Source organism: Brachycentrus maculatus, unplaced genomic scaffold, assembly GCF_059751285.1.
Source record: "Brachycentrus maculatus isolate JH-2025_06_01 unplaced genomic scaffold, ASM5975128v1 h1tg000139l, whole genome shotgun sequence".
Classification (NCBI taxonomy): Eukaryota; Metazoa; Arthropoda; class Insecta; order Trichoptera; family Brachycentridae; genus Brachycentrus; species Brachycentrus maculatus.
Window position 1 is genome coordinate 1,763,474 of NW_028280892.1, and position 118,974 is coordinate 1,882,447.

The 118,974-nt window shown below is 31.6% G+C and overlaps 5 protein-coding genes across 7 annotated transcripts; 2 read left to right on the plus strand and 3 right to left on the minus strand.

The window, feature by feature from the left end:
- Positions 1-927: 927 nt before the first annotated feature.
- On the plus strand, positions 928-7,870 carry LOC148309125 (calcyclin-binding protein). The gene is made up of 5 exons (XM_088260615.1): positions 928-1,077; positions 1,156-1,369; positions 2,490-2,696; positions 4,961-5,126; positions 5,990-7,870. The coding sequence occupies exons 1-5, from the start codon at positions 1,054-1,056 to the stop codon at positions 6,075-6,077; spliced, it is 699 nt and encodes a 232-aa protein (XP_088116741.1). The 5' UTR covers positions 928-1,053; the 3' UTR covers positions 6,078-7,870.
- A 3,737-nt stretch (positions 7,871-11,607) lies between these two features.
- Positions 11,608-20,983, minus strand: LOC148309126 (torsin-like protein). Of its 2 annotated transcripts, none has more exons than XM_088260613.1 (6): positions 20,563-20,983; positions 17,700-17,971; positions 15,767-15,918; positions 15,044-15,183; positions 13,336-13,483; positions 11,608-12,359 (listed from the first exon to the last, which is right to left on the minus strand). In XM_088260613.1, exons 1-6 carry the CDS (start codon positions 20,732-20,734, stop codon positions 12,230-12,232), a joined length of 1,014 nt encoding a protein of 337 aa, XP_088116739.1. In that variant the 5' UTR covers positions 20,735-20,983; the 3' UTR covers positions 11,608-12,229. The 2 variants fall into 2 exon arrangements, with proteins under 2 accessions (XP_088116739.1, XP_088116740.1); XM_088260614.1 differs by lacking the exon at positions 20,563-20,983 and adding an exon at positions 19,175-19,283 and having other exon boundaries at positions 12,015-12,359.
- Positions 20,984-22,313: 1,330 nt separating this feature from the next.
- LOC148309127 (uncharacterized) lies at positions 22,314-25,648 on the plus strand. Of its 2 annotated transcripts, none has more exons than XM_088260616.1 (4): positions 22,314-23,080; positions 23,453-23,712; positions 24,128-24,280; positions 25,364-25,648. In XM_088260616.1, exons 1-4 carry the CDS (start codon positions 22,445-22,447, stop codon positions 25,557-25,559), a joined length of 1,245 nt encoding a protein of 414 aa, XP_088116742.1. In that variant the 5' UTR covers positions 22,314-22,444; the 3' UTR covers positions 25,560-25,648. The 2 variants fall into 2 exon arrangements, with proteins under 2 accessions (XP_088116742.1, XP_088116743.1); XM_088260617.1 differs by having other exon boundaries at positions 22,319-23,080; positions 24,135-24,280.
- A 1,559-nt stretch (positions 25,649-27,207) lies between these two features.
- On the minus strand, positions 27,208-35,743 carry RpL5 (ribosomal protein L5). The gene is made up of 6 exons (XM_088260618.1): positions 35,667-35,743; positions 34,913-35,176; positions 34,031-34,191; positions 30,829-30,987; positions 29,239-29,356; positions 27,208-27,442 (listed from the first exon to the last, which is right to left on the minus strand). The coding sequence occupies exons 1-6, from the start codon at positions 35,667-35,669 to the stop codon at positions 27,242-27,244; spliced, it is 906 nt and encodes a 301-aa protein (XP_088116744.1). The 5' UTR covers positions 35,670-35,743; the 3' UTR covers positions 27,208-27,241.
- Positions 35,744-39,496: 3,753 nt separating this feature from the next.
- LOC148309129 (uncharacterized) lies at positions 39,497-51,204 on the minus strand. The gene is made up of 4 exons (XM_088260612.1): positions 50,940-51,204; positions 49,752-49,857; positions 43,044-43,212; positions 39,497-39,589 (listed from the first exon to the last, which is right to left on the minus strand). Exons 1-4 carry the CDS (start codon positions 51,073-51,075, stop codon positions 39,497-39,499), a joined length of 504 nt encoding a protein of 167 aa, XP_088116738.1. The 5' UTR covers positions 51,076-51,204.
- Positions 51,205-118,974: the final 67,770 nt, after the last annotated feature.

The following is a 118,974-nucleotide window of genomic DNA, read 5'->3' on the forward strand; positions in this document are numbered from 1 at the left end:
AGATTGTTCAAAAAACGACCAGAAAATGACGAGACACACTAATACACTAACAAAAACACCAAAACGGGAACGAAAAATACGAGATACCAACAAGTTGTTCAAATATTTCAAATAAATATGGACAGACTATGGTTATAGACAATTATCGATAGAAAAATAGAAATCCGTCTATGAAGAACTTCATAATATTGAGTATTATGCCAAAGTTAAAGTTAAATTTTGCGTATGAAAGTGTAGTTTTTTTTACTTAACACAACGCTCCCTTGAACTTCTGCAGCACCCCCCAAATGCAAAAAATTTAAAAACGCCTAGCCAGACTTCCAAAACGCCCACAAAGGGGCGCTGGCACCCCCGTTAAGAAACATAACTTCAGAAAGTGGTGGGCACTCCTTCCGCCCTTTTAAAATATTGTATTTTCTAGAATTTTAAATATAATATAGTAATTTGAAAATTCTATCGTTTTTGTTTTAGTTGAAAAGCCTTATATTTATACATAGTTTGAGATAATAATTTCAAAACCACCATTACCATTACCATTTACCATTGTAAGGCTGAGTTGAGTAACCATTTTTAATCGCCTGAACTCTTTTTATAAATGTCGCGTTTTAGCCGTGACCTTTCTATTTTTGTTTACACTGAAATAAATAAATTTAGATAGTGAAATATCTTCTTTGTAATATTAATATTATAATTTTGAAAATATGTTTTACAACAAATTTCAATATAAATACCATTTAACCTGAAAAATGAATGATAAATATTTCGGCGGGTGGATTTGACATTCAGCCGCGGCGAAGTCACGCCCAGCCGGGAGCTTAGTACTTCTAGCCGTTTACGTCACTTCCGGCCGCTGGCGAATATCACTTCTAGCCATAAAAAATCGAGGTAGTTGGCGGTCTTTATATAAAATAGTTAGTCTGTGCAAACAATTTGCGAAGAATTTTCGCGACTGACAGGAGCGGCACGTTTTTGTGATATCCATAAAAACGCAAAGCGTATTTAATCGGCTAGTGAATTTATATTATTTTAAGGCAGTCTATAAAATCAGTTACAATGTGGTCCGCCAAAATAGAAGAGGTAACAATTTTATTAATTGTTTTTTATGAGGATTATCGGTACGTTTGGGGTTTATTAATATTGCGTTTTCGATTGTAGATCAAACAAGATATCGCTGAATTAGAACTTCTGCAAAAGCAAGCGACCAGAAGGCGCAACATCGATATGATTTCGTTGGAAATAAGGAAACTGGGTACTGAAGTGATCAAACTCCAAGATGAGAAGGCGAACGAGCCATCGGCGGTTCAAACCAATGGGCAGACCAGCAAACAGTCTGAACCGAAGCTTTATGAAGTCAAACTAAACGGATATGGTATGTGATATGAGTTTTATTTACTGATTGATACTAACATATTGGTTATGGGATGCACATATCGCTCATTCAAGAACGTCATAAATCATTAAATTAATCAAACTAGATTTTTCAGGAGAACGTTTTTAAAGTTTAACAATATAATACAATGTATTAAAAATAAATATCAAGCCACTTATTGAACTTTTTATTGTGCATCAGATCTTTTTAGGTAAAACCTGAAGGTTTTTTCTCCATTTGAAAAATAATAAGCATATTTAAAAAAATAATTGAACAATACCTTTTGTTCAAAATGGAAAAACAACATTTTCTGCCCTATAGCGGGTAAATATTATGCCTCTTTAGTAAAAAATATGCCGCTTTTGCTGGGATATAGTACATTTTCTGGGCATTCCGAAAACATGCACAACTGAAAATTGACGATTTTTTATTTATGACGTTTTTAAAAGGAGTGAGCGATATGCGTTTCAGAAACCTTGTGTTGCGGCAGAGTGCTCATTTTTGTGCATTTCAGTACCATCGACTTCATAAAAAAAAACACGTCTTTGACTTCTAATTTCTTTCGTCATATTTGCTGTGTAGCAGATAAGTGTAATTATAGTACAAACATGATTATCTATTCTTCAGTGGTTCAAAACGGGATTAAAAGTCTTCAATTAAGTACTAAGTGTCGGGTTGTGGTCCCGTGGTTAGTGTCGCGGATTCTTGAGTTAGAGTTTTTGGTTCGAACCCACTCTATTTGATACCTATTTCTAATAATGAGCCGCTTAGGCTCACAGAAATAGTATGAAATTGAAATAATTGTGTAAATAATAAAAATATAAATATTTATTTAAAAAAAAAAATTTGGATTCAGTTAATGAAGAAATATTTTACAAGATATTTGTACTGTGATAACTTTGATAATATCGGTAAATTGTAACATTTTAGTATCTCTTGATTTTCTTATATATAGCTCTAAATATTATAATCAAAAAAATATTCCAATTGCATTTGATATTGGCTTGCGACAACTTAAAGGAGAGCTCATTTTCTGGCAAGCGCGGAATTGGAGAGCGCTTTAACGCGCCCGTGGCAGCGAACCAGTTAACACTCACTTATTGCTTTTCTCGTTTTGCAGGCTGGGACCAATCTGACAAATATGTGAAAGTGTTTGTTACGCTGAAGGACGCCCACACCGTACCCAAGGAGAATGTATTCTGCAACTTGACGGAGAAGTCCATGGAGCTGCACATCAAGGGGCTGGACAACAAGAACTATAGTCTGGTGATCAACAAACTCCTGGAGACTATCGATGTGGAAGCCTGCCATTGGAAGCAAAAGACGGGCAAGTATATTTACTATTTTTGACATAAGAACAAAAACAGGCCACAAGCCCTACACCAAGCAAAAGAAGAAGAAGAATGTAAGATATATCAACGTAGATAAAGAAGCATATGGAAGTCTGAGTATATATAGGCCTTGCAACCTGTCATAAACTGGTTAGTGGTTACTTTACACATGTGTAACATTTACCATTCTTTCATAAATTGTGTCGGCATTCACTTTGTGGTAATATCTATTTATTTCAAAATTTCGCTCACTCCTTTCAACAACGTCATATATAAAAAAACTTGATTTTTCAGGAGATCGTTTTTTAAGTTTAAAAATATAATAAAAGCCACTTATTGAACTTTTTACTGAGCAACAGATCTTTTTAGGTAAAACCTGAATGTTTTTTCTCCATTTGAAAAATATTTAGTATGTTTTAAAAAAAAAAAAACAATACCTTTTCTTCATAATGCAAAAACAACACTTTCTGCCCTGTAGCGGGTAAATATTAAGTTTAAAATATGCCACTTTTGCTGGGATGTAGCACATTTTCTGGGCATTCCGAAAATATGCACAACTGAAAATTGACCATTTTTGATATATGACATTGTTGAAAGGAGTGAGCGATTTAAGCTCTACTTGGTAAATACTACAATCTCTTAAAATCTCATGTGGCACATGTTTCAATGTGGAATGTAAATAATGTGGAATGTGTCAAACATGTGTCACATTAGATTTTAAGAAATAGCAATATTTACTGAGTAAAACTTAAATTGAAAATTCACCATTCTCCCCATGATTGACATCCACACTACTCAAATTTTGGATGTCATACATATATGATCAATCTCATTTCATTCCATGATTGAGTTCACAATAGCCATCTATGATTGGGTTTAGGTACTTACTATTATTAATTTTTCTTATCCTGATGTCGGCAACATTTCTACTGGCATGATTATCATTTGAAAACTATTAGTGTTTTTTTTTCATTACAATAACATAATTTCTCCACCTCCGTAGTGTAATGGTTAGTTTGTTTGGAGGTTCTGAGTTCGAATCCCAAGGGGGTGAAAATAAGCATTTTTTCACCCTATTATTTGATAAAATGTATCAGGTTGTGGTCCCGTGGTTGGTGTCGAGGACTCTTGAGTCGGAGTTTCTCGGACTAAAGCTGAGTTTACTCTCTCAACACATGCATGCACATCCATACATAAACATTGAATAATTTAAAATGAAAATGTGTATCAAGACTTTAAGGCAGCCATACTCAACCTGCGGCCCGCTAAGCTTTTTTGTGCGGCCCCCAACACATTTATTATCAGGAACATGATTTACAAAATCAGGCATTCTATAAATATAGAATCGTATATCTTGAGATTTATTTCAACTTTGACGTACAGACATGGAAACCCGAAGAGGATGGTCGTTGTCGTGTCAACATCAGATCTGGTATAAGAGTGTTGCTACTGCACACGCTAGATTTATTCCCAAAAACCAAACATTTGACAGACAAATATGCGCGCTATTATTATTCTGTTTTGGTCATATTTTTATAAATCTCAAATGGTTTTCCAAAAAAACGGGGGTGGTGGGTTTCATGATATTTTTTGTCATACCAGTATAGTGTTGCAGCCCGCGTAGCTTTACAAATATATGTATGCGGCCCGAAGAAAAAAAAGGTTGAGTATCATTGCTTTAAGGGTACACTTAGGGCGTTTGTGCACTACACGGAATTACACAGAATTTTACCGTCCGGCACGTCAGTTAGCATATAAAACGGATGATTGGCTTGGATTGTGCTTTTGTCCATCTTTCTTCAGTTCGGTGCTCTTGATCGGTGCGTGAACACGTTGGGTGTAAATTCGATCACGCTAAACTCGGCTGTCCAAACTCAAAACACAGTAAGGGACATTTTTTTGTAGTATGTTTTTTTTGCATTTTTAGACTAAGTAGATTCTACTTAGTCCAAAAATGCAAAAAAAAACATGCTACAAAAAAAATGTCCCTTACTGTGTTTTAAGTTTGGACAGCCGAACTGTCTTAGTCGTTTTCATTTTTCAAAACCGGACTGCCGGACGGTAAAATTCCGTGTAGAGCACAAGCGGCTTTAAGATTACGCAATGATACTTTTAAGTAATGGCTTGAAATGTCAATGATTGGCTTGAAAAATACCAAATTGCTTCATCGGCATTCTCATATTTTTCATTTTGGATTTTCGCAATCCCCATATTACCCAAGTCGGATATTAATTTTATTTTTTTATCTTTTGATTTGTAGATATGGTGGTTGTGTTCCTGGCTAAGTCCCGTCCCAACATCACGTGGTCTCACATGACAGAGTTGGAGAAAAGGTTCGAGGAGAACAAGAGTAACAAGTTCAAGACCGACACTACGGATAAGACCAAGGACCCCCAGGACTCACTCATGGGGCTCATGAAGAATATGTGAGTATAAGTTTTTTTTTATCTATTTGGCTTTTAATTTGTACAACTCCATTTTAATTTATGTATTAATTGTTAAATCATAAATAGTTTTTTAGAGTCTACTTAGTTGTATTTTACCGCTTCCGCCTCCGTAGTGTAATGGTCAGCACGCTCGGCTACCGTTCTGGAGGTCCCGGGTTCGATTCCCAGGTGGGGTCAAATAAATATAAGTGATTTTTTCACTCTAGTATTTATTCAATATTACCCTGAAGCGGAGGGCTGATCACCTTTCTTTGGTGTTAACGATCAAGATAACACTGTGTTTATATAATGCAGTGCCCTATGCACCATAGGGGTGCGGATAAGGGTTTGATGATAATGATGAAGTTGTATTTTATTTTCATTAATTGATTCAGCAGTCACTTTGTGGTAAAATCTATACATTTTTAATTAATGTTTTATTTAGTAAATACCACTATTTCTTCAAATCTACTGTGACACGTGTTTCGATGCATTCCGCATAATTTTCAAACACCGTATGTTACTTTATGTATTAATTTTAAATCAAACACAGATTTTTTGAGTCAACTAAATTGTATTTTATTAATAAAAACATATAAAATCGTTAGTTTGATAATGTTATAACTAGGCGAAACAATTGTCACAATATTAATTTTTGCCATAACAAGGCGAAACAATTGTAATAATCGTAATAAAATACAACTTAGTAGACTCAAAAAATCTGTGTTTGATTTAAAATTAATACATGAATTAAAATGGAGTTCTACAAATTAAATGCCAAATCAATAAATACCGTATGTTACGGTGGTAGTACCTACTCGGGGAAATTAAAGGTTACTAACCTTTCTTATTTTTGCTTTTAGGTATGAAACCGGAGATGATGATATGAAGAGAATGATTGCCAAAGCTTGGACGCAGGGCCAAGAGAAGCGCGGGACCATGGATCTCTGAACTCAACATCCCTCTTAAATTTAACATACTTCTATTAAAAAATTTCATTCAATTTTTTTTTTAAAGAATTGTCCATATTTTTTTTTCTTTTGATTCTAAAAAGACTTGATGTAATAGATAATATTAACCTGTGAATCTAGAAGTCTCCCGTGTGTCCAATAATTTACTTACCTTTTTTTTGTTGACAAAACTTAAATGGGCATCTTTAAATTGATTGTTGTTACGACTCAATTTCCGCCTCCATAGTGAAGCGGTTAGCGCTATTGACTACTATGCTGGAGTATCAGATTCGGGTTCCAGGAGGGTCAAAATAAACATCGTAGATTTTTCACTCTAATATTTATCTAATTCAGGTATTTTTCACTTAAAATCCAACATTTTACAAAACAAATTTGACATTACATTGTATTTTATAAAAAAGTTTCAATTTTTTGATAATATATTCATATTAGTACCGTAGAACTGGGCTATTTGAACTTTGATGTGTAACTTGAGCCCAGTACAAAAAAAATTTTTGATCATGGTATCGATTAAAGTATCGTGACAATAAGTGTCACCTGTCAGGAAAACAATGAATCATGTCGATGCGTTCATTATTGTAGACCAAATACAGATTAAATTTTTTTTTTGTAATGGGGTTCAAGTAACACATCAAAGTTCAAGTAGCCCCGTTCTACGGTACTGCATATACCGTCAGTGTGAATACCTGCCCACATCTTTTACTCTTAAGACGAGCAAGTGCGTGAGCCGTCAAGTTGGCAAGCCTGCGCGGCTAGCTGTCATAGAGCGTTTGTCTACTACACGGAATTTTTACCTTTCGGCACGTCAGTTAGCGTTTTAAAATGACGATTGGCTTGTGCTTTTGTCCATCTTTCTTCGGATCGGTGCGTGAACACGTTGCGCGTAAATTCGATCACGCTAAATTGTCATAGTCGCTTTCATTTTTCAAAACCTGACTGCCGGACGGTAAACTTCCGGGTAGTGGACAAGCATCCATAGTCTGTGATGTTCACTGAAGTTTTCAGACAAAATTTTCAATACTACTTGGAATCATGGGTACTACTTTCAATATATTTTTAAAAACTCTTAACTTTTTTATGAAATACAATATAACGTCCAATTTTATTTATAAGATGTAATTTGGTTTTTAAAATGTACAATTTAAAGTCAAAAACCTGTATTATCCTGGATTGGTACTTGAAGCGCAGGACTAACCACTTTGTCTTGATGTTGTTAACGATCAAGAAAACACCGTGTCAATACGATTTGGTGCCCTATGCGCAATTAGCACCGGATGAAGGTTAAAAGAAGATAAACTCATTTAAATAAATATTTTGTCAATGGTGAAATCAAAAAACAATTAAGCAGCATTTTGAAAGTTTCACTGACTTCTGTTACTGCGCATAGGACATTTATTGATGCAGTGTTATCCTGGCCACAGATAGCAAAACAGATGTAGCTGTTTATGTATACTGTCAATTGTAATCTTGTATCCTTTGTGACACATTTTATAGTTTTTTTTTTTTAACATCCTATACAAAAAATCATTTTTGTAGTTACATTCGTATAAGCCCTATGTTTATACTAAACAAAAGTAAAATCTTAAAACAGGGCAATGTTACTTCAGCATTTGTCAATTTTATAGTTTTTTCAATAGATGTACCACGCAGATATTTAATATAAGGTATTTTTTGAAAATAAAAAGGTATATTATGTGATAAATAAGTATATTAAGTGTAAACATTTAACCAAAATATAAATGTGTTTCTTTTTTCAATAAATATTTGAATTCATTTTATTTTATTTCACAATGAAACCAAAACCCCCAAAAAACAGTAGAACCTCGATATAACAGACCTCTATTTAAAGAACTTAACTAAAGGAATATGTCGGACAAAAAATCTGGTCAAATGTAAATATGTAATTAAAAACGTCCTGTTAACACATTGTGTACGGTGTGCACATATTTGTGCGTTTCAGAAACCTTGTGTGGTGGCGGGGTGCACATTTTTGTGCATTTTGGCTACCTTCAATTTAGTATACAAAAAACATGTCATAAACTTCTAATCTCTTGGCCTTTTTGCTTTTGTTGTGTAGTGGATAGATGTCGTTGTAATATAAAAAATAATACTGCTATTTACTGGTTCAAAACATAGCTAATGGTCGTAATCTGTTTTGAAGGAAATGTTACAAATTAACTTTAAACAATGGATACAGACGGTGCGTTTTTTTCTTTGTCCTAAAATGAAATAAAATACAAAGAACATTGTCCTTTACTTAAGTCGGCAGTTGGTACTTACAAAGCAATAAACGCGTGTGGGGAAAGCCCATAAATCATTTTTTATTCGCAGATTTTGAGTTTTCGGCGGTTGTTAAACTGTGTTGTTATTTTCTAATATTTTATTAGTGTTTTATTCGCAGATTTTGAGTTTTCGGCGGTTGTTAAACTGTGTTGTTATTTTCTAATATTTTATTAGTGTTTTTAACATTTTTTTTACTTTTGTAATTTGTGGACTAACATGATTTTATTTTGAGACGTTAGAGACCATTTAACCGTTTTTGTATTGTTTTCGAGTTCAACCTCAAGTTCAAAATATGAAGTTCACTGACATATTTTATATTTCCGGACAGCTGTCTAATGTCGCCCGCCTCAAGATACAGTTTTATCAAAACATTGCCGTAACTAATGTGTTAATATTACACTTATTTATAAAAAAAGCCTTGCTAATTAAGGTCGTATACTATATCACAAGTAACCACGAATCCAATTCCGACCTGTACAATGTTTTTTTGGCATCTTTCGCGACCTACCAAAAAAAAACCAGAACATCTTATAAGCATCTGCTCTCTACCAACAGTATACATATATGCCATAAGTTTCCCGCAAGCAATGTGTTAATATAAGATTACAATTTTAACATGTCGCTCACTCCTTTCAAGAACGTCATAAATAAAAAAACTTGATTTTTCAGGAGAACGTTTTTAAAGTTTAAAAATATAACACAATGTATTAAAAATAAATATCAAGCCACTTATTGAACTTTTTACTGTGCAACAGATCTTTTTAGGTAAAACCTGAAGGTTTTTTCTCCATTTGACAAATATTAAGTATATTTAAAAAAATAATTAAACAGTATTGTTTAATTATTTTAGAAGAAAGGGTATCTTTTCTTCAAAATGCAAAAACAACATTTTCTGCCCTATGAATATTAAGTTAAAAATATGCCTCTTTTACTGGGATATACATAGTACATTTTCATTCCGAAAACATGTACAACTGAAAATTGTGGATTTTTTATTTATGACGTTCTTGAAAGGAGTGAGCAATGTCTTTAACTTAATTTATCATGTTTCATAAAATGATCACCTATGGAATAGATTTGGAAGTACAGCTGATTGCGGCGCCATCAGTTGATAAATTTGTGAAGTGTATAAATTTATATATAAAAAGTATTTATCTTATTTAAGTAGTACATATAATAGTTCATATAAAAGAATGATAGGTGTTTAATATCAAGTTAAGACACCTATTATGATTGGCATTGATTGAATAATGTGTCGGGTTGTGGTCCCGTGGTTGGTTTCGCGGACTCTTAAGTCACAGTTTCTCGGTTCGAACCCACTACCACAATTTGATACCTATTTCTAATAAAGAGCCGCTTAGGCTCACAGAAATACTACAAAATTTAAATAATTGTGTAAATAATAAAAACATAAATATTTATTTAAAAAAATATATTCATATTTGGATTCAGTTAATGAAGAAATATTTTACTAGATATTTGTACTGTGAAATCTTGCAATAAAATTTTATGAACCATTTGAATTAGGTTCAAGCCTTTTTAAACAGAATTTTCTTCTTGTAAAACTGTATTATATGTATGTAATAAGAATATGTTATTTCCTTGGTATATGAGTAATAACACTCTTAAAAGCGTCAATACCTTTTGCGCCACCCTGTATATCTTCCCAGAAAAAATGACCCTCCCTTCATAATCATGGCTTATTCACTTGGAAGAACTTACATTTTTTATGGGCAGAAATTTTTAAGGATAAAATTAAAACTAAAATATTCGACAAGCCCTCAAGGACTTGGCTACTCAGATCCAACCAAATATCAAAGCATGAGTATACATCTCACTAATTCCACATCGCTGTTCTGTCTTTTAGCTTTTTAATAGAAAAATTATGAATTTTATGTTAGTTATATACATATCGCTCACTCCTTTCAACGTCATTTATAAGAAAACTTGATTTTTCAGGAGATCGTTTTTAAAGTTTAAAAATATAATAAAATGTATTAAAAATTAACATCAAGCCACATTTTGAACGTTTTACTGTGTAACAGATCTTTATAGGTAAAACCTGAATGTTTTTTCTCCATTTGAAAAATATTTAGTATATTTAAAAAAATAATTAAACAATACCTTTTCTTCAAAATGCAAAAACAATACTTTCTACCCTGTAGTGAGTAAATATTAAGTTAAAAATATGCCGCTTTTGCTGGGATATAGTACATTTTCTGGGCATTTTGAAAACATGCACAGCTGAAAATTGACGATTTTTTATATATGACGTTAGAAGGAGTGAGCGATGTTGATCAGATTTTTTGCTCATCATTGAGTGTAATTTTTTTACATATGACCTAAAACACTTCTTCCAACGTGATCCGGAGAAGCTAAAAGTTTGAATACCCCTGATCTACAATAATACCTTAATAAACCTTTAAAGCTTTAAATATAAATACATAATAATAAAACATCAAAATATTTTTATACAGTAAGTACCCATCTCATGTAAAAAGTATCATGGTAAATAAAAAATATAAAACCAAATGCAAATCTGGCACCTAGCACCTTTGTATTAAAAAGTAATCTAAATATCTATCAATTAAATTAACATGTCACATGCGCCGAACATGGCTCCCGTGTCCATACAAAGGCTATTGTCATGCACAGGATCTGTGTTTTGAGCTTCGCAAGAATGTTTGAATAGACAGAATTGCAACAATTTTCGTATAGACAGGGGAGCCATGTTTGGCGCTTTGCGATAATGTTTGTATAAACACGGGAGCCATGCTCAGCACTTTGCAACAATGTCTGTATAGACACGGGATCTATGTTCGGCGCATTGCAACAATGTTTCTATGGACACAGGAGCCGTATTTAGCACTTTTCTACAATGTTCGTATAGATACAGGAGCCGTGTTCGGCGCTTTGCGACAATGTTTGTATAGACACGGGAGCCATGTTCGGCGCTTTGCAACAATGCTTCTATAAAACACTATCCTTATCATCCACAGTTTACTTTGTGTAATACCACTTTTATAACACTCATTCGTGACTACCGGTTTGGGAAAATCATTTTTATATTTTATATTGAAATACTCATTTTTAAAGCCAAGTTGTAGTAAATACATATCACCAGGAGGGGAAGGCTAATCATGTAGCTATACGCATAGCCCAGTACACTCAGACCTCGCTTTGTGTCGCTTCACTTTGCGTTGATTCAAAGTTTTACTTTAATAACGTTTTTTTAGTATTTAAGGAATATCCATCTTATCCTGACGAGCAGGAACCCAATTATCTACAAACTTTTCGAACCCTTATCCGCACCCCAATGGTGCATAGGGCACTGCATCATATAAATGCAGTGTTATCTTGAACGTTAACACACGAAGGAAAGGTGTTCAGCTCTCCACTTCAGTCCAGGGTGATATTGAATAAATATTAAAGTGAAAAATCACTTATATTCATTAGACCCCCCCTCTGGGAATCGAACCCGGGACCTCCAGAATGGTGGCCGAGCGTGCTGACACTAGGAGGCGGAAAAAACAAACAAACTTTTAGTCAATATTTTATAATTAAGTAATATGTATTATTTAATTAACTTGACATTAGCTAAAGCAATATATTTTATATGCAACGCCATTATATATTTTTTTTAAAGGGACTAAATGAAAAATATGGTCACCTATCTTTGATCTTTATATGATTTCCAATGGAAAATAGCAATTCACTTTGCGCCGCAATATTTTGGAACGTATCTACGACGGAAAGTGAGGTCTTAGTGTATTTCTGGAACTACACATGTTTTGGTTTATTATACAAAATAGTTCATGTTTTATTTGTAAAGTTTACACATGTCAGATGCTACGATCCAGCAAACTCTTGTCTTGAGATGTGCGCTACGTATGAGACTTGGTTACGTATCCTCTTGCAGCCCGCGTTTGCGAAAATTGGATAATTTTCAGGCCCGTATGAAATATGGGACGTCACCTCACTGAAAAATAAATAATAAAACATAATTGAAGGTGCGTTCGGGCAGTTTGGGCATGTGGAGCGAGCGAAAAAGGAGAAAATCATATTTTCAGGCGTTTTCCAGTATGTAAAATAATCCGGGTTCGGATCTTGCATACAAATAAAAGAGTCTCTGGAAAATGAAAGCTTTCTATAATTAAATCATGTAAAATGAATTGTGATTATAACATTTCATTATGAAATTAGTAACCGAAATATACTTATTTCCTAACCCTTATACGCACCCAATGATGCATAGGGCACTGGATCATATGGACGCAGTGTTATCTTGATTGTTAATTGTACGAAGGCACGGTGATCAGCCCTGCCCTTCAGGTACTAGTCCAAGTTGATATTAAATAAATATGATAGTTAAAATCACCAATACTTATTTTGAACCCCCTGGGAATTGAACTCAGGACCTCCATAATGGTAGCCGAGCGCGTGCTGACCATTACACTACAGAGGCGGACTTATTATGTTATTTTTATGAATAAAGTTGTTGTCATACAGTTTTAACTCTTACCACTCTGTAGGCCAGACATTCTGGCCCGTATAATTCTAGTAGGCAGCTCCGTGGGCCACAATGTCTGGCCCGGAGCAGATATAACTTTAATCACTGATTTCTCTGTATATTGATCACCCAAGTATATTCTATCAAAAAATATTTCAGATAAATACAGTTTAATTTAATTAACTTAATTAACATGATTATACGAATTGCCAGACAGAGTGTCCCAAAATTAGGGAACCTAAATATTTGTTTTATTGGTAGAAAATGTCGCATCTTTTTAAAATCAGAGTAGCTGATCAGTTATGAGAAAAAATGGTTAGGGTGGAAAGGGTTAATGTAAAAAAAATCGCTTCAAAGACAAACCGGCCAATCACTAGCTTTGACGGGCGATTCGCCTGCTTTGTGTTGCCATGGGTTAGTGCTTTTAAAACAAATGTCCACTTACTTGACCATTTCTGGGGTTGGGTCGTCAATGCCAATGTTCTTGAACTCTGCCCGAACACATTTCTCTACATGAACTTGCTCCAGAGGAATGAAAGGTATATAATGATCTATGAGGTGGGAATATATCAAATCGGACCCTTGAAATCCCCCTGGAAAAAAAATTGCTAACCATAGAGATATATTTTTATTTTTTATTAACATATTAAGCTATATTAAGCTAATATTATAACCGTATGTGTTTTCACAAAACATGCCCCATACGCGGCTGACGTAAGCGTATGTGTTTTTACTTTGCTCCAAGTTTCGAACCTCAGTTCAACTTGGAGGGATTTTTTCATGGTGTGGAATTATGGATAAAATAATACGTCAATCATTAGCCTTATGACATCTGTTGAAATATCTGAGTAATAATTTGTAATATCACAAGGATAAATACAAGAACAGATCCCTGATTTTTCTTGAGGTCGATAATTAGTCCGCGCCATAATCACGCCCTATATCTGTCTCACTCTCGACGCTACGCATCCTCAGTGGGTAAGAGTGACACACAATGCGTGCTTTGATTTATTTATGTTACAATCTTATTTGTTTATATTACAATATATTTCAAGAATAATGTGACACAAGTATATTATAGAGTACAAAAAAGGCACAATGAATCCCATTGAACGTTTTTGTTTAGGAAAATAAATCGTTTCTAAACTAAATACATGATAAAAGTAATCATTTAAAAAACGGCAAAATACCGCCGCGCACAGGTGTCTCAGGAACAAATTTAACGCAATAAAGTGTGTCTAAATACTTAGAAACCCTTTTTAAAAATGAAAGTGTTTCTGCTTTATAAAAAAAACCTTCTCTTCCCTTCTATGGTAGTTACGGGTAGTATTGTTTGCATGCTGTGGTAGTGATTGTCCTAAAAGAGACGGGTACGTCTCGAAACCGGTAGATATAAAAATCTCGGTGAGTGGTTAAATACTAATATTACTAACATTTTTGTATAAATAATATACATAATAAATATATTATTAATGGTAATCGGGATTTGTGAACAAGTATTTGGACACACTCAAAATGTTGTAAATAAATTAACTGGTCAAATTATAAGCTAAAATAATAAAAATGAAAATGATATTTTCTGGCGTTTCTCATGTATGTAATTATAATTCAGGATTCGGACCTCACATACTGATATAAATGTGGAGACTGACCGGAGCATTTTGTAGTAACATATTCTTCTTCATCTTTGATTAGATGTCAAAAATTAATATGAAAAATTAACTCCTATAATTGGAGATAATCAAGATTTGTGAACAAGTATTTGGAAGTAAATATGACTAACGACAAAGTAAATGCTTTAAATACTAATAATATTGAGGATATAATAAATTATTTCACTGACTCATTGATTCTAATTACTAATCATCTTCTTACACTAGAGCCGTGTAAGAGTATGGGCGCTTGTCCACTACCCGGAATTACACGGAATTTTACCGTCCGGCGTTAGTTAGCGTTTTAAAACGATGATTGGTTTGTGCTTTTGTCCATATGTCTCCGGATCGGAGATCTTGATTGGTGCGTGAACACGTTGCCCGTAAATTCGATCACGCTAAACTGTTGTAGTCGTTTTCATTTTTCAAAACCGGACTGCCGGATGGTAAAATCCCGTGTAGTGGACAAACGTCCTTTTTGTGTATCTAAAAAAATCGTACCTTCAGTGTCAAAAGATCCTTTTCTCAAAATCGGTTCAAAATCTGCCATTCTGAGGAGACTGCGGTCCTTATTTAGTTGAATGTAATGATTCGCAATTTCATTTCCATTTATATTTGAAAGAAACAGAAAAATCACATTCCTGAAATTAAAAATACATTTTTAATTTATTTACTATACAGCAGATTTTCCTCTATTTTTTTATTTGTTAAATACAATTAAAATAATTTATAAGTGATTTTTTCACTCCAATGTTTATTCACCGCCTCCGCCTTTATTGTCCGCCTCCGTAGTAACGAATCCGGGACCTCCAGAATGGTAGCCGAAGGTCATTTTACACTGCGGTGACCATGCGGTGAGGTGACCATTACACTGCGGAGGCGGACGAAATATTAATAAAATCATACACCTAAGTAACTTCATTGCTAACTTAGAATCAATGAAATGTATAAACTCATGCCTGTAGCGAGATAGCGAGTGTTTTTGCCTAGAATTTTCACTCATGAATTACATGAAATTATAGTAACTTTAAACATAAAGTGTAAATCCACTCACAAGTAGGCATAGGCTATGAAACTTATAAATTTGAAGCCTGAGTAGGGACATGATAACCGGTGTTGCATAAGCCGTAGCTAGATTTCAGAGTCACTTGGACGTTAGGTAATTAAAAAAAAAAACGGACGAAATATTCAATTGAAGGGAAAAAAAATAAACACAATATTAACCTATAATCTGTATCGTCCACTTTCACATGATGGTCCATATAAGGTTTCAAAATGTCCAGCGTACCCGGAGCTATGTCGTTCACTTCATCGAATATGATCAACACCTTATTGCAACTGGTGACTAATTTCTGTATGTCCTTACTCAGGGTCCGCTAAAACAAAGAAAAAAAATCCTAAAATCGCCAATGAACTCATTTAAAAATACCGAATAATATCATTTATTTCGGTAGTGTAAAGGCACATATCTGACAAATTTGTTCCACAAAATACAATAGTGTATTCCATAATCTGGCAAAAGGAAATAGCTGTACGGCTGTCCAAACTCAAAACACAGTAAGGGATATTCTTTTTGTAGTAAGTTTTTTTTGCATTTTTGGACTAAGTAGAATCTACTTAGTCCAAAAATGCAAAAAAAAACATACTACAAAAAAAAATGTCCCTTTCTGTGTTTTGAGTTTGGACAGCTGTGTAGTTGCAATACTTATTTAGTTTTCTTAAGATATGTACATATAAAAATACATAAAACAAGTGAGTTATTTAATTTCAAATTTGTTTTTGCTCTCCTGTAAAATTTGGTCTGAGACAGATATACCCCTTTGCCTTTACACTACCGATTTAACAATGGAGTCCTGGTTCCGATCCTAATGTATGGAAGCGAGGCATGGTGTTGGCAAGAGGAGGATGAAAGCAGACTGAATGCGGTCAAAATGCGATCCCTCAGATAAATATGCGGCAAAACGATGTTTGATAGATGTTCGTATGGTGAAATAAAGAAGGAATGCAAGGCTGAGATAAGCATAATTGATAAAATTAAGAAAGGTGTGTTGAGATGGTTTGGATATGTGGAACATGTGAGTGAGGAAAGAACGGTAAAACAAATTAATGAGACAAATGTAGTTGGAAAAATTGCTATTAAAATCAATGGCATTCTGCGATGAAGCCACGATTCAAACACTTCAATCTGATTCATCGTATTCACCTTTAGGGTCCAGGTCTCAGAGCCATATAGCAGTACGGACCACACATATATATAATTGTTTATATTAAAATAAAAGTGGAATTCGATCCAACAATTTTATTTATTTTAGATACATTACCAAAACATTACACATCCCTGTCTTACACCCTTAGAGATGCCAAACAAATTCACCTTTTAAAATCTCACTGCAGCACTCCAGGGGTGATTGATAAATCTCTAATGGCGGGGACTGGCCGGAGTCATTTCATTGTAAAGTAACACGTTATGATGCGAGCATTCGTGTAGTCAGTACAGCGAGCCGAGCTCGTTCTACATACTTCAACCAATTTTGGATGCTCGCCGCAAATGTTACGTAACGACAAAATGCTCCGGTCAGTCCCCACCTTAAAACGGTTTTTTTTTTTTTTTTTATTTGTATACAATTATTTTAAATCACAATTTATACATAATTAGAACTTTGTGAAAGCCACTTTGTGTGTCTTATCAGTGGAGTTCTTTTTTAATACATTTTTATTGTTTTTAACGATTTTAACCTAATATATACACAAAAAAGAAAAAAAAATTAAGAATATAAACATTTTACAATTTTTATAAAAATAACTCTTGAACATTTACCCATTCCTTTATTTTGCCTTTGTTCCATATTTTATTTTGACCTCTAACATCCGTCGGCAACAAATTAAAAATGTTCGGAACAATATATTGCAGTGTTCGACTCCCATATTTATTGTTAATTCTTGGGACTATCAAACCTTCTTTGTGTGTAAATCGTGTATCATGTTTGTGTACTAAAGGATTTCGATATTTTTGTCTAGTTTGTTGTTCAATGATGATACTCATCCACAATATTCCACGTACCGGCAGTAATTATAAATTTTTATGTATCAAGATTGGATTGTCCCTTTGATTTTATTTATGACTGGGCACAATTTTTTTATTAAAGTATGTTCATACCTGATAATCCGGCACATGATTGATGTCGGGAAAGTCCTTACGTCCAATATAAAGCTTGACAAATTTGCTCTCCATGCCTTTTTTATAAAGAGCTTCCGCTATGAATGTGGCTAGGTAGTTCTTTCCAGTGCCCGGCCAGCCGTAGAAAGATATACTTAGTGCTTTTTTTCCGTGATCGCGTTGCAAGGACTGCTTATGTCCTTTAAGCATGTGTAGGACCTCTTTCGCAAGCGGCTGTCCGAAAATATTACTTTCTATATTTCGTTCAAGGGCTGAAAAATAAAAAGCCTTTATACTTGCCAGTTTTTATTTTTTTATTTTTTATTTCTTTAATTAGCTTATATTACATTTCATACAAACTATTTTTTACACTTAATTTACATCATATCGTAGTCATACAGGAGAAAGTCACCAAGTGCATTTTCTACAAAAATGTGATCATTGACTATTTGATATCTTACTAGCTTGATATTGCCCTGAAAAAATCCCAAAGGATTTTAAACTTGGAAGTATAACATATTGAGTTGTTAAAAATGACTAACACTGCATTCATGTTTATTTTCTTGCCAAGCAAAAGTGATTTGAATGGCCCTCCTGAACATTTTACGTTTTGTTAGTTGGTCACTTTCTCCTGTACGACTACGATATATATATACATCTTCTTACAGTAAACAAAACATTTATTTGACTCTTTTCATTCTTATATATTCAGGCATCTCATCATACATTTTCAAAACCTTTTTTTGCGACTTTTGCGACCTTTTTTTACCAAATTTTGCACTCTGTTTTTTTTTTTAAATGGCATTCTTATTTTATCCTTATTTCTAGTACAGTGGAACCTCTCATAACGAGTTTAATTCGTTCCAGCATCTTACTCGTTAAGCGAATCATTTTTTTCCATAGAAATCAACGTAAAATACGATAATGCGTTCCAGACCGAAAGAAAACTCAATTTGTTTTATTATTTTTTTTAACGTTTATTCAAATAAAATTAATTATAAATTTTTAATTAATGTTTTACTTAGTAAATACCACTATTTGAAATAGTGGTATTGAAATAGTGTTATTTACTAAGTAAAACATAAATTAAAATGGATAGATTTTACCACAAAGTGACTGCCGAATCAGTTAATGAAAATACTTATAAACTGTTAGGGGGTGTAAAAACTTGAAATATAATTTAGATTTGAAAAAAAAAACCTAAATAAAAATATAATTTAATTTGAAAAAGTTTATAAAAATTATAATTTAATTTGAAAAAGTTTAAAATATAATTTTATTTTTGTAATTTAATTTGGAAAGTAATTTAAATTTAAAAAAAATGTAAATAAAAATATGAATTTATGACAAATGATTAATCCCTTTTAACTAGAAAACGGTTTTCGTTGTGAAATTTTGAAGAAAAAGTATGTTTTAATTGCTTTTATAAATATACAAAATATTTTTCAAAAAGAGAAAAGACCATCAGGTTTTACCTAAAAAGATCTGTTGCACAGTAAATAGTTCAATAAGTGACTTGATATTTATTTTGAATACATTATATTATATTTTCAAAAAGTTCTCCTGAAGAATCAAGTTTTTTGATTTATGACGTTCTTGAAATGAGTGAGCAATATGACAACACTCTCCGGCCAAAGTTTTTTCCAAGCAGAAGTGAGGGTCCTCTTGTTAATTCCTTCCCAAGCCGCGAAAGTCTTGCTTGACAAGTAAATGTCGTGAAAAGGGGGCTTGTCCTTCCTCTGTTACTCGTTATGCGTAACTTCACTCGTTAACCTGTTAACCGGGCGGTCCATTGTCCAATTACGCAACTTGTAACGGGCGCAAATACTGATTCACTCCGTGTCTTAAATTCATGTCGAGACATGTATGGATCACTAATACCTTTGATGTTCGAAAAATATACGTCCATATAATTGATCAATGAATCCATCACCTTGTTAGTTCACCAAGTCACAATCAGAAGAAAAAATCACTGCCATTCTTCCAATGTACAATACAATATATAAACATATTCATATTTATATTGATATGCCCGAAACCATTAAGAATTCCAGAAGTGATCATGTCTTTAAGAACAGTGTCTGTCGATGGTTGCTTCTCGTTTAAAGGGACAATGTAGAAAGTGATTTAATTAATGTCCAGATATAATTATTTTATTGTAAAACTTTTATACTCTGAATTGTTATTGTATTTGTATGTAATGTATATAATAATAATAAAAAACCCTTATCCGCACCCCAATGGTGCATAGGGCACTGCATCATATAAACGCAGTGTTATCTTAATCGTTAACACATGAAGGAAAGGTGATCAGCCCTCTGCTTCAGGTACCAGTCCAGGGTTATATGGAATAAATATTACAGTGAAAAAATCACTAACATTTATTTGAACCCCCCTGGGAATCGAACCCGGGACCTCCAGTATGGTAGCCGAGCGTGCTGACCATTACACTACGGAGGCGGACATATAAACCCATTAAATATTTTGTCAGGTCCCCAAATACTCTTATCAACAGTGTAGTATTTATTTTGTTATTTTGTTATTTTGCATCTTTTGAAATATTGTATTAGAAATAACAGTAAGTTTCGAGTACATCTAGGAGTGTTTTTATTTTTAGTGTTTTTACTATTTAAAAAAATACTTCAATCTCATACTATTTCTGTGAGCCTAGGCGGCTCAAAATTGAAAATAGGTATCAAATTGTGGTAGAGTGGGTTCGAACCCGGAAACTCTTGACTCAAGAGTCCGCAACAATAACCACGGGACCACAAACCGACACAAATTTTATTTTTTATCCTTAGAGCATGTTATTCCACAAAATGAATGCCAAAACAATAAAGAAATAATGGTAATATTCACTCACCTTCCAGATCATACAAAATGTAATCATCAGTACAACATTCCATTACTTTACAATAAGAATAGTAACCTACTGAAGCCACAAGCGCCCCTACTCCTAATAAAATAAATTCTGAGAAGACGGATACAAACTGTGTTGAAAATATGACGAGCCAACATAATTTGGCTATGTGCATTTTTAAAGTAAAAAGAAAAGGGTATTTATACAAACATAAACATTAAAAAAAACTTAATAATGATCAAACTCTTGACAACTTCAGTCAGAGTAAGGATATTAAAATTTTTAAATAATAATCGCCGGGGGAAGTAGGCCGATAAAACTTAAAACATAAAAAAACATAACCCACACCGCACAGACTAACTAATTTATATACCGCACCGGCCCACACTTATTCTTGAAATTCAAACGTCTAAAATATTGGACCACAGATTATGTATTGAAACAAATGTCAACCAGAGACTAAGCACATAGCCACGTAATGATAAGAGTCCTATGTCATTTTGTACTACCATATTGTACTACCATACAATCCTACCTTTGTCAGTTTTCTCAATTTGTTTTCCGGTTTACTTATTTTCAAATAGTTTATTTAAGTTTTTTTAGCTTTTCAAAAGATAAATATTTGTAATTTTATTATTTACACAAATATCTCAATTTCATACTACTGTTTATCTGTGAGCCTAAGCGGCTCATTATTAGAAATAGGTATTAAATTGTGGTAGAGTGGGTTCGAACCGAGAAACTCCGGATTAAGAGTACATGACACTAACCACGGGACCACAACCCGACACGGGTGATTGGATTCGAGAAATAGATAGTAAATTACTTTATGTGAATCCATCAAATTTAAACTGAATTAAAATAATTATACATATTTAATATACTTCATTATTTTTATTTTTGAATGGTTAATTGTCATTTTCTTTGTAAATTTTTCAATTAATGAAACTTGTACATTTTTTAAATATTTTTTTAATTACTCAACTTCTGTGACATGGATTAAAAAAAAATGACCCACTTGTGAAAAAGGTTTGAAATCCCTGGTCTAGATTTCTAAATACCAACAGAATTGTATTTGTCAGTAGAAGTCTACATAAAGTTTAATTATTCTTTGAAATCTATTAATCCTGCGTCATCATTCCACCACTTAAGAACAAAAAAAATAATTGAATGTACAGAGACAGGACTTCGCCGTTTTCGAAGATGAACCGGATCGAACCGGATGGTCTAAAATTTATTTGTTTGGAATTCATTTTCATGTGCATACTAGTCAACCTATTTCTTTATAAATTCGGATAATATCCAAGAGCTATAAGAAATTAGATCAAAGCAAAAATGGATTTTCATGAAAAAATAAAGAAAATTTCAAACGACAATAATTCTTGGATTGTTAAAAAATTCCTAGTTTTACTTTTAAAAATGAAATATTTACCTTCAAAATCATATGCATGATATTATTGTGTTTTATTTTATTTTTATATAACCACTCAATTTATTTTATTTTCTTACTTATACATATTTGAAGGCTCGTTTTCTTTTGTTTTAAATATTCATTTTAATTAAAAAAAAATTGACAATGGCTAGTTTTTTTTCTGTTTTATATTAGAAGTGGTTGGCGATCGGTATTCGTAATCGATTTTTTAAATTTATTTTGGACATGTAGGTGGGTACTACTAGTTCATATAATCTTTGTACTAGTTTGTATATGCCAATACCCATTTGTCTGAGCACGATTTTCATAATCTCTGGTTTGTAAATTGACATTTGACAGTGACACTGACAGTACGCGGCATTGTTTTCGGCTAACTGAATAATATTTTTTATTTTAATATCGATTTATTTCGAATATACTTAGAAATCGGTGCATTTAGCCTTGAAATTTACGATGCAATTTTCAAAATCGGTGAATGACCAATGTCGGATATGTTTGAAGGAAAATATGGAACTATTTTCTGTTTTCGAGTGTCGAGACTCGATCAACATTTGCGAAGACTTTATGTACTGCACAAATATCCTTATAAAGAGAGGCGATAACTTTCCCGAGGGAATATGTAAAGAATGTTTCAGTGAATTAAAAATTTCTACGCAATTTAAGAGAAAAAGCGAGCACTCCGACACGATACTTCGAAACAGTTTACAAAACCAAGACAATGAAATTAAGATAGAATTAGATTCTACCGAAAATGTGAATTCGGATTGTGACGAAGACTATAAACCTCTCAAATTGCTGATTCGAAAGAAGAAAATCAAAGTGAAAAAGAAAAAACGGCTGGCAAAGCAAAAGGATAAAGTGTCGGATGGAAAAAAGACTTTAAAAAAAGAGGTTTTGGATAAAGAGTGTTTGTCAGAATTCAAGTGCGAGACTTGCAATCTGCTATGCCAGAGTAAGTGGGTGTTGAAGGTACACATGCGAACGCATTCCGGAGAGCGGCCATTCCAATGTGACGTTTGTCAAAAGAGATTTGTTTCCAACTCCAATATGAGAATGCACAAAAGGTTGACGCATGACGAAGAAAAACAGGTAATCCTTAACGCCCGATATATCGCTCACTCCTTTCAACAACGTCATATACCAAAAAACTTGATTTTTCATGGGGAACTTTTTTAAAGTTTTAAAATATAATGCAATGTATTAAAAATAAATATCAAGCCACTTATTGAACTTTTTACTGTGCACCAGATCTTTTTAGGTAAAACCTGAATGTTTTTTCCCCATTCGAAAAATATTTAGTATATTTAAAAAAAATAATTAAAAAATAATATGAAAACAACTCCTGTAATTGGAGATAATCTAGATTTTGTGAACAAGTATTTGGACACACTCAAATGTTGTACATAGTTGTTATTTTATTCTATAATGAGAGAGTGGTAACAGGAAGCCTTCGTGCTGCAGGTGTGCTCCAAGTGCGGGAAGTCCTTCGGCTGCCTGGCGTACCTCAAGCGCCACCAGGTGGTGCATCTGGAGGTGAAGCCCTTCGGCTGCGGGCTCTGCCCCCGGCGCTTCGGCACGGCCTCCTACCTGCGGGAGCACGTGGCCCGCCACCGCGGGGACAAGCGCTTTTTCTGCGAGGTGTGCGGGTCCAAGTTCATATCGGACGTCAACCTCAAGCAGCACATGGTCACCCACGGAGTGCTCAAGTGGGACTTCAAAAGGTGAACTGGTTTGGCATCTCTAAGGGCGTTAAACAGGGATGTGTAATGTCACCACGGTTGTTTGACTTATTTCTTCTTCTTCTTCTAACCCTTATCCGCACCCAATGGTGCATAAGGCACTGCATCTTATAGACCAGGGATGGCGAACCTTTTTGAGACTGAGTGCCAGAATTTTTTTTTTCAATAAAATAATATGTCGCGTGCCACATGCAATGAAAATGAAAATGCATCAAATGTTTGTGTAACTCCATATTTTTAATATAAACAAACCATTAATAGGTACATCGAAAACCAATGTGAAACTATATATGCATGAATGTCGTCATATCTTTCATTTGAGATATTCCTGGATTGATTTATTTTTTAGTATGAGACCATTTTTGGTATACATTTAATTGATTATAATTTTTTTAAGGCATCAGTGCACATTCTGCGAGTATCGGACGACTGGGAGGGTTGCTTTGGCCAGACACATCAGGAAACACACTGGGGAGAAACCATATCACTGTCCGCACGACGGATGTTCTTCCACGTTTGCCGGCAAGGGGTCTCTCAATCTACACATCAGGTACGCTTTACTTTAACTGCTAATGCATGACATTTTCATCGATACAATGACTATCTTTGTTTTGCCAAGCCTGTGGTGAAATTACTCATATTTGTATAGGCCAGTATTTCTCAAAGTGGGCGATAACACCCCCCTTGTGGGTGTTCTAGAAGACTTTTACAGGGCAAAAGAAGCCCAAAGAGACAGATAGAAGTGCTAAGAAGATAAATATTTTTATTCCTTCACTCTTTCTATGATGGGACATTCTGGCAATTTTATTTTCCCCTTTTATGAGCAATTTTGATAGGGCCATGCAACTCTTCGATATGTTAAGTACGGTTCTGGTGCAAATATCCATAGAAAGGCTATTCGATTCACGCGAACAATCTTTTTCAAAGGAGATGCAAACTTTCAAAGGAGATGCAAGGACATTATTCGCAATAAGTAGTGTTATTATGAATATGTTACTTTGAAAAGATTTTATCAATGAATAAATTCCTTAAGTGTGAAGTCAAGTTTTATTAGATGTATCCGTAATTTAAAAAAAAAGTCTAATATTATTATAAAAGTTTACTAGATTTGCTAACAAATTTAGCTCTCCAGAATTTTTTTAATCGTAATGAGCATATCGTAGTCGTACAGGAGAAAGTGACTAACTAACGAAACATAAAATGTTCAGGACGGCCATTTAAGTCACTTTTGCTTGGCAAGAAAATAAACGTCAACGCAGTTAGTCATTTTAACAAGCCAATATATTATACTTCCAAGTTGAAAATCCTTTGGGATTTTTTTCAGGGCAATATTAAGCTAGTAAGATATCAAATATTCAATATTGGTCACTTTCTCCTGTACGACTACGATATCTGGCTATATAACCTCTCAGGATTTTATCAATATATTAATTTTGGATAATTTATATGGCATCATTTTTGTAAAATACTACATACTTCAGTTCTCACATAGATGAATACATTTTTATTTCTTCTTTATGTGCCATATCAGGTCCCCCTAGGTCAACTATCACTTGAGATTAATTGTCCTTGGCTTAGGTAGCTCTAAAATTTTATCAAGATTGGAATACATATTGTCTTTTTGCAATTGCAGAATCCACACTGGAGAGAAGCCGTATTCGTGCAGTCAGTGTCCGTCGAGATTCTCCCGCGGGGATAAATTCAAAAACCACATGCTGAAGAAGCACAATATAAACGATGTTGGTCCCAACAAGAGGTCCAGGCTGATTATTCAAGAGCTTGCTGAAAACGAGGAAGCAACCGGCAATATGCCTGTAATGGTGCACTGAACTAACCTCCAGTCTGATTTATAAGAATTGCGTTAACCACTTTTTACCCAGGTTTCTTTCACAAAAATTAAACTGAAATTATTGGGATATTTTCTTCTTCCAACCCTTATTCGCACCCCAATGGTGCATAGGGCACTGCATCATATAAATGCAGTGTTATCTTGATCGTTAACACATGAAGGAAAGGTGATCAGCCCTCCACCTCAGGTACCAGTCCAGGGTAACATTGAATAAATATTTAAGTGAAAAAATCCCTTTTATTTATTTGACCCGCCCCCCTGGGAATCGAACCCGGAACCTCCAGAACGGTAGCTCAGCGTGCTGACCATTACACTACGGAGGCGGACTTGGGTTATTTTATTAAATTTTACAGTTCAAAACAAATCAGAAGCAATAATGTACAAAACTTCTTACCCTTATACACACCCGATGGTGCATGGAGCACTGCATCATATAGTGTTATCTTGATCGTCAACGCATGAAGGAAAGGCGATCAGCCTTTCGCTTCAGGTTTCAGTCCAGGGTAATAATAAATAAATATTAGGAGTGAAAAAATCACATAAATTTATTTGACACCCCATGGGAAACGAATCTGGGACCTTCAGAATGGTAGCCGAGCATGCTGACCATTGCACTATGAAAGTGGATAACTTAACTAGTCATTGTAAATAATATGTATACATAATGTATTTATATACATATATTTTTAAATAAATAAGCCCAGATAAATTTTAGACATTAATACATTCACTGCATTGTATATAGCAATTTTTCAAAATGCTCTATAACCATATTAAAAATATGAAATTTATTTTTGTGAATTACATACTTGTATATACTGTTCTTTTTGTGTGTAGCATTCACGTGCGGCTCATGAGATTATACTCACCTTGAGACAAGCTAGTATAAATGAGTCATCGAGGGGACTAAAGCTGTTACACTCACAAATTAAACATTCATACATGAACATTTAATTTTTTTTTGTTACACACTGACAAAACATTCTGTCAAGATTGTAAGAGTATATTTTGAATAAAATAATGATACTTATAAGTCGTTTGACTTATTGCAATCACCCACCGCGCATAACACGAATTCCACACTGGGGGGAAATGTTAGATGTATGCGTCTGGCTGTACACTGCACTAACATTATTATTATTAAACCCTTATCCGCACCCCAATGGTGCATAGGGCACTGCATCATATAAACGCAGTGTTATCTTGATCATTCACACATGAAGTAAAGGTGATCAGCCCTACGCACCAGGTACCAGTCCAGGGTAATATTGAAAAAATATAATGAGTGAAAAAATTACTTTGATTTATTTGACCCTCCCTGGGAATCGAACCCGGGACCTCCAGAATGGTAGCCGAGTGTGCTGACTATTACACTACGGAGGCAGACAAACATTTAGCTAAAAAACATTAAAATATTTAGCTGACAAAAAATTGTCATTAAATTACACAGTGAAGACAACAATGCAAAATGTTCCCATTTTTCTAACATTCTTTAATAAAAAAATATACCGTCAATGTAATTATATGCTTTATTTAAAAAAATAAAATAAAATGTGATATTCTCCAAAATGGTTTTGGGATAACGTTCTTTCCGCGTCGTCGGGTTGGTTCAAATAAAACAAGATGGATGCAGTAAACACGGTATATATTTGAGTGTTTGGTTTAAGACTCCTCCACAGCGGCCTTGAGGGACTTGAGGAAGGAGGACTTCTTCTGCCGCACCCTGTTCTTGCGCTCGGCCAGCGTCAGCTTGGCCTTGTTCCACCTCTTCTGCTGGCCTTCCTTCTTCTCCTTCTTCTCCTTGCCCTCCCTCTTGGGGTTCTCTCGGATGGCGGCGTGCGCCTTCTTGTACATCTCTTCAATCTAGAAATTAACGTAAAAATTTAATTTATTGTAACTGCAGACAGTTGGTAGAATTCCATTTTGAATTGTTGGGTAATATATCCAAAATTAAACACGGTTATTCGATTGAATTCTACTTTTATTTACATATATCGCTCACTCCTTTCAAGAACGTCATAAATCAAAAAACTTGATTTTTCAGGAGAACGTTTTTAAAGTTTAAAAATATAACACAATATATTAAAAATAAATATCAAGCCACATATTGAACTTTTTACTATGCAACAGATCTTTTTAGGTAAAACCTGGAGGTTTTTCCTCCATTTGAAAAATATTTAGTATTTTAAAAAAAAATAATTAAACAATACCTTTTCTTCAAAATGCAAAAACAACATTTTCTGCCCTATAGCGGGTAAATATTAAGTTAAAAATATGCATCTTTTTCTGGGATATAGTACATTTTCTGGGCATTCCGAAAACATGCACAACTGAAAATTTACTATTTGTGATTTATGTCGTTCTTGAAAGGAGTGAGCGATATATGATACTATGTGACGTGTTTCGTCTTATTACATTAGACATTATCAAACACTAATTAAATACTTTTAAAGACATTAAGACATCAAACAAACATTGAGTTTAAGACGAAACACGTCACATATTATCATACATCGCTCACTCCTTTCATATATAAAAAATTGTCAATTCTCAGTTGTGTGTGTTTTCGGAATGCCCAGAAAATGTACTATATCCCAGCAAAAGCGGCATATTTTTAACTTAATATTTACCCGCTACAGGACAGAAAGACTTGTTTTTGCATTTTGAAGAAAAGGTATTGTTTAATTATTTTTTTAAATGCACTAAATATCTTTCAAATGGAGAAAAAACCTTCAGGTTTTACCTAAAAAGATCTGTTGCACAGTTAAAAGTTCAATAAGTGGCTTGATATTTATTTTTTAATACATTGTATTTTATTTTCAAACTTTGAAAACGTTCTCCTGAAAAATCAAGTTTTTTGATTTATGACGTTCTTGAAAGGAGTGAGCGATATATGTCGCTAAAGTAGCATCCTCAAGATCTTTTCAATTGGAAGCATTTATATAAATAATAACCAAAAATTGAGTGTTCGTCAATCACGGGTAGAATAATTTACCCATGATTGACAAACCACAATCCTCTAATTTCCGAAGTTGTATTTATGCTTCAATTGATACCTTCTTTCACATGCTAGTTCATGGCACCATCTATGATTGAATCGAGTATGATTTTGTTCAATTAGCAGAGACCTTTATTAAATGTATGTACGATTCTTCCCAAATTATTTTACATACTAAGAGTTGTCCGAAAACATGATTCTCATACCCAACTCAAATTTGGACAGTCAAAATATTGTAAATAAACTATAATAAAATTTCTGAAAAAAATTCAACTTAAATTTGAGCTGATTTGACTCCAGAAGCAATAATAAAATAAGAATACCAAATATCGTAGTCGTACAGGAGAAAGTGACTAACTAACAAAACGTAAAATGTTCAATCACTTTTGCTTGGCAAGAAAATAAACATCAATGAAGTTAGTCATTTTTAACAAATCAATATGTTATGCTTCCAAGTTTAAAATCCTTTGGGATTATTTTCAGGGCAATATTAAGCTAGTAAGATAACAAATAGTCAATGATCACGTTTCTGTAAAAAATGAACTTGGTCACTTTCTCCTGTATGACTACAACATGAAGTTTTATTTATAATCGTATTTTGCCCAAAGTAACAGATGAAAGTTAGGTGAAAAGTAATGTTTACAAATTGTAATGAACTTACGGAATCGGAGATAACTCCTAGTTTGATGTATTTGCTGAACTGCCTCTTGAAAGCTTCCTCATCGTTGCCTTCCAAGGCCTTCATGTATTCAGCAACGTGGAGGCCGAAGATGTGTTGTCTGAAAATAAATAAATCAAAATTGAGTACAAGTCTTGGTGTTGATATTTGAGGATATTTCATATAACCTCCCAAAAACAAATACAGTGAAACCTCTATCTATTATGCCTTCATTATATCTTGCAGTTCCGGAATGGAATTCATATAAAACACGCAAAAATAGATTGCATTGATTGTTTCTCTATGCATCATTTTATCGCATTAATTGTTTAAATTGCATAGCAAATTTTGTATATAAATAGTAACTTTCATTTCCATAAAGTGAAAAAAGTGTGTACTCTTAAAGAAAGATTATTAATTGAAAAATAAAATATCCAGCTGAAAATCGCATAAACGGTTAAGTTATCGCGGTTTTAAGATTGCATTTGATTTACTCAAAGAAAAATAATATCTGTGAACCGAAGATATTTTGAAAATTTGTAACACTGAAAAATTATTAAATTCTTATGACGATAATTATCAAAAACAAATTGAGATGAAAGATCATACACAATACAAAGTATGTTTTTTTTATTTAAAAAAAAATATTAGCACACCATCTGCGGGCGGATTCCCACTCATAATAGAGATAAACATCTCTGAAAAGAAGTGATAACATTTAACCATACTGTATACATACATCATTATGAGATCAAAAGATGCCGCAAAGTCTTGCGTAGTAATAACTTACACGCAATTTACGATGAGTCGGGTGAAAAGGTAAAATTACCCTTCCCGCCCAACACCACCAGTCGAGTGAAACAGTAAAATTACCCTTACCGCAGATAGTGTATTTCTCTCTATATTTCCACAATCATTGTTTTCCCGAATCCATACTTTATTTTAATAGGCTGCTTCAAAAACGATATTTAGAGGTTTCATTGTACAAGAAACAAATATTGACAAGTTTTGCTCAACAGAACATCAGGAACAATGGAAAACACGCGATGAGCTTTTGTCTCCGGGTATATATTTTTAGCATTAGCAGCCAATTGTGAAGCAGACCGGTTTGAATAATTCCCAAAGGGGGAATAGATTCTCACAACCAAATGTTTGCAACGAGGTTTCTATAGCTCCGATATAGGCTGCCCGAGCGTGCAACTGAGTGCAAGTCGGGGGATGAAAGGAGCATCACACATGGCTGTTTACGGGGGGTATATTTGTATATATGCACCAATGCCCTGCACTTGCTACTAGCGGATACGTTCATGCGTCCGAGAATCAATGTTTCAGCTTCAACTTCAATAATTTTATGTAGTTATAAGTGTGTGAATAGTGTCCGCCTCCGTAGTGTAATGGTCAGCACGCTCGGTTACCGTACTGGAGGTCCCGGGTTCGATTCCCAGGGGGGGGGTCAAATAAATATAAGTGATTTTTTCACTCTGATATTTATCCTACACTACCCTGCACTGGTACCTGAAGCGGAGGGCTGATCACATTTCCTTCATGTGTTAATGATCTAGATAACATTGCGTTTATATTATGCAGGGTTACCTGTGGACATCAGCGTTGAAGTTCTTGGCCTCGGAGTCGTATCCGGGGAAGCGCTTGGTGGAGTGGGGGATGTTGAGGCCGCCGTCGGCAGCTCCCTTAAGAGCCCCGAATATGCGGGCCCCTGTCGTGGTACGGGCCAGACCAACGTCCAAGTGGCACCTGCAAGTCAATACCAACTTAGAAAAAAAAGACTCTATGGAAAAATGGATTGAATAGAAAAAAGATAAAATGTTCTATACCCGTACTGCGCATTATAGTATAATTACAAGTACAAATATAGTTATCGTTAGGCAACTTGTACCTATTAAGAAGTACAAGTTGCCTAGTGATAATAATATAGTAAATAGATACTTGGGTCACTTCCATGGTGAGTTAGTTACCGCGTTTGGCTACCATGCCAGAGGCCCCAGGTTCAATTCCCTTCTTCTTCAAACCCTTATCCGCATCCCAGTGGTGCATAGGGCACTGCATATAAACGCAGTGTTATCTTGATCATTAACACATGAAGGAAAGGTGATCAGCCTTCTGCTTCAGGTGCCGGTCCAGGGTGATATTGAATAAATATTAGAGTGAAAAAATCACTTATATTTATTTGACCCCCCCAGGGAATCGAACCCGGGACCTCCAGAATGGTAGCCGAGCGTGCTGACCATTACACTATGGAGGCGGAAATTCAATTCCCAGGGGGGTAAAATTAAATATAAAATTTTTCGTCACTTTAATATTTATTTATTACTATTCTGAACTGATACCTGAAGCGTAAGACTGATCGATCACCTTGGCTTTATATAATTAATGGTGGGGACTGACCAGTCATTTCGTCGTAACGTAACACGTTACGATGCGAGCATTAGTATAGTCAGTACAGCGTTCCGAGTGCTCCATCGGAAGTTGGATGCTTGCCGCAAACGTTACGACTTAATGCTCCGGTCAGTCCCCACCTTTACAATCGATTTGATGGTGCCCTATGCACCATTTGGTGCAGATGAAGGTAAGAAGAAAAGAAGAGGATGTGCTGTATTTTGTACATATGAATCCAAATAGTTTTATAAGTCATATTAAAAAAAAGTAATTGAAAGTTTGTTATCAATTATTTTGCTTTGATTAGAAGGGTCTGCTCAAATGTGTAAAAGCAACCAGCTGCATATTAAAAAATTTTGTTTCGAGGTAAATTTAATAAATTATTACCACAATGCAACTTTGGATTAGTAAATATAATTCAGTAAACGAAACAGATAGGGCAAAACGTTGTTTCCTCTAAGCCGTGTTAAGCTTAATGGCCACAACGCAACTTTGGGTCAGTTGCCTTAACATGTGCTGTATGCATATCGCTCACTCCTTTCAAGAATGTCATAAATCAAAAATCTTCAATTTTCAGTTATGCATGTTTTCGGAATGTCCAGAAAAAGTACTATAGCAAAAAAGCATATTTTTAACTTAATATTTACCCGCTACAGGGCAGAAAATGTTGTATTTGCATTTTGAAGAAAAGGTATTGTTCAATTATTTTTTAAATATACTAAATATTTTTCAAATGGAGAAAAAACCTTCAGATTTTACCTAAAAAGATCTGTTGCACAGTACAATTTCAAGTGGCTTGATATTTATTTTTAATACATTGTGTTATATTTTTAAACTTTAAAAACGTTCTACTGAAAAATCAAGTTTTTTTTTATTTATGACGTTCTTGAAAGGAGTGAGCGATATGTCTAACCTTAATTCTAACAGAGCGCAACTTTGAGAGAGTGGAATGCATTGTTTGTGAAAAACTTGACATCTTTGTATGATGACAGAGACGAAAATAAAGTTTAAATCACGGTTAATGTCGTCCATGTTCGACACAGAATGATCATTATAAATCAGACGGCAATTTGCATGGACTTAGAAAGAGATGTGAGGTAATCAGTGGGGTGCGCAGGAGTTTTTAAACAGGGCAGGCAGTAGTGTTGAGTAAGGTTAAGGCATAGTAGGCACTGGTCGTGTTTCCATATGGAACGCGATTAATTCAGGGTAAGCGCTGCTTTTCTGCCTATATAGAATGCACGCCTCTGAGGTGATAGATATTATGATTATTTAAAGAGCTAGAAATAATATTACTGAGTACAATTATACCTTGTTTGATTACATTATTTGATAAAGTAGATATCATCATAACGGACAGATACAATGATAAGGATGCCTACCAAAAAATAAATTAAAAATTAACCGAATTATCATTCTATCATCAGAAATGATGACGCACCTACTTTAACAATAAATGCCAATATTTTTATTTTTCTTGGGTGGTGCTACAAATGCATATACACAAAAAAATTACTTTTATTAAGCAAAACATCATTGCTTTTAAAAATTAAAAAAAAAACTACCGGACAGTGCGAATCAATGATCGGTTCTAAAATGCCAGACATTACAGGTAAAAAATCACGATTTTTCCTGATTGCGAATTCATGATGCATTCAATAAAACAAGAATTCTCAAATATTTGAAACAATACCAACACTCGCCAACTTGCGCATCATTTACATCAAGGCCCAATATACGATAAATTGCAACTGAATTCTTTGAACCCATGGATGAATTGAATTTGAATGGATTTTTTTTTGCTTAAAATACCGTTTTTGCATTGAAAAAAATAAGTTCTTCAAAATAAATATTTGATTTAAAAAAGAAAAGAGTTATTGAAAAGTAGTGGAAGGAGTTAAAAAAAAATTATAAAAATAGTTTTTCAACATATATATAAAAGAAGTAAAGTTCTGATATATAAACTTTTAAAAAATATGCGCGCGATACACGTCCAAACTTTAGCGCAGCTGTCTTGCTTTCTGGCTTTTAGCCATTGTACAAGATGAAAACATGATCTTCAATATTATGCAGCCTATAATTTGACCATTCATGCCATTTTATTCACAGCATCTTGTTCACAAGAAACAGTCTACAAGTTATTGGGTTCCGTGTACAAACAGTGTACAAGTTAACCCTATTTCTTTTTTATTTATATGTTTAGTCATAAATTAAACCCTGAAGAGGGCAACAGGTTGTTGCCGAAACTAGTTAGTCTTTTTATTTCTCAAAATAACACATCAATTTGATCCACAAAGTTAATGCTTTCAATATTCAAAACATCAACAATTAGCATTAGGGAACTCTGACGCAGCACATCATGAGCAAACAACAGATAAAGACCAGAGGAAGGCGTGTTCACCTGAATGCTCCGGGTCCGTCGTCGACACCCTCCACATTGTACTCGGCCCCGTCAACCTCCTGGTTGCCCGGGTACAGGGTGTCCAGGCCCAGCTTGTTGAGCAGGCGGCGGGCCAGCAGCAGGCCGGTGGAGTAGGCGGCCGCGTAGTTCGTCAGACCTACCTGCGAACAAACAGTCATTATAATACAGGTGTCGTCTTGCAATACTTAGTCACGATACAAAACAATACACACGGCCATAATGTGACACAAGAAACTTAAGATGTGGCAACCAGTACCTTTTTGTAAAGATGGGAGTGGCATATATTATTTGTATATTAAAAACAATGATAACTTTGTGGTATGGTAATATAACACTCTCAAAGAGTAATTAAAAATAATAGAAAAGTGGTATTATACAAAATGAACGATAAGGAGAGTGTTTTATTGCATTTATTATTTACCATCCTTATTATATACAAGGTTTATAGATCATTAAGTGGATTTTTGTTTCTTCTTAAGGGATAATAATCTAGTGTGGGCCAATCAGGAACATTTCAGCATTTGCTCATTGCTGGTAGGAAACCACATAAAACTCCTCAGGAGAAGCCCGATGAATATTATTAAAACTTACTGTTATACAGTAAGTTTTAATACACATGAAGGATGTTTTCAACGTTTTTTGTTTAATAAAAATAAAAAATATAGGGAAATTATGCTCCCAGCAGAAATTCAACTGTTAAGGAATCAAATAAGGATTTTTCCTTTTGAACGAAGAATAATATTTTTCTTTGATTTACAGCCATAGATAAGGAAAGCAGCAAAGACAAAAAACAATTACAAAAAAAAAACATTAGGTCAGGTAATGGAGTAAAAGAGATAAAAATAATGTTTAAGTAATTACCGTGATTCCATACTTGGGCAATTCATGAGCGTACGCTGCGCAGATGATGCGATCGCCATCAATCCTGGAGAAAGCAACTTGGCAGGTGATGTCTTTGTTGGACAGCCTCACAATCATGCGGTATTTAGGGGTATTATATTTATTCTTGTCCTGTACGGTCAAGCGTTTGCGGGCATAGTAGTCAGTCTTTCCCTCACGACGCCTCTTGAACTTGACTTGGTACCTCTTGAAGTACTGTTTGTTCTTCACAACTTTGACGAAACCCTGAAACGGCAGAAAGTTAGGTTAAGGTACAAATTTCAACTGCAAATCAAATCCCGCGTCACTTGATACGATCAGATTAAATTAAAATCATTAATGCACCCCGATTGGAAGACCACGAACGGCCGGCACCATAGAACATGGCAGCGGTGAACGTAAATCAACTATCGAAACTGCCTCATTTGACGCGCATGTGTCAGTTGTTCATCACGAAAAAACATAACAAATCCATCTCCATTAGCTCGATAAATAATAATAAACAAATAAAAATTCATCACTCCATATGTAGATCCGTAGTTATGCCTAGGACGCTAACGAAAAAAGTAACTCGAATACAAAATATGACATCTTATTGGCATGGTCACTTCACTCGCGTCGTTATAATCTCGAATTATCGAAGCAATCCGTCGATAAACTCGCACAAAAACGATTTAATAGCAAACTTATGAAATTGGGTTATATTTTGAAATAGATTAAAACAAGGATTACAAACCATTTTAGCAATAAAAATACAGCTTTATCAGCCGTTAAAGAGCACGTCAGACGTCCGCCCGGCGGATGTCTAAAAAGACCGTAATGGCGGCAAGTGTTGCGAGAAACGAAAAAACAAGTTAGGCGATACAAAATTATTACCTGTTCTATTTTTTTCATATAAAGTTCCTACCCATTGAATTATGGTTTTGATATTTTTATTTTGCCTGTGTATTTTCATTATTATACATATTAAAATACAAACGTAGATTATTGAATGTTTAATTTGAAATTATTATGAATTGTATTTTATTGTATCTATATTGATCTCGAATAAAATGCCGGAGCTACAAATAATACAGTAAAATTCTCTTTTAAACAATTTATCCTCTAATCATTTAAAAACGCTGTTAGGAGTCAAGTGAAATTTATTACAATTACTGACTGAGCGAGAAGGTTTATATATTAAATAGGTATACATATTTAAAACTTTTTACTGTTGTAAAGGGCTTTTTACCAAACGTCATAACTAGAATAAAACAAGTTAAAACAGTTAAAAATAGTATTTTATTTTTTAAATAAATGAATTATAATAAAAACATATTTTTTTTAATTTATTTTACGAATCATACTTTTACATACAACATGTATTAACCTACCAATTCCTATTTATAGTAAAAATAAATATTACATAATTTAGCAATGGTTTGATATCAGTTCTAAAATATCTTGATTCGCTGCTTTATATAATATCAATATTTTCCCTAAAATAGGCCTGAAAAGTAATATTTACCTTTTTTGAAGCAAACGTAATAAAATGTCATTTTCTAAGGGTCTGGAAGAGATTAATTTATTTTACATTAAATTATTAATATTAGTTTCAGGTATCCCATATTACTTAATAATAACAATAAATCCCTTACCGCACCCCAATGGTGCATAGGGCACTGCTTCATATAAACGCAGTGTTATCTAGATCGATTACACACGAAGGAAAGGTGATCAGCCCTCCACTTCAGGTACCAGTCCAGTGTAATATTGAATAAATATTAGAGTGAAAAAATCACTTACTTACAAGTACATTATTTTAAATTGTTAATTAGTGCCACAAATGTAAAGGAAAAAAAGTACCTACCTAATGCACAGTGACAACATTTACAAAATATGGTGACATAAAGGTTAAAAAAAGAATGATACAAAATAAGACAAGTTAAAATTATATTTGAGTTGACCATATTTTATACTGTTTGATAAATATGATTACAGTATATTATGGATTGTACATATATTCTCCGTGTTTTATACGAATGTACGTACCTTTTTTTCATTTCAACTATTAAGTATATTAATATCTATGTTCCTTTTACCTCTAGTTTTTTTTATATTTATTTATTTTTTAAACTTATTTATACTGCCAAATTAATAATAATAAAAAAAACAACTAGAAGTAAAATAACTGTAAACAGACTGTACCAAATCATAGATACTGTCGACATCAATAAATAACTAATATTCTAAAAACATTATCTTTACTTATCTTATGTATTGCAAAAAATCATGAAATCGTATTAATTAAATACCTCTTATTTTTTAATTGTCAACTTCAGGGGGATAAATGATAATCATAAACATATTATTGGACTCTTTTCCTACTTATTTAGTTAACCGCCATATTGAATTAGGCTTATTTCCATCTTATGACACCTCCAGCCAAATTTGACAATAGAGCGGGAAATTATTTGATTTTCCCGCGTAAAATCATTCTTTGAATGAAATTTAGTTTTTGCGTAAAAATTGTTGACTTATTATGTAATAAACATTTTGTCATAAATAACCAGTAAAATACAATATACAATATGTTTATACAATTATTTTAGCTGTTTAATCAAATCCTAAGTTACTTATTATTTATCTATGTATTTGTGTTTCCATTAATACATATTTACATATTTGATAACTAATACTCATTATTTTCCTAAAAAAACAATTAATTTACACTTTTTATCCACTTCTTTCTGAACTGAAATGCGTTGTGGTGTAAAGTTGAAATTAAATTTTTAAAAAATGGGACATACAGGTGTCGCAAAATTAATATAAATTTTGCCAATGGTTACGTCAATCATATTTGAAATTTGTGAACTAGACAGCAAAAAGTTCTAAATACATATTCAAATATTTTACTCAGGAAAAATAAATATAAAAAATAGATTTAGAAATAAATATAAAATAAAGATATAAAAAATAAATAAATATAAAATAAAGATAAAGATTAAGTAAAAAAGTTATTCAGGAACAAAATTAGATGATTATTTTTTCGCCACCTGTATATTGTATTTAACCAAAGTATACATTTTAAATATTATATACAAGATACTGATGATTTTAATCGCTATCTATGTAAACTTGATATCTATATATAGTTCCGAATTGTGGTAAATATACACAAACTCTTTGTGGAATAATATAAAATATTCATACAATAATGCACATTGCCAATTATTCTAACTGTCTTGATACAGCAGTGCACAAACACCCAGACCAATTGAAAATAAATCTTTCTTGAATTTATTTTGCAGTTGGCGTGAATCGAACACGCAACGTCAGTTTCGCAGTCATTAATAAAATGACCTTTACTTGTTAAAAACTATTTACCCCTTATATAAATATATATATTGTGACACGTGTTTGGATGCATAATTTTCATGTACACCGAATGCGAAACCTCGGCAATAATTTCGCGGACCATCTCGATATCTGGAATATGTCACTTCCTAACTGTAAAGCAATAATAATTAAAATATTTCAGGCTAATGCATAATTCCTTTTTTTATATGTTCATTCTTGTTTAGATAAGTACTTTTCGAACCAATAATATAGGTACCTACTTAAAAAGAGAAAACATATTACTTTATTATTAAGTATACCTGTAATATATTATGTACAAATTGGCTATCGCCGTTAATAAAGGGAAAAAATACCGTATGTAACGAAAATGATGCGGAATTGATCGAAACGAGTGTCACACTTGATTTTAAGAAATAGTGGTATTTACCAAGAAAACTTAAATTAAAAAATGGAAAGATATTACTTTAAATTGGCCCGCATAAAAATTGATTCGCAAAGGTGATTTTTGGTCTGTAAGGGTGCCTAGAGCTTCTGTATCATGAATGCGGCTGGGAGCTTTCAACATGCCTACCGAACATTATCATGGGGTTAGTTCAAGTCTGTTCACTTTGGCTGGCCATCAATTTCAACGCTGATCGTTTAAAATATAATAATAATAATAAAACCCTTATCCGCTCCCCAATGGTGCATAGGGCACTGCGTCATATAAACGCAGTGTTATCTTGATCGTTTACACATGAAGGAAAGGTGATCAGCCCTCCGCTTCAGGTACCAGTCCAGGGTAATATTGAATAAATATGACAGTGAAAAAATCACTTATATTTATTTTACCCCCCTTGGGAATCGAACCCGGGACCTCCAGAACGGTAGCCGAGCGTGCTGACCATTACACTACGGAGGCGGACTAAAATATCGTTTAAAATAGATAGATATTAATTACCACAGAGTGACTGCCAAATAAACAAATGAAATCACAAAAATTGCTTTGTTTTGTGGTCTGCCAGGATGCCTAGAGCTTCTGTGTCATATCCGGGAGTGTGGCTAGAAACTTTCAACATGCCTACCGGACATTATCAGGGGTTATTAGTTCAAGTCTGTTCACTTTGGCTAGCTGTCAATTTCGATGCTAATAGTTTGCGCATGGGTAAGAGTGTTCCACAGGGGAGAGTGTGTGCCCTCGATGGTCCCTTGATCCCCGAGCCCTTGCGCTGAGGAGGCCTGCTGGCGCTATCTTCCCCCTTCCAGGAAGTAGCGAGCTGGCTGGCTCAGGAGGCGGCCGATCTGGAACCTGTCGTCTCTGTCTGGAGTTACCAGATCCACCTGAAATTAAAATATTTGCATATATATCTTCTTCTTCTCCGGTCGTTTCTCTCATTGCTGAGGATAGTGACCCCCCTCCTGGTTTTCTCTGGAAGCTCGGAAAACACTCCGGCATTGGTCCCTGCATTGTGCAGCCTTTAGAGCTCCTTTATATATATATATATATATATATATATATATATATATATATATATATATATATATATATATATATATATATATATATATATATTTATATATATTTATATATATATATATATATATATATATAAAAATATATATATATATATATATATATATATATATATATATATATATATATATATATATATATATATATATATATATATATATATATATATATATATATATATATATATATATATATATATATATATATATATATATATATATATATATATATATATATATATATATATATATATATTCACGAAATTAGTTTTGCATAGGAAGCGAAAATATTATAGGTTCGGAGCTTTCAAATATTCATATAAAAGGGTCTCTGCTAAATAAAAGCCTTCCTCATTTCACCGTAGATGGCTTTAGTGAACTCATATGTATAGTATCATGAGATTAATGATATACATATGTAGGAGATCTAAAAATTTGAGTAGTGTTGTTGTCAATCATGGGTAAAATGCTGAATTTATTTAAAGATTTGGCGTTTAATTTGTAGAACTCTATTTTAATTTATGTATTAAATGTTAAATGAAACACTGTTTTTCTTTTTAGTTAGTTGGTCTACTAATTTGTATTTTATTGTATTTTTTTTACATAAAAATGAATTTTTTGAAAGTTGTTTCGCCTAGTTACAGCATTTTCAAACGAATGTCACAAAATTATTTTTATGTGTTTTTTTAAACTATAAATTACAACTTAGTAGACTCAAAAAATCAGTCTTTGATTTAACATTTAATACATAAATTAGAATGGTGAATGTTGCACTATGTAAAGTGGTCACTTATCCAGTCTATGGCAGGTTATAAGCCCTATGAAAACCCCAACTTCCATATTCTTCTTCACCTATGTTGAGATGTCAAAAATTTTATCATATCTCTTCGTTAACTTTGTGTTCAGGAACTTAGTCACACTTAGAAAGGTGATTAAGTAATTTAAAGTAAAAATATGGTTTTTCTAATATAATTATGAAGGGGAATGTCCTGAATTTTCATGGTCTTCCCCTTAAACATGGTGTAAGTGTAACAATGTACACACAAACACGTATTTACATACTATAATATGTATTTTATACAATTCGCCTAAGTTTACAGGAAATTCGAAGGATTACATGGTTCAAGAATTCTAGAAGGTTCTATATCACAGATTCTCAATTTGAGTGTCGCCACAGAAAACAAAATAGAGCGTGCAGTACCGTACACGTGAAACTTCTCAAAAATAAAGAATAACAGATATTTAATGTGAGACAGAGAGAGAGAGAGAGAGAGAGAGAGAGTTTTTTTGTGCAAAAATATTCCAGATTTGTGAACAAGTATTAAGACACACTCAAAATGTTGTGAATGAAAATAGCTGGCCAAAGATACATAAAAAATCAAATCATATTTTTCTGCGTTTCCCAGGATGTAAAAATACAGGTACTGGTTTTTTACTTCAGGTTGGACGTTTTACAAACCAAATCGGACGTCATATTGTATTTTATTAAAAAGTTATAGTTTAAAAAAATATATTTAAAGTAATGAACTTATGATTCAAAGAAGTATTTATTTAAAATCTTGTCTGACTTCAGTACACATCGCGCGCACAGACTGTGACAGCGCGCCGCGCCGGCTTGCCAACTTGACGACTGACGCACTTGCTAGTTTTAACACGCTAAGGACGGGAAAGGTATTTCTATCCGTTCGGTCGATTAATGCTTAAGGACGGGAAGGGTATTTTTACCTTCTGCGCCGGCCTCATTTCAAAGTCAGAAAAGAAGGAATTATTTAATGTTTTTATATGAATATTATGTACCAATATCTTTGTTAAGGTCTTAACTACAAAAAAATATGTGTACACTTTTATCGAATAATGTTGCCAGTGGTCCTCAGGCCTAAAAAACACCCGTCCGAAATATGTTAAGAATAAAAGATGTGGGCAGGTATTCATACTGACGCGACGGTACTAGTACGTATAAAAAAAAAAAAATAAAAACAACATAACATCAAATTTGTTTTGAAAAAAAAAACAATTTGATTTATTAGGTATCCAATTTAGTTTGTGTGGTGTCCAATTCGCTTTGTAAAACGACTATTTTGAAGTGAAAACCTGTTATAAAGCTGGGTCACGTCTTAGAAAAGGTTTAGAATCACTGATTGAAAGTTTAGTTTGGTTGCTCTTCTCCCTTTCGAGGGATTCTCCTCTCACAGAGATGTCTTAAAACCGCTGACATTAAAATTAGATTATGTTATCTCCTACTCATTGTCAGATATGTACCTACATGTAACATGACAATGGAACTAAGTTTGCGTACCTATTCGAATTGTCATTACTAACTGCTGAATGCGGCTAATACCAAATTTCGATTTAACAGAGTAACACACTACATATTTATCACATTAAAAACTAAGTTTTACATTTTAAATGTGTCCAAATACTTGTTCGCAAATCTGGAATATCTCCAATTATAGGAGTTATTTTTCATATTATTTTTTGACATCTCATCAAAGATGAAGAAGAATATGGAAGTCTTGGCATTTACAGGGCTGACGACCGTCATAGTGTTTAAGTGATCACTTTACACACGTGTTACATTCACCAATTCTACCCATTATGGACAACCACACTACTCAAATTCTTGTAAGTTCTATATATATGAACCAATTTAGAAACCTTGTTCTTGAATCACAAGAAATTCACTAGAAACATCTATTGGTGAGAAGAAAAGAAGCTTTTTATTGAGCAGAAACTCTTATATTAGTATGTGAGGTCCGGATTCTGAATTATAATCAGACACATGAGAAACGCCAGAAAATATTATTTTCATTTTTATAATTTAAGCTTATTATTTGACCAGATAATTTATTGACATCATTTTGAGTGTGTCTAAATACTTGTTCACAAAATCTGGATTATCTCCAATTACAGGAGGAGTTTTTATCATACTATTTTTTAACATGTCATTTGAGATTTTGTGAACAGGTATTGAGACACTCTCAAATGTTGTTAAAAACTATCTTAGTATCTAACTGCTATGCCACTTCCCCGCAGGCGTAGGAAGAGGGAATAGAACGCCATACCAATATGTCTTTGCAAACAAATCTTTGCCACATTCATGTAACTCCTCATAAACTTTATACCCGCAGATTTTTCCGACTCCTAACCTGACAACTTTTAATTATTTAAAATACTTGATTATGACAATTTTTCTTTGGTCTTCCTTCGGTCTTATTTCCAACTACATTCTGGAATTTATTAAAAAATGGATATAAAATATCACCTGAGTAGAGTCCAAATCCGATCTTTCCTCCAGCACAGTGGCCAAGTCAAGCGAAGGTCGATCTCTTGCCTTGGCCAGACTAGCAGTCCTATTGGCTCTACCAGCTCCAAGACGAACTAACGAGAGTCCAGCGCTGGTCATGCCGCAGTTGCGTCTCCTGGCGCGCTCCCTGAAAAATAATTCTCATTCTAATTATAATTATAATTCTCATTCCAATTTTTATTATAATTCTCATTCTAATTTTAATTGTAATTCTCACTCTAATTATAATTTAAATTCTCATTCTGATTTTAATTGTTATTCTCATTCTTATTATAATTATAATTCTCATTCCAATTAAAATTATAGTTCTCACTTTAATAATTATTATATTTATAATTCTTATTATAATTATAATTCTTATTGTTATTCTTAATCTCATGCTCACTCTAATTCTAATACTCATTCTTACTTGTTCTTCACTTTAATTCTCATTTTTGTTTTCATTTTTCATCAATAATTAAAATTCTTATTCTAATTATAATTATAATTCTTATTGTCATTCTTAATCTCATGCTCACTCTAATTCTAATACTCACTCTCACTTGTTCTTCACTTTAATTCTCATTTTCGTTTTCATTTTTCATCAATTTCATATTTTAATTTGTCTAATTCTCATTACAATTCTCATTATAATTCTCGTTTTCATTGTGAAAGAACGTGAAAGTGAAAGAGTTCAGGATGTAAGACATAACCTCTATACGAAAATGTAAATGGAAGAAGAAAACTAGTCAGGAAAAATAAAATAGCAGTAATGGTAACTACACACTCCTACACGTAAAAGCTTATCACTTGCGTGTTGTAGTGAATTTTTCTTTGAATTGCAAAATAAATCCAATCCCCCTTTTTTCGGCGTATTCTGTCATCCTGGTTTAAGACAAATTACTTGTCATTTTCTTTTCAATACACCTACTGCAGCCTCCAAGTCAGAAATCTATTTTCAGCTTCATGGGATGTAGTAGTAGGAACATACACACATACAGGATGGCGCAAAATGAATCACCCTATCGGAAGATGTTATAATTTATGCAAATGGCGTCGTAAATCAATCATATTTGAAATTTGTGAACTAAACAGCTGGAATATACAAAAAAAATAATATGGCGCAAAATTAATCATCTTCAAAATTAATAACTTTTTTAGTATTGTTTTTCGACATCTTAATTATAACCCTTATCCGCACCCAATGGTGCATAGGGCACTGCATCGAATAGACGCAGTGTTATCTTGATCATTACTTACATGAATGCAAGGTGATCACTCTTGCGCTTCAGGAACCAGTCCAGGGTAATATTAAATGAATATTACAGTGTAAAATCACTAATATTCATTTTCAACCCCCCTGGGAATCGAACCCGGGACCTCCAGTACGGTAGCTAAACACGCTGACCATATCACCACGGAGGCGGACAAAATCGACATCTTAAAATAGATGAAAAAGAATATAAAAGTCTGGGCATGTACGTGGCTTACAGCCATCATAGGCTGGTTTAAGTGATCACTTTACGCACGTGTGACATTCACCAATTCTACCTATGATTGACAACCACACTACTGAAATTCTATGAAAAATGATTCGTATAGTCGGAGATAAACCAGATCTGTGAACAAGTATTCCGACACATTTAAAATGTTGTAATTTTTTACTAAATAATAAAATATGATTTTAAGTAGTGGAAATATTTATTTCGACTTTTACAATTTTTTATGTTGAGTGAAAAATATGTTATCCGTCAAGTGTCTGCCGCCAGTGTTGATATACATTTGTGCCCGTTTTATCAATTTGTTAGTATACTGCAGCCTGCAACTATCTAGTTCACAAATCGCTCACTCCTTTCAAGAATATCATAAATAAAAAATCGTCAATTTTCAGTTGTGCTTGTTTTCGGAATGCCCAGAAAATGTACTATATCCCAGCAAAAGAGGCATATTTTTAACTTAATATTTACCAGCTACAGGGCAGAAAGTGTTGTTTTTGCATTATGAAGAAAAGGTATTGTTTTATTATTTTTTTCGTCTCCTAACCCTTATCCGCACCCAATGGTGCATAGGGCACTGCATCGTAGCGACGCAATGTTATCTTGATCGTTAATTGCATGAAGGCAAGGTGATATTAAATAAATATGAGATTGAAAATCGGCCATATTTATTTTGACCCCCCTGGGAATCGAACCCGGGACGTCCAGCATGGTAGCCAAACGCGCTGACCACTGCGCTACGGAGGTAAATATTTTATATTGTTATTTTTACAAATAAACTTAATATTTTTCAAATGGAGAAAAAAACCTTCAGGTTTTACCTTTAAAGATCTGTTGCACAGTAAAAAGTTCAATGAGTGGCTTGGTATTTATTTCTAATATCTTGCATTATATTTTTAAATTTTAAAAACGTTCTCCTGAAAAATCAAGTTTGTTGATTTATGACGTTCTTGAAAGGAGTGAGCGAAATGTCAAATATGATTGACGTACGACGCCATTTGCAAAAATTATAACATCTTCCCATAGAGTATTTTATTTTGCGCCACCCTGTAAAACACAGATACCAACCAGTATATCCGTCGACATTTAATCTCGTCGACTTATTCAGCAAATCCTTTTCATTCGTAGTAATCTCATTTGTGAGCTAATCTCAGTTAAATTTGTTGTGAAAGCGAGGATTTCAAATAGTGCAATTAGTTTATTTCTGCATAACTGAACCACTGAAAAGTCGTAATAAGCTTATAGAACTTTGTCTTTGAAAACAATCTCTGCCTATTCTACATTAATGCATCTCCTCATACATAATCATTTATTTATTTAAACGTTATGTCCAGAAAAGAAAAAAAGTACATTGGCGGGCTTATTGCTGATAAGAAATATCTTCCAACCAACCAAAAACAGACGAGTGATATTGATCAAAACGTTTGATACCATATACAGCTCTTTGCAATCAGAGGGTAGATAGTACTTAATAATAATAATATAATAATAAACCCTTATCCGCACCCTAATGGTGCATAGGGCACTGCGTCATATAAACGCAGAGTTATCTTGATCGTTTACACATGAAGGAAAGGTGATCGGCCCTCCGCTTCAGGTACCAGTCCAGGGCAATATTGAATAAATATTACAGTGAAAAAAACACTTATATTTATTTGACCCCTCTGGGAATCGAACCCGGGACCTCCAGAACGGTAGCCGAGCGTGCTGACCATTACACTACGGAGGCGGACATAGTACTTGAACGTTTAAAACAAAGGCGGAGATAGTACTTGAACATTTAAAAACATAAATTACAAAATATGATAATAAGGAGGGCAGAGGAAAAAGGGAGTTTAGGGAAGGATGTAGAGGGACAAACTAAGGGAGGAGGTTTGAAGGACAGCTAGGATTCTAATGATAAAAAGTAATGTCTCAAACGTTTCTTAAAAGTTATAAGAGAAGGTGCATTTATTACAAGGAGAGGTAATTCATTCCATAGTCTGGCCACTTGGACAGAGTCTCGATTATTCCTACTCATAACGTGACCACGCCTAAGTATTTTAAATACTTGATCATGTCTATTTATCCTTGGTCTTCCTCTGCTCCTATTTCCAATAGCATTCGGCTCATATATTAGTTTTTCTGTTCTTTCTTTACTCATTTTTTTGTGTGTGTATTAGGTTAAAAACAATAAAAATGTATTAAAAAATAGCTCCACCGACAAGACACACAAGGTGTCTTGGTGAGTCTCTGCAAAAAATGTTCTTAATATGTAAAAATTGTGATTTAAATAAATGTACCTTTACAAATAAAATAAAATAAAATCTTTCTACATGCCCAAACCATCTGAACCCACCTTTCTTGATTTTATCTATAATGCTTATCTCAACCTTGCATGTTTTTTTTTATATCCACCATTAGAACATCCATCGTTTATTAAATTTTTAATGAATAAACATGATTTAAAATGAACAATTTCAATACTTTTTTCGTGGCACACTTTTAAAAACGCGATGTGACGCTAAGTCTAAAAATATATCCATAATTGTTTAATGATGGTTATAATATCTTGATCGAACCGAAGTAGATTAACAGTGTAAAATTTGGTCATGCTTTATGTTTGAAGCTCTCGTTTCCAAACATTCCAAGTTTTTTATTTATTGTTTCGGCATTAACTTTGTGGTAAGACATGTTACAATGATTAAGGAAACACTTGTTTTTAGTTAGTTTAATCCAAAAAACCTAAATTCTAATAATAATTTATTAAATAATATATTGTTTCAAAATTCTTCACCTTTGCTTTCCATTTTTCCTTTGTTTTCAAACACCGCCCCTTGACTAACCCCCTCTCCCTAACTTTCCCCTCTCCTTATTTACAGAACAATTTTATATTTTAGTTATTATTCAGACCTGACGATGGAAGTTTAGCTTCGGAAACTAGTAGTCTTTAATAAAACTCAAGTGATATAGAAACAAGTGTTTCCTTAATCATTCTAAGTTTTTGTTTGTAATAAATTTATAATATAAGTATGTGCTCAATTATAAGGGGCCCAGGGTGCCGATAAGTGTTAGCCCAGAGGGCTAGACTATTTGATTTAACATACTCATATCATCTGCTGTTTACATACACAACCACTCGACATCTGAAATGGAAAACACTGTCCAACATGACGCATTTTATCTCAATACGAGACATATTCGAAAAAGAGAATATGCTAAAAATTGTAAATTAAATACAAAACAGCTGGTAACAGTTGTGTGTTTTCACAAAATTTGTTTAAAATTTGTTTAAAATTTCCTTAAAATTTGGCACATGTCAGGTTTTGTGAAATGTTGGATTTTTTTTGTTGAAAAAAATATTACAGTATATGCCTTTAATTCCCACGAGTTTTATACTAAACTCATTTTGGGACCATTACATAGTTTCACACTTTTGTTTATCTACTGACCTTATACGTGTAAAAAAAATATATTTATTCAGCCCTATTCATAATGTGTGAATTGAAACAAAAGTAAAAGGGATAAATATTATACGAAGATATAATGAAACCAGCAAAACAATACTACAAAGTTTAATAAAAACATTTTTCATTTTCATCTTTTTGATTTTTTGTATTCTATTATAATCAAATAATTGTAGTTTATGTTGGCACTTAATATTTAATTTTATTTCTGATTTTATCTATTGTATTCTTGCCAGTGCGCTTTACTATGACCTAAAATATAATGTATAACCACACACAGGACATGCCTTTGTGAGATCTTTTTTGTATTAATATGTTTTTTTGTACTTTTTTTTTAAAACGGTAAAATTCAAAAGGGTAACATCAAAAACTAAATTACAGAAAGTAAAGTATGTAAACAAATACATTTAAAAAAAGTCACTAACCACAAAATTCATTCAAACCCTTATCCACACCCTATGGTGCATAGGGCACTGCATCATATAAACGCAGTGTTATCTTGATCATTTATTTACACATGAAGGAAAGGTGATCAGCCCTCCGCTTCAGGTACCAGTCCAGGGTTATATTGAATTAATATTACAGTGAAAAAATCACTAATATTTATTCGACCCCCCCTGGGAATCGAACCCGGAACCTCCAGTATGGTAGCCGAGCGTGCTAACCATTACACTACGGAGGCGGACTTTTTTTTAACTATAAAAACCAAATAGAAACCTAATGTATAAACAAGGAAATTACCTGTCACACGTAAATGTATAAATTATGAGACTCCAAAACAAACTGTTTGACGTTTTAATAAACAATGTCAAACGATAATAATTATAATTATTTTAGATAATTCATATAGTGCCGTTATCGTAAAATACTACCTCAAGGCGCTTATACAAATAAGGATTCTGATATGAAAATGATATTGATAGAAAAAAAAAATAATAAAGAAAAACGTCGTCAATCGGCTGAGTCTGAAGGGGGGAAAGTGGAGTCACCGTATAAAAAAAGTTGTATATATATTGGAAGTGACAACATACATATAATGTTTTTTTTTTCAATTGAAATTCTATGATGTGATAATCTATGATTGAAATTCGTATTTTTTTAATTCATTAGAAATATTTTTTTAAAATATTTAAAGAAATAATCAAATTAGTATTTATGGATTATAGTCATGTACAAATTCCGGGGTTTTGCCTGATGTCCCAATAAAAGGAAACGGATAGTAAAAATGAGTTATAATTTTATATTATTTTCAGGCTTTTGGAGCGACGCAGTCTTCGACGCGCCTTCTTCTCGGTTTTCTTGGGCTGGAGCATGGCCATGATATTGTCAATGTACCATATAACGCCTGTAAGTTAGTTATTCAACAAAAAAATGTCATTTATTTACTGATTTGGCGTTTAATTTGTAGAATTCCATTTTAATTTATGTATTAATTTTATGTATTAATTTATGTGTTAAAACTGTGACTTAGAATTGTATAGCTACTAAGGACCGTAGTCCATTTGATCTTCACATTCGTTTGATAATGCCCTAACAAGGCGAAACAATTGTCACAATATAATTTTTTATATGTTTTTGTTAATAAAATACAATTAAGTAGACTCAAAAAATCTGTGTTTGATTTAAAATTAATACATAAAAAAAATGTCAGTCAAACCTGTATTTTCTATGCATCTTGTTAGTTGTATTCAGGTGTGTTTAGGTGTGTTTTTTGTTCACAAAAGATGTAATCAGTTATAAATTACCTCGCAAGTTTTGCCCGTCTTCTGAGACAGCAGATCACAAGTAGCGCCAGAAGAGGAAATCCCAAGATGCAGGACACGATAGGGACTATCACGGATTCAGGAGAGACTAGAAGTATAAATCAAAATTATATTAGATTTTTTTTATCTTGCACATAATATAAATAACAATTTGTTATACTGTGTCCTCACTAGGTTTCCTCGTGAAGAGGGCACATTTTACAATATTATTTTTTCTGTTAAATTATAGATATAATTGGATGCAGCGTAAGCTGGAGTCTTAGGTTCGATTGGTTTTGTTTTAGTTTTTATTTTGGGTATAGTTTTAATTATTGTTTTCGTTTTTACTTTTATTTTCTTTTTAGTGTATTTATTTATTTATTATTATTTTTGTCCGCCTCCGTAGTGTTATGGTCAGCACGCTCGGCTACTGTTTTGGAGGTCCCGGGTCCGATTCCCAGGGGGGGGGTCAAATAAATACAAGTGATTTTTTCACTCTAATATTTATTCAATATTACCCTGGACTGGTACCTGAAGCGGAGGGCTGATCACCTTTCCTTCGTGTGTTAACGATCAAGATAACACTGTTTATATAATGCAGTGCCCTTTGCACCTTGGGGTGCGGATAAGGGTTTGAATTGAATTATTTATTTATTTATATATTTTTTTATTTTTGGTAAAATTTTGTCTAGTAACTAGGGTTGTGTTCAATTTTACTATCAATAAATAGATAAATGATTTAAAAAAAATTACATATAATTTCATTTACAGATTTTAAAACAATAATTTATTTTGGTCGCTATTACATTGTGATCCAATGTTGCAATATGTACAACTCCCATCTTAGCTGAAGATTGATTTCCAATAAAATGTTTACTTGTATTGAAAATCTTAATTTTACCTAAATGGGTTCGATTTCCCTAGTAAAATAAAAACAACACAAACAAACACGGATCAAAGAAAAACGAAAAATAATAAAATAAAAATAAAATCAAATAAAAAAATGAACAAAACGAAAACAGAAACAAACAAAAAAAAAACAAAAAAACAATCAAACCCACAACGCCAAATTTACTTCCTAAACAAGGTGTTGATAAATTAGGTGCAGCTTAGGAAAATCTGAAAAACAATGTTTTCTGCCATCGTAATTTTTCAATTTGAGATTGAACCATAGTCAATATTTCCACGTACCTGTCGGGTATATTATTATGGCCGGTCTCTGTTTGCTGTTCGTGTTGACGATTATTTTGCTCGGAGGTACAGTCACGCCCAAAATATGAACCCCTTTAGTTCCCAAAGGAGGTGATATAACAGCCGGCGTTGACATTGTATTTTTTATGAGTCTTTTTTAAAGCAACTGATAAACTACACCCTTTTCAAAGCGTCACTTTCACTTCACTGTTAGAATGTTTGAAATAGTTCATACACATTTTTTTACTACCTTATAATTTTTACAAACTTATCTGAAAACAAAGAAAAACATATTAATTATTTTAAAAAAAAAACCTAGCCAATAAATAAAGTTTCTTTTTGTATGTTTCTCGCATTTACTTTGCGGCACATTATATAAACTTTATAAAATTAAACTACTTTATTTTTAACCACTTTTTATTGGCTCGTTTCTCCAACCGGTTTCGACAAGAACCTTGTAATCATCAGGGCTAAAAAAGTACCATGTTAAACCCTTATGATGACAAGGTTCTTGTAGAATCCGGTTGGAAAAAAAAAAACAAATAAAAAGTAATTAAAAACAAAGAAGTTCTTTTTTATAATATTAATAAATAAAGAAGCTGGCAGAATGAATTTAAATAAAAAATAAAACAATTTATTTTTCTTATTATTCTGAGTGTATAACTGTATGATAAGAAACAATTTTCGGGTGTTTTAATTTTACATCAAGAATGCGGATAATTTTAATAAAGATGAACGCTGCCAGAAAAAAAGGAATAACAAGAATTTTTTTTTAATTTTCTTCGTTAACAGGCTGAATTTGTTCAGGTGGAATTTCAGCGTCGCTTTCAGCCAGACTACCTGAAACAATTGAAAAACATTAATACATTTTTGAAATTCTGCTTTATGGGCTGGAATGCGTTATGAGCTAATCCTAATTTTAATTTATTTTGCGAGAAAAATGGGGGAGCTTTATGTATAATAGGTAGGGAAGCATATTCGGAATGCTGTAGGCAATATGGAATACATTTTTACAGTAGACAGACAAAGACGATCAAATCAAAAATCCAATTAAAAAATTAATTATTTATGAAAAAAATGCGTCATTAATTTTTACTTATTTACAATATTTTGAATTTGGCTATGTCTTTGTTCTCACATCAATTTTAATTTCAATTTATTTATTTATAATTAACATACACATTACAAACTTAAATTTAAAGCGTGTACATTAACAAAAATAGAAAATAAGTAAGAATACCATTGTTAAAGGTGTTGAATCTCGCTTTGGAAAACTCGTTCAGACACATGGAACAGATCAATATCCAATGAGATATTGTTCAACATAGCAGTAGCACGTCATAAATAAAAAAAATCGTCAATTTTTAGTTGTGCATGTTTTTGGAATGCCCGGAAAATCTACTATATCCCAGCAAAACAGGCATATTTTTAACTTAATATTTACCCGCTACAGGGCAGAAAGTGTTGTTTTTGCATTTTGAGGAAAAGGCATTGTTTAATTATTTTTTGAAATATAATAAATATTTTTCAAATGCAGAAAAACCTTCAGGTTTTACCTAAAAAGATCTGTTGCACAGAAAAAAGTTCAATGAGTGGCCTGATATTTATTTTTGATACATTGTGTTATATTATTAAACTTTAAAAACGTTCTGAAAAATCACAAATTTGACATCTCAAAGATGAAGAAGAATATGGAAATCTGGGCATTTACGGGGCTGACGACCGTCATAGGCTGGTTTAAGCGATCACTTTACATACGTGTAAAATTCACCAATTCTTCCCGTTGTTGACAACCAATTGGTGTAACATTCACCAATTCTACCCATTATTGACAACCAATTGGTGAATGTTACACGTGTGTAAAGTGTCACTTAAACCAGTTTATGACGGTCGTCATCCCCGTAAATGCCCAGACTTCCATATTCTTCTTCATCTTTGATGAGATGTCAAAAAGTGATATTTCTTCATGTCTGTTACTCTTTCAATGGTTTGTCTTTTTAAGCAATTAGTATAAAATGGTTATAACATATTGCAAGACAGGAACATATTGCTTGACTAGACCCCACAAGATGGACCCCGAGAATTTCACGATGGAGATCTTGGGAGAACAAAAGAGGTGTCGGAAGACCCCAAAAGATATGGTCCGACGACATAGTCGCTGTGGAGGGTGGAAACTGGCTGCAAGCAGCAACCATCCGGAGGAAATGGAAAGAAGGGGAAGAAGCTTATACCCAGCAGTGGAGGTCAGAGGGCTCATGAAGAAGAAGAAGAAGAAGATAAAACGGTTAAGGTCATTATTTATTCAAGTAAATTAATAAACTTGTACTGTGTGGCTGCGCGCACTGCCAACTAAATTAAATGTGGCATTTTGAAAGCGGTGGAGATTATTTACATTTCGGTGGACTCGTGTACGTAGTCATTTCAATTTCAAGAAATGTCCGGTGAGTACTGCCGTTGGAGTAGGGTAAAATATCACTATGGTAGAGTCATTGACCACTGGTAGTATCAGTCAATCGCATATATGTGTATTTATATATATATATATATATATATATATATATATATATATATATATATATATATATATATATATATATATATATATATATATATATATATATATATATATATATATATATATATATATATATATATATATATATATGTATATATTTATATATATATATATATATATATATATATATATATATATATATATATATATATATATATATATATATATATATATATATATATATATATATATATATATATATATATATATATATATATATATATATATATATATATATATATATATATATATATATATATATATATATATATATATATATATATATATATATATATATATATATATATATATATATATATATATATATATATATATATATATATATATATATTTATTTTATTTTGTCTTTGTTTAAGTTGTACTACTATTATTTAGTAATGGGTGGGGAGCGGTCACTACCTTTTTATTACAGTTACATTACTGTTACTCCTAGCTCTATTACCAATACATAGATGTCTCTTATGAAGTTCTAGTGATTCAAGAACAAAGTTTCGAAGTTGGTTCACATATATATAGAACTTCCAAGAATTTGAGTAGTGTGGTTGTCAATAGTGGGTAGAATCGGTAAATGTTACACGTGTGTAACATTGGTCGTCAGCCCCGTAAATGCCCAGACTTCCATATTCTTCTTTATCTATGTTGAGATGTCAAAAAAATGGTTTATTTTCATCTCTATTGGTAACTGGTATATTAAAGAGGTAAGTTTTTAACAGCTGATTTTCAGCTAATGAAGAAATAATGCCACCTCTTCATTTTACTGCAGGGGTAGGCAGAGAGGATGAAACGCACACTCGTCTGTCCTGACATACACCTCTAGCTTCCTTCACATCCACACATCTAGATATATTGATCAAACTGGAAACACAGTGTGCGAGAGTCACTAAAAACATCTATGGTAGGATGAAGAAAGCTTTTATTAAGCAGAAACCCTTTCATTTGTTAGAAGAAACAAATATCCACTTAATTTTATATAAAACTTATACATATAAGCAAGGTGAATAAAAGATGCAACTTAAATGAAACCGGTTGGTCAAGGTGTACTTATAATAAAAAAGTGGTCGGAACAAAGTTGTTTAATTTTATAAAGTTTAAAAAATGCAACTCCTGTTTAAAAAAATTTTAAAAAAAATATGCCAGTCAAAAGTTGAAATAGGGGAGAGGTTTCAATCAACGAATTTTAAAAATTATGGTTACTTTTACTTTTAACTTTAACGGGCAATTACTATACGGAGTACCCCATATTTTTTATACCACAACACCGTAAATTTCCCATCGGGTTTACAGCTATACCGCGCAAACACCATACACGGCTAGTAAACATTAGAGACGTAACTACAAATGTAATACAAGTTGCTCGACGAATTGAATCTAACTTACGCTTATACCTGTTAGTAAAAGCCCAGCATTTTGTTAAGTCGCAACTCAATTTTCTCTAAATCCAGATAACATTTTACGTAATTGATTAAAATAAGTTTTTCTTCCAAATAATTATATGGTTTTGAAAAAAAAGAGTTTTGAATGTTAGAAAAGGGTTGTTCAAGGGTAATGAGTAAAAAAAATATATAAAAAAATATTTATACTATAAACAAGTATTCTATTCTATTCTAAAAAACAAACAAAAAATTAAATTTACATTTTTTTTAATCGGGAGTGGAAAGAAGTGTTACCTCTCCGACGGTCAGCCGTTGATTGAATTTTGCATTACGTTGTATCCCCTTAAGCTACGAAAACATAATAAAATCTTATCTTCCTTATTCATTGAGTCTTAAAAATCCTTTAATAGCCTTTTTCGAAGGTCTTCTTTCTCTCTTAACATTCCCGACACTCTCTCATTTCCGACATTCTCCAGAGGTTTCACTTAAAAATAAATTAAGAATAATGTTTTTAGTGAAATGAAATGAAAATTCAAGAATTTTATGCTTTACATTTATAACAAGACATATTTTTCTGCTATTCAGAATATTAAAATAATTAATCAGGGAAAAAGCTTATTTTTGTGTAAGCTTAAAAACGAATTATTTTAAGCTTTTTGCAGAATTACAGTTGTTAAAGAATAATGTAATCTTCTTTTATAAATAGCTCTATTCATATATTGATTTTCCGGAATTGTTGGAACGTATATGCTTCAGAGTTCCCTGTCTAATGACCAGGGCATCTGACACTTTAGCGCTTCCCACGAGTAGAACAAAATCTTAACAATGTTCACAACATTTTGAGTGTGTCCAAATACCTGTTCACAGAATCTGGATTATTTCCAATTACAGGAGTTATTTTCATTTTTTTTTGACATTATTGACAAGAATTTGAGAAGTGTGGTTGTCAATAATGGCTAGAATAGGTGAATGATACACGTGTGTAAAGTGATCACTTAAACCAGCCTATGACGGTCGTCAGCCCCGTAAATGCCAGACTTACATATTCTTCTTCATCTTTGATGTCAAAAAGTATTATAAAATATTTTTTAAATAAAAATATGTCAAAGATTTTCATATATTTTTTTAAATAGATATTTTGCCTAGAAAGGGTTGACGCGGTTTATAATAAAACTTGAGTCAACCCTTGTTTTCGGGGTGAAATTCGACAGCAGTATAAATTAATACGACAGATACCCCGTCTCCGCCTAGCAGGGCAGTGTGCAAAAATCGTTTGGGGGGTAGTTAATTCAAGCTGACTAATAGCAAGGCCCAACCCTTAAACTGGCCTTCAACTGACTTCCACCGCTGCGACAGCGGAATATGAACAGCGCGAATTTATATCCGGGTCCTAATTAAGAAAAATTTCGGTGGTGAATAATTTTCATCTCATTAAAATTGCTTCACGAGGGCTCATGACCAGAATGATAAATGACCACTTTACAAATTATATCTTTCGACATCTTAACACAGATGAAAGAGAATATGGAAGTCTCGAATTTTGGACCTAACATACAAATTAAAGGGTTTCTGCTCAATAAAAAAGCTTCTTTCATCTCACCAATAGATGTCTCTAGTGAAAATTTTAGTGATTCCAGTAAAATGTTTCAAAATTGGATCATATAGTATATACAGAGCTTCCAAGAATTTGAGTGTGGTTGTCAATCTCTATTAATAATATATATATATATATATATATATATATATATATATATATATATATATATATATATATATATATATATATATATATATATATATATATATATATATATATATATATATATATATATATATAACATACACAAATTCTACCCATGATTGATAGCCACACAACTCAAATTCTTGGAAGTTCTTTATACTATTTCTACTACTAATACCATCGCGCCGTTTCCCCGCAGGAGTAGGCAGAGAGGATGGATCGCCACACTTTTCTGTCCTGACATTCACTCCTCGCCTCCTTCACATCCATACATCTAGTCATACATGCCCTCCGATTACACAGACTTTTGACACCGCCAGATTTAAGTTCTATATATATGTATATATATATATATATGATCCAATTTCGAAACATTGTACTTAAGTCATTTATTTTCACTGGTGACATCTATTGGTAAGATGAAGAAGCCCCATAAATGCCCATGTTCTTCTTCATCTATGCTGAGATTTCAAAAAATGATATGATAAATATCTCCTATAATTAGAGATAATCCAGATTTGTGAACAAGTATTTGGACACACTCAAAATGCTGTTAAATAAAAATTATGTTGTATCAACACACAAAAATAAATAGTAAAACTGTGACCCGTACAGCAGGAGCTTTCGTCGAAGCTAAATGTACTTTTACATAATTTTAAAAGTTCTCTGCAGCAATACCTCCCTCTGCCCATGTTTCGAGAAACTAAAGCTCGGTAAAGGGTCGCGAAGGGGCATGAAAAGTTATACACCTGCCGATTTTCGCAAATTTTTACCGGGAAAGTCGAAAATTCCCGAGCACATGGAAGACATTACACCTGGCTTTATATTTTTATATGCATAAATGAAATTCCAAGGGTTGGGGACCTATTCGCAATCATATTCGTCATTGTTGAAATACATTTCAATCCTTCGTCATATATAAAAAAAACTTGATTTTTTTAGGAGATGGTTTTTAAAATGATTAAAGAAAACACTTGTTTTATACCACTTGAGTTTTATTAAAGACTACATGTTTCGGAAGTTAAACTTCCATCATTCAGGTCTGTATAATAACTAAAATATAAAATATAAAATAATTCTATAAATACGGAGAGGGAAAAGATAGGGGGAGGGTTTTACTCAAGGGGCGGAGTTTGAAAACAAAGGAAAAATGGAAAGCAAAGGTGAAGAATTTAACAATATATTATTTTATAAATTATTATTAGAATTTAAGTTTTTTTGGATTTCTAAATTTTCTAAATAATTCATTATTTGGCCTTCATGTGGAATAAGGTGTAATAATTTTAATTTACGAGAGTGGAATGAGTGATTTGTATCTATTATGTGATTTGAGAATTCCGAAAAATAATTACTAACTGACCGCTACGATGTTCTTTAATTCCAATCTTTAAATTTCTCGTGGTTTGGCCTATGGCTTATAATGGCTTAATGTCTAATACATTCGCATGTCTAGTGCATTACATTGCACATATCGGAGGCTCGATTTAAAATTAAATTTTGATGACTTGGTGCGCATTTTAGGGAATATAAATATTTAAATAAAAATTAAACACTTGAATAATCCACTTAATTGAGTTTTATTTTTATTCACGACTAACTTAAAACCAGTTTTAATTTGTACCAGAAGATGAAAACAACTGTCGTTTTCGAAACTAGTCATAAATAAAAATAAAACTCAATTAAGTGGATTATTCAAGTGTTTAATTTTTATTAAAATAATCATGTCATTCCACAAAGTTAATGCCGAATCAATAAATAATGGAATATAAATAATTTTTGTTTCTTCGAAAAGTAAAAAATGATTATTCATATAAATATAATAAAAATAATCTTTAATTTATATTTGTGGTATTATTTATTAAACCTTTTCGAAATAAAAAAAATGCCTTGAGAATTGCACCCTTAAAGTGTTACAATATTGAAGTTCCAACTCCTCCGATTCTAAAGTCGAAATCATATTCCAGGGGTGTAAAAACTTTCCCTATTCAACATTACTATAAAATCGTGTGCGTATAAAGGAAAATTTAATAATTTTCACACAGAAATATCCGAAAATTTCCTATCGGGGACATTAGTTTTTAAAAAAAATACAGGGTAGTAAAATAAAATTTTTATAGTTGAATTATTTCACGTTAAAAAAAATAGGTTAATAAAATTATCTTGGGTTCACTTAAAACTATAAACAATAAAAGAAAACTTAATTTAACCTAAAAGTTTTCTCAAACTTTAAACGTACCTACGTATGGTATGGTTTTTCAAAAAGAGTTTGTAGGAGTTTACATATTGTTTAAGTTTTCTTATATTCGTGATCTCATATTTAAGCTTTTTCGGTGCCTATCTCCGCTTATCTTTACTTCTAAACTTATGTCTAAAATAAACATAAATACATGTAGTAAAATTTGTGTACGTTTTTATATAAGTGCATTTATATATAATTGAGAAGACGCATTCGTATAATTTATATTTTTAACTATTATAGTTGTAGTCGAGTACACGTTATTGGGACTTAGTATGGTGAAATGGAAAATAATGAAAAAAAAAGAAACATACATTTCAAATATGTTTAATTTCACAATGCCTGTGAATCAATGAATACATTAAATCCATTAAAACCACAAAAGAGTAAGATATATAATAAAATATATATAAAACCCTTATCAGCACCCAATGGTGCATAGGGCACTGCGTCATATAAACGCAGTGTTATCTTGATCGTTTACACATGAAGGAAAGGTGATCAGCCCTCCGCTTCAGGTACCAGTCCAGGGTAGTATTAAATAAATATTACAGTGAAAAAATCACTTATATTTATTTTACCCCCCTCGGGAATCGAGCCCGAGACCTCCAGAACGGTAGACGAGCGTGCTGACCATTACACTAGGGAGGCGGACTAAAATATATAAATGTAAAAAATTAGATTATTGAAATAATGATGAAAACCTATCAGCGACAGCTTAACTGGCTGTGCACAATGGAGTCCACGTTCCAACCTAATTCATTAAAATAAAAGTGTGGAGTTGTCATATGAAGAATGAAAGCAGAAAAATGTGCGGTTGTGTGAAATATGTTATGTGAATAGTGATATAAGGAAAGAATGCAGGGCTGAGATAAGCATTATCGATAAAATTAAGAAAGGTGTGTTGAGATGGTTTGAGCATGTTAATCAAATGAGTTTGTTGAGGTAAATGTAGTTGGTAATAAAAGGAGAGGAAGACCGAGGAAAACTTAGCTAAGTATTTGAAATACTTGGCGTAGTCAGGTGAGAAGATTTTATAATTTGAAATTTGAAATAATATATATATATATAACGATATTTTTTCAAATTTGGTTTTAAAGTCAGTATAAATATAAAAATTAGAGCGGGGAGAAGTTGTCGTATATCTATATAAGGAAACGAATATCTTTAACTACTAATTTTTACAATATTGTGTGAAGTATTAGAAGTATTGTTTCAAATGTAATATTAAAGTATGTGTAAATATGTATGTAAGTCTCATCAAAGATGAAGAAGAATAGCACAAAAACTCAGTCTCTTTTTTGGAGAGGCACAGCAAATCTAAAACTATATGTTTGCCATATGTATAAATGTTAAGAAATTGTATTATGTTGTACTTAAAAATGTAACTATATTAAATGCTGACCCAGACTGTAAATTCTCAGACTTCTATATTCTTCTTTGTCTTTGATTAGGTGTCAAAAAATAATACGAAAATAACCCCTGCAATTAGAGATAATCCGGATTTTGTAAACAAGTATTTGGACACAATCAAAATGTTGTAAATGTATTAAAGAAACTATGATCATGTATTTCAAACACTTGGGCGTGATCAGGTCAGAATTCAGAATAATCGGCAGTTACATATGAGGAGATGCATGAATATGAAAGAGGCGAAAATTATTCACAAAGACAGCGGTGGTGAAAGCTAGCGGTTCACAACGGCGTGCTGGTACCAACACTAATGTATGAAAGCGAAACATGGAACTGGCATAGGAAGGATGAAAGCAGAGTGAACGCTGTTGAAATGCGTTCCCTCAGACGAATGTGTGGAAAAATAATTGTATGACAGAATTAAAAACGAAGATATAAGAAAGGAATGTAAGGCTGAACGAGGAATAATTGAAAAGATTAGGAAGAGTTCTTTACGGTGGTATGGACATGTGGAGCGAATAGATAACGAGAGAATGACTAAGAAAATATATGTGGTGAATGTGAGAGGGAAAACAGAACGAGGACGACCGAAAAAGACTTGGCACGATCAGATCAATCAGAACCTAAAATCTGGGGGTGTCAAAAGTCTGCGTAATCGGAGGGCATGTATGACTAGATGTATGAATGTGAAGGAGGCGAGGAGTGTATGTCAGGACAGAAGAGTTTGGCGTTCCATCCTCTCTGCCTACCCCTGCGGAGAAACGGCGTGATGGTAGTAGTAGTAATAACAGTAGCAAGACAGCAGTGTAGCATTGTATTCTCCCTGCCTACTCCTGCGGAAAGCGTTGTGATTCTTTGGTAGTTAGGTAATTAAACAACTAGCCCTTAAGAAACTACTTTCTAGACATCGACCACATGGAGTTGTGAGAGCATTCCACAAGACTCAGTTAGCCTGCTTCATCTATTCAAGGAAAACTCGAATGATTTTAAACTTAAATTTAATTTCGGAATGAGATTTTCTTATTATATTCACAATCCAAAGCACAGACTTCCATTGGCATTCATCAAAAGAAGAATTTCCATATTAATTTTATGAGCACTTTCTTACAAAACATAACACTGAATATTTGTCTATTTTATAGGTATCCCAATATGATTTTTTTTATTATATATATATATATATATATATATATATATATATATATATATATATATATATATATATATATATATATATATATATATATATAATATATATATATATATATATATATATATATATATATATATATATATATATATATATATATATATTTATATATATATATAAATATATTTATATATATATATATATATATATATATATATATATATATATATATATATATATATATATATATATATATATATATATATATATATATATATATATATATATATATATATATATATATATATATATAAATATATATAAATATATCTATATATATATATATATATATATATATATATATATATATATATATATATATATATATATATATATCCGCCTCCGTAGTGTAATGGTCAGCACGCTCGGCTACCGTTCTGGAGGTGTCGGGTTCGATTCCCAAGGGGGGTAAAATAAATATAAGTGATTTTTTCACTGTCATATTTATTCAATATTACCCTGGACTGGTACCTGAAGCGGAGGGCTGATCACCTTTCCTTCATGTGTAAACGATCAAGATAACACTGCGTCTACATGACGCAGTGCCCTATGCACCATTGGGGTGCGGATAAGGGTTTTTATTTATTATATATATATATATATATATATTTGTATATATATGTATACATGTATATATATATATTTATATATATATATATATATATATATATATATATATATATATATATATATATATATATATATATATATATATATATATATATATATATATATATATATATTCATGTATATATATATATATATATATATATATATATATATATATATATATATATATACATATATATATATATATATATATATATATATATATATATATATATATATATATATATATATATATATATATATATATATATATAAATGTATTTTTTTTCAAAGATACATTTTTTCTATATGCGGACCATATCAGTATCTGAAATATGTCACTTGCTAACTATAAAGAGATAATAATTATATTATTTCAGGCTAATGCATAATTTATATGTTTTGTACGTTTATTTTAAAGCAAATAGAAAAAAGATCAGTAAAAAATCTAGAGGAAATAATTAACCCTAGATAAAACCACCCTTAATGAATCTCAAGATAGAAAAACAATGTCGTATAATGATCGGCTTACAAATGACAAGAGTCAATTTCATCTCGGCAAAAAAGGTCTCTGACGATCGTGAGACACTCTAAAAATCCAGCCGTAGAGAAAAAGCTTAATTTCTTGATTGCACGTTCGCACAGCGACAGGTCAAAGGTCGGAGCTGGCTGTAACATTACACGAGATCAGGGTTGCTATTCGTCCCGATACCCCGTCGGGACACGCCGTCGTTATTAGAGACGTCCCGACGCACTGTGGTCGGTGTGCTTTCGCGGAAAGCCATAAATTCTCCGAGATAGCAAACTATCATTAATTGATTCGGAAGTCACTTTGTGTAAGAACGTATCAATTTTTACTAAAATTTTTACTTAGTTCATTTTGTTACGTATTTTACCTATTTTTGAAGTCACAAATCCTTTTATGGTATAGAGACCGAGGAACCAGAGGTGTCAAGGACGTCCACCGATGAGATAGGTGGACGACATCAGGAAGTTTGCTGGAAGACAATGGATGGGGACGGCGCAGGATCGGGAGGAGTGGAGGCGGAAGGGGGAGGCCTACGTCCAGCTGTGGACCTCAACGGGCTGATATGATGATAATGAAATACTTTTATGTAGTTTCGCCTTATTTTCGTTTTAAAATTTACCTTTGTTTAAGTTTTACTAGGTTAATACTTTTTTATATCAAAAAGTTTTATTTTGAAAAAGTGGTATTTACCAAATAAAACCTAAATTAAGGAATTTAAAAAAAAATAATAATACCAAAGTACATATAAAACTGTATTGCTAATTATGTGATTTGAAAAAAATTAGGCAAAATACGAAACACGAATTTTTATCGATGTTTTACAAAGATGAAACTTCATTTTTAATATATTTATAGTTTATTTATAAAGATAACACTTCATTATCAAAGATTTCGAATGAATTAATTAATACTCCTTAAATGCAAGGATAATAACTAACATACTAACTAACTATCACGCCGCTTCCCCGCAGGGGTAGGCAGAGAGAATAGAACACCACACCACTCTGTCTTTGCAAACATTCTGCCCCTCTTCCACGTTCATGCATCTCCTCAAGATTTTTTTTAGAAAATATTTGCAACTCAACCAGTTTGCGACGTTACGAAGCTATAAAAATTTGTTCCGATTCTCAGCCTAAATATGTACTATGAATTTAATTGTCTCATGACTTTTGACAAAGGGATTAATTTTGAAGCCCTGAATATCTAAACTGACAGTTGATTCGAGGAAAAAAATTACACACGCCAGCAATATTTAGTTTCCTGAAAAACCCTGAAAACCTGAAAAATATTTTTCAGCGGAATCACCTCACCCATTCCTATCCCATATTTGGATCTACTGAAAAAATATTTAGCAACTGTTGCCTTTATTTAAAGACATTTTTTTGAATATGTAAAGCATTAATTTCATTAAATTAAATACAGTTTTTACAAGAATATTTTTTTTATTGGAATTTTAAACAGTTTCTACACATTTATACTTATTACTAAATTTATACTTAGACTACAATTCTGTTATTTAGTTGCACTGAGCCTCTCCAAAAAAGAGTCTGATATAGTTTAATATAATTTTTCACATTCTATCTCATATTTGGATCCACCGAAAAATATTTAGGAACCGTTGACTTTAATTTAATTCATTTTTGAAAATATAAGTATTGTTTAGTATCATTTTTTTAAGATAGATCTCCTGGCTCTGGAATAAATAATATATGGAATATAATATGCCTGCCCGCAGGGGTATGCGGAGAGAATAGAACGCCACACCACTCTTTGCAAACATTCTTTGCCTCTTCCACGTTCATGCATCTCCTCATACATACCCGCCAATTAATTCGACTGCTAACCTGCTAACCTTCAAGTATTAGGCATACCTAATCATGCCATGTTTTTTTCGGTCTTCCTTTGCTCCTTTTCTTATTAAATTTGCCTCATAAATTTGTTTTACCGTTCATTACTCACTCATTCGTTCTACATGTCCAAACCATCTCATCACACCTTTCTTAGTTTTTTAATATATGTAAAATAATAAAAATAATAAAACCCTTACCCGCACCCCAATGGTGCTTAGGGCACTGCGTCATATAAACGCAGTGTTATCTTGATCGTTTACACATGAAGGAAAGGTGATCAGCCCTCCGCTTCAGGTACCAGTCCAGGGTAATATTGAATAAATATGACAGTGAAAAAATCACTTATATTTATTTTACCCCCCATATATGTATATATATATATATATATATATATATATATATATATATATATATATATATATATATATATATATATATATATATATATATATATATATATATATATAAATATATATATATATATATATATATATATATATATATATATATATATATATATATATATATATATATATATATATATGTATATATAAATATAAATATATATATACACATATTAAAATACAGTGTTGGTGAAAGCGTCACTCTCACCATTAGTATTAGTGATACATAAATGTTTAAGTGAAAGCAGCGACGTTACATTCATTTATGTTCGTTTAGAAATAAGTTTCTTGGACGTTGGCTGAAAATTCTTCGTCCAAAAATTTGGCTACTAGGTTGTATATAATTCAGTTAGAACTGATATTATTGTTTGCGAAGTTGAGAAAGATGTCCGATTAGGGCTTCCAATTAACCACTTAATTCGTCTTATCGGTTTCAGATTATTTTTGTACGAAAATAACTGGTTTATTTTTTAATTATGTATACTACAATTTTATTTGAATGAAATAAATTATTATTTTCAACTTATTTTATATTACCTATATGTTTCGTCTAAGTTGAGATAACTATAATAAAAAATAAAAATTCATCAAAATTATTACGTCCAGACTTCCATCTTCCTTCGTTTAAATAGCATGGATGCTTTCCTACAAGTTAAAATATCTATAATAATATAATAAAAACCTTAAAAATTATTATCATCAGACCTTCATCTGATTTTGTTTAAAAACGTAAAATTATTTGTCTCAAGTTGAGATACCTATAATAATAATAAAATTGATCGTCATTATTACGTCCAGAATTCCATCTTCTCTCGTTTATAATCCATAGGTGTTTCCTTTCACGTTAAGATATCTATAATAATAAAAATAATACCTTGAAATTATTACCATAAGACTTCCATTTTCTCTTACAAAAAAACGTAAGATGATTCGTCTCAAGTTGTGATACCTATAAAATCATAAAAATAAAAAATACCTATAAACTTTTAAATAGTAACGTTTGTACTTTCATCTTCTTTTATTTTATTTATTGTTTCGGCATTAACTTTGTGGTAAGACATGTTACAATGATTAAAGAAAACACTTCGTTTTTTACCAATTGAGTTTTATTATAGACAACATGTTTCAGAAGTTAAACTTCCATCATTCAGGTCTGTATAGTAACTAAAATATAAAATATAAAATTGTTCTGTAAATAAGGAGAGGGGAAAGTAAGGGGAAGAGGTTAGTCAAGGGACGGAGTTTGAAAACAAAGGAAAAATGGAAAGCAATGGTGAAGAATTTTGAAACAATATATTATTTCATAAATTATCATCATTCAATATAATATAATTGATTGATTTTCTTTCATATAAAAACGTTAGATGCTTTGTTTCAAGTTGACACATCTATCTACAATATTTTAAAAAAATACCTGATTATAATTTCGTTCAGACTTCCATCTTTTTTCGTATAAAAGAGATAGATGCTTCATCTCAAGTTGAGATACCTTCAGCAACAAAAAAAAATACCTTTAAATGATCACGTTTAGATTTCATCCTCTTTCGTTTAAAAACGATGGATGGTTCGTTTCAAGTTGAGATATCGCTTACTCTTTCAACAACGTCATATATCAAAAATCTTCAATTTTCAGTTGTGCGTGTTTTCGGAATGCCAGGAAAATGTACTATATCCCAGTAAAAGCGGCATATTTTTAACTTAATATTTACCCGCTACTGGGCAAAAAGTGTTGTTTTTGCGTTTTGAAGAAAAGGTATTGTTTAATTATATTTTTTAATGTACTAAATATTTTTCAAATGGAGAAAATATATTCAGGTTTTATCTTAAAAGATCTGTTGTACAGTAAAAAGTTCAATAAGTGGCTCGATATTTATTTTTAATACATTTTATTATATTTTTAAATATTAAAAACGATCTCCTGAGAATTCAAGTTTTTTTTATATGTGACGTTGTTGAAAGGAGTGAGTGATATCTATAATAATAAAAGAAACCTTTAAATCATTACGTTCAGACATCCATCTTTTTTCGTATAAAAATTAAAGATGCTTCGTCTTTTGTCGAGATACCTATAACAATAATAAAATACCTTTAAATGATTAAATTCAGACTACCATCTTCTATCGTTTAAAAACGATAGATGGTTCGTTTCAAGATGAGATATCTATGTATAATAATAATAATAAATACTTGTTAATGATAACGTTCAATCTTCCATCCTCTTTCGTATAAAAACGTTAGATTGTTTGTCTTATGTTTACATATCTATCTTAAATAATAATAAACATACCTGTAAATTATTACCTTAAGACATCCATCTTCTTTCGTAAAAAAACTATAGATGCGTCGTCTCGAGTTGAGATACCTTTAATATAATTCATATTTAATAAAAACGGTTTTTAAACTTGGCAGCCCTAGATCAGTTTATGTAGATTTCCAATGCTTTTGAGATTTCTCCTACGAATTTCCTCTAGCGTTAATAATATTATCCTACGTAAATTCAAGCGTGGATGCTTTGCATTAGACGAAAGATGAAAATATTATTTACCCTAAACACGCTGAACCAGGGATATCCAAACTTTTACACACCCCTATTTGCATATGTACATTTAACCCTTCTCTTGTGGGGTCCCTAGGATATTGACCAAGAGTCGTAGTGACCCAATTTTTTTAAAAAAGGTTGCTGATAAATAATATCGAACCTTGCCTTTTTTAACCTTTTGGTTTCCTTTAATATACAAATATCTACCAAGAGATAAAAACAATGGAAAACGCCTCCATTTCTTTTGCATTAACTTAAAATTCAAACCCTTATTCAAAACCTTATGCAAAGGTGCATAGGGCACTGCACGCAGTGTTATCTTGATAGTTAACAAATGAAGGAAAGGCAATCAGTCTTCTGCCTCAGGTACCAGTTCAGGGTAATATTGTATAAATATAAAAACTAAAAAACTAACTAACCATCACGCCGCTTCCCCGCAGGGGTAGGCAGAGAGAATAGAGCGCCACACCACTCTGTCCTTGCAAACATTCTACGCCTCTTCCACGTTTATGCATCTCCTCATACATACCCGCCGATTGTTACGACTCCTAACCTGACCACTTTCAAGTATTTGGCATACCTGATCGTGCCATGTTTTTCTCGGTCTTCCTCTGCTTCTTTTCCCGCTAACATTCGCCTCATAAATTTGTTTTACCGTTCTTTCGTCACTCATTCGTTCTACATGTCCAAACCATCTCAACACACCTTTCTTAATTTTATCGATAATGCTTATCTCAGCTTTGCATTCCTTCCTTATTTCACTATTCGTATATCCATCATACATCGTTTTGTCGCACATTCTTCTGAGAGATCGCATTTCGACTGCATTCAGTCTACTTTCATCCTTCTTTTGCCAACTCCATGTTTCACTTCCATACATTAGAGTTGGAACCAGGACTCCGTTGTGCACTGCCAGTTTAGCTTCCGCTGATAGGTTTTTATTTGCTATAACTATAAATATTAATGTAAAAAATAAATAAAATATTACTGTGGCACATATGTGGCGAATGTGAGAGGGAAAATAGAGCGAGGACGACCGAAAAAGACTTGGCACGATCAAATCAGTCAGAACCTAAAATCTGGCGGTGTCAAAAGTCTGCGTAATCGGAGGGCATGTATGACTAGATGTATGGATGTGAAGGAGGCGAGGAGTGTATGTCAGGACAGAAGAGTGTTGCGTTCCATACTTTCTGCCTACCCCTGCGAGGAAACGGCGTAATCGTAGTAGTAGTAGTAATAGTAGTGAAAAATCACTTATATATTTTTGACCCTCCATAGGAATCTAACCCGTGACTTCTAGTACGGTAGCCGAGTATGTTGAACATCACACTATGGAGGCGGATTTTTTTTGCATTTCACAATATATTATAATTACAAGTACAAAAATATTATATTAAATTAATACACATAAAAGATCCTACAAAGGCATGGCCTTTGTGTGGGTTCACATTTTTAAAATTCGTTAGGTATGGCTGAATTGTTAGATTTAAACGTGATATGGCAGTAAAAAGTGGCATTGGTCAGTTTAGTCGGTTTTGAGTACAGCAAATTTTAGGAGATAGGTTTGGTCAACTGCTGATTTTCTTTATCTTTTAATATAAAAATTCAAACACTCGTTTAAGACCAACTTTGAGTTTATCAATGTAAACATGGTGTTTGAAAATAATGCGGAATGCATAGAAACACATGTTACAATAGATATTAGGAAATAGTGGTATTTCACAAGTAAAACTTAAATTAAAAATTAAAAGATATTACCACAAAGTGACTGCCAAATCCATTGGTGAAATTGCACACGACTATTTATGACACCTCAAGATGGATCAAGAAGAATGGGTATTTACTGGGCTTACGATCTATCATAGGCTGATTAAGTGATCACTTTACATACATGCGACAGTCACCATTCTACCTATGATTGACAATCATACTACTTAAAAAAAAATCCTAAATATATGATAAATCTCATGACTTAGAGTCCACAACAGCCATCTTTGTGGGATTTAGAAAGCTTTTATTTAGCAGAGACCCTTTTATGTATATGCAAGATTAGAACCTCGGATTATTTTTAAATACTGGGGAACGCCCGTAAACATGATTTAAAATTTTATAGTTGCTTATGTATAACTTGACCGGTAATTTTTTTAACACATTTTGAGTGCCTCCAAATAATTGTGTGCAAGTCTGGATTTTTTCCACTAAGAGTTATTTAAAAAAATTACATCTCAACATAGATGAAGAAGAATATATTGTTTATATTATTGTGATCTTAGCTTTTTAGTTACTAGAGAACGTAACTTGACCAGTAATTTTTTTTTCACAATATTTTGAGTGTGTCCAAATAATTGTGTGCAAATCTGGGTTTTTTCCACTAAGAGTTATTTTGTAAAAAAAAAATACACCTCAACATAGATGAAGAAGAATATATATTGTATATATTATTGTGATTTGAAAGGTTTTTAGTTACTACAGAACGTAACTTGACCATAACTTGACCAGTAATTTTTTTCACAATATTTTGAGTGTGTCAAAATAATTGTGTGCAAATCTGGATTTTTTTCCACTTAGGAGTTAAATTTAGACACTTTTTTAATTTTTTTGACACCTCAACATAGATGAAGAAGAATATTTTCTATATATTTTTGAGATGTGAAAGTTTTTTAGTTACTAGAGAACGATTAATAAGTGTCAGGTATACCTCATATAGCGAAAATTGGATTCCAACTGAAAACCTCGCCTTCAATTTGATTAATAGTTTCACAGCATCAGACCCATTTGTATGAGGTTCAAAGATTGTATTTAACTCAACGTTACATGTTGTATGAAAGAGAATTAAAAAAATAATCCGGTGAAACATTTCTTTTTAAATTCACGCCCGCAGTGCTGTAGCTAAGTCTGGTTAGATAAAAAACAGAATATTATTTTTTGAAATCTCGTCAAAGATGAAGAAGAATATGGAAGTCTGGGCATTTACGGGGCTGACGACCGTCATAGGCTGGTTTAAGACTTCCATATTCTTCTTCATTTTTGATGAGATGTCAAAAAATAATATGAAAATAACTCCTGTAATTGGAGATTATTCATATTTTATGAACAAGTATTTGGACACACTCAAAATGTTGTAAATAAATTATCTGGTCAAATTATAAGCTTAAATAATAAAAATGAAAATGATATTTTCTGGCGTTTCTCATGTGTGTGATTATAATCCAGGATTCGGACCTCACATACTAATATAAGAGTTTCTGCTTAGTAAAAAGCTTCTTCACATCTCTCCAATAGATGTCTCTAGTAAAGTTTTAGTGATTAAAGAACAAGGTTTCTTAATTGGTTCATATATATAGAACTTCCAAGAATTTGAGTAGCGTGGTTGTCAATAATGGGTAGAATTGGTGAATGTTACACGTGTGTAAAGTGATCACTTAAACCAGCCCATGACGGTCGTCAGCCCCGTAAATGCCCAGATTTCTATATTCTTCTTCATCTTTGATGATATGTCAAAAAATAATATGAAAATAACTCCTGTAATTGGAGATAATCCAGATTTTGTGAACAAGTATTTGGACACACTCAAAATGTTGTAAAAAACAGAATAGTGTTGGAAATTATGTAATAGGTTTTTTTTTAAAGATAGGAATTACATTTTTTATTTACCTTGCTTATTATGTACAAGGTTTATGGATCATTGAGTTGTTTTTTGTTTCTTCTTACTTAATAAAGATGTTTTATTTAAATCGGTTTTGGGAACAGGAGGGATAATCTAGTGTGGGCAAATCAGGAACTTGTCAGCATTTGTTCGTTGCTGGGAGGAAACCACGTTGCACTCCTCAGGAGAAGGCGGACTGTTGACTGTCATCAGCAGACCTTCCGTTCCACTATGTAGAAGAGGATTCGGCATTTTGTGTCCTAGCTTGGTTAATGGTACCAATATCCTTCATTCTTTTATCATGTATGATACCATGAGATGGTTTGGGCATGTGAATCGAATGAGTGAAGAAAGAACTGTAAAACAAATTTATGGAGTGAATTTAGTAGGAAATAAAAGCATAGACAGACCGAGGAAAACTTGGTCCGTTCAAGTATTTTAAACACTTAAAACGGGTCAGATCAGGAGTCAGAATAATTGGCGGGTAAGTATGAGCAGATGCACGAATGTGGAAGAGGCTATTTTTTTGAAGAGACAGAGTGGTATGGCTTTCTTTTCTCTCTGCCTACCCTTGCTGCGAAGGCCCATGATGGTTAGTGTTAGTTAAGTTAGAATTGGTACCTGAATTCTAAAACCTTGCTGTCATATAATAGACGTTCAAATCAATCATCAATTTGATTCAGTGCCCTATGCACTACAGAGTGCGGATAAAATTCTGTAGTGGTAGTAGTAATATTTTTCCAATTTAGACTGTTTCACATTTCCCACCAGGCCACGAGTAATAAAAAATGTGAGGTGAGCTATGAAATTAGAATTTTTCATTAAATTTCAAATTAAAAAATCGTCAAGGATGTGAAAATTCATGTCTGGATTTTAAAAGAAAAGTCGATTTTAAATTATTTTCCGTCAACATGAAAAAACTCATTTCAAAAAACCTACCGCAGATGAAATATCTACGCCGGAGAACGGAAATGGTGATACGACATTTAGTTATTATTATTTTTAATCATTTAAAAAAATTTGTACGCGTACAATCGGTATAGATTACTTTTGAACCTCATCCGCTGTTAAAACAGTTTTGTTTAAGTATTTTTTTGTCCGAAGTGTAATAGTCAGCACGCTCGGCTACTGTTCTGGGGGTACCGGGTTCGATTCCCATTGGGGGTCGGTTAAATACAAGTAATTTTTTTCACTCTAAAATTCATTCATGTAAATATATATATGTATATATTTATATATATATATATATATATATATATATATATATATATATATATATATATATATATATATATATATATATACATATATATATAAATATATATTTATATATATGTATATATATATATATATATATATATATATATATATATATATATATATATATATATATATATATATATATGTATATATATATAGGTACATAATAATTTTATTTATTTTTTTAAACAAGCAAGTAACAGATTTTTTTACAGTTTTTATAAAATTTCTACAGACTTTTGGGGCTCCTGGTTTAGAGCCATGGTTTCTTCCTCACTTTGCAGACTAATTAGAGAAATGAATTCCTGAAGGAGACATGGTATAATATTTGTAGAAACTGCTTACAAAAATAGCACCAAGGATTTCAGTGGCTAAAAATTATGCTAAACTTTTCGACAAGGCATTAGAATGAGAAACATCGCGTTAAATCACTCATGAAAGCTTTCATAATATTAAATGTACGCCTATACACAAACAGGGTGTAACCGAAGACACTCCACGTTCTGAGGCACGCTTTAAATATGTATCGTTAAAATACAATCTTTTATTCATACCAGACAAAGCAGCGTGCCAGTCTTCTGTGCTGAGTACGTGTCATGGATTTTGACGTATCTACTTACTAGGGGTGTGCTCCCGTTAAAGGGATGTTAAACGTTTTATGGTAACTACATTAATATACCGACATTTTGTGTGTCCAAATAATTATAACGCCAGAAAATAACCTTTATATTTTTTTATTATTTTAGCCAACATATAATTTAATAATAAATAATAAAACCCTTATCCGCACCCAAATGGTGCATAGGGCACTGCGTCATATAATGCAGTGTTATCTTGATCGTTTTTACACATGAAGGAAAGGTGATCAGCCCTCCGCTTCAGGTACCAGTCCAGGGTAATATTGAATAAATATTACAGTGGAAAATCACTTATATTTATTTGAACCCCCCTGGGAATCGAACCCAGGACCTACAGAACGGTAGCCGAGCGTGCTGACCATTACACTACGGAAGCAGACAGATAATTTAACCAGTTAATACTATATATTTTCAACATTTTGAGTGTTTCCAGATACTTGTTCACAAATCTGGATTTTTCCACTTTTAGGAGTTATTTTTTGACAATAATATGAAAAATAACTCCTATAATTGGAGATAATCCAGATTTGTGAACAAGTATTTAGACGCACTCAAATTGTAAATTCATTAAGTGATCAAATTATAAGCTTAAATAAAAATAAATGAAAATGATATTATCTGTCGTTTACATGTATGTGATTAAAATCCAGGAATCGGACCTAACACACAAAAAAAAGTTTACATAAAAAGCTTCTTTCATCTCACCAATAGATGTCTCTAGTGAAATTCTAGTGACTGAAGAACAATGTTTCGAAATTGGATCATATACATTGAACTTCCAAGAATTTAAGTAGTGTGGTTGTCAATCATGGGTGGAATGTTACACTGTGAATGTTACACTGTGTAAAGTGATCACTTAAACCTGCCTATGATGGTCGTAAACCCCGTAAATGTCCAGACTTCTATATTCATCTTCATCTTTATTGAGATGTCAAAAAATAATCTGAATAATAACTCCTATAATTGGAGATATTCCAGATTTTGTAAACGATTATTTGGACACACTCAAAATGCTGTACACAAATCAGTGTAAAAGAGAGAAATGAAGTACAAAAATCACAAAGATCGTTGAAGACACAAAAGTATTACTCGATACGGTGCTTCTTACTAACAAGCTTTACTTGAAAAAAATCAAGTGCTTTTGCGCAGAAGCATTGTCTCTTTTATGCACCGGCCCTTTCATAAACACTCCACCCTACTTTCTTGGGATCAAAGGGCAACTCACCGTTTGATACAGGTCCGGATTAAGGAATTCATAAATGAAAATACAGTATTCAAAGCACAATTGTGTCGCCTACTTTCAAAATCCGCCAGATCCAATTTTATAAGATTTTAAAATAAAAACTCTATCGGAATGCCAATTGCGGGTTTTATTGTTTAAAATATTTATTTACTTGAAAACCCTGCTAAAAAATACTTAAAAATAGCGTTGTATTTCAAATTCCGCTATGTTCATGGAACTTACTTTCTGACCCATATCGGCCAATCACAGAGCGGGGATAGGTCAAACATTAAAATGACGTCATTATCGGTTTGTGTCTCGTGTTTATTTTTTAAATAATCAAAAAATAAAATAAAAAATAGGAAAATTCTCTATTCCATAATATTTTCTGTAAAGATAAACAAAACTTTAAAACATAAATGTTACCCGGAGAATTTTGCATTTTTTGTAAAATCGACTTACATGGATCTGGCGGATTTTAAAAGTAGGCGACACAATTCAGTTCCTTCTACAATATTCGAATGGGATGAGGAACTTCAGCGCTACCTAAAAGTGGATAAAAAAAATGATTTTTTCCACGGTAAAAATTATCATCTTCTTCTTTTAACCCTTATCCGCACCCAATGGTGCAAAGGGCACTGCATCGTAAAGAAGCAGTGTTATCTTGATCGTTAAATACATGAAGGAAAGGTGATCAGCCTTCCGCTTCAGGTCCAGTCCAGGGTCATATAAAATAGACATTAGATTAAAAAATCATTAATATATATTTTGACCCTCTTGGGAATCGAACCCTGAACCTCCAGCTTGGTACTCCAGCGCACTAATCATTACACTATGGAGGCGGACGAAAATTATCAGATGACGTAATTTTTTTTAAAAGAAAAAATATTAAATACATGTAATACACTTTTTCCTTATCATTCATCGTTAACTTCATGAACGTAGAGTTTTTTAAGTGGTATTACACAAAGTGAACGATGAATGATAAGGAGAGGGTTTATTTATGTCCAAGAGATAATTAGATTCATGTTTTACTACTTAAAATAAAAAAAATAAAAAAACTAATTTAAGACCACTTTTTGAGTTTATTAATGTAAACACGACTAGTTTTGAAAACTACAGATGTTCTCATCAACAGTTGAAAATACAAACTGACGACCTACATAAATCCACTTTATTTATCATAATCCACGTCTTTTTAAAATAGTTTTTTTACGAAAATGGCGCTTTATAAATTATCTAAAACTACTAATTTTATTATTCGGAATTACCGAAAAAGTAATAAAATAACGAAAATATAAACATTTAATAATATTATGTAGAAAGAATAGTTAAGCAAATTTATGAGGCAAATGTGGTTGATAATAAAAGCAGAGAAGACCGAAGAAAACTTGGTATTTGAAGTATTTGAAATAATTAAACGTGCTCAGGTCAGGATTTGAAATAATTGGCGCCTATGTATGAAAAGATGTACGAATATGGAAGAGGCGAAAATTGAGTGTTAAAACAGATTGGTGTTGAATTCTATTCACTCTGCCTTATCCTTAAGGTAAGCGGCGTGCTGGTTAATAAGTAAGTTAGTTACTTAATAATTAAAATATTACTTTATTTTAAAATCACTATGTATTTCGGTAGTGTTAAGGCAAAGGGGTATATCTGTTTTTAATTAATGTTTTACTTAGTAAATACCACTACATATTTCTTAAAATCTACTGTGACACGTGTTTCGATGCATTCCGCATCATTTTCAAACACCGTATGTGAAGCTAATTCTAAATTTTAGAGTTGGGTCCTTGGGACGTTGAAGGTTGAAGAGGGGGTAGTAGCTGTTTCTTATTTTTATTTATTAATTTAATTTTTTTTATTTTTATTTCTTATCAGAGGGAACAAAGACAAAAGGGGGAGGCTTTCGTCATTGTCATATTGTTAATTATGGGTTTATTGTTATTTATATTCTTATGAATTTCTATTGTTTCAAAATGTTGCAGTTAATGGCTTTTCGTTTTGATTATTTTTAGGATTTCTACGTTATTGTGGTTAAATTTGTGATCATTAGGTATATCTGTCTTAGACCAAATTTTACAGGAGAGCAAAAACAGACTTGTGGAATTAAATAACTCATTTCTTTTTTATATTATTAAATGTACAAATCTTAATAAAACTAAATAAGTATTGCAATTACAGCTATGTCCTTTTGCCAGATTATGGAATACACTATTATAGGCATTTTGTGAAACAAACTTAGAAAATGAAATTTTTGACAAATAAATCCCTTTGCCAATACACTACCCATTTAAAGTAATTTTAAAACATTGTTACATTTTAATTATAAAATGGAAAATCATCCTTGACTGAAACGGTTGTGAATATTTCCTTATTTTTTTTCCATGAGATTCTGAAATGAGAAGTCTTCAGTTTTCCGCTACGAACATCGTAAATAACTCAAAATCTTATCTCATAATAAACAGATGTGTCAGCATCGTTTATCTGAGATGGACTCGTAAGAGAATCTAAGATTACAGAGTGGAAAAATATCAGAAGATCGTTATCGGAGATGCTGGAATTAATTGAATCTGATGAACGTATAAAAAATACGGAAACAATAGGAGTAAACTGAAGCGCAGGGCTGTTAACCTACTTTGATGTAAATAACGGTCAAGATAACGCTGCGTCAAAACGATTCTGTGTTAAATTTCAACAAAACTAATGTGCAGGGCAAAATGCAAAATATAAAACAATAATTTTCTCTCATAAATACGTGTTCATTTGCTTGATCTACACTAAACATTTCGTACGAATCATTATTTTTCTGTGGTTAACTATAATTGGCTTGTTTAATGTATATCTTAATTTTTTTTTAAATATCGCTCACTCCTTTCGAGAACGTCATAAATCAAAAAATTGATTATTCAGGAGAACGTTTTCAATGTTTAAAAATATAAGACAATGCATTAAAAATAAATATCAAGCCACTTATTGAACTTTTTACTGTGCAACAGACCTTTTTTTGGTAAAACCTGAAGGTTTTTTTTTCATTTTAAAAATATTTAGTATATTTAAAAAAATAATTAAACAATACCTTTTCTTCAAAATGCAAAAACAACACTTTCTGCCCTGTAGCGAGTAAATATTAAGTTAAAAATATGCCTCTTTTGCTGGGATATAGTAAATTTCCTGGGCATTCCGAAAACATGCTCAGCTGAAAATTTACGATTTTTGATTTATGACGTTCTTGAAAGGAGTGAGCGATATGTTGCTGTTAGCCCAAATAAAAAATGAATAAAAAAAAGTAAGTTAAAAAATTATTCATACAATTACTTTTTTCGTATATATATTCTAAATAACAAAAACACTTGCAATATGCATTCTTTAAAAAATATGGCTTGAAAAGAAGTGTGTCTCAATTCTGGGTTAACGTTGTATCCCCTCAAGCCAGCCAAATACCAGGTCGTAACTCTTGGAATGTCCTGGGAAGGAAAGAATGAAACATACTTCATTTCAAATTGAGACACCTTTAAAAATACATTATACAAGGGTTTATGACGTCGCGACGCCAATACTTATTACTTATGAACTCAACTACCTCCAATTCGACTCATTTCATTGAGCAAAGTTTTCCCTTACTTTCCAAACCAGAAACCAAAAACACAAGACGGAATTACGAAACAAAGCCCAACTAAGTTTTGCACCAATTAAACTGAACTTAGAACAGCAATACGGGTGTCTTAGTGGGGAGTGGTCTACTCTCGATATACTCTTGGTAAAATGAGAAAAGTATAAATGTACAAATAAATATAAAAGAAATAATAGATCAATACTTGAAATACCATAGTCACATTAGTGAACCAGTAAAACGAATAAGAAAATGTATATATACATATATATATATATATATATATATATATATATATATATATATACATATTTATATAAATATATATATATATATATATATATATATATATATATATATATATATATATATATATATATATATATATATATATATATATATATATATATATAGATATATATATATATATATATATATATATATATATATATTTATATTTATATATATATATATATATATGTATATATATATATATATATATATATATATATATATATATATATATATATATATATATATATAAATATTAGAATATTGAACATACTAAACATCGACAACCTAAAAAGAGTTTACTATGCTGTTGTACACTCACTACTACAGTTTTCCCTTACTTTCCAAACCAGAAACCAAAAACACAAGACGGAATTACGAAACAAAGCCCAACTAAGTTTTGCACCAATTAAACTGAACTTAGAACAGCAATACGGGTGTCTTAGTGGGGAGTGGTCTACTCTCGATATACTCTTGGTAAAATGAGAAAAGTATAAATGTACAAATAAATATAAAAGAAATAATAGATCAATACTTGAAATACCATAGTCACATTAGTGAACCAGTAAAACGAATAAGAAAATGTATATATACATATATATATATATATATATATATATATATTATATATATACATATTTATATAAATATATATATATATATATATATATATATATATATATATATATATATATATATATATATATATATATATATATATATATATATATATATATATATATATAGATATATATATATATATATATATATATATATATATATATATTATATATATATATATATATATGTATATATATATATATATATATATATATATATATATATATATATATATATATATATATATATATATATATATATATATATATATATATATATAAATATTAGAATATTGAACATACTAAACATCGACAACCTAAAAAGAGTTTACTATGCTGTTGTACACTCACTACTACAGTATGGCATTGTTGGATGGGGAGGTACTTACAACAACATACTGAATTCTGTGAAAATAGTACAGAAAACAACAATAAAAGTTATCTTGAAAAAAAAATGTATCCAACAAAATTATTATTACAAAATTTCAAGTCCCAAACATAGAAACCATTTTTTAAAAAATGCAATTTTTCAATTATTAAAGGGTAACAAATATTTGAGATTAAAAAAAGTTTATCTTCGAGATTCTTAAATGATTTTTCAACTCCAAAATGTAATACTTAACAATTTCAACAAAACTTCTGGGAATTAAAAACTCCCTAAAGAAATTTAAAAAATTGAGGATATAAAAATTCTTACGAAAAAAATTAATGCCCGTTAAATATATCTTGAAAAAAAAATTAAAAAAGACTATTATACTATTAATTATATAAACCATTAAACCTTGAGTGTAAGTCCCTCTCCAAGCACAAGAGCTCAGTCTCTTTTTTGGAGAGGCACAGCGAATCTAAAACTATAAGTTGGCCATATATATAAATGTTTAGAAATTGTATCATGTTGTACATAAAAATGTAACTAAGTATATTAAACAAATAAATAAGAAAAAAAATGTAAAGGTCCTCACCGAAAAGTTACATCCCCAATATTGCACAAAAAGATCCTTTAAATGCAAATCTGTCCTATTTACTGTATTCTGTTCTGAAATCTTAATCAAAGTTGAGACAAAACATGACCAATCCTGTGTTACACTATGAAATCATTAAATCGCACCAAACGTTACAATTTTTCAAGCTAGACTTCTTGATTACCTTAAATCATTTATAATGGAAATGTAACGTTTCGGTGAAGATCTCCACAAATGAAAAAATTATTTAATTGCAAATCTGTTCTGTTTACTGTATTCTATCGAAATCTCAGTTAAAGTTGCGATAAAATGTAACCAATCATGTGTTAAACCAATATGAAATCATTAAATCGCACCAAACGTAACAATTTTTCAAGCTAGAATTCCTGATTACTTAAAATCATTTATAATGGAAATGTATCGTTTTGATGAGGAACTCCATAATTTTTTAAAATATCTTAAATGTGTCCAAATACTTGCTCATAAATCTGGATTTTCTCCATTTAGGAATTATTTTTATATTTTGACATCTCAACATAGACGAAGAAGAATATACACGTCTGGGTATTTACAGGGATTAACATACATGGCTGTCGTAAACTCATATTTACTGTGTCATGGGATTGATCGATATAATAAATCTAGAAGTTCTAAAAAAAATTAGTACTCTTATTGTCAATCATGGATAGAATGGAGAATGTTGCTCGTGTATAAAGTGATCACTTAACCAGCCTTTGACAGGATATAAGCCCTGTAAATACCCAGATTTCCATATTCTTCTTCATCTATATTGAGATGTCGAAAATGTTTTATTTTTATATTTTTATCATCGTTGTTCCACAAAGTTAACAGCATATAAATATAAAATTGAAGTATTTAATAGTTTGGTAGAAGAAAGGCAATTGAGATGGTATGGGCACATGGGACGCAGAGAACCTGAACATATTGTAAACCAGGGGATCGCCATGGATCTTCTTCGAAAGACATATAGAGAAAGGGCAAAAATTCATGGATGCTGCAGAAAGACAACATGAATCGAAGGCATGGTATAGGAGACGTTGTATATGATAGAAGGACCTAAAACCTGAGGACGAGGAGAGCTGAACCTAACAGTCTACAAAGACGATAAGTTGGGATGGAACTAGGAATTTCAATTCTTTTCAATTTTCATTTTATTTATTTCAGTGAATACATACATATTATTTTTTGTCATCTCATCAAAGATGAAGAAAATAATATGAAAATAACTCCTGTAATTGGAGATATTCCAGATTTTGTGAACAAGTATTTGGACACACTCAAAATATTGTTGTTAATATATACATTACAAACTATAAAAAATTTAAATCGTATACATTAAAAAAATATATGCAAGAACTATTGCTCAAGGTGTAGAAGAATACCGCTTCTGAAAACTCCTTCAGACACATGGAACAGATCAATATTTAATGAGATATTGTTCAACATAGCAGTAGCTCTTCCTACAGGCATAACCATCGGCAGGTTGGTCCTGTGTATAGAAATGTGAAACAATCTATGCCGACGCTGTCTTAGGTAACTATCGGGAACATACAGACCAATGCTCCGGATAATTTCAGGATTATCGATCATACCGCGCAACAATCGATAAAATTGCGTAATCAAATACACATTCCTTCTAGTCTCTTAACTATTGTAGCCAAGCATACCCTGGAGAAACTTGGAAGATGTTGTTCTTCAAAGTTAATACCAAATCTGTATGGAATATTGCAGTGAAGTGCCAAGGTAGGCCGAATCAGATAAGTAGTCAATTCTTCAACGTGGATTTATTAGGAAAATAGTAGGGGAAAACTTTGAGAGAGTAGAATCGATAAGTAACTTTAATGTATATTCGAATTTGTCAGAGTTTTCGAAGATAAGGATTTGTGCGCTCGCGTTTGATGGTTTTAAATAAATATTTTCTGTAGACTCTCCAAAGTTTATTTTAATATTTATAGAAGCTACAATAACGAAATACAAAGGCTCTTGTATGCTGCTTGACGTCGGCTTAGACTCAAATTAAGACAGAATTTAAACAGTTTAGTCGAAATTTATATATTTATGTTACAAAGGCTTGTTTTCCAAGAGAAATTCAATTTCCAATAAAGGTTTAATTTAATCAAGTTTTATTAATTATAACTAAGCGACTGACCACCACGCCGCTTATCCGAAAGGGTAGGCAGAGAGAATAGAACGCCAAGTCGAAATAAATATATTTATGTTACAAAGGCTTGTTTTCCAAGAGAAACGTAATATTGAATAAATAAAGGTTTTGTGAATCAAGTTAAATTTTTTTACTAACTAATTAACGAAAAATCACACCGCTTTCCGTATGGGTAGGCAGAGAGAATAGAACGCCATTCTAATGTGTCTTTGCAAACAATCTTCGCCTCTTTCATATTCATGCATTTCCTCATAAACGCGCATTATTCTGACTACTGACCTGACCACTTTCAAGTATTTGAAAAACTTGATCATGCCAAGTTTTCCTCGGTCTTTCTCTGCTTTTACTACCAATTACATTTGCCTCATAAATTTGTTTCAATATCCTTACTTTACTCATTCGATTCACAAGGCCAAACCATCTCAACACACCTTTCTTAATTTTATCGATAATGCTTATCTCAGCTTTGCATTCCTTCCTTATTTCACTATTCGAACATCTATCATGCATCGTTTTGTCGCACATTCTTCTGAGAGATCGCATTTACACGCCTTTTTTTTTATCGATAGCGCTTAATGCCTTGCATTACTTCATAGTAATTAAATATATGTAAATAAATACTTGAAAAAAAGTTTTTCTCTTCAGAAGCATTTTCTACCCTCTGATTGTAAACAGAGGGTAGAAGATGGTATCAAACGTTTTGACCAATATCACTTGTCTATTTTTGGTTGGTTGGAAGATATTTCTACTTAACAATAAGCAAGCTAATGTTCATATTTTTTTCTGTACATGAAGTAAAAATACATATTTTGTAAATTAAAATCATTGTAACTTTGTGGTATGGTAACATAACACTGTACTTATCATTCACTGTTCGCTTTGTGCAATACCACTTAAATAAACAATAATTCGGGACTACCGGTTTCGGAATAATCATTTCATCATTAGGTCATTAAAATGAAATTGTTACGGTCTAACATTTACACAAAAATAAAATTTTGAAAGAGAGAAAGAAGACAAATGAATCACAATGGGAGTATATTTTTTATAACCAACTAAATTTTACTTCAAGTCCACTTCTAAATTAAATTAAATGAATTAGTATTTAAGGAAGGAATGCAAAGCTGAGATAACCATTATCGATAAAATTAAGAAAGGTGTGTTGAGATGGTTGGGACATGTAGAACGAATGAGTGAGGAAAGAATGCTAAAACAAATTTATGAGGCGGATATAATTGGGAAAAGAAGCAGAGGAAGACCGAGAAAAACATGCCACGATCAGGTATGCCAAAAACTTGAAAGTGGTCAGGTTAGGAGTCGTAACAATCGGCGGGTATGTATGAGGAGATGCATGAACATGGAAGAGGCGAAGAATGGTTGCAAAGACAGAGTGGTGTGGCGTTCTATTCTCTCTGCCTACCCCTGCGGGGAAGCGGCGTGATGGTTAGTTAGTTAGTGAGTTTTTTTTAAAAGTGGTATTACGCAAAGTGAACGACGAATGACTAGGAGAGTGTTAAAAATAAATAAATAAAAATAAATAATAAACAGCTCTTTTACGTCTCATTTTCGTAGCTAGTAAATAAATACATTCTCCTTACATTTTCTATTCACAGGAAGATAAAATTCGTTTGCTTATAAGTATGCGCATCCCATTGTAGGATTATGTGCTTCTCGACTTCGTTCCAGAACAATCGGCTCTAGGAATAAGGTTAACGGTCCGCTGGGTTCATTTTTGCCTAACAAGAAATTTTTAACAATTGGCAATATACCCGAGAGTGGTCTTATACTATTGCATAATATTACAGTCGGCGCCAAGACGGGGAAAAGAAAAATGAGGTTAGGTTGCCTTTGTAAAAATTCAATTGGTTTTTGTATGCATAATTTTTGTACGGTTGCAATGATCCTTTGAGACTAGATGTTGAATTAATTGCAGGTTAATAAATTGAAGAATTTCTTTGTTTTTTGTTTAAGTGTATGATATAAATTCAATTGGTTTTTTTATGCATAATTTTTAACGGTTGAAATGATCTTTTGAGACTGGATGTTGAATTAATCACAGGTTGATACATTGAAAATTTTCTTTGTTTATTGTTTAAGTGTATGATATAAATTCAATGGTTTTTTTTATGCATATTTTTTTACGGTTGAAACGATCTTTTGAGACTGGATGTTAAATTAATTGCAAGTTGATATAATAAAGAGTTTCTTTGTTTTTTGTTTAAGTATATGATATAAATTCCATTGATTTTGGTATGCATAATTTTTGTATGGTCGCAATGATCCTTTGAGAATGAATATTGAATTAATCGCAGGTTGATAAATTGAATAATTTCTGTTATTTTGTTTGAGTGTATGATATAATGAATGATTAAGGAAAATGAGGTAGGTTGCCTTGATAAAAATTCAAATGGTTTTTGTATGCATAATTTTTGTACGGTTGCAATGATCTTTTGAGACTGGATGTTGAATTAATTGCAGGTTGATAAATTGAAAATTTTCTTTGTTTTTTGTTTATGTGTATGATATAAATGCAATTGGTTTTTGTATACATAACTTTTTTACGGTTGCAATGATCTTTTGAGACTGGATGTTAAATTAATCACAGGTTGATAAATTGAAAATTTTCTTTGTTTTTTGTTTAAGTGTATAATATAAATTCAATTGGTTTTTGTATGCATATTTTTTTTACACTTGTAATGATCTTTTAAGACTGGATGTTAAATTAATTGCAAGTAGAAACAATAAAGAATTTCTTTGTTTTTCGTTTAAGTGTATGATATAAAGTATGATACTGGAAAATGAGATAAGTTGCCTTACTAAAAATTCAATGTGTTTTTGTATGCATAATTTTATGTAAAAGGTTTATGTAAAGGGTTATAAAGGAAAATTAGGAGAAAAAGGTTGCCTTAGTATTTTTTTTGGATGCATAATTTTTGTACGGTTGCAAGAAATAATTGTTGAATTAATTTCCAGGTTAATAAATTTAAGAATTTCTTTATTTTGTATTTAAGTGTGTAACATAAACTTTATACTATAAAGGTGATAAATACAAGTAGGTTAGGTTACCGTACTAAACATTTAATTTGTTTTTGTTGCATAATTTTTTTACTGTTGCAATTATCCTTTGCCACTGAATGTTGAATTAATTATCAGATGACAAATTGATGAATTTTAAGGTTAAGTATTCTTTAAGTCGTAACTGAATTTTCTCTTTATCAAGTAACATTTTACCCAATTGATTTCTTGATTAATGCGTTGTATCCCCTTAAGTCCATAACATAAACGAAAAACAATTTTTTGTTTTATCCGCCTCTGTAGTGTAATGGTCAGCACGCTCGGCTACCATTCTGGAGGTCCCGGGTTCGATTCCCAGGGGGGGGTCAAATAAATATAAGTGATTTTTTCACTGTAATATTAATTCAATATTACCCTGGACTGGTATCTGAAGCGGAGGGCTGATCACTTTTCCTTCATGTGTAAAACGATCAGGATAACACTGCACTTATATGAAGCAGTGCCCTATGCACCACTGGGGTGTGGATAAGGGTTTTATTAAATTATATTATATTATTTTATGAAGTTTTATAAAATGTGCCACAAAGTATCTGCAAAAAAAAAATTAGAAAATATAATACGGTCAGTTAATTATCGTTAAGTTATTTTAAATATTAATATTTTTTTAAATAATAATAGTAAGGTTTACAATGTAACGACTCGGTAACAATGCCTTTCTCTTAACGACAAGTTACAACCCGTAAACATTAAGTTACAATAAAATACGAGGCAATTATTATCAATTCCCGAAAATAAATGGAGTAATTCTACACCAAAAATGAAAGAAGTTTTATTTTACGACCAATAAGATATTTTATATCCTTAATATCGCCTGTACGCGTTAAAAAGTTCGGTACAAATGAAAAAAAAAGACATTTCACCTGAACTGTAGAATACCATATGGTTCAGTAATAATACAGTGATGCCTCGCATAGCGTACTTACTTTGTTCTAAGTGTAAGTTCGTTATGTGAACCGCGCTTTTCCATAGCAATCCATGTTAAAAAATTAAATCGTTCTATACCAGTGTTATCTTCATCGTTTACATATAAAGGAAAGGTGATCAGCCCTCCGTTTCAGGTACCAGTCCAGGGTAATATTGAATAAATATTACAGTGAAAGAAATTAGTTATATTTTTTTAACCCCCCTGGGAATCGAACCCGGGACCTCCAGAACGGTAGCCGAGCGTGCTGACCATTACACTACGGAGGCGGACGTAATATACCATAGAAATACACTAAAATTATAGAGGGATACAACTGAAAAATTTGGACTTGGCTTCACATACGGAGTTTGAAAATGACGCGGAATGCATTTATATAGATTAGATTTTAAGAAAAATTGGTATTTAATAAGTACAATTAAAATTAAAAAGAACATAATTTATATTTGAAGCACTAACCTTGTGATTTTCCATTATAAAATCAATATGCAACTTTGTTTTAAAATCACTATAAATATTTTATTATAACTTAATTATAATGTCTACCGGTTTCGAAGTTAACCGCTTCTTTATCAGTCTTATTGAAGAGTTCAGTATTAATCAGTCTTGATAAAGAAGAGGTTAGCTTCGAAACCGGTAGACATTATAATTAAATTATAATAAAATATTTATAGTGTTTTAAAAACAAAGTTACATTTTTATTATAAAAATGAACAATATATCCAGCCTATGACAAATTGAAAACCCTGTAAATACCCAGACTTCTGTATTAATTTTCATTGACGTGTATGTTGAGATGTTAAAATGTAAGAATAAAATATCTTTTAGTATATTTCCCATATACGATATCACAAGTAAAATTCTCCCAAATTCAACAAAATTTCATCCAGAGATACTCCTACAAGAATTTCAGCACATCCTGTATTATTTTGATTACAGGATATGGGGCATGCCGGCGCTGTTACAAAGGGATGTTCGTGAATAAATAATCAGAAATACGTATAGCTACCTATAATGCTTCTTTTATGTTTCGAAATAATAATAAAAAATCGAGATAAAAATGATCATATTTTGTATTCATATCAGCACCGACGCAGCGTTCGCTTTTGTTACGGTAATGTCATTAACAGATCAACAAAATGATATGTCAAAAAAAAATAAAACGAAAGGGGAGGCCATAGGAATATATGGCGATAGGGGTGTGTTATTCAAAAATGTCTCACCCTAACTATTTATATCTCTTCATATGTAGATGAAGAAAAATATGAAGAATCATCTAAATCAGTGATTCCCAAAGTGGTCTATATCGACCCCTAGGGGTCTATGACAACCTGCAAGGGGTCTACGTCAGCGAAAAAAAAATTGGGGGTCTATGAAATGAAAATGGGGGTCCATGATAGTGGATCTCAACTCATACACTGATAATATTTACTTACCTATTTACTTACATCATACTATCTTAACAATCTCCCAACGAAAAAAAAGAAACAGACTGGACATCATTAGCAGAGGATGTTTAAGATTAACCCTTACAAAATTGACGCCAAATGTTGATAATTCATTATTAAAGCATCAGGTTCATCCTTCTCACTAAAAATATTGACTTATTGCTTATATTATTTTATTTATAGTTTATTTTATGTTACGTATATTTTACATAACAGATACAAAATTTTATTTTGAGTAGTTTTAATTTAAATTCAAGTAATAAATGTATAAATTAACATGCAACATTTTGAGTGTGTCCAAATACTTGTTCACAAAATCTGGATTATCTCCAATTACAGGAGTTATTTTCATATTTTTTTTTGACATCTCATCAAAGATGAAGAAGAATATGGAAGTCTGGGCATTTACGGGGCTTACGACCGTCATAGGCTGGTTTAAGTGATCACTTTACACACGTGTAACATTCACCAATTCTACCCATTATTGACAACCACACTACTCAAATTCTTGGAAGTTCTATATATATGAACCAATTTAGAAACCTTGTTCATGAATCACTAGAACTTCACTAGAGACATCTATTGGTGAGCCCCGTAAATGCCCAGACTTCCATATTCTTCTTCATCTTTGATGAGATGTCAAAAAATAATATAAAATAACATGTGTTTTTACTTTATGTTTTTAACACTAAACTTCACTACAGTTAGAAATTTACAGGAAATCAATATCAGGTTAGTAGGGGGTCTACGACACAAAACACGGAAAAACATGGCAAGGGGTCTACGACACAAAAAAGTTTGGGGAACTCTGATCTAAATTGAGATATCAAGATCAAATTAAAGGAATGAGTAAATGATCAAGAGTTGATATTGTAAAAAAATTAAATACTCAACTATTTTATAAAGTAAGTAGTAACCATCGATAACTTTACGTACGTACGTATGTACGTAATAAACACTCACCTTATAATTAATATATTATGCCAAAGTCCTTCTGAAATTCTTGAAAAATAAAAACTTAATAATGTGTTTCGAAAATTTCTATCCACGCACATAAGATCTGTTTTTTCTAATAATATTATTTGAATTATTTATTCATTTTAATTTCATGTACTGAAAAAGAAATAAGTATTTTATTTATTGTTTCGGCATTAACTTTGTGGTAAGACATGTGACAATGATTAAAGAAAATACTTGTTTTTTACCACTTGAGTTTTATTATAGACTACATGTTTCAGAAGTTAAACTTCCATCATTCAAGTCTGTATAGTAACTAAAATGTAAAATATAAAATTGTTCTATAAATAAAGAGAGGGGAAAGTAAGGGGAAGGGGTTAGTCAAGGGACGGAGTTTGAAAACAAAGGAAAAATGGAAAGCAAAGGTGAAGAATTTTGAAACAATATATTATTTAATAAATTATTAGTAGAATTTAGGTTTTTTGGATTTCTAAATTTTCAAGATAATTCATAATTTGGCCTTACTTTCCTCTCTCCTTATTTATAGAACAATTTTATATTTTATATTTTAGTTATTATACAGACCTGAATGATGGAAGTTTAACTTCTGAAACATGTGGTCTATAATAAAACTCAAGTGGTAAAAAACAAGTGTTTTCCTTAATCATTGTAAGAAATAAGTACATTGGCAGGCTTATTGCTAGAAAGCAATTTTTTCCAACCAACCAAAAACAAACTAGTGATATTGATTAAAACGTTTGATACCATATATAGCTGTTTGCAATCAGAGGGTAGATAGAAGTACTTAAACATAAAAAATTCAAATTCAAATTATAATTATAATCATAATTTTTTTATTGAATTGTAACTAAGCTATGTGTACATGTAATTCATTATTTATCAACATGATTATAAAAATGTTACAATCTCATTATATGAAATATCAAATACAAATAAGCCTTTGCCAAATGAGAGCCTTTTGAAATGCTTAAAAAAATACTGTAAAAAATTATATATACTATAGTATATTACTGTAGTATTTTGATTCTGTATCTAGTTACCTACAAAAAATCCACACTAGACATTTTTTGGACTGATTTTATTGATATACGTGTTCGAGAGAGTTTAGGTACTTTAAATTTTAAGGGTTCTTTAACAATAGGCAGAAATCGATAGAAATACGCATTTACAACTTTTAAAGATGGTCTCTTCACACGACCCTTAACAAATTCCTATGTATTTCTTGAATGGATGAATATAGCGAATGTGGGGCAAAACGATGTATGATAGATGTTCGAATAGTGAAATAAGGAAAAAATGCAAGGATATAAAATATAAAACTAACTAACTAACTAACCATCACGCCGCTTCCCCGCAGGGGTAGGCAGAGAGAATAGAGCGCCACACCACTCTGTCCTTGCAAACATTCTTCGCCTCTTCCACGTTCATGCATCTTCTCATACATACCCGCCGATTGTTACGACTCAAATATGATATAAAATATCAGTGAAATAAATAAAACTGTTGGACACGTGGAAGGAAATTGGTGAGTAAAGAACTGCTAAATAAATTTATAGATAGTTTTCAGCAGGCTTAAACTTATAGAGCACTAATATTCTTAATATTATTAATATTTAAAGCATTTATTTATGGTGAGTCATTTTCATTAAGGAATAACCTGCAAAGCCTCTATTAGAGTCTTGTCTGCAGGTAGGATAGTAAGGATAGGGAAGGTAAATGTGAAAAATATATTACAAACGCCCAGACGAATTGAAAATAAATCTTTTGCAATGAGCGGGAATTGAACCAGTCAGTTTCGCAGTCAAGCGTCTACCCAACTACGCCACGGTCAATAATAAGGATATTACCATACCACAAAATAAACAATGTTTTTAATACACCAAATATCTTTTAATATTTAAACGTCAACTTTTAAAATATGTCTTCTCACAACTTTGGTGAAATCAGTGTTCAACGATCTATGAAAGTGTAAAAAGTTAAGAGCATTTGATTGTGAATTTCAAATTTTGCTACAATATCCTGTATTTTTATTACATTTATTGAACACTTAACCCGAATCCGCTGTGAAACTTTACATTTTACTTTGTAATAGATACAAGAGAGTAGATTGGATAAAAAGGGGGTATCTTACATTGATAAGACTACAATGGATTTTATATAATAGGAAAAATAGCTTTGAAAATGTCTTACATTCTTAGAACACTTTTTCTGCCAACATTACAGTATTTTTTTGCTTGAATGCCTTTGAATGAAATAACTATGTATATAGCGGAATCTGGATTATTCTGGGACTTAGTGGTAGTATATATATATATATATATATATATATATATATATATATATATATATATATATATATATATATATATATATATATATATATATATATATATGATATATATATATATATATATATATATAAATATATATATATATATAAATATATATATATATATATATATATATGTATTTGTATATTTATATATATATATATATATATATATATATATATATATATATATATATATATATATATATATATATATATATATATATATATATATACATATATATACATATATATATATATATATATATATATATATATATATATATATATATATATATATATATATATATATATATATATATATATATATATATATATATATATATATATATATATATATATATATATATATATATATATATATATATATATATATATATATATATATATATATATATATATATATATATATCCTTTTTATAATTTACACATAACTTTGTTTTAAAATCACTATAAATATTACTATTCTGATTAAAAATGAGGAGAGCTGACCTCAACAGTCTACAAAGAAGATACGTTGGGATGTAGCCAGGAAGAAAGTTAATATTGAAGAATATAATGTATATACCTCTTAAAACGAAATTGAATAAAAATTGAAACTAGCTACCACCACTTCGCTTCACCGCAAGAAGGGCAGGCAGAGAATATAGAACGCCATATCAATTGTCTTTGAAAACAATCTTCGCCTCTTTTATACTCATGCATCAACTCCTGACCTGACCAGTACTTGATCACGCCAATTATTATAATCACTTAAATTTATATTTTTACATACTTTTATCCTAAATTAGAAAAAGTGTCTTTTACCCATATGGGTATATACTATACTAACACAAATACCCATTGGGTTTAGTACGATAATACTACGCGGAAATCCTAATCTTAAGAATAGTAAAAAAGTATTCATTTACTTACATACACATACGTGTTCATATTCACATTCCAACTCCTGACTTGACCGCTTTAAATTATTTAAAAACTGTCGTAGAAAATACATATTTATAAATTAATATTTAATTCTAAGCAAAAGAGCTAAGTCTCGTTATTGGAGAGAAAAGCATTATTAATTTTAAGATTGTAAAGTAAGGATATCGAGAAAATTAATTAAATCATAAAAAATCTTATAAAAAAATTAAATGAATAAGTTAATAAAATATGTTTACTTTTTTATTATTGATTTTTAAAATTTTTTTAAATCTTACCACTATTATTAAGCCATCAGCCATCTACCAACAAAAAAAACATCATAATTTTACACTTTATTATCCTTATAAAACAGGTATAAGTCTAAAAATCACAAAAGTAGTATTTTTAAAAACAAACAACTAGTTTTAAGCCAAGTTTGAAAACTTCATTAAGAACGATCTAACTACAGTGTGCAAACTGGACGTATAGTTGCAATGTTAAGCCAAGACGTGCCGACACACGACCACTCGCTACGACGACCAGCAGCATACTGAGTACAGAAGGAGCCCGGTGTAAGCTGCCACCCTAGTCTGTGGGGTGGCCATGAATTAGAGAATGTTTTTCAGCTTCGCTGAAAACTTTCGCTAAATGAGAAGGAAAAAGTACCTTTTCCGCGTGCGGCGATAATGATTAAAAAACAAATCTTATGTAGGCTAATGTATTATCGTTACTGCCGAATTTATGGTTACTTTTGTTACTCGAAACTTTGACGATTGACGTCTTAGTACTTATTTTTCTTAGTGTTTATTGGACGATGAGGGTCGAAAAGGAGTGGCTGAATACAGGTCTCCTGGCTCCGGAATAAACGAGATTGGACGGGGATCAGGACCATCGAGGAACTGTTTAGAGCTGCCCAAGACAAGGATAATTACTCTGAGGTGATAGTCGACGTCAGGGGGATGTGATATGACGTGCATAGAAGAAGAAGTGATTGTTTGTCTTATAAACAAAAACTCTAAACTATGATCTACATAGGTCTTTCTCGAAATATTGACCAATATACAAAAACCATAAATCATATCCTTTATCGGTCTTTCATAAAACTTTGACACTTGAGATCTTAGTGCTCTTTTGTTCAATATACAAAAAACATAAATTACATCCTACAAAGTTCTTTCATAAAACTTTGACACTTGAGATCTTAGTGCTTGTTTGTCCAATATACAAAAAACATAAATTATATCCTATAAAGGTCTTTCATAAAACTTTGACACTTGAGATCTTAGTGCTTGTTTGTCCAATATACAAAAAACATAAATTATATCCTATAAAGGTCTTTCATAAAACTTTGACACTTGAGATCTTAGTGCTTGTTTGTCCAATATACAAAAAACATAAATTATATCCTATAAAGGTCTTTCATAAAACTTTGACACTTGACATCTTAGTTCTTGTTGGTCCAACATACAAAAAACATAAATTATATCCTATAAAGGTCTTTCATAAAACTTTGACACTTGAGATCTTAGTGCTTGTTTGTCCAATATACAAAAACCATAAATTAAACCCTATATAGGTCTTTCATAAAACTTTGACACTTGAGATCTTAGTGCTTGTTTGTCCAATATACAAAAACCATAAATTATACCCTATATAGGTCTTTCATAAAACTTTAACACTTGACGTCTTAGTGCTTGTTTGTACAATATACAAAATTCATAAACTATGACCTATATAAGTCTTTCTCAAAACTTTGACATTTGAAATTTTAGTGCTTCTTTATCCAATATACAAAATCTATAAATTATGACCTATATAAGTCTTCCTCAAAATATTGACACTTGAAGTCTTAGTGCTTATTTGTTCTATAGACTAAAACACTCATTATACATAATATGAAGGCGGAAATTACATTTGCCAAAGTGTAATTTCCGCCTCCGTATTATAATGGTTACCGCGTTTAACTACCACCCTGGAGGTCCCGTGTTCATTTACCAGTGAAGTCATTTAATTTTCATATTTATTTCATATTACCATTGACTTGTACCTAAAGCTTAAGACTTGTAAGGAGATATAAGACGTTGCCTACATATGGTATAAAAAACGATCAACTTAACATTGCATCAATTTGTTGCAGTGCCCTGTGCATCATCGAGTGTAGATAAGAGAAAGGAGAAGAAGATGATTTTCCAAAATTTCAGTTTCAGCGTTTCAGCGATGGCCACCCTGAAAAGCATTTAAAACTCGGAGATGATAGGTCTTGTATGTGAGAGCTTTCCTATGGTATTGGTCCTAGTTTGGTCGACTGCATTTCAAATTACTACTGATGCAGCACTTTAAAACGCCTAATTGAATTTTAAAAACGTGACTCCGACCCCGATGGTTTTCAAGCTAGTAAATTAAAAAATCAACCGCCCGCAATTGATACTGAAGGATTACACTTCAGCGAGCAGGGAAGTTTATTTTTCCCAAAAATTTTTGTCGGGATTTTCTTTGTTATATAAAGTACGGTATTCTTTTTCTTTGTATTACTTCATAGCTATTCAATCTTCAAGAGATTCCTAGTCGGTCTACATCAGTGGTTCTCAACTGTAGGGCCGCAAAAATCAAAAGAAATCAAGATCAAAATTAAACGTATAAATAATAATAAAAATTATCAAGTGTATAAAATAACACTTTAAACTTTGTTTTGAATCACTTTTATTTTTGGTATTTTTTCCAACCAGTTTGGACAAGCACCTTGTGATCTTCATGGATAAATATTTACTAAACTTGATACAGAGAACTATTCAATGTTAGGAATACAAAATATTTATATTTGCAATAACAGAATATTTTGTCGGGTTGTGGTCCCGTGGTTAGTGTCGCGGAAACTTAAGCCAGAAATTCTAGATTCACAATTTGATACTTTTTTCTAATAATGAGCCGCTTAGGCTCACAGAAACGGTATTTAATTTAAATATTTGTGTAAATTATAAAAACACAAATATTTCTCTTTAAACAAAAATTTATTACAATACTTGTATTCAGAATATAAATAGAAAACAGTTGAAAGAAAGTACCAAAAATAGAAGTACTTTTTGACATCTCAACTAAGATGAAAACATCCTTGTTACCGACGTCATCAGACTAGTCTGATGAAGTCGGTAGCGAGGAAACTCGGTCACTAGTCAAATAAAATATAGGTGGAAAAACCGTGTACTTGTTATTTTATTATATGATAAGTCGAGTGGATTTCAACATACCTTCAAAATAAAATACAGTTATACCAAAAAAAGTTATTAATCCAGGTAGACGCCTGAATATATAATTTTTAATTTTTATGCAGCTTATGGTTTTACCAGATTACTTTATTCAAAAAACAAGTATTTGGACACAAAAATGTCGCGAATCTAAAATATAATCTATCAACGTCCCCCTTACCACAATTTTCTTCCTAGCAATGAGCAAATACTGAGAAGTTCCTGATTGGCTCACAGTAGATTATCCCTCCTGTTCCCAACACACATTCAAATAAAAACACATTTAATTAGCTAGAAGAAACAAAAATCCACTACATGATCTAAAAACCTTGTACATAATAAGCAAGGTAAATAATAAATGCAATTCCCATCTAAAAAAAAAAAGTTGCCCGCAAAATTATCAAACGTTGACAGGTCCGAGACAGTAAAAAGGTTGAGGACCACTGGTCTTACATAGTTACTTAAGTAGGGTGTTTGATGAAATCTGTAAAGGCTCGGTTCACATGTAGTGAAGTCCGAAAAAAATATAGATTGCAATGAAAAAAAGTTGATTCTAGATAAGTATTTCAGTCTGTGGGATAGTATAACTTTTTATGACTGAAGACTTGACTTTAAGTATTTCATTCAAGAGGAAAAACTTGAAAAGAAAATATTATATCCACAACTTTTACCGTCTACATCTTTGTTCACAAATCTGGGTTTGTTCACTTAGGAGCTGTTTATATTGAGTTCTCAACAAAGATGAAGAAGATTATAAATGTTTTGGTATTAATAAAGCTTACGAACTGTCATAGTCTGGTTTCATTGATTATTGTAACATTTACCACTCTACCTTTGATTGACAAACATAATAAAATAATAATAAAACCCTTATCCGCACCCCAATGGTGCATAGGGCACTGCGTCATATAAACGCAGTGTTATCTTGATCGTTTACACATGAAGGAAAGGTGATCAGCCCGCCGCTTCAGGTACCAGTCCAGGGTAATATTGAATAAATATGACAGTGAAAAAATCACTTATATTTATTTTATCCCACTTGGGAATCGAACCCGGGACCTCCAGAACGGTAGCCGAGCGTGCTGACCATTACACTACGGAGGCGGACAAACATACTGCTCAAATTTTGGGAACTCTTAAAAAAATTATCAATTTCAAGAAACAATGAATATGTAAATGGGTATTTACAGAGCTTTCGACCTGTAATAGGCTAGTTTAAGTGACGGCTTTTTACATGTATAATATTCATCATTTTCTCATGTTTGACAATCACATTATTAAAAAAATGGAACTCCTATATATACTATCAATCTCTTGTTACAGTGATTAAAGAAAACACTTGTTTTTTACCACTTGAGTTTTATTATAGACTACATGTTTCAGAAGTTAAAGTTCCATCATTCAGGTCTGTATCATAACTAAAATATAAAATATAAAATTGTTCTAAAAATAAGGAGAGGGGAATGTAAGGGGAAAGGACAGTATATAGGAGTTCACAAAAGCCATCTTTGTTGGATTGAGAAAAGATTTTATTTAGTATAAACATTTATTTGGATGTATGCAAAATCCGGATTATTTTTACATTCTGGGAAACTTGTAAGTATTTGATTTTTTTTATATAGCTTTAATTTGTCCAGTTATTTTTATTCACACCATTTTGAGTGAGTCCAAATACTTTTTCACATATCGCTCACTCCTTTCAAGAACGTCATAAATCAAAAACCTTGATTTTTTTAGGAGAACGTTTTTAAAGTTTAAGAATATAATACAATGTATTAAAAATAAATATCAAGGCACTTACCGAACTTTTTAATGTGCAATAGATTTTTTTAGGTAAAACCTGAAAGTTTTTTTCTACATTTGAAAAATATTTAGTATATTTAAAAAAATAATAAAACAATACCTTTTCTTCAAAATGCAAAAACAACACTTTCTGCCCTGTAGCGGGGAAATATTAAGTTTAAAATATGCCTGTTTTGCTGGGATATAGTAGATTTTCTGGGCATACCGAAAACATGCACAACTGAAAATTGACGAATTTTTGATTTATGACGTTCTTGAAAGGAGTGAGCGATATCTGAGTTTTCTCCACTACTGCCTAATTTTTACATTTTTAATTTCAACATAGATGAAGAAGACTCGAGAGATCTAGATATCTACAGGGCTTATAACTGTTAAAGGCTAGTTTAGTGATCACTTTACACACGTACAACATTCACCATTCTACATATGATTGTCAACCACACTATTCAAATTTTGGAACATATGTATGAATTAATTAAATTGACACGTTCGTTCACATGTGAGTTCTCGGCACCATTTATGGTTGAGTTTATTAAGCTTATTATTTAGTACGGGTCTTTTACCAAAATTTCTTAAAATCCATTGTGACACGTGTTTCGTTGCATTCCGCATCATTTTTAAACGCCGTGTTTGTGTTTAAAAATTATGTGGAACGCATCGAAACACGTGTCACCATAAGTAGTGGTATTTACCATGTAAAACTTAAATTAAAAATAGATCGTTAACCCTGTAAATGCCCAGATTTCATTCTCTTCTTTATCTTTATTGATATGTGTATCGATAAAAGAAATCTTTTTCATTAATTGATTGAGTCACTTTGTGGTTAATATCTATCCATTTTTATTTCAAGTTTTACTTAGTAAATACGTTTACGTAAGTATTACATAGAAAAAGTGGTATTAACTAAGTAAAACTTAAAACATAAATATAAATATTTTTATTTATTGATTTGACATTTAATTTGTAGAACTCCATTTTAATTTATGTATTAATTATTATATTATATTATATATTATATATTATTGATAAACTAATAATTACATCTACGTATATAAATTCTTAAAAATAATATTACCTACAATTGTATTAAGCTTTAAAATATTAATTCTCTAAAATATGGCCATGTCAATAAATTCTTCCTTTCCCAGAAAATAAATATAAGGGTACATACCTACATCCCCTATTAGCTACTGTTGTCTCCCATAAATTATTGCTGCACGTGTTAAAACAGTCACTTAGAATTGTATAGCTACATAAGGACCGTAGTCCATTTGATCTTCACATTCGTTTGATAATGCCCTAACAAGGCGAAACAATTGTCACAGTATAATTTTTTATGTGTTTTTGTTAATAAAATACAACTTAGTAGACTCAAAAAATCTGTGTTTGATTTAAAATTAATACATAAAATAAACATTTTTTATTGTATACGTTAATAAAATGGAATATCTAACAGAGCTATGATTTTCAATTTATCTCGTTTCCCATGGAAGTACTGACACCCGCTTCACCATATATTACATTTCACATAAGTCGTAGGATTTCTCTCTCTAGCAGTGAATATGAAATAGTATGGCGCTGAATAATACTCATACATACCGTCATTATTCAACATTTCCTCTTTGACGTGGCGTTGTTTCATACACTTGGACAGCCAGACTTGGAAATTGTAGACCCAGCCTTATATTACAGCGTATTGTGAAACACCTGAGCTGCACAACGAATAAACATTTATGCTACGCTGGATTTTAGACTTTAGACCGGATGCATAAAAGAACGGTGTGTTTTTTTTAATTTTTATTTTAATATTTTTACAATGATTAAAGAAAACACTTCGTTTTTTATCACTTGAGTTTTATTATAGACTACATGTTTCAGAAGTTAAACTTCCATCATTCAGGTCTGTATAATATTGTTTCAAAATTCTTCACCATTGCTTTCCATTTTTCCTTTGTTTTCAAACTCCGTCCCTTGACTAACCCCTTCCCCTTACTTTCCCCTCTTTTTATTTATGGAACAACTTTATATTTTATATTTTAGTTATCATACAGACCTGAATGATGGAAGTTTAACTTCTGAAACATGTAGTCTTTAATAAAACTCAGGTGGTAAAAAACGAAGTGTTTTCTTTAATCATGTTTAAGAAAAAAGTTTGTATTTTGAATATTAAAGGCATTGTCAACATTTGTGGTATGGTAATATAACACTCTCCTTATCATTCATCGTTAACTTTGTGTAATACCACTTTAAAAAACACAACTTCGTGACCACCGGTTTCGAAATATGACTACGGTATGACATTTATACAAAAATAATATAAAAAAATCTTTCTGTCTTTCAATTTTTTTAATGTTTTTGTAAAAATGTCAGACCGTAACAGTTTTACTTTAGTCTGTATTTGACCTGATGATGTAATGATTATTATTATTACATGATAATTACAAAAATGAACGATGAATGATAAGGAGACTGTTAGAAATATTTGTTAAATATAATTTTTTGACATCTCATCAAAGATGAAGAAGAATATGGAAGTCTGGGCATTTACGGGGCTGACGACCGACATAGGCTGGTTTAAGTGATCACTTTACACACGTGTAACATTCACCAATTCTACCCATTATTGACAACCACACTACTCAAATTCTTGGAATTTCTATATATATGAACCAAATTAGAAACCTTGTTCTTGAATCACTAGAACTTCACTAGAGACATCTATTGGTGAGATGTAAAGAAGCTTTTTACTAAGCTGAAACTCTTATATTAGTATGTGAGGTCCAAACCTGGATTTCAATCACACACTTGAGAAACGCCAGAAAATACCATTTTCATTTTTATTATTTAAGCTTATAATTTGACCAGATAATTTATTTACAACATTTTGAGTGTGTCCAAATACTTGTTCACAAAATCTGGATTATCTCCAGTTACAGGAGTTATTTTCATATTATTTTTTGACATCTCATCAAAGATGAAGAAGAATATGGAAGTCTGGGAATTTACGGGTTTATTTGTTAAATAGTTTTTATTATTTACAAGTCAATTTCATACTATTTCTGTGAGTCTATGTGGCTCATTATCAGAAATAGGTATCAAATTGTGGTAGAGTGGGCTCGAACCCAGAAGCTCTGACTCAAGAGTCTACTAACTACGGCACCACAACCTGAAACAATTTTTTTTCACGGAACAAAATGTAGACATTCATATTATTCTTCATCTCACAACATTTTGAGTGTGTCCAAATACTTGTTCACAAAATCTGGATTATCTCCAATTACAGGAGTTATTTAGTTAAAAAAAAAATATTCTTCATCTTTATCGAGATATCAATAATATTGATGCAAATAACCCGTAAAGTGGAGACATACCCAGAAATTGTGAAAAAATATGTAGACACATCAAAAATTTTGTTCACGTTTTCTTATTGTACCTTAATTTTATTTTTTTATCTCTTCCATGAAACCAAAGGTGGCAATAATTATACGCAATTATCTTTTTGATGTGTCGATATAAATAAATGATTTTTTTAAATTATTTAATAAAGTAACGAAAATTTTTTTTTTTTATTCATTTGCTGGACATTTCTACTTTTAACATATCTTAATACTAGTTACCCTGTTCCTCTCTAAAAAAGAGACTCAGCTCTTGTATAGGGACTTACAGTCATTGTTTATTGTTTATACTTATGAATGATAAAATAGTTTTTTTTCTCTGTATGATTTATTTTGTGTTTTATTTTAAGATAAACATTTATAAATAGGGTGAGATTAATTTTTTAGATTTTAAAAATCCTCATTTTTTTATATACATATCGCTCACTCCTTTCAAGAACGTCATAAATTAAAAATCATGAATTTTGAGTTGGGCTTGTTTTCGGAATGCCCAGAAAATGTATTTTATCCCAGCAAAAGAGGCACAGGATGAAAAGGTATTGTTTAATTATTTTTTAAAAATATAATAAATATTTTTCAATTGGAGAAAAAACCTTCAGGTTTTACCTAAAAAGATCTGTTGCATAGTACAAAGTTCAGTAAGTGGCTTCATATTTATTTTTAATACATTGAATTATATTTTTCAACTTTAAAAACGTTCTCCTGAAAAAAAAGTTTTTTGATTTATGACGTTCTTGAAAGGAGTGAGCGATATGTAGAAAGGTTACTTAAATGTTGTAGTATTACTAAGAAGTCAAACCCAGATTTGTGAATAAAGTCTTGGACACATACGAAATATTCATTCATGCAAACCCTTATCCGCGCCCCAATGGTGCATAGGGCACTGCATCATACAAACGGAGTGTTATCTTGATCGTTAACACATGAAGGAAAGGTGATCAGCCCTCCGCTTCAGGTACCAGTCCAGAGTAATGTGGAATAAATATTACAGTGAAAAAATCACTTATATTTATTTAACCCCCCTGGGAATCGAATCCGGGACCTCCAGAATGGTAGCCGAGCGTGCTGACCATTACACTACGGAGGCGGACAAAACATACGAAATATAGTAAAAGAAAACTGTTTAACTTTATAGGCAAGACTTCTCCCTAGAAGCTGTACATTTTTAAAAAATAATTTGAAATTTGTGTCGCTTTTCTTCAATCTCGTATTTTCTTCGCAAATTATTCGCGTAAGAAAATGTCTTAACTCTGGGCTCATACCGTAATGATACATTCTACGTACTTTTACGAATAAGTTCGTATAACTTTCAAGATAAACCAGATGGAAAATGTTCATATACAAATATATAAGAGCTGTAATACCAAGTCAAGTATACCAAAAATAACTGTAAAAATATTTATTTTGTTTTAAAGGGTTTTCACTTCAAATTGGACGTTTTACAAACCAAATTGGACATCTTACAAATCAAATAAGAAATTTACTAAAAAAATTGGAGGTTGTGTTGTTTTTCATAAAACAAGGTTTATAGATCATTGAATGGATTTTTTTCTTCTAGCTTTAGTCTGTGTTGGGAACAAGAGAGATAATCTAGTGTGGGCCAATCAAGAACTATTCAACATTTGCTCATTGCTGGGAGGAAACCACGTAAAACTCCTTAGGAGAAGCTGGACTGTTGACTATCGTCAACAGGCCTTCCGTTCCACTAGAATAGGATGCGGCATTTCATTTCCTAGCTTGGTTTATTGTACCAATGTCCTTCATTATTTTTTTATCATGTATAATACCACCTAAGTTCCTTATGAACTAACTCGGATCTGATGGCGGATTGGTCCTCACCCAGGCTCCTGCAACACGCCTCTGTTGTTTTTGAAAGCTGAAAAGGGGGCAAAGCATCAACAGGTGAGGAACATCTTGAGGTGTCTCGTCATTACACGTACAGCTATCGATCTCGAAGAGCTTGAAACGTTGCAGGATGCTAATGAACGCACAGCGACGCGTAAGGATTTGTGTAAGCTTAGAGCCAGGTTACTGAAGTCTACAGAAATCAAAGGCATAAAAAATGGTTGGTAAGAATTCTCTTTTTTTATACCATACCCTTTTTTTTAAATCTCTGAATGTTTTTTAATAGTAAGTAAAACATAAATGTAGAATTGTTTAATTGGCTTATTTTTTTAACGTAACTATTTTTGTTAATGTAATGTAATGTTCATTATTGTTGATGTAATAATAAATAATAATAAAACCCTTATCCGTACCCCAATGGTGCATAGGGCACTGTGTCATATAAACGCAGTGTTATCTTGATCGTTTACACATGAAGGAAGGGTGATCAGCCCTCCGCTTCAGGTACCAGTCCATGGTAATATTGAATAAATATTACAGTGAAAAAATCACTTATATTTATTTTACCCCCCTTGGGAATCGAACCCGGGACCTCGGGACCTCCAGAACGGTAGCCGAGCGTGCTGACCATTACACTATGGAGGCGGACTTGTTGATGTAACTATTGTTTTTTTTTATGTGTAAAGATGTACAATTCCCGAACAAATAAAAAAAATAAGGAACATTTTGTGAACAGACTGATCACCTTGTAATAAATAATCAAGATAACTCTGCATTAATAGGATGTAGTGTCTTTTGCGCCGTTGGGTTTATAGCGGTGAGAAGAACAAGGAGAACGTCAGTAAAGCCTTATTTTCATCTCAATTTTTATAACTTTTCGGCAATGGACAAATTTTGCATACAGCTCGGATATTGTCAAAGTAGGAACAAAATATTTGCCTCTCTGCGCTGAGTTCATCATGCTAAGTAAATTGTTTGGATTAAATTTATATTTGTTGATTCTGTCTAGAGTCTGTGCGTAGTTAGGTTTTGTTCCATTTCGACGGAATAGTGTCTGGATTCTCCATTTCGTACATACATTATTGTATATTATTCTTTAATTATGTAATTCTGTATCATCTTGTGGGATTCTGATTCTGTAATATATGTTATAGATAGGAACTGAACAATGAAAGAATAATACTATCTCGCGTCGAGCAATTTGTATTGTTTGTTTGATTTGGCATTTATGCGGAATAATATCTTCTTCTTCCTGTCTTCGTCCCAACTTATTGTCTTTGTTGACTGTGTCAGCTCTCCTCGTCCTCAGGTTGTAGGTCCTTCTATCATATACAACGTCACCTAGGTCATGCCTTCGAATCATGTTATCTTTCTGTATCACCAATGATTTTTTTGGTCTTCTTCTAGGTGTCTTTCAAGGAAAATCTGAAATTGAATAGAAATTGAGATCAGGGAGTTTGATTCAAAGCTTTTTCACTCTGATTTTGATAATTTTACAACATTCATCTAAATTAAGACCAAGCAATCGCCATGGATCTTTCTCTAAAGACATCTCGAGGAAGGAAGAATTCATGGATGCTGCAAAAAGAATTGATGTTTCGAAAGCATGGCCTAGGTGACGTTGTCTATAGTAGAAGGACCTATAACCTGAGGACGAGGAGAGCTGACTCCAACAGTCTACAAAGACGATAAGTTGGGATGAAACTAGGAAGAAGATGACAACCTTTATATATCAAATACCACTGACATGAAATTCTTGTGCTCAAAGCTAAAATACAAATTAAATTATCCCTCATCAAATTTTAATATCTTGACACATTGACAAAGTGTTGTACAGAAATCGATCTCTCAGTTTGTTCCCAAGGAGCCCTTACATTAAAAAAAAGCTCTCAATAAAATCACCCGTCGCGTTAAATTGAGTTGGGTAAGTGTTAAAAAATATTTCTCTCGAAAAAATAATGTCGATACAACATTTTTTATTTATAAATATGAAATTCATATTTGTCAATCAAAGGATATACGGTGTACAAGTTCCGAAATTTCAGCAATGTGGGAATGTGGAATGTGGAATTTCAGTAATTTCAGTAAAGTAGTATGGTGAATGTTACACGAGTGTAAACTGATCACTAAAACCTGCCAATGAAAGATCATAAGCCCTATAAATGCAAAGACTACGACATTCTTCATCCATGTTGATGATAAAGGATAATAGATATTCTTCTATGTTGAGATGTCAAAAATATTAAAAATAACTCCTAAACAGAGATATTTAGTATTTGAATACACTCAAAATGTTGTAAATACAATAACTGGTCAAATTATGAGCTACATAAAAATTTTAAAATTACATTTTCAGGCGAGGTATAAGTACCATATGTCAATTTAATCTAAGATGAACGATGCACACAAAAATAAACAGTCTTAGTTTAATAAAAGCTTTCATTATTCCAATATTGATGGCTGTTGTGAATTCACAACTAATATGTCACGAGTTTGATCAATACATCTAGATGTTTAAAAAATTTATTGAAGTTGTTGTCAATCACAGTTAATCACAATTAATTAATTAATTAATTAATGTTACACGTGTGTAAATTGATGACTTTAACCAACCAATGAAAGATCATAAGCCCTTTAAATGTCCAGACCTCAATATTATTATTTATCTATGTAAAAATGTCAAAAATGTTAAATAAAGGAACAAATTACAAAAGTATGAATACATAATATATAAAACATATATTTTGGAAGAAAACTTTCCCTTTCCAAGCACAAGAGATTAGTGTATTTTTTGGAGAGGCTCAGCGCAACTAAATTATAAGATTGTATTAAGTAGAAATGTATGTAAATTGTATAAAATTGTAAAAAAAATGTAACAACATAACAAAAACAAATTAAAAATTCACAAAAATGTATATTTATTTATCTTTTTGAACCTCATTACATACAATTAATTCTCAATTTTAGTAGAACTGCTATTAAGAAGCTTTTAAGCTCCTGAGAAGCCACTTTGTTGTAAAAATAAAGGATAATGGCAAGTACGATAAAAGGTGTAACTTTTTACAGCCTAGAGTAGATGCCCACTTAACCCTAATATATTTATGAATATGGCTTCTTGATGGTGTTCTTAATGGAATATTACAATGTAATGAAATTCAGTGTTGCGTGAAATTAAAAATTAAAAAATATTATGATGTAAGCACTATCCAGCGATACTAAAAAGGTGCAAAAGTTTGCCTGTAGAGGCTTATCTAAAAAAGCTAATTCCATGACTCGACTTCCTAAATCCTTTACTACTGATTGATGACGCAATAGGACATAAAGATCTAACGGTTTAAGAGGTGTTTTATTTGGAATATATGACAAGACGTACAAGACAAATAAATGAGCTGTGACAAATCTTTATTGACATTTCGGGATCAACTATATATAAATAAATATATATATATATATATATATATATATATATATATATATATATATATATATATATATATATATATATATATATATATATATATATATATATATATATATATATATATATATATATATATATATATATATATATATATATATATATATATATATATATATATATATATATATATATATATATATATATATATATATATATATATATATATATATATATATATATATATATATATATATATATATATATATATATATATATATATATATATATATATATATATATATATATATATATATATATATATATATATATATATATATATATATATATATATATATATATATATATATATATATATAAACATTCACACACCTTTTCTATAAGCGAATATTTCTAATTTAATTCGAAGCTTTTAGGTTCTTGAAAAATTAAGGCTATTTATTTGGAATATTTAATAAGGGACTTACTTTTTCCATCTTGTATTTCACCTTTTCTGAATAATCCACTTCTTTAAATTCAATAAATTTGCACGTTCATTTGCTTAATCACCACTTAAAACCATTTTATATTACTGTTATAACTTGAATTATGAAAATGAAAGAAAGAAGAAATAGAAAAATGGAAGAAAATGTTAAAATGAAGATTTGAATTGTCTAGTTGAAATTCAGAAATATTTTTATCCAATATACGTAAAAAGCTTCGAGTTGTAATTCGTCTATAAAAGTTTAAAAAAAAATTGTTTTGATATTAAATTATGTACCTTTATAAATAGAAATTTTAATTGATATCTCAACACAGATGGAGAAAAATATGGACATTTTTACAAGTTTGTTTAATATTGTTAAAAGAAAATGCTACATTTTCATTTATTAACTAGACATTTCTACTTATAAAAGATCTTAAACTTTTATACTTACGTTGTTCCTCTCCGGAAAAGACACTAAGCTTTTGTGCTTGGAGAGGGACTTACACTCATTATTTATTGATTGTACTTAATTAAGGAACTAATTCAGTCTATATTTGTGTCAGTTTTTTCTTAAATTTTTTATGTATACATGATTGGTATTTTATTTATTGTTTCGGCATTAACTTTGTGGTAAGACATGTTACAATGATTAAAGAAAACACTTCGTTTTTTACCACTTGAGTTTTATTATAGACTACATGTTTCACAAGTTAAACTTCCATCATTCAGGTCTGTATAATAACAGTTATTATACAGACCTGAATGATGGAAGTTTAACTTCTGAAACATGTAGTCTATAATAAAACTCAAGTGGTAAAAAACGAAGTGTTTTCTTTAATCATTGTTACATAATTGGTATTTTATTTTTTGAAGTAGTTTAATCTCTTCTATTTTTTAGTTAATAACCGTAATGTCTCAAAATTTTTCAATTCATGACGCCATAATAAGCCATACTTGCGAATTTGTTAAATAATTACCCACCCGTGAAAGGGATCCAGGACTATTGCTTATATACAAGTTTCAAAATATTATGCAATATGGATATTCTATCAAGGGCAGAATGGTGAACGTTACGCAAGTGTATGAAGTGATCACTTAAGCCAGTCAAATGCCAGGTCATAAGCCCTGGGACGCTCTGACTTTCATCTTCTTTCATTTACTAAATACGTCAGATTTTTTATACAATACTTTTTATCTGGAAAATATGACACGCTTAAAAGAAATATGCACAATGACAAAATATAAGAAAAAACATCAATATACAGGCCGGCGCAAAATTCATCTCACTAACGGAAGATATAATATTTGCAAATCAATCATATTTGACATTTGTGAATTAGACAGCTGCAGTATGCAAAAAAAATAGGATGGTGCGAAATTAATTATCCAATTTTGTTTACGAATAACTTTCTCCTTTAAAAAATAATATTTTGGGCGATGGAAATATTTATTTTGATATTTACATTTTTTTCTGTTAAATGGAAAAGATGATATCCGTCAAGTGGCTGCCGCCAGTGTTGATACACATTTGTGCCCGTTTTAATTTTTTTTGTATACTGCAGCTGTCTCGTTCACAAATTTCAAATATTATTGGAGTACGCCGCCATTCGCAAAAAAATATAACATTTCCGATAGCGTGATTAATTTTATGCCACCCTGTAAAATGTCATTATTATCAGTATATGAACAATATTTATTAATACTTGTATCTTGAAAATCCGGAAATCGATTCTACAAAAAAATAGTAAAAACCGGATATTGTATATCCGGATTATCCGGACTGCAGTCGCCAATACAGAAAATGTTACTTCAGGCAATAATTTATATACAGTAGTTTTTCTCCAATACGATGACAAGCACTTGATATTTTTGAAGATTGATGTATATATTTCTATAATGTACAACAGCGGTTACCAACCTGTGGTACGCGAGCCATCGGTAGTACGCGAGTGGATAGTTAGTGGTATGTGAAAAATAATCTGTAATAGCGGACATAAAATTTTAAAAATATCAGACATAAAAATTTCATTTCAATATTGATTTGGCAGTCACTTTGAGGTAAAATCTATCCATTTTTAATTAATGTTTTACATAGTAAATACCACTATTTCTTAAAATCTACTGTGACACGTGTTTCGATGCATTTCGCATCATTTTCAAACACCGTATGATTTTTAGAAATAGTGGTATTTACTAAGTAAAACATTAATTAAAAATAAAAATATCATTTCAAGTTTAAATAATACATATCGTAGTCGTACAGGAGAAAGTAACCAAGTGCATTTTTTTATAAAAACGTGATTTTTGACTATTTGATATCTTACTTGCTTAATATTGCCCTGAAAAAATCCCGAAGGATTTAAAACTTGGAAGTATAATATATTTACTTGTTGAAAATGACTAACTGCATTTATGTTTATTTTCTTGCCAAGCAAAAGTGACTTAAATGGCCCTCCTGAACATTTTACGTTTTGTTAGTTGGTCACTTTCTCCTGTACGACTACGATATTTCTATCAATATGGGTAATTTTTGGAAAACATTGCCTGGTGCGCATTTAATTTTTTAAGCAAGTATTTTTATTTTATTTTAATTTTTTTATAAAAAAAGTAAAGAAAAAAATACTTCATTAAATGTCCTGGTTTTGAATTTCGACAAGAAGTGAGCTTCGACATTTTTTATTAAAAAAAATTGTAATATGTAAGTTTCAAATGCCTCGTTTTTATCAGAAAACATAAAACCTTTGGTATTTTTTTTAAACCTACTTTTGGGAAATATAGTCACCCTATAAAATTTAAAATAAAATTGAATAAAAAAATTGTCGAAATACAATCATTTTTACGAAGTGGTACAATTAAGCGTGATGTTTTACTAAGTGGTACGTGAGCTAAAAAAGTTTGGAAAACGCTGATATACAAGAGTGATGTAAGATTGATACAACATATACATATATGATATACACATTTGAACGTATCATGTTTGTATAACATATCGACAAGATCCGCAATTCGCAATACGCAATAAGGCACTTATCGATAATATTGACTTTCAACCCCTTACCAGAAGTTCTCCAGTAGGCAAATTTACTACCACTCGACTTTGATATATTATATTTTATGCCGTGTATAAATCACTCATCAATTCCCTAAACCTTGCAGCGTTCAGACAAAAATGAAATTCAATGTTTCAGTATTTTTACTTTCTCAATTTTAAATGGAAATTTCATAAAAATAAAAATAATAAATATTTATTGTTTCGGCATTAACTTTGTGGTAAGACATGTAACAATGATTATAGAAAACACTTGTTTTATGCCACTTGAGTTTTATTAAAGACTACATGTTTCAGAAGTTAAACTTCCATCATTCAGGTCTGTATAATAACATGATAATATGTACCTGAATGATGGAAGTTTAACTTCTGAAACATGTAGACTTTAATAAAACTCAAGTTGTATAAAACAAGTGTTTTCTTTAATCATTGAAAAATAATAAATTTGGATGCTTTGTTTTTAAATCACTTTAAATATTTTACAAAAACTTAAATTATAATGAATACCGGTTTCGAAGCTAACCGCTTCTCTATGAAAACTGAATAATCTTCTTCTTTGGTCTCAATCCTGCGGATTGGTTTGTAGCAACAGATGACATCTCTTTCGCCATTCTCGCCTGTTTTCGGAAGTCCTCTTCAGCTCCTCATACGTCGAGCAGCCTATGTCTTCATATAAGTCGCTTAGGTATTCGCGGTGTGGGGGTCCTCTGGCGTCTATTCCCTCGATCGTCCCCTCTATTATTTAGTGCAGGAAACCCTCTTGTCTTAGCACGTGGCCGATCCATTCGGTGCGTCTTTTGGAGATAGACGCGAGTAGGTGCTTCCTTTCCTTGATCAATCGTAGCACCTCGTCGTTGGAGATGTGGTCTCTCCAGGATATCCCGAGCATTTTTCTATAGATCCACATCTCCAACTTTCAGATAGGCACCATGTCTCGCAGCCATACAGTAGCACACTCCATACATACATATGATTATTATTATCAAGACTGATTAATACTGATTAATAATCGGTAAACGTCAATCGGTAAAAGTAAAATCTACAATCTAAAACTACCAGTCGCATATCGTAGTCATACAGGAGAAAGTGACCAACTGCATTGTTTAACAAAAACGTGATCATTGACTATTTGCTATCTTACTAGCTTAATACTGCCCTGAAAAATCCCAAAGGATTTTAAACATGGTATAATATACTGACTTAGTAAAAATGACTAACTGAACTTATGTTTATTTTCATGCCAAGCAAAAGTGACTTAAATGGCCCTCCTAAATATTTTACGTTTTGTTAGTTGGTCACTTTCTCCTGTACGACTACGATATGTCTGTTACGACGAAACTCAGATGCTGGTCAAATAAAATTCACGTAAAAAAACTTTGTACATAGTTATCATTTTGTTCTACGAGTATATGCATCAATTGAAAATAACTACGTATGATTTCATCGGTTCGACAGGTCGTAAGCCCGAACAACCATTCACCGACTGTACTCAGAGGAACTTGGCCTTAAAGACTTGGTCCACATATGCTCAAGCTACGGAGCAAAATAGAAGAAAAAGTCCCAAGTAAAGAATTATAGATTATTCTTTTACAAAATAAAACTGTCCGATTTAATCTGTCCAAACAAATAGCTTACACGTAGTTTAATAGTATATAATTATAAGTGAGTACTTTCCCTTTTATCCCCTTCTATCCTTAGGGATTACGTCTTACAAAGCATTATTTGTGAAGAATAAAAGGGTTCTCGAGGGATGTATTACATGGGAGAACTAGACCAGGCGTTGGCAACCTCTTGGACCAAGAGCCAAAAATATTTGATTTATTTCTTGAATGTTTTTCGCAGAAACTTTGTGGCACATTTTATAAACTTTATAAAATAAATGAAATTTTATAAACTTTATAATATAAATAGTTAATGCCGAAACAATAAATAAAATAAACTTTATAAAATAAAACAACATTGTTTTAAACACGTTTATTGGTACACTTTATCCAACCGGTTTCACTTATGACTATTTAAATGTTTTAGAATTAAATACATAAACCCTGATGATGACAAGGTGCTTGTCGAAACCAGTTGGATAAAGTGTACCAATAAAAAGTGGTTAAATCAAAGTTGTTTTATTCTATAAAGATTATTTTATTAACTGTTTCGGCATTACTTTGTGGTTAGCTTATTCTTAGCTGTAGTTGTGGCTAGTTTCAGAGGCTACAGATGTTTCCATCTACGGGTTTGAATATAAAGTAAAGCATACATTTACAACATTTTGAGGGTATCCAAATACATGTTCACAAATCTGGATTACCTCCAATTATAGTAGTTATTTAAATAAATTAACCGGTCAATTAATAAGCTGAATTAATAAAAATGAAAATAATCTTTTCTAGCGTTTCTCATGTATGTGATTATAATCCAGGATTTGGAACTCGCAAACTAATATAAGAGTTTCTGCTCAATAAAAAGCTTCTTTTTCATATCATCAATCTGTAATTTATGTTTTTTTTTATGTTCAAGTACTATCTACCCTCTGATTGTAAACAGCTATATAAAGTGTCAAACGTTTTGACCAATATCACTAGTCTGTTTTTGGTTGGTTGGAAGATATTTGGCTTTTAATCTAAAAACCCGCTAATGTACTTATTTGTTTTCTGTACATGAAGTTTAAATAAATAAATATCACCGGAAGGGGAAGGTTAAAGGGCCACATGTGGCTCGCAAGTCATACGTTGGCGATCCCTGAACTAGACGATCTCTGAACGGTAGGTATTACTATTAGTGACGTATGTGAGAATCGTGGGTTTCTCTTGCTTAACTCTATGTTCATGCTGATACTATTTTCCAACCTCTTATTTATTAGACAATTTCCCCGATTTACACTCGTGTTATTTATTTTTAAATTTATTACGGACTATTTCTTATTCAACAAAATATAATCGTTTCTTTACAGTTGAAATTCGCTTACTTAAGAATATAATCTCAACCATGCAAAGTCGATACGCGACTGGCTAACAAGATAGGGAAGCCACACGTGTTGTCCGCTCACAATTTAAAACAAATATAAATATTCGAATTGGGTGATTTATTATTTGTAACATTTTTTTAACTCTTAACCTCTCAACACATTTATTTCGTGAGGATAATTTTAATATTTTTTTAAATACAAAAACAGTGTTTTAAGCAAAAAAAAATAATTACATCAAATGCTACCTGGGTTGAACCATTTGCACTCGAGACTTATTTTGGTATGACATACCAGTAACTCAAGTGATTTTTTTTTTAATTGTTGATTTTAGGGGTTTTAGGGGAAATGGGTATTATTGAAATTGGCAATAAAACCATGCAATAAAAATGGCTTATTTAAGAAAAATAAAGACAATTGGTTACTATTTTATAATTTTATAGTGTTTCAATGTATGGTATCTAACAAAACAATCGCCTAAATGGATCCTAGGCTGCCCAGGACAAAAGTCACACAATTCGTAAGTCTCATGCCTTTGCCAATTTTTGTCCCTCACTGAATTGATCAAACCACGCAGTTTTTTTTATCCTATACGCAAAACACGTAGTTTGCCATTCCAGCGGTCCTCAGTTTAAGGAGTAGACGGCCTACTTGGAATCTGCCAAAAGCCCCCTACTAACTGATCTACTAAAGTAGGTACTTTTCACAAACTTCAAGTGACTCAATGCTAGCAAGGACCTTGGGCAACTGGTGGGACAGAAGTATACCTGCGTTAGTAAGTATCCCGGCCTTTTATTATTTAAACAACATAACGGTACATAGTGGCGACATATAGTCGCCAACCGATTAACTGGAAAATTTACCATGTCGACATATTGTCGCCATTCGAGTGCAAAGGGTTAAAGAAAATTAAATTGAAAGTAACTGATAATCCCGCCTTAATCATGGGAGTTTTCGGATGACTAGACATTACATATTTTAGCATTATTCTTTCATTAGTTGTAACTCTTTTGAGATTGTAATCTTTGTGATGATTAGTTTAGATGCTTCTTTCGTGTTTGCTCTCCATCCAAATATAAGAAGATTGATGAAAACGGCAGCATCAAGTATTTCAAATACTTGGGTATGGTCAGGTCAGGAGTCGGTATGTATGAGAAAATGCATGAATGTGAAAGAAACAAATATTTTTTGCAAAGATAGATTTGAGTGGCGTTCTATTTTCTCTGCCTACCATTATTATCGATTATCAGTACATAAATTAAACATCGTGTATTAGAGATATGATTTTCTTGATTGTATAATTTTCGATGTAAGAATTTTTATTTTAAAAGATTTGTACATTTTTATTCTGAAATTCTGATTTTTTTTCTCTTTAAATATATCGCTCACCCTTCAACAACATCATATATAAAAAATTGGCAATTTTCTGTTGTGCATGTTTTCGATATGCCCAGAAAATGTACTGTATCCCAGCAAAAACGGTATATTTTTAACTCAATATTTACCCGCTACAGGGCAGAAAGTGCAGTTTTTGCATTTTGAAGAAAAACTTTTGCTTTGTTAATTTTTTTTATTTAAAGATCTGTTGCAAAGTAAAGAGTTCAATAAGTGCCTTAATATATATATATATATATATACATATATATATATATACATATATATATATATATATTATATATATATATATATATATATATATATATATATATATATATATATATATATATATATATATATACATATATATATATATATATATATATATGTATATATATATATATATATATATATATATATATATATATATATATATATATATATATATATATATATATACATTTTATTATATTTTTAAACTTTAAAAACGATCCCCTGAAAAATCAAGTTTTTGATGTATGACGTTGTTGAAAGGAGTGAACGATGTGTAAAATGTGCTTTCAACGTGTTTTTATGTTATTTTAAAAATATGTATTGAAATAAGTGTTTGGATAAAGGATTTTCAAGAAGTCGTATCATGAAAAGATATGAAACGGTGGGTTGAAAATATAGGCGTTGACCTAGAAATTAGCATTTGATTGATCTGAGAAAAATTCATGACGATCTGTTTTTCCGTATTAGAGGGCTTACTCGGAAAAATAAACTAACAATCTACATAGAAAAGAAAAACATTTTCAATTTTTTGTAAATTCAAGAAAAAAATCATTCGTATTAATTCTTCTTCTTCTTCTAACCCTTATCCGCACGCCAATGGTGCATAGGGCACTGCATCGTATAGAAGCAGTGTTATCTTAATCGTTTAATACACGAAGGAAAGGTGATCAGCTTTCCGCTTCAGGTACCTGTCCAGGGTTATATTAAACAAATATTAGAGTGAAAAATCACTAATATTTATAATTTATTATTAGATTAAAACCAATATTTTTAGCTTTTCCACTTTTTTATTTGACCAGCGACCGGGTTTCGTCGTTACCGACATCATCAGACTGGTGATGTCGGTAACGACGAAACCCGGTCGCTGGTCAAATAAAAAAGTGGAAAAGCTAAAAATATTGGTTTTAATCTAATAATAAATTAAAAATGCAATTCCATCACGAAGTGTCAGTGGATAATATAAATCTATTAAAAAGCACTAATATTTATTTTGACCCTCTTGAGAATCGAACCCGGAACCTCAAGCATGGTAGCCTAGCGCGCTAACCACTATGGAGGCGGACACTTTATCTATATAAATTATATCGCATTGCTTTATCCACATATATAAATTATAATATATCTATAGAAGTAAATTTACAACATTTTGGTATGTCCAAATCCTTGTTCACAAAAATCTGTTTTTTTTTTTTACATAGGGGTTTCTTCGTTGTTAATATATCAACAAACAAAGATGAAGAAGAATATGGAAGTCTGTAAATGAGGGTCTCTCATAAATAAAAAGCTTAATTTATATGAACTAAATAAATTTTGTTACATTTTTAAACAACAACTGGTTAAAGTCACACGTAGTTGATCTTTTGTACAGCTTACTTAAAGCTGTACAAAAAATGAGTATCATGTTTTCAGGTGTCTCCCAGTATGTAAAATAATCCTGATGACTTGATGTATGGATATGAAGGAAACTAGGAGTGTATGTTAGGAAAGAAGGGTATGGCGTTCCATCCTCTCTACCTACCCCTCCAGGGGATTCAATGTATGTTATGTTAAAAAATAAACACAATTGCGTGGTGCGGATAAGCGTAAGAAGATAATAAATATAAAATACTGGGTAGAATGGTGATAGTTGTACAACTGTATACATTAATAACTTAAGCCTCAGGATACTCAGAATTCCATCTTCTTTCATATCAAATATCGATAGATATTCCATCTCAAGTCTCAACACCTATGAACGTTCATACCTCAAGATACGCATCTCTCAACATGCGTACATCTCTCGGTTTTGTTTGACCCTAAGTGACACGTCGCAACATGGGGTTAACAGCTTTCCTATATTGGCCGTATGTGACCGATACAAGAGTCGGAGCGGCATTAAATTACCGGACATCTTTTAGGTTCAGACAATCCTATTACGTCCGTACGAGCTCTAGGCGCCAGGCCAATTTCAACCCTTATCTGTGGTTCGGAGGCATACTGTCTCAAGTCATGATTAATTATTTCAAATACCATTTTAAAAAAGCTTATTACTCTGAATACACGATTCAGCCCTTTTTGAATAAGCTTATGGACTTTGAACTGAGAGTCTCAGTATTTACAGGGCTCGCAACTTTTCGGTGGCCGGTTTGAGTGATCACTTTATACACTGTGTTTCACTATGATTGATAACCAATGACTCAAATTTAGTAAATTAGTTATTTTTATGCTTCAATTCAAAAGATCAACTAAGTGTTACCTTGTCGGTGACATCTATGGATGGAGTTAGTTTTTTTATTTGCAGAAACCTTCATTAAATGCATAAAATTCTGACTTTGTAAGGACAAATTAGGACTCACTCAAAATGCAGTAAACAAAAAAATATTATTATAATATTGTATCCATAGGGGGTAGGCAGAGAGAATTAAACTCCACATCAATCTGTCCCTGCAAACAATCTTCGCCTCTTCCACATTCATACATCTTCTCATACGTACTTACTGATTATTCAGACTCTACTTTTTGTTATTCATTAATATTATTTTTTCTTCATATCTAAATACGCTAATCATTACACCGCAGAGGTGGACGATATATATATATATATATATATATATATATATATATATATATATATATATATATATATATATATATATATATATATATATATATATTTGTATATAAAAAAAATATATACATATATTTATAAATATATACATATATTTATAAATATATACATATATATATATATATATATATATATATATATATATATATATATATATATATATATATATATATATATATATATATATATATATATGTATATATATATATATATATATATATATATATATATATATATATATATATATATATATATATATATATATATATTTATATATATATATATATATATATATATGTGTATATATATATATATATATATTTATATTTTTATATATATATATATATATATATATATATATATATATATATATATATATATATATATATATATATATATATATATATATATATTTATAATGAAGCCTGCCTTCTCACTTAACTTGCACTCATAATACTTCGATCATTCTATTTTTCTTTTGCATTTTATTTTATTTTTGTATTTCCCAATGTAATAATATTTTAAGTACAAAAATATTATATATATTATATTTATACTTAAAAAAATCCTACAAAGACATAACCTATGTGTGGGTATGCATTGTATTTAAGATTATAATAAAGGGTACATACTGGAAAGAATACAATATATATAAAAATATAAATTATTTAACAGTGATAATATTAACTATAATATTTGATTTTAACAGAGAGCAAAAATATAAAAAAAAATGAAAAGGAAAAAAATATTTTCATTTTTTCTCTACTGTTTCTGCAGTCCTCAAAAAAGCTTTCTTTACTTTTCTCTTAATCCCTTTTTATTTCTCATTACGATTAGCACTGTATGAAATTATTAAAAATGATATTTTACCAATGCTATCCTTTGAAACGAACAACGTACGGCAATTAACGCACCATATGGGAGCAACTTCCGTATGTAACTGTTGTTAACAGAAAATTTATATATGCGTATATAACACTTTACAATTTCACAATAAATTTGAAACAAAACAGGAAAATGTAAGCTCACATTAGCTGGTGATACACGCGCGTTTTTCCGGCACCGTCCAAAAAATCGTATCGTAAAAATACTGCTTCATTCTGCTCACAGCAGTGAAAAGGAATCAAGTAATTTGGCATGTGACACAATCGGGTCGGAAGCTTTGTTTACATGGTTGAATTATATGTGAGATAAAAATATAATATTTCAGAATATAAAATAAAATAAATATCATATGGGTTTTCTCCATTTAGGAGTTATTTTTACACTTTGACATCTCAACATAGATGAAGAAGAATATGGAATATTTTGTAGATTAAAAGTATTGTTAACTTTGTGGTATGGTAATATCTCCTTATCAGTCATTGTTTGCTTTGTGTTATACCACTTAAAAGTGAAATACTAATTGTCTTATATCACTTTTAAGTGGTATTATACTAAGTAAACGACAAATGATAAGGAGAGTGAGAGAAGTCTGGAAGATTTGTGAACAAGTATTTTGACACACTAAAAATTCACAATAGTGAAAGTAACTGGTCAAGTTACGAGTAAAAGCTACAAAAAAAATTTATCACGTTTTCAGGCGTTTTTCAGTGTGTGAAAATAATTCGGAGTTCGGATCTTGCATACAAATAAAAGGATCTCTGCTAAATAAAAGCTTTTAATAAGTGACGTCGCTGTTTGTTATTGACGCGCTCGCTTTCGGTAATCCTGCTTTGAAAAAGGAATCAAGTTTATAAATAAAATGTAACATTGATTTAAAATCACTGTAATTTTAAAACAAAGTTACATTTCAAATATAAAACGGAAAATCACAAAGTTAGTGCTTCAAATATAAATAATATAGAATCAGTTTTTTTGCACTTTTGTAACATAATTTGTAATTATAATGACTGCTAAAAATTGTTTACGTGAGGCGATACTTGAATTTAACCATGTAAAATATTAACAGGACGTTTTGAATTTTTTTAAATATTTGATTGGATTTTATGTCCGTTGTATCTCTAAATAGAGTTCTTTAAATAGAGGCCATGTGATTTCAAACTTTGACCAGAACCGCTAGTCTGTTTTTGGTTAGATAGAAAAAATCCCTTCTTAGTAATAAGCGCGCCTACATTCTGTAAACGAACTTTGACAATGATAATAACACGCGCTGCGATTTTCCGACAGCAGTTACGCGCGTGTGTGGCCACCCATTTGCGTTTCCCTAATTGTGAAAGTTTTACTATAGTCCTGGTCCTAATGCCGCGTGTTCCTGCGGACTGGTGTTCCCTATGCGGAAGTACAGGGGAAGGAGACATGTGTTGGTTCGCAGGACATCACTCTCCGAATAATGATCATTCTTGCAGTAATTGTCGCTGGATGTCTTTAAATTGACAAGGTTCTATCTACAATAATTAACACTTTTTTAAAGTAAATTATTGAAACCACATTTTGGGTGAGTCGATAGAAATCCTTGAATATAATCTGAATTCCTTCACTTATGAATTGTTTTTACATTTTGACATCCTTTTTAAAAGGTCAACTAGGTTTCTAATTAATATTTATAAGGATCCAATTTATTTCTTGAATGTTTTCCGCGGATACTTTGTGGCACATTTTATAAACTTTATAAAATTAATTAACTTTGTTTTCACCACTTTTTTTTTACTAACACAATTTAACCTACCGGTTTCGGCAAGAACGTTGTCATCTTCAGGGTATATTTTAATTCAAAAACATTAAAATACTTTCACCAAAAACTTCCACGGAGTGTGTGGAAGTTTTTAGTGAGAGTATTTTAATGTTTTTAATGTTTTTCAATTAAAATAAACCCTGATGATTACAAGGTTCTTGCCAAAACCGGTAGGTTAAATTGTATTAATAAAAAAAAACGCGGTGAAAACAAAGTTAATTAATTTTATAAGATCTAATTTATATTTTTCAAGTAAGTTATTTACATAACATTTCCGGTGTATCGAAATCCT

Excerpts from the sequence above, each read along its gene's own strand:
- LOC148309127 (XM_088260616.1), top strand. The coding sequence starts at position 22,445 with ATGCAATTTTCAAAATCGGTGAATGACCAATGTCGGATATGTTTGAAG. Across the intron at positions 23,081-23,452 it reads CGCATGACGAAGAAAAACAG|GTGTGCTCCAAGTGCGGGAA; the intron begins GTAATCCTTAAC and ends TTCGTGCTGCAG. Across the intron at positions 23,713-24,127 it reads CTCAAGTGGGACTTCAAAAG|GCATCAGTGCACATTCTGCG; the intron begins GTGAACTGGTTT and ends AATTTTTTTAAG.
- LOC148309126 (XM_088260613.1), bottom strand. The coding sequence starts at position 20,734 with ATGCACATAGCCAAATTATGTTGGCTCGTCATATTTTCAACACAGTTT. Across the intron at positions 15,919-17,699 it reads ATCATGTGCCGGATTATCAG|CGGACCCTGAGTAAGGACAT; the intron begins GTATGAACATAC and ends TCTTTGTTTTAG. Across the intron at positions 13,484-15,043 it reads AGGATCTTTTGACACTGAAG|GGGGATTTCAAGGGTCCGAT; the intron begins GTACGATTTTTT and ends TTTTTTTTCCAG.
- LOC148309125 (XM_088260615.1), top strand. The coding sequence starts at position 1,054 with ATGTGGTCCGCCAAAATAGAAGAG. Across the intron at positions 1,078-1,155 it reads GGTCCGCCAAAATAGAAGAG|ATCAAACAAGATATCGCTGA; the intron begins GTAACAATTTTA and ends TTTCGATTGTAG. Across the intron at positions 2,697-4,960 it reads CCATTGGAAGCAAAAGACGG|ATATGGTGGTTGTGTTCCTG; the intron begins GCAAGTATATTT and ends TTTGATTTGTAG.
- RpL5 (XM_088260618.1), bottom strand. Across the intron at positions 30,988-34,030 it reads GACGGACCCGGAGCATTCAG|GTGCCACTTGGACGTTGGTC; the intron begins GTGAACACGCCT and ends ATTGACTTGCAG. Across the intron at positions 27,443-29,238 it reads TAGGAGTTATCTCCGATTCC|ATTGAAGAGATGTACAAGAA; the intron begins GTAAGTTCATTA and ends GTTAATTTCTAG.
- LOC148309129 (XM_088260612.1), bottom strand. The coding sequence starts at position 51,075 with ATGTCAACGCCGGCTGTTATATCACCTCCTTTGGGAACTAAAGGGGTT. Across the intron at positions 49,858-50,939 it reads CATAATAATATACCCGACAG|TCTCTCCTGAATCCGTGATA; the intron begins GTACGTGGAAAT and ends TTATACTTCTAG. Across the intron at positions 39,590-43,043 it reads CGGATTTGGACTCTACTCAG|GTGGATCTGGTAACTCCAGA; the intron begins GTGATATTTTAT and ends TTTTAATTTCAG.